We start from the raw sequence: 144,179 nt of genomic DNA on the forward strand, positions 1-144,179 counted from the left end.
ACATGCATGACATGGCTAATACGTGTGGAAAAGTCTATGAAAATATTTCATAAACGATTTCGTGGACTTAAACATTCATAATAAATTCATTAAAACAATATTGCTATGAACAATATAGCAAAAAATAGCTAATGTAAATTTAAATGAGATAAAAAAAAAAAAAAAAAGGCGATGGCGTGATATAACCTAAGGACTACTAAAACAAACATGAACACAATACCCTAGCTTTGATCTCATGGCCTTCACCGCGATGCCATCACATCCATACGAGAGTACCTTACCTGTACCTAAGAAAGAAGAGTAACATGCGACTTAGTATTTTAAGAAATAATCCATAAGTAACCCCACTGTTGAAGTAAGAAAAATGCAATCAAATGCAATATGGTGGGACCTATCATTTCATAAAACCATCATGACATGACTTTAAACTCAGTCCGAGCAGGGTTGAATGTGTAGTACTTTTATACCCACGGCCCACGCACGTGCACATAGTCTCACCAGATAGACTCATGTATATATTCCCTAGGCCTCATTCATCGGGTTCATGCACGCTCATGCTACCGGAAACCACATGGAGAAAGGACCCACGTAATATCACGACAAAAATAGATATCGTAATGTACGCATTCGTATTAATCACAATGGGAAAGTATCCTGGTGCAAATGACGCACATAAATGCATGAGGTCCCCATAGCTTAAAACCATGAAATAAGTTTATGATTCAAGTCATACCTTCATTCATTCATGACATACAAAGTTTGTGAGTCATGCATCCGTAATAATTGTCATATCTTCCCTAATTAACATAATTTACATAGCTTGGTGTATGAAGTTTTATGCATCATATCATCAATATCATAAATATAATTCCACAAGATGGTAACATGGTATAGTCGTATTATAGCATAGCTTATAACAATACATAATACGACATAGCGTAATTTATAACATAGCATAGCATCACATAATACATGCAAACAGTCATAATAATGACATGTGCAGGGTTCACTAAATTTCTTGAGTTGATGTTCGTTTTATCCTACTCGTCGAGGAATAGTTCCAAAACTAACTCCAAATCGACTTCCTCCATTTTCTTTTTTCTTCATCATGTTCTCCAAATTGGCGTTGGCTAGAAATAAAAGAAATGATAGTATGAATATTGAGAAATAACACACACATCTTAAGCTTGGAATAACTCTAGGAACTTCTCCATCATCATTTTCATGTGATAAATGTTATCTCTCTAATGTGCAATTTCATCACTTATCGAACTAAAATCTATATAGATATTTTTTTTCTTTACTCAAGCTTTTGTCTAACTGCAAAGGCTCATAATATATCACTAGAGTTTTGTCGATCATGTACTTACCGAGCATAAACACGTGGAACACATGAAGTAGGGTAAACATTCTTGTATTGAGAAGTAAATTTGTATCTGTTTCAAGATCCTTATGTGTAGTAATGACTTAATTTAAAATAATTATAAATTCCACCTCTTAATTTTTAAAATCTACTTTAATTAAAAGAATTAAATTTATTTCACATGAAATTAAAATTATAAATATGAAACCTATCTTTTTAATAAAATGTAGAATATTAACCAAAATGAACATATATCATTGGATTAGATTATATCATTGACTATAATGTTGGATTTGAATTTAAAAATAAATAAATAAATATATGGATATTAATTTCTTGTAGGTCAATTTCATTTCGTTTTTTTCTTTTTTTTTTTTTTTTTACTTTAATTTAAAAATAAACTACAATATTTGAATAGTTAAAGAGAAATTATTGGTAGAGTTGATATGATTTTTTTGGGATTGATTAAGAATGAACAACAAAGGAAATATAATGTTTTTTAATGGATCAAATCTCGAAGGTTTGACTTTTTATGGTTTGCAAGTGGAGAATAAAGTTTAAATTAAGAGTAAAAAAAAAAGGAAGAAATAAAAGTCATTAAATTGACTAATTAATGTTTTTATATTTGATTATGCAATGTATTGATTGGTGGAGTTCTGGGATGTGTCACACACCTCTCTTTGCTTGTTCATTACTTTGACTTTCTTTTAAGTAAATTGTCTTGGAGTGATGCCTTCCAATTTTTCAAGTTCATCTTTTTTCTTTTTTTGATATATTTTAAATATAAACTTTCTATTTTCGATCTACTAAAGTATTATGTCGGCGAGACAATAAATAGTTTTTGAACAATCAAATCATACTAGTAGATTATTTGTGCGTCACTCTCAATTAATCATTTTAATTTTGATGAATTATCCTAACTTCTATTAGGATAAACAAATAAATTTTGATTAGTTGACAATAGTCTCTATTTTTAAATTACGGTAATGCCTTATATTCACTAACCTGGATGAGAGGTGTCACTACACGTACGATTCTTCAACGAAATACTCATTAGAATCTTTCTTATGAAGCTATGAATTTACACATTCAATTTAAAAATAAGAAATAACAAGTACCATCAACGTTAGAAAAGAAACATTAACATGATTCCAGTATGAAGATGAGAACCCTGAACTACCCATGAAGAAAAACAATGCATACTACTCTCATAACATAGCTTCTATGACCATTCTAGAATCACGGTCGTATGTGTAGGGGTGCTTTACCTTTACCTAAAATATAAGGGTAGTATGTGGCTAGTATTTGAAGAAATACTCAATAAGTAATCGTACTGTTGGGGTCAGATAATCCAAACAAACATATACATGATAGGACCTAAGCTTTAAAACAATATAACATGACATTGAGCTCTTTCTAGTCTGGGTAAGGTTAGATGTGTGTACTTTTTCAGACACCCCTCATGTAATAGCCCAACAATAAAGAAAAAAAGAAACAAATAAAATAATTATAAAAAAAAAATAATAAAAATAAATAAATAAATAAACAAAAAAAACAACCTTTCCCCCTCTCCACTAACCTTTCATCCCTCCCCACAATTATCTCTCCTCAACTCATGCTCATGCCACAGAGCAACAGTTCCTTGCAAAAAAAAAATAAACAGAAAAACAACTTCAGATTTACTCGGTTGTGATTCATGTGAGATTTATGTGAAGATAGATCTGATCAATAAGATATATATGAAATCTTCATTTTCTTTTATCCTATTGTTTTTTTAGAAATCACAATCAATTATAGTTAGATCTTCATTGAATTATACAATGGTTTAGCTTTGAGTTAGAAACTAAATGTCCATCATTCATATGAATTCTAGCAAATCATTAGTAATATTAGATTAAATTTATATCAATAGCCAAATGAATAGATTAAAAATAGAATGACCATGAAAATTTGTGAATAGTAAACATTGAGGTAAGGAAAGATTTGGAAACAGAGATCATAGCATTGAGGGAGCAGCAGTGGAGTTAGTAAAGGTATATGCTGGTCTACCAGGGGATTCAATTGTAATAGAACTAACCAATCCCCGATTCTACGAGAATTTTTATGAAAGCCTTTCATAGATCCACTGTAAATTTAGAATACATGAGAACAGAATGAAAAGGGCATAGGGAACAAAAAAAAAATTAGGGAATTAAAAACCACAAACTAAATATAGAGGGAAAGGTAAATGCAGATGGTAAATACAGAGAGTAGTAAAGCTCAGAATAACTTAAATAGTTGTATATATTTTTCTTTCTACAATAGTAACCATGGAAAATAAGATTTTTAATAAAAATATAATTATTGATTATATTTCAAGACTTTTAACAATGGACCCATGTAAATGAGAGAAATAATTTTATAGATTTCAAACTTGAAACTGATTTTCTGGGCTCACATAGGTTGACTCGGATTTCAAAGGACGGAATCGAACATTCATTAAAGATATATTCGTGGCAACGATTTAAGCTAGCCAAGTAAGTGAACTTACTATCGGCATGGTTATATTTGCTGTTGACACGTGCCCCATGATTCTGCACGTGTCATATATATTGATATGTGTGAATTTTTTATGGATCGATATACTTCTTATTTGTTATGTATATGTTATAATATGTGAATTGTTTAATAATAATTACGGTACGAAGTGTTCAATGATATGTTTGAGATAGGATACGAGAAGGATGCAAAAAACGAAATGTAACGATAGGAGTAAAATACGTTCATGAAACGTTAACGTTAGGTTACATACCAGAGTGATATGGATAAGAGAGATTGATGGAAGAATACAGTTAGGCTACGGGTAGAAAGGGATATTGTTGTGATAGATTGATAGAACGATAGCGTTAGGTTAAGTTCTTGTGATGAGATGACTAAGGTACGTTAACGTAATGATATGTCTGTGATAAGTAAAGAACGTTAAGGCTATAATAAGTTAGAGAACGATATGACTATGAAGTGTTTATGTTATGACTCGTTTATGATATGAGACATTGTGATGCAATATGTTATGGTATGATGTGTATATGATGAAATGTTATGTTAAAAGCATAGAACGTTATGTTAGGTCTCCTAAATTGTGTGTATACAGCACGATATGAATGACATGAAATTACGATAAATGACATGAAGTATAACCCCGTTAGAATTATGTATGATTTGAGAATTGAAGGATGAGAAACGATATGACATGAATGATGAACGATATCTGAAACGATATGAAAAATGATATGATACGTACATAATGCTAGCGGGGTTGTATTAAAGGATAATGAAAATGGAAAAGTTTTGGGACCTCATGCATTATGTGTGCTCATGCATTTGGGAGGGATACCCCTATCCCATCACGAGGGTACGGACGCGTACATCCAATGGCAGGACAACGATCGTTATGCTCTGCATAGCGCTGCCGTGATGGTTACTAGTTCTACCGAGTGTCTGGCCTAAGGGGCTCCCAGAGTATGCCCACCGGATAAGGAAGGTGGCCCAGCAGTGTGTGAATTAGCTGGTGAGCCCATGCTCGCACGTATGGGCTGTGTGTAGAGTATATGGTACACGTCCAAAATTATCCGTTACGACAGCATCGTAGGGAAAACGAAATGAAAGATAGGTCTCATCATTTCATTGCATGTGATTGTTGCATTTAACCCCAATAGTGGTGTCACTTGCTGAGTATTTCTTTAAATACTAAGCCATATGCTACTACATTTTTCAGGTTAAGGTAAGGCATTCCGGTACGGTTGACGACGATATCGCAACTCGAGACCAAGGCGCATGCAGAGGGTAATGGTATTTATTTTGTTAGACATGGGCTAGAATAGGATGTTTTTAACTTAAACTATTCATTTTATTTAGTCTTTTGTTGTGTCGTTTTAAAGATGTTTTCAAAACAAGTAAGTCCATGACTTTGTTTTAAAATAAAGGTTATGTTTTATGGAATTCAAATAAAGTCTTCCGCATTCAATGTTTATGGTATGTATACAGTAGCGACCTTAAATTAAGTAGAAAATTTTGGGTCATTACAGCTCACATGCGCACATGGACCATTAAGGATGGACTCGTTTACATACCCCTAAGGCTTGACTCGTTGGGTTAAATGTGCTGACGCGCTGAACACCACAGAGGGAAAGACCCACATGATATCACGACAACATAAATATCGAAAGTACACATATGTACTAACATAACGGAGATGTATCATGATGCACAACATACATAAATGCGTGAGGTCCCAATGACTTAAAATCAGTAAGAATCATTTCATTTATCCTTTTATTCATGTCATAGTACACATACGAGACATGTATGCATAGTATTCATCATGGCTTTCATCATGCATCATCATTAGTATAATATAATCTATAACATGCCTTTACTTTACATGACATGACATTAGGTATATAACATGTTTTAGTTCCTGCTTGGTACAAAATTTAATTTGTTTTAAAAAGTATTTGATATCTTATTATCAAACATCACTTGGTCTATTTTGTAGGCCATTTGACATTTTTATTATATTTTAAAAAAAGACAAACTAATTAAAAACTCATCTCTCAAGTCAATTCCTCAAAAGTTAATAAAATAACTGAAAAAGTTGGGTGTTTCATATCCAGCAATTTATAAGGAATTTTTGTTTTAAAATACAACAAATTCTCAAACCCCATTTATAAAAACCCCAACCCTTCTAATAATTCTTCACAAGCCATCGCACAAACCTACAAACCCTTCAATATCTCTCCACCAATGGCTTCCAAGCTCTCTTCTCCCATTGCCCTCCTCCTCCTCCTCAACCTCCTCTTCTTCACTATGGTCAGCTCCACCTATGTCCCTTGCCCACCGCCGCCACCCAAGCCCCACAAGCCCACCCCGTCAAGGCAGCAACCATCACTCTCCAAGTGCCCCAGGAACACCCTCAAGCTTGGCGTCTGCGCCGACTTGCTGGACGATCTAGTGCACTTAGTGATCGGCTCACCACCAAGATCCCCATGCTGCACCCTAATCCAAGGCCTTGTTGACCTAGAAGCTGCTGTGTGCCTTTGCACTGCGGTGAAGGCCAGAGCCTTGGGTCTCAAGATTGACCTCTCAGTTTCCCTCAGCTTGCTTTTGAACTACTGTGGAAAGAAGGTTCCGTCCGGCTTCCAATGCCCTGCTTGAAACCAAATCCTTTCATTTCCGTTTCTTGTTTCTTCTTCAATTTTCCATTTCAATGTCGTGTTTAAATAATCGGTTTGGTCGTACGTCGTGTTATGATGGGTTTGGAAATCTTCTCAGAATTCCACCATCTTTTTATAGTTTCATTACAATGCAATGTAACATAATGGTACGTAGTTTTTTTTTCAAATGAACAACGTTGTTCGTCTATTCTTGTGTCTTATTACAAATTTGACGATGCATATGTTTGAAACCTCAAATCTTGTTTCACCTGTGTCACTTGCATGAAATCATAATAAACCCTTAACTTCAAAATTTTCATGACGAAAAATTAAAGAGAGTAATATTGACACTCAAGTTTTAAATGACAATGTTGATGAAAAATGTAGAGACCTCAATTTAATGAAAATATGGATGTCAGTGTAACAGCCCAAGTACGCCGCTAGTAGATATTACCCGTTTGGAATCGTTATGTATCGCCGTCAGCCTTACGGTTTTAAAACATGTTTGTTAGGGAGGGGTTTTCACATTCCTATAAAGAACGCTTCGTTCTCCTCTCCAACTGACGTGGGATCTCACAATCCACCCCCTTGGGGGCTAGCGTCTTTGTTGGCACACCGCTCGGTGTCTGGCTCTAATGCCATTTGTAATAGTTTAAGCTCACCGTTAGCAGGGATTATCTACTTTGGCCCGTTACGTATCGCCGTTAGTCTCACGGTTTTAAAATGTGTCTGTGAGAGATGTTTCCACATTATTTTAAGAAATGTTTCGTTCTCTTTTTCAACCGACGTGAGATCTCATAGTCCATGGGAACTTTTGAAAAATTTATGAGAATATCTAAACCATCGTATAAGAATTTGCTATCCTAAACGAGGAAGAGGGTTATTATTAATATTTTGTGTTGATATTTTTATTAAATATAAGGTCAATTTTATACAATATGATTAAAAAGTGGATTTGGTGGACAATATTAGATATCGACATATTAATGAAAAAAGAATACAATGGTCCGTGTCAATACTCTCGGTCACGGTCAATGAAAAGCAAATTGTAGAGATAATTGTTACATTTTTCTTTTTCTTTTATTTATTTATTTATTTAATTATTTATAGAAACAATTTTAATTTTAATTTTGAAGAAGACGATGAATAATTCGTGGTTCACTAAGCTTGGAAATTATTTTTTTTTCTAATAATTATTTATTACATCCTTTTCATAATTTTTGAATTGTTATCCATTATACTTCATATTAATTACATCATCATATGCCTCTTTTATCTCGAGTCAATGATAAGTATTTTAATATATTTAAAATTGTAAAATAGGTTTTTTTTTTTATTAATTTAATTTATTAGTATTTTTGTTGTATATATATTTTTTTTCAAAATTATCTATTGATATTGACATTTCCATAAAATCGAGACTTCCATATTTTAAACATTAATGTTAAGTAACTAATTTTGATATCTAACCTAAGGGCTATAACTTGAATAGAAAATGCAACTATCATACCTTCATTCTCATAACCTATATAGTGACCCTACATGGTTGTCTTACCTTCATCTAAAAGAAAATAACACTTGGTTTGATAATTTAAAAAAATACTCAATAAATAATCACACTGTTGCGGTCGGAAAATGCAAATACATGCAACGATCTCTACTTTTCAGTCTGGATAGAGTTGAATGTGTAATATTTCTCTACACATGCACACATAGATCCACCTAGCAGACTCGTATACGTATCCTCTAAGTCTACTTGTTGGGCTAGCTTAAACTCACGTTGGCAGAAGCTATGGAGGGAAAGGAGCGTGCATAACACCACGACGTACATGGTATCGTAGTTTATGTAGTGTAATATATGGAGGTTCATGCATCATACAACCAAGCTAACATTAAAGCCATTTCGTAGGCGAAGTTATTAACGTATGGAAAATTAGAGTATCTTTGTTTAAGACCTACCTTGATCGGCACAAATGTGAGGATTGTTGAGCTATTCTTAGATATATTTATATTTTAAGTCTCTCCTTTCTCCAGAGTTGAAGTGTCACAGCCCAAAATTTGAATCTCGAAATCAAGGGCTGGACCAACAGACTATGCAATAAAATCGTGTAATAACAAATAGAGAAGACGAGATTTCAAAAAAAAAAAAAACTTTTGCAATTACGTAAAAGGTTTAAACAAGGTTTTCAAGTAAGAAAAGTATGGAAACGGTTTACAAGCAATGCATGACAAATCTAACAAAATTATGCACAGACTCCTAGACGCCCAAGGACACTCCTCTATGGCATTAAGATTCAGCATGCATTCCAGCCTCGATCCATGGCATCACTCACCAAAAAAAAAAGAGTAGAAAGGAATGAGTATAAAAATACTCAGTAAGCAGGCTACTTGTAGGCTCTTTTCGCATCCTTATCTTGGTGGGTAACCACGGTCTTTCTCAGGTTTCTAAGGAGAGTGATCTAAGCTGCAACTCTCTTTTCTGTATCTTAGGAGGCTTGCCCATCTTAAGCACTGAAATGATCAATGTCCTGGGGTGAGGTGCGACCTCATAAGTAAATCTGAGGGGATGGTATGCCTGGATCTAAAAATGTGACTCTATCTGAACATCATCCATGGAGGTTAACTGGCGACCCTCACACGGGACCATACATCCACTAAACGGGGTGTGACCCCCTGTGTGCCGGTCAGCTACTGAGTCATCCTATGTGGCTCCACGTCCCCCGCTCAGGGACGGGTTTCTACGGCCTAGCAGTCTTGTTCAGAAGACCCCTTAGCTATCACCACTAGGTCTGGGCACCTGTCACACTTCCGTATCCGGATCTGCTAAACTCAACGATCACCGTACCGGAGCTCTGTCTCGACAGTACGATATCGGAGGAGAGAGGGAAGTGGAGGTTCTGATGACACTACCTACACTGCTCAACTCTAGCGGGCTACCTATAGTTACCGTGGTGACCTATTATTCTTTCTAGGGTAGAACCTGGTGGCTTAGACATAGATTCATGTATCTCTAGGATTCTGTGCCTGGTCTCACAAACCTATCGAGTTTGGAATTCTGGGCTCTGGATCTGCCGGTAATCATTTTGCGGGTCTAATTGCACGGTATTCTAGAGGTCCCCCAATCAAGGGTCTCGTCTAGCCTACTTAGTCACAAGCACCCTAATCTAAGCTCATAATTTCTTCCTATTCATCAAGAAAGATACACAAGCAATCATTATGCATAAGAGTTAACACGCAGCAGTTCATGCAATATTAACAAACATGCTCAACGGGAAGATAACGTCCATCTTTACCCGGAGCGCAGATTTCACAAGTTTCCCAACCTCCTCATGCATACATACATTATCAGAGTCTCAATCAAAACAGATTTAATACACATTTCGTATCTAGCTTTCCATAATCATCTCATATTCGCAGTTTCTATACTATTATGCTAAGTCCAGCTAGCTAATTTCATAGGTGGTAGCATGCATGCTTGTTCCTAGCGGTTCCTACAAGTACTGCTCGTGGGAATCCAAATGGCTACTTACTTGGTTGACGCGTGCCTTCCCGAGTTCGAGTTTTCTTGACGGAATGGATTCCAACAAATCTGAAATTTCCTTCACAAGTCCTAATTCACATAATAATAGGGTCAGCATCAAAATCAGATCGGAAAACAAGCAAATAGAGACCGAATGGGAAGAAAATCGGTGCCTCACACACCCCCACGCGCGACACGCGCGCCGTGGAGGGTCACTACGCGCGCGTGCCCCACGCGCTGCTCCCCGTGTAGGTGCAGGTCAGAGGCACCGGGTCAGGCGCTTCACGTGCGGCGCGGGTCGGGCCGGCCAGGTCTGCGCGCCTGACGCGTGTCCTGCCGCGTGAGGTCGTGCCTCATCAGCCGGTGATTGACACGTGTCGATCACCGGTTCCGCCGCTCTCCTCCGTTGTCGACCAACGCGTGGCGGCCTCCACCCTCTCTCCTGCGTTTTTTTTCATTTTCCAGGTCTCTTCACGTTTCGATCTATTTTCTTTCGACTTTTTTATCTTCCAATTTGTAATCCGATTCGACAAATTTTCTTCACGAACCTTGTAAATCTCATATTCTACTCCTTCGAAACAATTTTCTTAAAATTTTTTGATAATCACAGATCTTATTATTTGAGTTCGAATTCGGAGAAAAAAAATACGAGTTGTTACCAAAAATCACGTTTTCTTGAAACTCCGATTCGAACGCCAATCTTGGCCGCCTTCACTCCAGAACTTAACCAGATAGCGCTGTTGAGGGTAAGAGTCCAAGGATCAACACAAAACGTCACTAACACATGAAAATCTTAATTATTTCTCGATTTAGACACTCATGGACTAACCTGAAGTTCTTGGACATTTTGACGAAATAGGAAAGTGCGATTCTATAGAGCACCTTGCCTCGGACTATTGACGATTTAGATTGGGGACTCGAATCTCCAGCGTCCATTCAGATCCGATCTCCTCCTCCACCCTCAAAACCTTAATCTTCTTCCCTCTTCTTTCTTCTTCCTCTCCCCTCTTTTTTCTCTTTTCCAAATTATGCATCAGCCAAAAGAGACCCCTCAAGTAATAAGGGCAAAATGACTGGTTTGCCTCTATTGTGACCTATTTTATTTTTTCTTTTTTTCCCTTTTTTTTTTTTAAATACTCAAGCGCTACATGAAGCCTCAAGAAAAGCAGCCCAATAAATAGTTCATACTCACAATTGTGCTCCATACATTAAACCTATGATAATAAGACAAACTATGAAGTTTGAATAGTTCATGACACTATGGGGTTCCGCTGACTTCTAGACGTCGCTACAGATTAGCTTGATTAGAGGGTCCAGGCGAGCGCCTGGAGGATTCACGCTCGCACGTGCGGGTCATGTGTAAAGAAGTACTACACATCCAATTTGTTCGAGATTGGAGGTCACTCCTAGATGAGTTAGAGCTCGATCCCAAGAGCATGTTGCATGTGTTTTCATTAGCATGACCCCTACAGTGGGTCACTTACTGAATATTTTTCGAAATACTCAAGCCGTGTGCCAAATATCATTTTTCAGGTAAAGACAAAACGCCCATGTACGGACGACGACGACATCGGAAATAGATACTGTGGCCCGTGCATAAGGTAGTTGCATGTTTAAATTTTTAGTCATAGGAGTATAGGACGCTTTTATTTCATTATTTAGATTATTCCATTTGTAATTGTTTTGTTTTAATTTTAAATAACAACGTTATATTTTGAAACAAGTAAGACGGACAATGTGTTCTATTAGTTTGAAGTGTTCTGAAACATGTTTGTTAGGGAGAGGTTTTCACATTCCTATAAAGAATGCTTCATTCTCCACTCCAACTAAAGTGGGATCTCACAATCCACCCCCTTGGGGGCCAGCGTCTTTGTTGGCACACCGCTCGGTGTCTGGCTCTAATGCCATTTGTAATAGCCTAAGCTCACCGTTAGCAGGGATTATCTACTTTGGCCCGTTTACGTATCGCCGTTAGTCTCACGGTTTTAAAATGTGTCTGTGAGAGATGTCTCCACATTATTTTAAGAAATGTTTCGTTCTCTTTTTCAACCGACGTGAGATCTCATAGTCCATGGGAACTTTTGAAAAATTTATGAAAATATTTAAACCGTCGCATAAGAATTTACTATTTTAAACGAGGAAGAGGGTTATTATTAATATTATGTGTTGATATTTTTATAAAATATAAGGTCAATTTTATACGATATGATTAAAAGTGGATTTGGTTGACAATATTAGAGATCGACATACTAATGAAAAAAAAATACAATGGTCCGTGTCAATACTCTCCGTCAATGAAATGCAAATTGTAGAGATAATTGCTACATTTTTCTTTTTCTTTTCTTTATTTATTTATTTAATTATAGATCCAACTTTAATTTTAATTTTTAAAAAGATGATGAATAATTCGTGGTTCACTCAACTGGACAATTAATTTTTTTTCCAATAATTATTTATTACAACCTTTTCATAATTTTTGAATTGTTAACCATTAAAATTCATATTAATTACATCATCATATGCCACTATCAAACCTTCATTCTCATAGCCTATATAGTGACCCTACATGGTTGTCTTGCCTTCATCTAAAAAAAATAGCACTTGCCTTCAACTACTAGGCTATAGTGGAGTGTCCTAATAGTTAACAAATGTTGGTTAACAAGGTTAATGAGTTTAGCCTGTTAATCTTGGATCGTTGGAGCCCACGATCTATAGGTCCATTAGGTCCCTCTGCTAGCTCATATCGGACTAAACCATAGAACAGTGTGACGATTGAGTTCAAAGTGTTCGAATTCAAATTAGGGAATATGCGCTACATATATACGATATATTTAACCGCATTTTTGTTTTATTTACGAATTAAACAAAAGGAGAGAATCTGAGATATTTAAATAAGATTTAAATATCTTAATCAATTATGTGTCGGAACTGATTGAGATTGGCATTTGAATTAATATTAAATATTAATTAAATAGTTTAATTAATCGTTATTTTAATTTGAAATTCATTATTCAAATTAATTGTTGAATTAAAATGAAAAAAGTCAAAAGGTTGACTTCATCTCATGGAAAAATCCATGTTAGTGGAATTTTGAGGTGTCAAAATTTGGTTTAACCAAACTTGCATGTTTGCCAAATAAACCCTACAAGTTTGAGTGGAATTTTGAGTGTCAAAATTTGGTTAACTCAAACATGCATGCTTGCCACATAATCCCAAACATTTGAGTGGAATTTTAAGTGTCAAAATTTGGTGATCTCAAATTTGCATGAACATGCAAACATGACTCTTTAAATAGAGTGATCATGGTACATGGAAGGTCTTCTTCTTCTTGGTGGAAAACCTTGAGAAAAACCTCTCACAAACACTCTCTTCACATATACAAAATCCCTCCCAAGTTTAGTCACTCACCAGATTCCACAATCCCGTTCTAAGGCCGGAGGATAGTGGAGAAGACACTAGTGGTGGTTCGAAACCGGTTTGTGAGGAAAAAGAAGTTTGAACTACAAAAGGTTAGTATCTAAACTAATTAAGTTTTAATACTTATGAACATGCTAGTTATATACTATAATTAATGTTCTAAAAGTGTCTATGCTTTCTTATGTGTTATATTAACACCATCAATTGGTATCAGAGCAAGTTTTAGGCACTTTATTTACATTAATTTGATCATGGTGGGTACTATTTCATGAATGAAATTTGTGGTTGCTAAAGTGGATGGTTTTGGTTTTGGCAATTTTTTTTATGCTTCTATTTGATACAATTATTGTAATAAGCCTAACGTGTATGGGCTTGAATGAATGAAGAAAGGTCTGTAATTTTTATGGAGTCATTAGAGTCCATTTTAGGTTGTAATTGATCGAAAATGGAAGAGATAGCAAGCTGAACCGAAGAAGATGGAAGAGGCGGTTCGGGTGTTTCTTCTGTCGTTGGGGTCCGATTCAACGTTATTAAGGGTTGGATCGCCCAGTTCATGATCCTTGGGAGCGGCTCAAGTTATTTTTAATTATTAGTGTAATAATTTAGTTAAATGTTTGCTTTAAAATGCCAAAACCAACCCACTTTAGTGTGTTTAATTAATTATGCATTATGAATGTATGTTTTAATTAAATAGAAAATGTATATGCATAAAGTATGTCATGTAGATTTAAAATCCCACCATAGGCTAAGCATGTTCCATGCATTCCAAGTATGTTATAAGTGTTATAATGTATAGTATGCATGTTTAGGGTTCCATGAGTGATCGATATAAATTGTTATATTATTGCATGGAATGGTTGATTATATAATTGTTATATAAAGCATGTTAGATGCATGTTATAGGTTATTTTCAACGTCATAAAACGAGATAGACGTTAAAATCTATAATAAAGGTAAGTGCTTGCTCACTTAGGGTTAAGACCCTAGCACGATCAATTTTAATAGTTAAAATAGGTCGATGTCTTACGAAATTGCGGTTACGAGAAAGCTCACCTGGCACGATCTTGTCTAAGGCTGGATGTACTTAAGTTGACGGTTTACGGAACACCTACTACCTGGAGATCGGACCAGTACTTGAGCTTAGTTAGCCCAGTTTTATGAGCATGCTTAAGTGATGTAAGATTTAGAAAAATCACCTAGACTTAAGTTATATTTAATTAGCCGGAATATACTTAAGTAATGAGTATACCCAACCATCTAAAATACTTAGTGGGAGGAAAAAGGTGTATAAGATACATCGTTTTCTTTTCACGCTCTCTGTAAAATTCACACAGTGAGATTCATGCTTGGCCTCGTGTCGCCCTGGGAGCATCCTCCATTCGGAAGGTATTTGCATGAGTCAATAACAAGGTGAATAGAGAAAGTAGTTATAGTAAGTGGGAGAAGAAAGTATGTCAAATACGTCCTATGGTCTCCACCACTAGGTTGCACCGTGAGGTTCCCATGTTCCACCTGCATGTTGCCCTAGAGCAACTACCCATTCGGAGGGTCGTAACATGGGAGTCGAAACAACGCAAACTCCAGAAATGGGATAGGATTTCTTAGGTCCGTTCCCAACTTTGGCTTTTTCATTCGATAGCTTTGTTGGGACCGATCTATGAGGTCTGAAAATGGCGGGTCACACTTACGAAGAAATACTAAGAGTTGGTATATTCTTGACCAAAACAGCGATAACTAAAGAACACTGCTCATTATAGGAACAAAGAGTTATTCTGGGAATAGTGTTTAAGTCAAGAATGTCTTGGTTTAGTGAATGAGTGATTGACTGCCCCTCGGTAGCAGTTGCTCTAAATCACTAAAGTATCGTTGCAAATTAATAATGATTTGGGTACATTATTACATTTGCTAAAACTGATTGGATTAAACAGGATTAAGTCAAATCACTAATAGAATTTTCTTTATATCACAGCATGACAAACTCAATAGTACAATTACTCGCTTCTGAGAAATTAAACGGTGACAACTACACAACTTGGAAATCAAACCTAAACACAATACTGGTCATTGATGATTTAAAGTTTGTTTTAACTGAGGAGTGTTCTCCAAACCCCAGCTCAAATGCAAACCGAACAGTTCTGGATGCGTATGACAGATGGATAAAGGCAAATGATAAAGCCCGAGTGTACATTCTAGCCAGCATATCTGATGTTTTGGCTAAGAAACACGATGTTATGGGTACTGCTAAAGAGATTATGGAATCTCTAAAAGGGATGTTTGGACAACCGTCCTTCTCCCTTAGACATGAAGCCATAAAATACATTTACAACTGTCGTATGAAAGAAGGGACCTCAGTTAGAGAACATGTCCTGGACATGATGGTCCATTTCAATGTGGCAGAAGAAAATGAAGCTGTCATTGATGAGAAGAGTCAAGTCAGTTTTATCATGATGTCTCTTCCGAAGAGCTTCTTCCAGTTCCGCACCAATGTGGTTATGAACAAAATAGAATATAACTTGACTGCTCTTCTCAATGAGCTACAAACTTATCAGTCCCTCTTAATGAACAAGGGACAAACAGTAGAGGCAAATGTTTCTATCTCCAAGAAATTACTACGAGGATCGTCCTCCAAAAATAAGTTTGGACCTTCAACTTCTAAAAGTGTTTTGATGAAGAAGAAGAGTAAAGGAAAAAATAAGATTCCTACTAACCGCAAACACAAGGTTCAAAAAGCAGATAAAGGAAAATGTTTCCATTGCAACAAAAACGGGCACTGGAAGAGAAACTGCCCAAAATACCTTGTAGAGAAGAAAGCCGAAAAGACACAACAAGGTAAATATGATTTACTCGTTGTAGAAATATGTTTAGTTGAGTATGTCAACTCAACTTGGATACTAGATTCAGGGGTGACTAATCATATTTGTTCTTTTTACCAGGAAACTAGCTCCTGGAGAATGCTTGCGGACGACGAGATAACACTCAGGGTTAGAACAAGAGAGGTTGTCTCAGCAAGATCAGTAGGAAATTTAAAGTTGTTTTTTGGAGATAGATTCATTATATTAGATAATGTACTTTTTGTTCCTGAAATGAAAATGAATCTAATATCTATCTTTTGTTTATTAGAACAATTGTATAAAGTATCTTTTGAAATCGATGAAGTGTTCATTTTCAAAAGAGGTATTCATATTTGTTCTGCAAAACTAGAAAACAACTTATATATGTTAAAATCGAGCGAAACAAAAGCTATTTTAAATACCGAGATGTTTAAAACAGCTGAAACTCAAAATAAACGACAAAAAATCGAGCGAAACAAAAGCTATTTTAAATACCGAGATGTTTAAAACAGCTGAAACTCAAAATAAACGACAAAAGATTTCTCCTAATACCTATCTTTTGCACTTAAGACTAGGTCACATTAATCTCAATAGGATTGAGAGATTGGTCAAAAGAGGACTTCTAAATGAGTTAGAAGACAACTGTTTACCTCCATGTGAGTCTTGTCTTGAGGGTAAAATGACTAAACGATCTTTTTCCGAAAAAGGTTATAGAGCCAAAGAAACCTTAGAACTCGTGCATACAGATCTCTGTGGTCCAATGAATGTCAAAGCACGAGGAGGGTATGAATATTTCATCATTTTTATTGATGATTATTCAAGGTATGGCTATCTTTACCTAATGCATCACAAGTTCGAAGCTCTTGAAAAATTCAGAGAGTATAAGACTGAGGTTGAGAATCTATTAGGTAAAACTATTAAAACACTTCGATCAGATCGAGGAGGAGAGTACATGGACTTAAGATTTCAGGACTATATGATAGGACATGGAATAAGGTCTCAACTCTCAGCCCCTGGTATGCCTCAACAAAATGGTGTATCAGAAAGGAGAAATAGAACTCTATTAGACATGGTTCGGTCTATGAAGAGTTTCGCTCAATTACCCGATCCGTTTTGGGGATATGTAGTGGAGACTGCTACATACATTTTGAACATGGTTCCTACTAAGAGTGTTTCAGAAACACCTTATGAGTTATGGAAAGGGCGTAAAGGTAGTTTACGTCACTTCAGAATTTGGGGATGTCCAGCACATGTGTTGTTGCAAAACCCCAAGAAATTAGAACGTCGTTCAAAATTATGTCTATTCGTAGGATACCCCAAAGAGACGAAAGGTGATTTGTTTTATGACCCTCAAGAAAATAAAGTGTTTGTATCAACAAACGCTACATTCTTAGAGGAAGACCACGTAAGAAATCATCAACCTCATAGCAAACTAGTATTAAGTGAGATTTCTAAAGAAGCTACTGATAAGACAACAAGAGTTGTTGATCAAGCTGGTTCTTCAACAAGAGTTGTTGATGGAGCTGACACTTCTGGTCAATCACATCCTTCTCAAGAGTTGAGAATGCCTCGACGTAGTGGGAGGGTTATAACTCAACCCGATCGTTACTTAGGTTTGGCAGAAACTCAAGTCATCATACCTGATGATGGCGTTGAGGATCCATTGACCTATAAACAGGCAATGAATGATGAAGATAGAGATTAGTGGATTAAAGCCATGAATCTTGAAATGGAGTTAATGTACTTCAATTCAGTCTGGGAACTTGTAGATCAACCAGATGGGGTAAAACCTATTGGTTGCAAATGGATCTATAAGAGGAAACGAGACCAAACCGGTAAGGTACAACCCTTTAAAGCTCGACTAGTAGCAAAGGGTTATACCCAAAGAGAGGGGGTGGACTATGAAGAAACCTTCTCTCCTGTTGCTATGCTTAAATCGATTAGAATACTCTTGTCTATTGCCACATTTATGATTATGAAATTTGGCAAATGGATGTTAAGACAGCCTTTCTAAACGGCAATCTTGAAGAGAGTATCTCCATGGCTCAACCAGAGGGGTTCATTGAACAGGATCACGAGCAAAGGGTTTGCAAGCTTAAAAGATCCATTTATGGGTTGAAGCAAGCATCTCGATCCTGGAATATAAAGTTTGATACTGCGATCAAATCTTATGGCTTTAAACAGAATGTTGATGAACTTTGTGTTTATAAAAGGATAGTCAACTCTACAGTAGCTTTCCTGGTGTTGTACGTTGACGATATCCTACTCATTGGAAATGATGTGGGATTTCTGACTGACATTAAGCATTGGCTAGCGACACAATTCCAAATGAAAGATTTGGGAGAGGCTCAGTTTGTTCTTGGAATCCAAATTGTTCGAAATCGCAAGAACAAAACACTAGCATTGTCTCAGGCATCGTACATCGATAAAATGTTGATTCGATATAAGATGCAGGACTCCAAGAAAGGATTATTACCTTTTAGGCATGAAGTTCATTTGTCGAAGGAACAAAGTCCTAAGACACCTCAAGAAGTTGAGGATATGAGACACATTCCCTATGCATCAGCGGTCGGCAGTCTGATGTATGCCATGCTATGTACCCGACCCGACATATGCTATGCTGTGGGAATTGTCAGCAGATATCAGTCCAATCCGGGACGTGCTCATTGGACTGCCGTTAAGAATATCCTCAAGTATCTTAGGAGAACGAGGGACTATATGCTAATGTACGGCGCTAAGGATCTAATCCTTACAGGGTACACTGACTCAGATTTTCAGACCGATGTAGATTCGAGGAAATCGACATCAGGATCTGTCTTCACTCTGAACGGAGGAGCAATAATATGGAGAAGCATAAAGCAAGGTTGCATTGCTGATTCCACCATGGAGGCTGAGTATGTTGCTGCTTGTGAAGCAGCGAAAGAATCTGTATGGCTTAGGAAGTTCTTAACTGATTTGGAAGTCGTTCCAAATATGCATCTTCCCGTCACTCTTTATTGTGATAATAGTGGAGCAGTTGCAAATTCAAAAGAACCAAGAAACCATAAGCGAGGAAAACATATTGAGCGCAAATATCATCTCATAAGGGAGATTGTGCAACGAGGAGATGTGATCGTCACACAGATAGCTTCAGAGCACAACATTGCTGATCCATTTACAAAGCCCCTCACGGCTAAAGTGTTTGAAGGGCACCTAGTGAGTCTAGGACTACGAGTTATGTAATCTAGGGCAAGTGGGAGAAATGGCATGAGTATGTGATGCCCTAGTTTTTTGTATTTCTCTCTACTCAACGTTATAAAACCCCACTAGAGTTTTAGTCCAAGTGCGAGTTTGTTGGGTTTTATGTCCAAAAACTCATAGTTTGTAAACAAAAACATATTCTATTTTCAATAAAGTTATTATTATTGTTTATTCAGTAAAGATTGTTATTGAATAAAGTGAAATTTACGATCATTAATCTGAATCCAATAAACTAAGAACACTCTGGCTATAGTATGATTACTTGAACTATATGTAGAGACATAAGAGTGGATCAAGTTCAAGTATATAGTCAAAATGATCTATAGTATAAGGATAAGGCTGAGTACCTCATTCTGGGGACACTATGGATGCGGCCCACTTTTGTATATGATATAAACAATGTGATCACTAAATTGTACATGTGGAGACATGTGAGTGGGGGCGTCCTATGCAATGAGTATTGCATAAGATCGGACCATGAAGATAACCACTCTCACTTTTTAATGTCGTTTACTGTTGAGACTGATCTTCTTTTCATTCGATAACCTAGGTAACTCGATTTTAATCCTGAGCTAACCATGAACTCCTGTTTATTCAGAATTATCCTTAGATTTGCATGGGTGAGAGTGGCTCTAGTTCGCCGACTCAATAGGCCTCCCATTTCAGGGGTAAGACTGGGTGAATGGCTGGGGACGTGGGGTGCAAGATGGAATTCACTCCTACCCACTTTTAGGGATAGAAGAGAGGTAGTTCCCTTAAGCACTGACTCCAGGTCTTGAACAAGGGGCCCCACCCTCTCATTGGCCTGAGAGGGATTCGGTTTACTGGTTGGACCACAAACCAATTGTTCATTAGAGGATCAGTGAGACATAAGGAACAAGAAGTAACTTTAGGGGTAAAACGGTAAATTGACCCAGCTCTAGTTACGAACAACCTGTGAAGGATCAACTTACTAATCATGGTTATATCAAATGGACATAAATATATCTATAGTAAGGGGAGTGCAACTACTAGGCTATAGTGGAGTGTCCTAGTAGTTAACGAATGTTGGTTAACAAGGTTAATGAGTTTAGCCTGTTAATCTTGGATCGTTGGAGCCCACGATCTATAGGTCCATTAGGTCCCTCTGCTAGCTCATATCGGACTAAACCATAGAACAGTGTGACGATTGAGTTCGAAGTGTTCGAATTCAAATTAGGGAATATGCGCTACATATATACGATATATTTAACCGCATTTTTGTTTTATTTACGAATTAAACAAAAGGAGAGAATCTGAGATATTTAAATAAGATTTAAATATCTTAATCAATTATGTGTCGGAATTGATTGGGATTGGCATTTGAATTAATATTAAATATTAATTAAATAGTTTAATTAATCATTTGATGTTGCTTTAATTTGAAATTCATTATTCAAATTAATTGTTGAATTAAAATGAAAAAAGTCAAAATGTTGACTTCATCTCACGGAAAAATCCATGTTAGTGGAATGTTAGTAGAATTTTGAGGTGTCAAAATTTGGTTTAACCAAACTTGCATGTTTGCCAAATAAACCCCACAAGTTTGAGTGGAATTTTGAGTGTCAAAATTTGGTTAACTCAAACATGCATGCTTGCCACATAATCCCAAACATTTGAGTGGAATTTTAAGTGTCAAAATTTGGTAATCTCAAATTTGCATGAACATGCAAACATGACTCTTTAAATAGAGTGATCATGGTACATGGAAGGTCTTCTTCTTCTTGGTGGAAAATCTTGAGAAAAACCTCTCACAAACACTCTCTTCACATATACAAAATCCCTCCCAAGTTTAGTCACTCACCGAATTCCACAATCCCGTTCTAAGGCCAGAGGATAGTGGAGAAGATACTAGTGGTGGTTCGAAACCGGTTCGTGAGGAAAAAGAAGTTTGAACTACAAATGGTTAGTATCTAAACTAATTAAGTTTTAATACTTATGAACATGCTAGTTATATACTATAATTAATTTTCTAAAAGTGCCTAAGATCCAAATTGCTTCCGCATGTGTTATATTAACACCATCACACATGTATAAAACAATAGGAATTCACCAAGAATTCATGAGGCGAATGAGCTTAGCCTAGCCTCGAAATTGGTGTACATTAAGACAAAGAAGGCAGAGAGATTCATCGTAGACTTGGATGAAGGTGTTTGCCTCGACCTAGGCTTACTCAGTAAAGCTATTCATTAAGATTTTCTCAACTCGACCAAGGTGGCCTCAACCTAAGTGACTTATTTCTAGCCTCGATGGCTTAGGCCTCGCCCTTGACTCTAAGATCATCCCTTTGTCATGGCTTTCTAATACTGCATGGGTAACAAATTTTGATTTGTTAACTTATTTGATTCGGTTTGGCGTTTTTATTCACTCATTCCCATTAAGGTTTAGCTTCTCCTTTAGTCTCAAGTTAATGTTTTATGTAACGATCCTAAATTTTTACATACTCAGAGTCGCTACCAAGTGTCATGCTTATCTCTTAAATGCGGAATATAGCTCTTAGATACTAATCATAAATAACGAAAAATTTAAAACACATTCAGAACACTTCAAACTACTAGAACTTATTGTCGGTCTTACGTGTTTCAAAGTATAACGTTGGAATTTAAAATTAAAACAAAACAATTACAATGGAATAATCTAAATAATGAAATAAAAGCGTCCTATACTCCTATGACTAACAATTTAAACATGCAACTACCTTATGCACGTGCCACAGTATCTATTTCCGATGTCGTCGTCGTCCGTACATGGGCGTCTTCTCTTTACCTGAAAAATGATATTTGGCACACGGCTTGAGTATTTCGAAGAATACTCAGTAAGTGACCCACTGTAGGGGTCATGCTGATGCAAACACGTGCAACATGCTCTTGGGATCGAGCTCTAGCTCATCTAGGAGTGACCTCCAATCTCGAACAAATTGGATGTGTAGTACTTCTTTACACATGACCCACACGTGCGAGCGTGAATCCTCCGGGCGCTCGCCTGGACCCTCTAATCAAGCTAATCTGTAACGACGTCTGGAAGTTAGCGGAACCCCATAGTGTCATGAACTATTCAAACTTGATAGTATGGGTAATTATCATAGGTTTAATGTATGGAGCACAATTGCGAGTATGAACTATTTATTGGGCTGTTTTTCTTGAGGCTTCAACTCTACCGTAGAAAGGAGAGACTTAAAATATAAATATATCTAAGAATAGCTTAACAATCCTCACATTTGTGCCGATCAAGGTAGGTCTTCAACAAAGATACTCTAATTTTTCATACGTTAATAACTTCGCCTACGAAATGGCTTTAATGTTGGCTTGGTTGAATGACTTGTATGATGTACGAATGACGAATTTTTCATGATTGTTTGATGCGTTTTGTGTTATGTTTTGTTTATGCAATGATACAAGATGTACTATAATATGATTATGTCATGTTATGGAACTATGTTGTGATATTAATTTTGTATGATGCATGAACCTCCATATATTACACTACAAAACTACGATATCATGTACGTCGTGGTATTATGCACGCTCCTTTCCCTCCATAGCTTCTGCCAACGTGAGTTTAAGCTAGCCCAACAAGTAGACTTAGAGGATACGTATACGAGTCTGCTAGGTGGATCTATGTGTGTATGTGTAGAGAAATATTACACATTCAACTCTATCCAGACTGAAAAGTAGAGATCGTTGCATGTATTTGCATTTTTCGACCGCAACAGTGTGATTATTTACTGAGTATTTTTTTAAATTATCAAACCAAGTGCTATTTTTTTTAGATGAAGGCAAGACAACCATGTAGGGTCACTGTATAGGCTATGAGAATGAAAGTATGATAGTTGCATTTTCTATTCAAGTTATAGCCCTTAGGTTAGATATCAAAATTAGTTACTTAACATTAATGTTTAAAATGTGGAAGTCTCGATTTTATGGAAATGTCAATATCAATAGATAATTTTGAAAAAAAAAATATATACAACAAAAATACTAATAAATTAAATTAATAATAATAAAAAAAAAACCTATTTTACAATTTTAAATATATTAAAATACTTATCATTGACTCGAGATAAAAGAGGCATATGATGATGTAATTAATATGAAGTATAATGGATAACAATTCAAAAATTATGAAAATGTTGTAATAAATAATTATTAGAAAAAAAAATTAATTGCCGAGCTTAGTGAACCACGAATATTCATAGTCTTCTTCAAAATTAAAATTAAAGTTGTTTCTATAAATAATTAAATAAATAAATAAAGAAAAGAAAAAGAAAAATGTAGCAATTATCTCTACAATTTGCTTTTCATTGACCGTGACCGAGAGTATTGACACGGACCATTATATTTTTTTTTCATTAATATGTCGATATCTAATATTGTCCACCAAATCCACTTTTTAATCATATTGTATAAAATTGACCTTATATTTAATAAAAATATCAACACATAATATTAATAATAACCCTCTTCCTCGTTTAGAATAGTAAATTCTTATACGACGGTTTAAATATTCTCATAAATTTTTCAAAAGTTCCCATGGACTATGATATCTCACGTCGGTTGAAAAAAAGAATGAAACATTTCTTAAAGTAATGTGGAAACATCTCTCACATACACATTTTAAAACCGTGAGACTAACGGCGATACGTAACGGGCCAAAGTAGATAATCCCTGCTAACGGTGAGCTTAGGCTATTACAAATGGCATCAGAGCCAGACACCGAGCGGTGTGCCAACAAAGACGCTGGCCCCCAAGGGGGTGGATTGTGAGATCCCACGTCAGTTGGAGAGGAGAACGAAGCGTTCTTTATAGGAATGTGAAAACCTCTCCCTAACAAACATGTTTTAAAACCGTAAGGCTGACGGCGATACATAACGATTCCAAATTTTCATTAATTTGAGTCTCTACATTTTTCATCAACATTGTCATTTAAAACTTGAGTGTTAATATTACTCTCTTTAATTTTTCGTCATGAAAATTTTGAAGTTAAGGGTTTATTATGATTTCATGCAAGTGACACAGGTGAAACAAGATTTGAGGTTTCAAACATATGCATCGTCAAATTTGTAATAAGACACAAGAATAGACGAACAACGTTGTTCATTTGAAAAAAAAAACTACGTACCATTATGTTACATTGCATTGTAATGAAACTATAAAAAGATTGTGGAATTCTGAGAAGATTTCCAAACCCATCATAACACGACGTACGACCAAACCGATTATTTAAACACGACATTGAAATTGAAAATTGAAGAAGAAACAAGAAACGGAAATGAAAGGATTTGGTTTCAAGCAGGGCATTGGAAGCCGGACGGAACCTTCTTTCCACAGTAGTTCAACAGCAAGCTGAGGGAAACTGAGAGGTCAATCTTGAGACCCAAGGCTCTGGCCTTCACCGCAGTGCAAAGGCACACAGCAGCTTCCAGGTCAACAAGGCCTTGGATTAGGGTGCAGCATGGGAATTTTGGTGGTGAGCCGATCACTAAGTGCACTAGATCGTCCAGCAAGTTGGCGCAGACGCCAAGCTTGAGGGTGTCCCTGGGGCACTTGGGGAGTGATGGTTGCTGCCTTGACGGGGTGGGCTTGTGGGGCTTGGGTGGCGGCGGTGGGCAAGGGACATAGGTGGAGCTGACCATAGTGAAGAAGAGGAGGTTGAGGAGGAGGAGGAGGGCAATGGGTGAAGAGAGCTTGGAAGTCATTGGTGGAGAGATATTGAAGGGTTGGTAGGTTTGTGCGATGGCTTGTGAAGAATTATGAGAAGGGTTAGGGTTTTTATAAATGGGGTTTGGGAATTTGTTGTATTTTAAAACAAAAATTCCTTATAAATTGCTCGATATGAAACATCTAACTCTTTGAGTTACTTTACACTACAAGAAATAATAGATAACATAGCTTTCGAAAACTGCTATCGTAGACTTTTTATAGCGTTTTTTGTACGTCCGTGACAGCCCATGTTATTAAAAATCTGAGACTTTTTATAGCGTTTTTTTTTATAACTATAATAGATGCTATAATAGAGTGACTTATTATAGCGTTTTTTTGAAAGATGGGTTTTTCAAAAAGGCTTTTTATAGCGTTTTTTTTATAACACCCAACTTTTTCAGTTACTTTATTAACTTTTTACTGCTTTATACACTCCGTTTCTTTGACATTCTATTCTTAATCATCATGCCTAATCATTCCCCAAAAAAGTTTCTTAAAACATGGATAGTTACTCGGATTTTTTTAGCACGTGTTTCAAACGACCCGGTTTAGGATTTCGGTTTTAAGCACTTTTTTACTGCTTTATACACTCCGTTTCTTCGACATTCTATTCTTGATCATCATGCCTAATCATTCCCCATAAAAGTTTCAAAAAACATGGACAGTTACTCGGTTATTTTAGCACGTGTTTCAAACGTCTCGGTTTGGGATTGCCGAATTAGGGGTTCGATTTTAAGCACTTTTTTTACTGCTTTATACACTCTATTTCTTCGACAATCTATTCTAAATCATCATGCCTAATCATTCCTCACAAAAGTTTCTTAAAACATGAAAAGTTACTCAGTTTCTTTAGCACGTGTTTCAAACGTCTTGGTTTGAGGTTTCCGAATTAGGGTTTCGATTTTAAACACTTTTTTATTGCTTTATACACTCCGTTTCTTCAAAATTCTATTCTAAATCATCATGCCTCATCATTCCCTACAAAAGTTTCGAAAAACATGAACAGTTACTTGGTTTTTTAGCACGTGTTTCAAACGTCCCGGTTTGGGGTTTCTGAATTAGGGTTTCAATTTTAAGCCCTTTTTTATTGCTTTATACACTCCGTTTCTTTGACATTCTATTCTTCATCATCATGGCTAATCATAACCCACAAAAGTTTCGAAAAACATGGACAGTTTATCGATTTTTTAGAACGTGTTTGAAACGTCCCAGTTTGCAGTTTCCGAAATAGGGTTCGATTTTAAGCACTTTTTTACTGCTTTATACACTCTTTTTATTCAACATTCTATTCTAAATCATCATGCCTAATCCTTCCCCAAAAAAGTTTCTTAAAACATGGAAAGTTACTCGGTTTCTTTAGCACGTGTTTCAACGTCCCGATTTGGGTTTTCCGAATTAGGGTTTCGATTTGAAGCACTTTTTTACTGCTTTATACACTCCATTTCTTCAACATTCTATTCTAAATCATCATGCCTAATAATTCCCCACAAAAGTTTTGAAAAACATGTACGGTTGCTCGGTTTTTTTAGCACATGTTTCCAACGTCTCGGTTTGGGGTTTCCGAATTAGGGTTTCGATTTTAAGCATTTTTTTTACTGCTTTATACACTCCGTTTCTTCGAAATTCTATTCTAAATCATCATGCCACATCATTCCCTAAAAAATTTTCGAAAAACATGGATAGTTACTTGTTTGAGAATAAGGAGTGATTGATTAGAGATGTAGTGCAAAGACATGTTCAATGTCAAAATGAAAGGAAAAAGCTTTGCTCTAAATCTGATGGAGAAAGTGCAGATGACCTTTATATCCATAGCTAGTGCCACTAAGATTTGGCACAAAAGACTTGGTCTCTTTCATCATCGAGGTTTGCTTTAGATGCAGTCAAAGAAGCTGGTACAAAGACTCGCCGACATTAATGATTACATTCCTCTTTGCCGTGCTTGTATTTTTGGGGAACAACATAGGCAACCATTTCCTAAACATTCATGGAGAGCCTCGAAAAAACTGCAGCTGGTTCATACTGATCTTTGTGGTCGTCAACGAACACCATCATTAAATGGTAATCTTTATTACATTGTTTTTATTGATGATCTAATGAGAATGTGTTATATCTTCTTGCTCAAGCAAAAGCCAGAAGTTGCGGATGTATTTGAAATTCAAGCTCAAGCAAAAGCCAGAAGTTGCGGATGTATTTGAAATTCAAAACCAGAGTTGAGAATGAGAGTGGATGCTTGATTCAGACTATAAGATCAGATAATTGCAAGGAGTACATTTAACAGTTTTTGTGAAGAGGCTGGAATTGAACATAAATTGACAGCAGTATACATTCCTCAATAGAATGACGTCAGTGAAAGGAGGAATAGGTTCATAATGGAGATGATATTTCATCTATTGAAGAGTTTAGATGACCATAAAGTATCTTGTGCATCGTTCATGTTCTAGGATGATGCACAAATGTGTTTCAAAGTCCTAATGGTGGTGTAATCACACGACATTATGAGAGGAGTATTACTTGAGCATGGCTACATGTATAAAACAATAGGAATTCACCAAGAATTCATGAGGCGAATGAGCTTAGCCTAGCCTCGAAATTGGTCTACATTAAGACAAAGAAGGTAGAGAGATTCATCGTAGACTTGGATGAAGGTGTTTGCCTCGACCTAGGCTTACTCAGTAAAGCTATTCATTAAGATTTTCTCAACTTGACCAAGGTGGCCTCAACCTAAGTGACTTATTTCTAGCCTCGATGGCTTAGGCCTTGACCTTGACTCTAAGGTCATCCCTTTGTCATGGCTTTCTAATACTGTATGGGTAACAAATTTTGATTTGTTAACTTATTTGATTCGGTTTGGCATTCCTCGTATTTTATTTTTTATTCACTCATTCCCATTTAGGTTTAGCTTCTTCTTTAGTCTCAAGTTAATGTTTTATGTAACGATCCTAAATTTTTACATACTCAGAGTCGCTACCAAGTCTCATGATTATCTCTTAAATGCGGAATATAACTCTTAGATACTCATCATAAATAACGAAAAATTTAAAACACATTCAGAACACTTCAAACTACTAGAACACATTGTCGGTCTTACGTGTTTCAAAATATAACGTTGGAATTTAAAATTAACACAAAACAATTACAAATGGAATAATCTAAATAATGAAATAAAAGCATCCTATACTCCTATGACTAAGAATTTAAACATGCAACTACCTTATGCACGTGCCACAGTATCTATTTCCGATGTCGTCGTCGTCTGTACATGGGCGTTTTGTCTTTACCTGAAAAATGATATGTGGCATACGACTTGAGTATTTCAAAGAATACTCAGTAAGTGACCCACTGTATGGGTCATGCTGATGCAAACACATGCAAGCGTGAATGGATTGTGTAGTACTTCCTTTACACATGACCAACACATGCGAGCGTGAATCGTCCGGGCGCTCGCCTGGACCCTTTAATCAAGCTAATCTGTAACGACGTCTGGAAGTCAGCAGAACCCCATAGTGTCATGAACTATTCAAACTTGATAGTTTGGCTAATTATCATAGGTTTAATGTATGGAGCACAATTACGAGTATGAACTATTTATTGGGCTGTTTTTCTTGAGGCTTCAACTCTACCGGAGAAAGGAGAGACTTAAAATATAAATATATCTAAGAATAGCTGATCGCTTGTGGATGTATAGAATAAAATGATGTAAAATTCACAAGAATTAAGTGCAAGTATACACTATCACAAGTACCAAGTAATAAGTAAATTATCGATTCCACAGGGAACCTATCTTTTTTATTAATTTTATCGCTGGAAATTGAGTTTTTGGGTAACATTCAAATGGGTGTTGGAGATTTTAACTATTTAAACAAAACTAAAACAGAGTGCTACTGCTGTCGAAAAACAGAAAATTATGAGACAATCAACTATAATGAGGAAGGTTCGGCTAAGAGAGATTAAATAGATAAGTTGTTGAGTTTTGTGGTTGATTTTAGTTTCTTTTAATAGATTCTCAAGCCCACTTCCGAGGGTCATGAATGGTGATTATTTCCATAATCGTTGTAATTTCTATTAACAAGGCTATAGGAAAAGAATTATTCCTAACCCTTCTATTACCCTTCAAGTCTCCTTGCTATCAAACTAGAGTATTAAAGAGAATTTCATTGCTCTCTCTCTTCTCCCGAACAAGAGAATAACTATGTATGTAAAGTAGCTAATTAAACATACATGTAAGTCATTAACAACAACTCTTTAATAAACTAATATCATACCGTCAACATACTTAAACTATATAAAACTCTCTCGCCTCCCCTATTAAGTTTAGCTCTCCATACAAACTGAATTAAACAGAGGAATCTGCATCTTGATCAAGTAAAATTGATGGAATAAGAAAAGAGAATAAGGAAATAGAGAGTTATCCCGGTTTGTTGTCGTTCGTAAATGGAAGTTCCCTTCTCTTGAGCTCTCACGTCCACCTCTTTGCCCTAATCAATCCTTGTTGGTCTCCTTTTCCTTCTGCTGTCAACAGCTGCTGGATTAGGGTTTTCTTCTTCTTCTCTAGTTTCATAGCAGTTCACTGCAACAGAGGCTGCTGCTGTGTAATTCAATTTTTCTCCCCAAAGTGTGGCTCTCCTCCTCTTAATCTTTCTTTTCCTTTTATATTGAGCATGGGTTCCCCTTTAGGGCTGAAAATGAATAAGTTGTCCAAATAGGATGTTCCTCATTGGGTAATCAATGACCCACTTGGACTGCTGACGTGGATTTAAAATTTCCATGTCATACCCCATTTGTTTCCAAATTTGCTACTCCCACGTGGTTTAGCATAAATGTCTGAAATTTTACCACGTAACTCAATTAAACATACAATTAAAATCGATTTATGCCAAATCATATTTTTTTTCATGTTGGACCGCAATAAACGATTTCATGCTCACTAAGTAGAATAAATGGGGTAATAAATGAGTAAATTGTGAATAAGAGTGCAATATTAACTACAAAAGAACTTAATATGACTCTACTATTAGAGAGTTATCAATAGCTCAACAATCCTCACATTTGTGCCGATCAAGGTAGGTCTTAAACAAAGATACTCTAATTTTCATACGTTAATAACTTCGCCTACGAAATGACTTTAATGTTGGCTTGGTTGAATGACTTGTATGATGTACAAATGACGAATTTTTCATGATTGTTTGATGCGTTTTGTGGTATGTTATGTTTATGCAATGATACAAGATGTACTATAATATGATTATGTCATGTTATGGAACTATGTTGTGATGTTAATGTTGTATGATGCATGAACCTCCATATATTACACTACATAAACTACGATATCATGTACGTCGTGATATTATGCACGCTCCTTTCCCTCCATAGCTTCTGCCAACGTGAGTGTAAGCTAGCCCAACAAGTAGACTTAGAGGATACGTATACGAGTCTGCTAGGTGGATCTATGTGTGCATGTGTAGAGAAATATTACACATTCAGCTCTATCCAGACTGAAAAGTAGAGATCGTTGCATGTATTTCAATTTTTCGACCGCAACAGTGTGATTATTTACTGAGTATTTTTTTAAATTATCAAACCAAGTGCTATTTGTTTTAGATGAAGGCAAGACAACCTTGTAGGGTCACTATATAGGCTATGAGAATGAAAGTATGATAGTTGCATTTTCAATTCAAGTTATAGCCCTTAGGTTAGATATCAAAATTAGTTACTTCACATTAATGTTTGAAATGTTAATGTTGACAAAAAAATATCGAAGTCTCGATTTTATGGAAATGTCAATATCAATAGATAATTTTGATAAAAAATATAAATAAAACAAAAATACAAATAAATTAAATTAATAAAAAAAAACCTATTTTACAATTTTAAATATATTAAAATACTTATTATTGACTCGAGATAAGAGAGGCATATGATGATGTAATTCATATGAATTTTAATGGTTAACAATTCACAAATTATGAAAAGGTTGTAATAAATAATTATTGGAAAAAAAAATTAATTGCCCTGCTGAGTCAACCACGAATTATTCATCATCTTTTTCAAAATTAAAATTAAAGTTGGATCTATAAATAATTAAATAAATAAAGAAAGAAAAGAAAAAGAAAAATGTAGCAATTATCTCTACAATTTGCTTTTCATTGACCAAGAGTATTGACACGGACCATTGTATTTTTTTTTTTCATTAGTATGTCGATATCTAATATTGTCAACCAAATCCACTTTTTAATCATATCGTATAAAATTGACCTTATATTTTATAAAAATATCAACACATAATATTAATAATAACCCTCTTCCTCGTTTAAAATAGTAAATTCTTATGCGACGGTTTAAATATTTTCATAAATTTTTCAAAAGTTCCCATGGACTATGAGATCTCACGTCGGTTGAGAAAGAGAATGAAACATTTCTTAAAATAATGTGGAAACATCTCTCACAGACACATTTTAAAACCGTGAGACTGACGGCGATACGTAACGGGCCAAAGTAGATAATCCCTGCTAACGGTGAGCTTAGGCTATTACAAATGGCATTAGAGCCAGACACCAAGCGGTGTGCCAACAAAGACGCTGGCCCCCAAGGGGGTGGATTGTGAGATCCCACGTTAGTTGGAGAGGAGAACGAAGCATTCTTTATAGGAATGTGAAAACCTCTCCCTAACAAACATGTTTCAGAACACTTCAAACTAATAGAACACATTGTCGGTCTTACTTTTTTCAAAATATAACGTTGGAATTTAAAATTAAAACAAAACAATTACAAATGGAATAATCTAAATAATGAAATAAAAGCGTCCTATACTCCTATGACTAAGAATTTAATTATGCAACTACCTTATGCACGGGCCACAATATCTATTTTCGATGTCGTCGTCGTCCGTACATGGGCGTCTTGTCTTTACCTGAAAAATGATATTTGGCACATGGCTCGAGTATTTCGAAAAATACTCAGTAAGTGACCCACTATAGGGGTCATGCTGATGCAAACACATGCAACATGCTCTTGGGATCGAGCTCTAGCTCATCTAGGAGTGACCTCCAATCCCGAACAAATTGGATGTGTAGTACTTCTTTACACATGACCCGCACGTGCGAGCGTGAATCCTCCAGGCGCTCGCCTGGACCCTCTAATCAAGCTAATCTGTAACAACGTCTGGAAGTCAGCGGAACCCCATAGTGTCATGAACTATTCAAACTTCATAGTTTGTCTTATTATCATAGGTTTAATGTATGGACCACAATTGCGAGTATGAACTATTTATTGGGCTGCTTTTCTTGAGGCTTCATGTAGCGCTCGAGTATTTTTTTTTTTAAAAAAAAAGGGAAAAAAAGAAAAAATAAATTAGGTCACAAAAGCGGCAAACCAGTCATTTTGCCCTTATTACTTTAGGGGTCTCTTTTGGCTGAGGCATAATTTGGAAAAGAGAAAAAAGAGAAAAAAGAGGGGAGAGGAAGAAGAAAGAAGAGGGAAGAAGATTAAGGTTTTGAGGAAGGAGGAGGAGATCGGATCTGAATGGACGCCGAGATTCGAGTCCCCAATCTAAACCGTCAATAGTCCGAGGCAAGGTGCTCTAACGTATCGCACCTTCCTATTTCGTCAAAACGTCCAAGAACTTCAGGTTAGTCCATGAGTGTCTAGATCGAGAAATCATTAAGATTTTCGTGTGTTAGTGACGTTTTGTGTTGATCCTTGGACTCTTACCCTCAACAGCGCTATCTGGTTAAATTCTGGAGTGAAGGCGGCCAAGATTGATGTTCGAATCGGAGTTTCAAGAAAACGTGATTTTTGGTAAGAACTCGTATTTTTTTCTCCAAATCCGAACTCAAATAATAAGATCTGTGATTATCAGAAAATTTTAAGAAAATTGTTTCGAAGGAGTAGAATATGAGATCTACAAGGTTCGTGAAGAAAATTTGTCGAATCGGATTACAAATTGGAAGATAAAAAAGTCGAAAGAAAATAGATCGAAACGTGAAAAGACCTAGAAAATGAAAAACAAAACGTAGGAGAGAGGGTGGAGGCCGCCACGCGTCGGTCGGCAACGGAGGAGAGCGGCGGAATCGGTGATCGACACGTGTCGATCACCGGTTGGTGAGGCACGACCTCACCCGGCAGGACACGCGTCAGGCGTGCAGACTTGGCCAGCCCGACCCGCGCCGCACGTGAAGCGCCCGACCAGGTGCCTCTGACGTGCACCTACGCGGGGAGGAGCGCGTGGGGCACGCGCGCGTAGTGACCCTCCACGGCGCGCGTGTCGCGCGTGGGGGCGCGTGAGGCACCAATTTTCTTCACGTTCGGTCTCTGTTTGCTTGTTTTCCGATCCGATTTTGATGCTGACCCTATTATTATGTGAATTAGGACTTGTGAAGGAAATTTCAGATTTGTTGGAATCCATTCCGTCAAGAAAACTCGAACTCGGGAAGGCACGCGTCAACCAAGTAAGTAGCCATTTGGATTCCCACGAGCAGTACTTGTAGGAACCGCTAGGAACAAGCATGCATGCTACCACCTATGAAATTAGCTAGCCGGACTTAGCATAATAGTATAGAAACTGCGAATATGAGATGATTATGGAAAGCTAGATACAAAATGTGTATTAAATCTGTTTTGATTGAGACTCTGATAATGTATGTATGTATGAGGAGGTTGGGAAACTTGTGAAATCTGCGCTCCGGGTAAAGATGGACGTTATCTTCCCGTTGAGCATGTTTGTTAATATTGCATGAACTGCTGCGTGTTAACTCTTATGCATGATGATTGCTTGTGTATCTTTCTTGATGAATAGGAAGAAATTATGAGCTTAGATTAGGGTGCTTGTGATTAAGTAGGCTAGACGAGACCCTTGATTGGGGAACTCTAGAATACCGTGCAATTAGACCCGCAAAATGATTACCGGAAGATCCAGAGCCCAGAATTCCAAACTCGATAGGTTTGTGAGACCAGGCACGAGAATCCTAGAGATACACGAATCCATGTCTAAGCCACATGGTTCCACCCTAGAAAGAATAATAGGTCACCACGGTAACTATAGGTAGCCCGCTAGAGTTGAGCAGTGTAGGTAGTGTCATCAGAACCTCACTTCCCTCTCTCCTCCGATATCGTACCGTCGAGACAGAGCTCCGGTACGGTGATCGTTGAGCTTAGCAGATCCGGATACGGAAGTGTGACAGGTGCCCAGACCTAGTGGTGATAGCTAAGGGGTCTTCTGAAAAGGACTCCTGGGCCGTAGAAACCCGTCCCTAAGCGGGGACGTGGAGCCACATAGGATGACTCAGTAGCTGACCGACACACAGGGGGTCGCACCCCGTTTAGTGGATGTATGGTCCCGTGTGAGGGTCGTCAGTTAACCTCCATGGATGATGTTCAAAGAGAGTCACATTTTCAGATCCAACCATACAATCCCCTCAGATTTACTTATGAGGTCGCACCTCACCTCAGAACACTGATCATTTCACTGCTTAAGATGGGCAAGCCTCCTAAGATACAGAAAAGAGAGTTGCAGCTTAGATCACTCTCCTTAGAAACCCGAGAAAAACCGTGGTTACCCACCAAGATAAGGATGCGAAAAGAGCCTACAAGTAGCCTGCTTACTGAGTATTTTTATACTCATTCCTTTCTACTCTTTTTTTTTAGGTGAGTGATGCCATGGATCGGGGCGAGAATGCATGCTGATTCTTAATGCCACAGAGGAGTGTCCTTGGGCATCTAGGAGTCTGTGCATAATTTTGTTAGATTTGTCATGCATTGCATGTAAACCATTTCCATACTTTTCTTACTTGAACACCTTGTTTTGGATTTTAAACCTTTTACGTAATTGCAAAAGTTTTTTTTTTTTTTTTGAAATCTCGTCTTCTCTATTTGTTATTACACGATTTCATTGCATAGTCTGTTGGTCCAGCCCTTGATTTCGAGATTCAAATTTTGGGCTGTGACACTTCAACTCTACCGGAGAAAGGAGAGACTTAAAATATAAATATATCTAAGAATAGCTCAACAATCCTCACATATAGGCCGATCAAGGTAGGTCTTAAACAAAGATACTCTAATTTTCCTTACGTTAATAACTTCGCCTACGAAATGGCTTTAATGTTGGCTTGGTTGTATGATGCATGAACCTCCATATATTACACTACATAAACTACGATATCATGTACGTCGTGATATTATGCACACTCCTTTCCCTCCATAGCTTCTGCCAACGTGAGTGTAAGCTAGCCCAACAAGTAGACTTAGAGGATACGTATACGAGAATGCTAGGTGGATCTATGTGTGCATGTGTAGAGAAATATTACACATTCAACTCTATCCAGACTGAAAAGTAGAGATCGTTGCATGTATTTGCATTTTTCGACCGCAACAGTGTGATTATTTACTGAGTATTTTTTTTAAATTATCAAACCAAGTGCTATTTTTTTTAGATGAAGGTAAGACAACCATGTAGGGTCACTATATAGGCAATGAGAATGAAGGTATGATAGTTGCATTTTCTATTCAAGTGATAGCCCTTAGGTTAGATATCAAAATTAGTTACTTAACATTAATGTTTAAAATGTGGAAGTCTCGATTTTATGGAAATGTCAATATCAATTGATAATTTTGAAAAAAAAAATATATACAACAAAAATACTAATAAATTAAATTAATAAAAAAAAAACCTATTTTACAATTTTAAATATATTAAAATACTTATCATTGACTTGAGATAAAAGAGGCATATGATGATGTAATTAATATGAAGTATAATGGATAACAATTCAAAAATTATGAAAAGGTTGTAATAAATAATTATTTGAAAAAAAAACAATTAAGTGCCCAGCTTAGTGAACCACTAATTATTTATCGTCTTCTTCAAAATTAAAATTAAAGTTGTTTCTATAAATAAATAATTAAATAATAAATAAATAAAAGAAAAAGAAAAATGTAGCAATTATCTCTACAATTTGCTTTTCATTGACCGTGACCGAGAGTATTGACACGGACCATTGTATTCTTTTTTCATTAATATGTCGATATCTAATATTGTCCACCAAATCCACTTTTTAATCATATTGTATAAAATTGACCTTATATTTAATAAAAATATGAACGCATAATATTAATAATAACCCTCTTCCTCGTTTAGAATAGTAAATTCTTATACGACAGTTTAAATATTCTCATAAATTTTTCAAAAGTTCCCATGGACTATGAGATCTCACGTCGGTTGAAAAAGAGAACGAAACATTTCTTAAAGTAATGTGGAAACATCTCTCACAGACACATTTTAAAACCATGAGACTAACAGTGATACGTAACGGGCCAAAGTAGATAATCCCTGCTAATGGTGAGCCTAGGCTATTACAAATGGCATCAGAGCCAGACACTGTGCGGTCTGCCAACAAAGACGCTGGCCCCCAAGGGGGTGGATTGTGAGATCCCACGTCAGTTGGAGAGGAGAACGAAGCGTTCTTTATAGGAATGTGAAAACCTCTCCCTAGCAAACAAGTTTTAAAACCGTAAGGCTGACGGCGATACATAACGATTTCAAACGGATAATATCTACTAGCGGCATACTTGGGCTGTTACACTAACATCCATATTTTCATTAAATTGAGGTCTCTAATTTTTCAACAACATTGATATTTAAAACTTGAGTGTTAATATTACTCTCTTTAATTTTTCGTCATGAAAATTTTGAAGTTAAGGGTTTATTATGATTTCATGCAAGTGACACAGGTGAAACAAGATTTGAGGTTTCAAACATATGCATCGTCAAATTTGTAGTAAGACACAAGAATAGACGAACAACGTTGTTCATTTGAAAAAAAAACTACGTACCATTATGTTACATTGCATTGTAATGAAACTATAAAAAGATGGTGGAATTCTGAGAAGATTTCCAAACCCATCATAACACGACGTACGACCAAACTGATTATTTAAACACGACATTGAAATGGAAAATTGAAGAAGAAACAAGAATCAGAAATGAAAGGATTTGGTTTCAAGTAGGGCATTGGAAGCCGGACGGAACCTTCTTTCCACAGTAGTTCAAAAGCAAGCTGAGGGAAACTGAGAGGTCAATCTTGAGACCCAAGGCTCTGGCCTTCACCGCAGTGCAAAGGCACATAGCAGCTTCCAGGTCAACAATGCCTTGGATTAGGGTGCAGCATGGAGATTTTGGTGGTGAGCCGATCACTAAGTGCACTAGATCGTCCAGCAAGTCGGCGCAGATGCCAAGCTTGAGGGTGTCCCTGGGGCACTTGGGGAGTGATGGTTGCTGCCTTGACGGGGTGGGCTTGTGGGGCTTGGGTTGCGGCGGTTGGCAAGGGACATAGGTGGAGCTGACCATAGTGAAGAAGAGGAGGTTGAGGAGGAGGAGGGCAATGGGTGAAAAGAGCTTGGAAGCCATTGGTGGAGAGATATTGAAGGGTTTGTAGGTTTGTGCGATGGCTTGTGAAGAATTATGAGAAGGGTTAGGGTTTTTATAAATGGGGTTTGGGAATTTGTTGTATTTTAAAAAAAAAAATTCCTTATAAATTGGTGGATATGAAACACCTAACTCTTTCAGTTACTTTATTATGTTTTGAGGAATTGATTTGAGAGATGAGTTTTTAATTAGTTTGTCTTTTTTTTAAAGTATTATAAAAATGTCAAATGGCCTACCAACTAGACGAAGTGATGTTGGATAATAAAATATAAAATACTTTTTAAAATAAGTTATTGTGGTTTGATAGAACCCTTCCAGACAAGTGGGTAATACATGATAATCTAGAGATTATTTTCAGCACAAATAATTTTTACAAATATAATATGTTTTTTTAAAAAATATAACTATGAGATTCCACGTCATTTTGAAGGAGTAACGAAACATTTTTTTTTTATAAGAGTGTGGAAACCTCTCCCTAGTAAATTGTAAAATTGGCGGCGATATATAATGAGTCAAAGCAGATAAATATATGTTAACAATGAGTTTTGATATATATTGATGTTAGTATGACATAACAGTACAACTTCTAAAACATGACAAGACTAAGATTGTTATTACATGCATGCTTTGAAAATCTTTTAAAAATTTAGGATCGTTACATAAAACATTAACTTGAGACTAAAGGAGAAGCTAAACCTTAATGGGAATGAGTGAATAAAAACGCCAAACCGAATCAAATAAGTTAACAAATCAAAATTTGTTACCCATGCAGTATTAGAAAGCCATGACAAAGGGATGATCTTAGAGTCAAGGTCGAGGCCTAAGCCATCGAGGCTAGAAATAAGTCACTTAGGTTGAGGCCACCTTGGTCGAGTTGAGAAAATCTTAATGAATAGCTTTACTGAGTAAGCCTAATACGAGGCAAACACCTTCATCCAAGTCTACGATGAATCTCTCTGCCTTCTTTGTCTTAATGTAGACCAATTTCGAGGCTAGGCTAAGCTCATTCGCCTCATGAATTCTTGGTGAATTCCTATTGTTTTATATATGCGGCCATACTCAAGTAACACTCTTCTCATAATGTCGTGTGATTACACCATCATTAGGACTGAGAAACACATTTGTGCATCATCCTAGAACATGAACGATGCACAAGATACTTTATGGTCATCTAAACTCTTCAATAGATAAAATATCATCTCCATTATGAATCTATTCCTCCTTTCACTGATGTCATTCTGTTGAGGAGTGTATAGTGCTGTCAATTGATGTTCAATTCCAGCCTCTTCACAAAACCTGTTAAAAGTTTCTGAAGTGTACTCCTTGCCATTATCTGATCTTATAGTCTGAATCAAGCATGCACTTTCATTCTCAACTCTGGCTTTGAATTTCAAAATACGCCCGCTACTTCTGGCTTTTGCTTCAGCAAGAAGATCCAACACATTCTCGTTGGATCATAAATAAAAACAATGTAATAAAGATTACCATTTAATGATGTTGTTCGTTGACGACCACAAATATCAGTATGAACCAGCTGCAGTTTTTTCGAGGCTCTCCATGAATGTTTAGGAAAGGGTTGCCTATGTTGCTCCCAAAAATTACAAGCACGGCAAAGAGGAATGTAATCATTAATGTCAGCGAGTCTTTTTACCAGCTTCTTTGACTGCATCTAAAGCAAACCTCAATGATGAAAGTGCCCAAGTCTTTTGTGCCAAATCTCAATGGCACTAGCTCTTGATATAAAGGTCATCTGCTCTCTCTCCATCGGATTTAGAGCAAAGCTTTTTCCTTTCATTTTGACATTGAACAAGTCTTTTGATATGAATCCAACAACTGATCACGTGCATGTACCCGAAGGACCGATTACAAGAAGCAAGGTTAAGAAGATTCAAGAGGCCTATACATTGCATCTTCAAAAGCTAACTAGTGTATCGGTTGAAACAAAGACTTTTGAGCCCAAAAATCTTTATAGCATTAGCATATCAAATCAAGAAGATAATGGAGTGGCTGATATTGGAAAGTAATTAGAAGACTTGCCTTTGGTAGTTGAATTACCAATTAAGGAAATTATTAATGCCTTATTTGCTTCATTTTATATTTAATAGCATTTATTAATAGTTTGTATGAATTGCCTTATATTCTTCAATTTGTATTTAATAGCATTTATTAGCATTTATTAGTGGTTGGTGGCTCAACTTTATTTTGTTAGGGTTATCTTCTGGGCCTATTTAAAGGCATGTAATATTCATGTTTGAGTGATTTTGTTGAATACAGAAAAAACCTTTGTGTTTTCTTGATACCCTTTTGGTGTTATTCTTTTTCATACCTTGCTTTAGGTTTGATGTTTAAACCGATTCATTGAATTAGTTTTGATCAAGCTAATTCTGGAGTGAATTGTCTTGGTATCTAAGAGTGACCATCATAGATTCCAAGTTCGATCTAAGAGTCATTCATCTTCTAACCAGCTCTTGGTTGGAATCAATTCGTTAAGTTAGCTTTCTCTATGAGCGTTTTGCAAGGATTCTAGAAGGACCTCTAGCTTTGCAAAAATCAGCATTGTAGGCGCTTATCATTTGGTATCAGAGCATTTGGTCGACGTTCTTTGGCCGCTCTAGAGGTGAAATATTTTTATTGTTATTTTTTTTGTATCAATTTTTTTGTCTCTCTCAAATTATCGAAAAAAAAAAAAAAGCCAGCCTTTACATTCTTGACCTAGTACCAAAAGCCTACCTTTGAGTGTTAACACGAGTGTCCCTGAGTGAAATTTTTGTGAGAAGTGTGGAGAGGCCCCTTGATAACAAAATGTCACATAATGGAGAAGGAGTACCACCAGTACCAGATCTTAATACAACCATTCTTCAAGCAATTCAAGGTATGATGCAAATGATGATGGAAGATAGACAAGAAAGAAGGGCGCAACATCAAAGACAAGAACGAACATTAGAAGAAGATGAAGATATAGTAATACAAGAAAGACAAGTTGTTGAAGGAAGATGGAGAGGAAAAAATAACCATGCAACTATTATGCAACCTAGAAGGATGGAAAGAGTACATGAAGATAGAGATGGAGGAGTTCAACTCAAAATCCCACCATTTTGTGGAACGGCAGATTCTGAGGCATACTTGCAATGGGAAAGAAAGATAGAGCATGTGTTTGATTACAACACCTATAGTGAAAATAAGAAGATGAGACTTGCTATTGCCGAATTTACCAATCATGCTGGTGATTGGTACCAACATCTCAAATCCGAGAGAAGAAGAAAAGAGGAGGATCCAATAGAGACATGGGAAGAACTTAAAGAAGCCATGAGAAAAAGGTATGTTCCAAAACATTATGAAAGAAATTTGAAAACTAAATTGCAAGGTTTGAGGCAAGGAACAAAAAGTGTGGCGGAATATTATCAAGAGATGAAAACTATGATGGAAAGAGCAAATGTTAGAGAAGAAGAAGAAGATACCATGTCTAGATTCCTTGGAGGTTTGAATCGAGAAATTGCTCATCTTGTTGACAGAAATCCACCACCATATCTGAAAGACATGTATCATTATGCTCTCAAAATTGAAGACCAATTGTTGGAAGAAAAAGAGCATTCAAAAAGGTACACATCACGAACTAACACCTTTTCAAAGTCTAACACTTGGAACAAGGATAGTTTTGTGAATAGAAATGAATCAATGTCACCAAAAGAAAAGTTTGTAGCTGCTAAAAGAGTGGAAGCTGAGAGTTCCAATGGTAAAAAGAATGAAGCTTCAAAGACGGTAAAGGAGAAGTCTAGTTCTATTCAATGTTGGAAGTGTAAAGGGTTTGGACACATGAGCAAAGAGTGTGTTAATAAAAAAGTTATGGTGATAAGGAATGGTATACTTGATTCAGATGATGAATGTGAGGATCATGATTCACAGCTTGTTGAAGAAATCGCAGCATATGATGATGAGTATGTTGAAGAAGGTAATTCCATATCTTTGATCACAAGAAGGGTACTCAATTTTCAAATCAAGGAAGAGAAATTTGAAGATCAAAGGGAAAACTTGTTCCACACAAGATGTTTGATCAAAGGAAACCCATGCAGCTTGGTGATTGATAGTGCAAGTTGCACAAATGTGGTAAGCAGCTTCCTTGTAAAAAGACTTCAACTTTCTGTCCATCCCCATCCAAAACCATACAAACTTCATTGGTTAACAAACAAAGAAGAAATTAAGGTGAACTCCCAAGCTCTTATTTCTTTTACTCTTGGAAGATATAAAGATGAAGTTCTTTGTGATGTCGTACCAATGCATGCGGGGGACATTTTATTCGGCCGACCTTGGCGATATGATAGAAAGGTAACATTTGATGGTTTGATGAACAAGTATACTTTTACTTTGTGTGGGAAGAAATTTACTTTACTTCCATTGTCTCCATATGAAGTACATTGTGACCAATTGAAATAAGAGGAGAAAAGAAAAGAATTTGAAGAACAACAGTGCAGAGAAGAAACTAAGGTAAAGGTGAGAAAAAAAAAAAGTGGAAAAAATATTCAGTTCTTGTCCGGAATGAACGAAGAATTTGATTTGAGGACAAATCCTTTTAATGAAAGGGGGGATGATATGAATCCAACAACTGATCACGTGCATGTACCCGAAGGACCGATTACAAGAAGCAAGGTTAAGAAGATTCAAGAGGCCTATACATTGCCTCTTAAATAACTAGCTAGTGTACCGGTTGAAACAAAGATTTTTGAGCCCAAAAATCTTTATAGCATTAGCATATCAAATCAAGAAGATAATGGAGTGGCTCATATTGGAAAGTAATTAGAAGACTTGCCTTTGGTAGTTGAATTACCAATTAAGGAAATTATTAATGCCTTATTTGCTTCATTTTATATTTAATAACATTTATTAATAGTTTGTATGAATTGCCTTATATTCTTCAATTTGTATTTAATAGCATTTATTAGCATTTATTAGTGGTTGGTGGCTGAACTTTATTTTGTTAGGGTTATCTTCTGGGCCTATTTAAAGGCATGTAATATTCATGTTTGAGTGATTCTGTTGAATACAGAAAAAACCTTTGTGTTTTCTTGATACCCTTTTGGTATTATTCTTTTTCATACATTGCTTTAGGTTTGATGTTTAAACCGATTCATTGAATTAGTTTTGATCAAGCTAATTCTGGAGTGAATTGTCTTGGTATCTAAGAGTGACCATCATAGATTCCAAGTTCGATCTAAGAGTCATTCAGCTTCTAACCAGCTCTTGGTTGGAATCAATCCGTTAAGTTAGCTTTCTCTGTGAGCGTTTTGCAAGGATTCTAGAAGGACCTATAGCTTTGCAAAAATCAGCATTGTAGGCGCTTATCATCTTTGGCATTACATCTCTAATCAATCACTGCTTATTCGCAAACAACACTTTATAGCCTATATCGAAGTTTAGCGGTCCAATTTATGTTTTAAAATTTATTTTTTAGATCTTAAATAAAAGTCTTTTTTTTTTTTTAATTTTTTTTTTTTTTTTTTTTTTTTTGAGATCTTTTATCTTATAACCATTTTCATCTTAAGTAAACTTTAAAAGATTTTCAAAGCATGCATGTAATTACAATCTTAGTCTTGTCGTGTTTTAGAAGTTGTACTGTTATGTCATACTAACATCAATATATATCAAAACTCATTGTTAACATATATTTATCCGCTTTGACTCATTATATATCGCCGCCAATTTTATAATTTACTAGGGAGAGGTTTCCACACCCTTATAAAAAAAAAAAATGTTTCGTTACTCCTTCAAAATGACGTGGAATCTCATAGTTATATTTAAAAAAAAAATCATATTATATTTGTAAAAATTATTTGTGCTAAAACTAATCTCTAGATTATCATCTATTACCCACTTGTCTGGAATGGTTCTATCAAATATTATTTTCCAACCATACAAACCACAATAATTTATTTTAAAAAGTATTTGATATCTTATTATCGAACATCACTTCGTCTAGTTTGTAGGCCATTTGACATTTTTATAATACTTTAAAAAAAGACAAACTAATTAAAAACCCATCTCTCAAATCAATTCCTCAAAACTTAATAAAGTAACTAAAGAGTTAGGTGTTTCATATCGAGCAATTTATAAGGAATTTTTGTTTTAAAATACAACAAATTCCCAAACCCCATTTATAAAAACCCTAACTCTTCTCATAATTCTTCACAAGCCATCTCACAAACCTACAAACCCTTCAATATCTCTCCACCAATGGCTTCCAAGCTCTCTTCGCCCATTACCCTCCTCCTCCTCCTCAACCTCCTCTTCTTCACTATGGTGAGCTCCACCTATGTCCCTTGCCCACCGCTGCCACCTAAGCCCCACAAGCCCACCCCGTCAAGGCAGCAACCATCACTCCCCAAGTGCCCCAGGGACACCCTCAAGCTTGGCGTCTGCGCCGACTTGTTGGACGATCTAGTGCACTTAGTGATTGGCTCACCACCAAAATCCCCATGCTGCACCCTAATCCAAGGCCTTGTTGACCTGGAAGCTGCTGTGTGCCTTTGCACTGCAGTGAAGGCCAGAGCCTTGGGTCTCAAGATTGACCTCAAAGTTTCCCTCGGCTTGCTTTTGAACTACTGTGGAAAGAAGGTTCCATCCCGCTTCCAATGCCCTGCTTGAAACCAAATCCTTTCATTTCCGTTTCTTGTTTCTTCTTCAATTTTCCATTTCAATGTCGTGTTTAAATAATCAGTTTGGTCGTACGTCGTGTTATGCAATGCAATGTAACATAATGGTACGTAGTTTTTTTTTTCAAATTGACAATGTTGATGAAAAATGTAGAGACCTCAATTTAATGAAAATATGGATGTCAGTGTAACAGCCCAAGTATGCCGCTAGTAGATATTATCCATTTGGAATCGTTATGTATCGCCGTCAGCCTTACGGTTTTAAAACTTGTTTGCTAGGGAGAGGTTTTCACATTCCTATAAAGAACGCTTCGTTCTCCTCTCCAACTGACGTGGGATCTCACAATCCACCCCCTTGGGGGCCAGTGTCTTTGTTGGCAGACCGCACGGTGTCTGGCTCTGATGCCATTTGTAATAGCCTAGGCTCACCATTAGCAGGGATTATTTATTTTGGCCCGTTACGTATCGCCGTTAGTCTCACGGTTTTAAAATGTGTCTGTGAGAGATGTTTCCACATTACTTTAAGAAATGTTTCGTTCTCTTTTTCAACCGACGTGAGATCTCATAGTCCATGGGAACTTTTGAAAAATTTATGAGAATATTTAAACTGTCGTATAAGAATTTACTATTCTAAACGAGGAAGAGGGTTATTATTAATATTATGTGTTCATATTTTTATTAAATATAAGGTCAATTTTATACAATATGATTAAAAAGTGGATTTGGTGGACAATATTAGATATCGACATATTAATGAAAAAAGAATACAATGGTCCGTGTCAATACTCTCGGTCACGGTCAATGAAAAGCAAATTGTAGAGATAATTGCTACATTTTTCTTTTTCTTTTCTTTACTTATTTATTTAATTATTTATAGAAACAACTTTAATTTTAATTTTGAAGAAGACGATGAATAATTAGTGGTTCACTAAGCTGGGCACTTAATTTTTTTTTCAAATAATTATTTAGTACAACCTTTTCATAATTTTTGAATTGTTATCCATTATACTTCATATTAATTACATCATCATATGCCTCTTTTATCTCGAGTCAATGATAAGTATTTTAATATATTTAAAATTGTAAAATAGGTTTTTTTTTATTATTATTATTGATTTAATTTATTAGTATTTTTGTTGTATATATTTTTTTTTTTCAAAATTATCAATTGATATTGACATTTCCATAAAATCGAGACTTCCACATTTTAAACATTAATGTTAAGTAACTAATTTTGATATCTAACCTAAGGGCTATAACTTGAATAGAAAATGCAACTATCATACCTTCATTCTCATAGCCTATATAGTGACCCTACATGGTTGTTTTACCTTCATCTAAAAAAAATAGCACTTGGTTTGATAATTTAAAAAAAATACTCAGTAAATAATCACACTGTTGCGGTCGGAAAATTCAAATACATGCAACGATCTCTACTTTTCAGTCTGGATAGAGTTGAATGTGTAAGATTTCTCTACACATGCACACATAGATCCACCTAGCAGACTCGTATACGTATCCTCTAAGTCTACTTGTTGGGCTAGCTTAAACTCACGTTGGCAGAAGCTATGGAGGGAAAGGAGCGTGCATAATACCACGACGTACATGATATCGTAGTTTATGTAGTGTAATATATGGAGGTTCGTGCATCATACAACCAAGCCAACATTAAAGCCATTTCGTAGGCGAAGTTATTAACGTAAGGAAAATTAGAGTATCTTTGTTTAAGACCTACCTTGATCGGCACATATGTGAGGATTGTTGAGCTATTCTTAGATATATTTATATTTTAAGTCCCTCCTTTCTCCGGTATAGTTGAAGTGTCACAGCCCAAAATTTGTATCTCGAAATCTAGGGCTTGACCATTAGACAATGCAATGAAATCGTGTAATAACAAATAGAGAAGACGAGATTTCAAAAAAAAAAAAAAACTTTTGCAATTACGTAAAAGGTTTAAAATCCAAAACAAGGTGTTCAAGTAAGAAAAGTTTGGAAATGATTTACATGCAATGCATGACAAATTTAACAAAATTATGCACAGACTCCTAGATGCCCAAGGACACTCCTCTGTGGCATTAAGATTCAGCATGCATTCTCGCCCCGATCCATGACATCACTCACTTGAAAAAAAAGAGTAGAAAGGAATGAGTATAAAAATACTCAGTAAGCAGGCTACTTGTAGGCTCTTTTCGCATCCTTATCTTGGTGGGTAACCACGGTCTTTCTCGGGTTTCTAAGGAGAGTGATCTAAGCTGCAACTCTCTTTTCTGTATCTTAGGAGGCTTGCCCATCTTAGCCAGTGAAATGATCAGTGTCCTGAGGTGAGGTGCGACCTCATAAGTAAATCTGAGGGGATTGTATGGCTGGATTTGAAAATGTGACTCTCTTTGAACATCATCTATGGAGGTTAACTGACGACCCTCACACGGGACCATACATCCATTAAACGAAGTGCGACCCCCTGTGTGTCGGTCAGCTACTGAGTCATCCTATGTGGCTCCACGTCCCCCGCTCAGGGACGGGTTTCTACGGCCCAGGAGTCCTGTTCAGAAGACCCCTTAGCTATCACCACTAGGTCTGGGCACCTGTCACACTTCCGTATCCGGATCTGCTAAGCTCAACGATCACCGGACCGGAGCTCTGTCTCGACGGTACATATCGGAGGAGAGAGGGAAGTGAGGTTCTGATGACACTACCTACACTGCTCAACTCTAGCGGGCTACCTATAGTTACCGTGGTGACCTATTATTCTTTCTAGGGTGGAACCTGGTGGCTTAGACATGGATTCGTGTATCTCTAGGATTCTCGTGCCTGGTCTCACAAACCTATCTGGTTTGGAATTCTGGGCTCTGGATCTGCCAGTAATCATTTTGCAGGTCTAATTGCATGGTATTCTAGAGTTCCCCAATCAAGGGTCCCGTCTAGCCTACTTAGTCACAAGCACCCTAATCTAAGCTCATAATTTCTTTCTATTCATCAAGAAAGATACACAAGCAATCATCATGCATAAGAGTTAACACACAGCAGTTCATGCAATATTAACAAACATGCTCAACGGGAAGATAACGTCCATCTTTATCCGGAGCGCAGATTTCACAAGTTTCCCAACCTCCTCATGCATACATACATTATCAGACTCTAAATCAAAACAGATTTAATACACATTTCGTATCTAAATTTCCATAATCATCTCATATTCGCAGTTTCTATACTATTATGCTAAGTCCCACTAGCTAATTTCATAGGTGGTAGCATGCATGCTTGTTCCTAGCGGTTCCTACAAGTACTGCTCGTGGGAATCCAAATGGCTACTTACTTGGTTGACGCGTGCCTTCCCGAGTTCGAGTTTTCTTGACGGAATGGATTCCAACAAATCTGAAATTTTCTTCACAAGTCCTAATTCACATAATAATAGGGTCAGCATCAAAATTGGATTGGAAAACAAGCAAACAGAGACCGAACAGGAAGAAAATCGGTGCCTCACGCTCGCCGTGGAGGGTCACTACGCGCGGGTGCCGCACGCGCTGCTCCCCGCGTAGGAGCAGGTCAGAGGCACCGGGTCAGGTGCTTCACGTGCGGCGCGGGTCGGGCTGGCCAAGTCTACGAGCCTGACGCGTGTCCTGTCGGGTGAGGTCGTGCCTCACCAGCCGGTGATCAACACGTGTCGATCACCGGTTCTGCCGCTCTCCTCTGTTGCCGGCCGACGCGTGGCGGCCTCCACCCTCTCTCCTGCGTTTTTTTTTCATTTTCCAGGTCTCTTCACGTTTCGATCTATTTTCTTTCGACTTTTTATCTTCCAATTTGTAATCCGATTCGACAAATTTTCTTCACGAAACTTGTAGATCTCATATTCTACTCCTTCGAAACAATTTTCTTAAAATTTTCTAATAATCACAGATCTTATTATTTGAGTTCGAATTCGGAGAAAAAAATACGAGTTCTTACCAAAAATCACGTTTTCTTGAAACTCCGATTCGAACGTCAATCTTGGCCGCCTTCACTCCAGAACTTAACCAGATAGCGTTGTTGAGGGTAAGAGTCCAAGGATCAACACAAAATGTCACTAACACCCGAAAATCTTAATGATTTCTCGATCTAGACACTCATGGACTAACCTGAAGTTCTTGGACGTTTTGACGAAATAGGAAGGTGCAATTCGTTAGAGCACCTTGCCTCGGACTATTGACGGTTTAGATTGGGGACTCGAATCTCCGGCGTCCATTCAGATCCGATCTCCTCCTCCTTCCTCAAAACCTTAATCTTCTTCCCTCTTCTTTCTTCTTCCTCTCCCCTCTTTTTTCTCTTTTCCAAATTATGTCTCAGCCAAAAGAGACCCCTTAAGTAATAAGGGCAAAATGACTGGTTTGCCTCTATTGTGACCTAATTTATTTTTTCTTTTTTTCCCTTTTTTTTTTTAAATACTCGAGCGCTACATGAAGCCTCAAGAAAAGCAGCCCAATAAATAGTTCATACTCGCAATTGTGCTCCATACATTAAACTTATGATAATAAGACAAACTATGAAGTTTGAATAGTTCATGACACTATGAGGTTCCGCTGACTTCCAGACGTCGTTAGAGGGTCCAGGCGAGCCCCTGGAGGATTCACGCTAGCACGTGCGGGTCATGTGTAAAGAAGTACTACACATCCAATTTGTTCGAGATTGGAGGTCACTCCTAGATGAGCTAGAGCTCGATCCCAAGAGCATGTTGCATGTGTTTGCATCAGCATGACCCCTACAGTGGGTCACTTACTGAGTATTTTTCGAAATACTCAAGCCGTGTAACAAATATCATTTTTTCAGGTAAAGACAAGACGCCCATGTACGGACGACGACGACATCAGAAATTGATACTGTGGCCCGTGCGTAAGGTAGTTGCACGTTTAAATTTTTAGTCATAGGAGTATAGGACGCTTTTATTTCATTATTTAGATTATTCCATTTGTAATTGTTTTGTTTTAATTTTAAATTCCAACGTTATATTTTGAAAAAAGTAAGACCGACAATGTGTTCTATTAGTCTGAAGTGTTCTGAAACATGTTTGTTAGGGAGAGGTTTTCACATTCCTATAAAGAATGCTTCGTTCTCCTCTCCAACTAACGTGGGATCTCACAATCCACCCCCTTGGGGGCCAGCATCTTTGTTGGCACACCGCTCGGTGTCTGGCTCTAATGCCATTTGTAATAGCCTAAGCTCACCGTTAGCAGGGATTATCTACTTTGGCCCGTTACGTATCGCCGTCAGTCTCACGGTTTTAAAATGTGTCTGTGAGAGATGTTTCTACATTATTTTATGAAATGTTTCGTTCTCTTTTTCAACCGACGTGAGATCTCATAGCCCATGGGAACTTTTGAAAAATTTATGAAAATATTTAAACCGTCGCATAAGAATTTACTATTTTAAACGAGGAAGAGGGTTATTATTAATATTATGTGTTGATATTTTTATAAAATATAAGGTCAATTTTATACGATATGGTTAAAAAGTGGATTTGGTTGACAATATTAGATATCGACATACTAATGAAAAAAAAACAATGGTCCGTGTCAATACTCTTGGTCAATGAAAAGCAAATTGTAGAGATAATTGCTACATTTTTCTTTTTCTTTTCTTTCTTTTTTTATTTAATTATTTATAGATCAAACTTTAATTTTAATTTTGAAAAAGATGATGAATAATTCGTGGTTCACTCAGCTGGGCAATTAATTTTTTTTTTCAATAATTATTTATTACAACCTTTTCATAATTTTTGAATTGTTAACCATTAAAATTCATATTAATTACATCATCATATGCCTCTTTTATCTCGAGTCAATAATAAGTATTTTAATATATTTAAAATTGTAAAATAGGTTTTTTTTTTATTAATTTAATTTATTAGTATTTTTGTTTGATATATATATATTTTTTCAAAATTATCTATTGATATTGACATTTCCATAAAATCGAGACTTCGATATTTTTTTGTCAACATTAACATTTGAAACATTAATGTTAAGTAACTAATTTTGATATCTAACCTAAGGGCTATAACTTGAATAGAAAATGCAACTATCATACTTTCATTCTCATAGCCTATATAGTGACCCTACATGGTTGTCTTGCCTTCATCTAAAAAAAATAGCACTTGGTTTTATAATTTAAAAAAAATTCTCAGTAAATAATCACATTGTGGCAGTCGAAAAATGGAAATACATGCAACGATCTCTACTTTTCAGTCTGGATAGAGCTGAATGTGTAATATTTCTCTACACATGCACACATAGATCCACTAGCAGACTCGTATACGTATCCTCTAAGTCTACTTGTTGGGCTAGCTTACACTCACGTTGGCAGAAGCTATGGAGGGAAAGGAGCGTGCATAATATCACGACGTACATGATATCGTAGTTTATGTAGGGTAATATATGGAGGTTCATGCATCATACGACATTAACATCACAACATAGTTCCATAACATGACATAATCATATTATAGTACATCTTGTATCATTGCATAAACATAACCTACCACAAAACGCATCAAACAATCATGAAAAATTCGTCATTCGTACATCATACAAGTCATTCAACCAAGCCAACATTAAAGCCATTTCGTAGGCGGAATTATTAACGTATGAAAAATTAGAGTATCTTTGTTTAAGACCTACCTTGATCGGCACAAATGTGAGGATTGTTGAGCTACTGATAACTCTCTAATAGTAGAGTCATATTAAGTTCTTTTGTAGTTAATATTGCACTCTTATTCACAATTTACTCATTTTTTACCTCATTTATTCTACATAGTGAGCATGAAATCGTTTATTGCGGTCCAACATGAAAAAAAATATGATTTTGCGTAAATCGATCTTAATTGTATGTTTAATTGAGTTACGTGGTAAAATTTCAGACATTTATGCTAAACCACGTGGGAGTAGCAAATTTGGAAACAAATGGGGGATGACATGGAAATTTTAAATCCACGTCAGCAGTCCAAGTGGGTCATTGATTACCCAATGAGCAACATCCTATGTGGACAACTTATTCATTTTCAACCCTAAAGGGGAACCCATGCTCAATATAAAAGGAAAAGGAAGATTAAGAGAAGGAGAGCCACACTTTGGGGAGAAAAATCGAATTACACAACAGCAGCCTCTGCTGCAGTGAACTGCTATGAAACTAGAGAAGAAGAAGAAAACCCTAATCCAGCAGCTGTTGACAGCAGAAGGAAAAGGAGACCAACAAGGATTGATTAGGGCAAAGAGGTGGACGTGAGAGCTCAAGAGAAGGGAACTTCCATTGACGAACGACAACAAACCGGGATAACTCTCTATTTCCTTATTCTCTTTTCTTATTCCATCAATTTTACTTGATCAAGATGCAGATTCCTCTGTTTACTTCAGTTTGTATGGAGAGCTAAACTTAATAGGGGAGGCGAGAGAGTTTTATATAGTTTAAGTATGTTGACGGTATGATTTTAGTTTATTAAAGAGTTGTTAATGATTTACATGTATGTTTAATTAGCTACTTTACATACATAGTTGTTCTCTTGTTCGGGAGAAGAGAGGGAGCAATGAAATCCTCTTTAATACTCTAGTTTGATAGCAAGGAGACTTGAAGGGTAATAGAAGGGTTAGGAATAATTCTTCTCCTACAGCCTTGTTAATAGAAATTACAACGATTATGGAAATAATCACCATTCATGACCCTCGGAAGTGGGCTTGAGAATCTATTAAAAGGAACTAAAATCAACCACAAAACTCAACAACTTATCTATTTAATCTCTCTTAGCCGAACCTTCCTCATTATAGTTGATTGTCTCATAATTTTCTGTTTTTCGACAGCAGTAGCACTCTGTTTTAGTTTTGTTTAAATAGTTAAAATCTCCAACACCCATTTGAATGTTACCCAAAAACTCAATTTCCAGCGAAAAAATTAATAAAAAAGATAGGTTCCTTGTGGAATCGATAATTTACTTATTACTTGGTACTTGTGATAGTGTATACTTGCACTTATTCTTGTGAATTTTACATCATTTTATTCTATACACCCACAAGTGATCAGCTATTCTTAGATATATTTATATTTTAAGTCTCTTCTTTCTCCGGTAGAGTTGAAGCCTCAAGAAAAACAGCCCAATAAATAGTTCATACTCGTAATTGTGCTCCATACATTAAACCTATGATAATTAGCCAAACTATCAAGTTTGAATAGTTCATGACACTATGGGGTTCCGCTAACTTCCAGACGTCGTTACAGATTAGCTTGATTAAAGGGTCCAGGCGAGCGCCCGGACGATTCACGCTCGCATGTGTTGGTCATGTGTAAAGGAAGTACTACACATCCAATTTGTTCGACATTGGATCGTAGATGAGTTAGAGCTCGATCCCAAGAGCATGTTGCATGTGTTTGCATCAGCATGACCCCTACAGTGGGTCACTTACTGAGTATTCTTTGAAATACTCAAGCCGTATGCCACATATCATTTTTCAAGTAAAGACAAAACGCCCATGTACGGACGACGACGACATCGAAAATAGATACTGTGGTACGTGCATAAGGTAGTTGCATGTTTAAATTCTTAGTCATAGGAGTATTGGACGCTTTTATTTCATTATTCAGATTATTCCATTTGTAATTGTTTTGTGTTAATTTTAAATTCCAACGTTATATTTGAAACACGTAAGACCGACAATGTGTTCTAGTAGTTTGAAGTGTTCTGAATGTGTTTTAAATTTTTCGTTATTTATGATGAGTATCTAAGAGTTATATTCCGCATTTAAGAGATAAGTATGAGACTTGGTAGCGACTCTGAGTATGTAAAAATTTAGGATCGTTACATAAAACATTAACTTGAGACTAAAGAAGAAGCTAGACCTAAATGGGAACGAGTGAATAAAAAATAAAATACGAGGAATGCCAAACCGAATCAAATAAGTTAAATCAAAATTTGTTACCCATACAATATTAGAAAGTCATGACAAAGGGATGATCTTAGTGTCAAGGTCGAGGCCTAAGCCATCGAGGCTAGAAATAAGTCACTTAGGTTGAGGCCACCTTGGTCGAGTTGAGAAAATCTTGATGAATAGCTTTACTGAGTAAGCCTAGGTCGAGGCAAACACCTTCATCCAAGTCTATGATGAATCTCTCTACCTTCTTTGTCTTCATGTAGACCAATTTCGAGGCTAGGCTAAGCTAATTCGCCTCATGAATTCTTGGTATATTCCTATTGTTTTATACATGTGACCATGCTCAAGTAATACTCTTCTCATAATGTCGTGTGATTAAACCACCATTAGGACTGAGAAACATATTTGTGCATCATCCTACAACATTAACGATGCACAAGATACTTTATGGTCATCTAAACACTTCAATAGATGAAATATCATCTCCATTATGAACCTATTTCTCCTTTCACTGACGTCATTCTATTGAAGAGTGTATACTGCTGTCAATTTATGTTCAATTCCAGCCTCTTCACAAAAACTGTTAAATGTACTCCTTGCAATTATCTGATCTTATAGTCTGAATCAAGCATCAACTTTTATTCTCAACTCTGGCTTTGAATTTCAAAATACATCCGCAACTTCTGGCTTTTGCTTGAGTAAGAAGATCCAACACATTCTCATTAGATCATCAATAAAAACAATGTAATAAAGATTACCATTTAATGATGGTGTTCGTTGACGACCACAAAGATCAGTATGAACCAGCTGCAGTTTTTTCGAGGCTCTCCACGAATGTTTAGGAAAGGGTTGCCTATGTTGTTCCCCAAAATTACAAGCACGGCAAAGAGGAATGTAATCATTAATGTCGGCGAGTCTTTCTACCAGCTTCTCTGACTGCATCTAAAGCAAACCTCGATGATGAAAGAGCCCAAGTCTTTTGTGCCAAATCTTAGTAGCACTAGCTATGGATATAAAGGTCATCTGCTCTTTCTCCATCGGATTTAGAGCAAAGCTTTTTCCTTTCATTTTGACATTGAACAAGTCTTTGCACTACATCTCTAATCAATCACTCCTTATTCTCAAACAAGTAACTGTCCATGTTTTTCGAAACTTTTTTAGGGAATGACGAGGCATGATGATTTAGAATAGAATTTCGAAGAAACGGAGTGTATAAAGCAGTAAAAAAGTGCTTAAAATCGAAACCCTAATTCGGAAACCCCAAACCGAGACGTTTGAAACTCGTGCTAAAAAAACCGAGCAACCGTACATGTTTTTCAAAACATCTGTGGGGAATTATTAGGCATGATGATTTAGAATAGAATGTTGATGAAATGGAGTGTATAAAGCAGCAAAAAAGTGCTTCAAATCGAAACCCTAATTCGGAAAACCCAAATCGGGACGTTGAAACACGTGCTAAAGAAATCGAGTAACTTTCCATGTTTTAAGAAACTTTTTTGGGGAAGGATTAGGCATGATGATTTAGAATAGAATGTTGAATAAAAAGAGTGTATAAAGCAGTAAAAAAGTGCTTAAAATCGAACCTTATTTCGGAAACTACAAACTGGGACGTTTCAAACACGTTCTAAATAACCGATAAACTGTCCATGTTTTTCGAAACTTTTGTGGGGAATGATTAGCCATGATGATGAAGAATAGAATGTCGAAGAAACAAAGTGTATAAAGCAATAAAAAAGGGCTTAAGATTGAAACCCTAATTCAGAAACTCCAAACCGGGACGTTTGAAACACGTGCTAAAAAACCAAATAACTGTTCATGTTTTTCAAAACTTTTGTAGGGATGAGGAGGCATGATGATTTAGAATAGAATTATGAAGAAACGGAGTGTATAAAGCAATAAAAAAGTGTTTAAAATCGAAACCCTAATTTGGAAACCTCAAACCAAGACGTTTGAAACACGTGCTAAAGAAACTGAGTAACTTTTCATGTTTTAAGAAACTTTTGTGAGGAATGATTAGGCATGATGATTTAGAATAGATTGTCGAAGAAATAGAGTGTATAAAGCAGTAAAAAAAGTGCTTAAAATCGAACCCCTAATTCGGAAATCCAAACCGAGACGTTTGAAACACGTGCTAAAATAACCGAGTAACTGTCCATGTTTTTTGAAACTTTTATGGGCAATGATTAGGCATGATGATCAAGAATAGAATGTCGAAGAAACGGAGTGTATAAAGCAGTAAAAAAGTGCTTAAAACCGAAATCCTAAACCGGGTCGTTTGAAACACGTGCTAAAAAAATCCGAGTAACTATCCATGTTTTAAGAAACTTTTTTGGGGAATGATTAGGCATGATGATTAAGAATAGAATGTCAAAGAAACGGAGTGTATAAAGCAGTAAAAAAGTGCTTAACCTCGAAAAAAAATGTTTCGTTCCTCCTTCCAACTAACGTCTCTAGTTGATCAATACAGATATATGTGGACCAATTAACCCCGAGTCCTTCAGCGAAAATAGGTATTTCATTTCCTTTATCGATGATCACTCACGGAAAACTTAGGCTTACTATCTGAAAGGAAAATCCAAGGCATTCGAGGTGTTAAAAAATTTCAAAGTAATAATGGAGAAGGAAACTGGTAGACACATCAAAGCTGTACGATCCGATAGATGTGGCTAGTATACTTCGACGGCTTTCATGGAGTACTGCGAGGAGCAAGGCATAAGGTGATTTTTAACCGCACCGTACACCCCTCAATAAAATGGTGTGGCCGAGAGAAAGAACCGGGCCATTCTCGACATGGATATCTCAATGCTTAATAGAAAAAGGATGTCGAAGGAATTTTGGGCAGAAGCCGTGCAATGCACCATCTACGTACAAAATCGATGTCCACATGCAAAGTTAGATGATCAAACACAACAAGAGGCTTGGAACGAACAAAAGCCTACAATTTCTCACCCTTAAAGTGTTCGGTAGTGTGGCTTATGCTCACGTACCGGACCAACGAAGAACGAAGCTTGAAGACAAAAGCAAAAGGTATATCTTTATTTGATATGATGGGAAGACAAAAGGATACAAGCTACTTGACCCGATTAGTAAGATGATGATAGTGAGTCACAATGTGCGAGTAAATGAAGCAAGCGAATGGGATTGGAACAATTTGACGGATGTCAACATCAAAGTAGGAGAATCATCAGTTGCTACACCAACAGACTCAGAAATTTTCAATGATGAAGATGAACCACGACAACCCAAAATGCGGAGTTTGCGAGTTTTGTATGACTCAACTAATGAGGTACACCTTGTATGTCTTATGACAGATGCTGAAAATATCAGCTTTGAAGAGGCGGTGCGAGACACGAAGTGGCAAACCGATTCATCGCAACAACAAATGGGAAGTGACAAAATTACCGGTAGGAAGTCAGCCCATAGGTGGGAAGTGGGTATTCAAGAAAAAGATGAATGCTCAAGGCAAGATTGAACGGTACAAGGCGCGACTTATTGCGAAGGGATACAAGCAAAAGGTGAGAATCAACTATGACGAAGTGTTTGTTCCCGTCGCTAGAATGGAGACAATTTGATTGATCATTTCCCAAGCAGCCCAATTCAAATGGCCGATTTTTCAAATGGATGTCAAGTCAGCATTCTTGAATGGTGTGCTTAAAGAAGAAGTATACCTCGAACAACCTCCCGGGTATGTGAAAATTGGAGAAGAGAAGAAGGTACTAAAATTGAAGAAGGCGCTTTACGGGTTGAAACAAGCACCATGAGGATGGAATACTCGTATCGACACATACTTCAAGGAGAACGGGTACAAGCAATGTCCCCACGAACATTCACATTATACAAAGAAGAGTGGAGGCGATGTGATACTTGTCGCTCTCTATGTCGATGACCTCATCTTCTCAGGCAACAAAAATGAAATGATAGAAGAGTTCAAAAGCACAATGACGCGAGAATTTGAGATGACAGACTTGAGCTTGTTAAAGTTTTTCCTCGGTTTGGAGGTTAAACAAGGAGAAACATGTATTTTTATATCACAGGAGAAATATGCAAAGGAAATTTTGAAGAAGTACAAGATGAAAAATTGCAACCCGGTATCTACACCAATGGAACCAGGTGCAAAGCTCTCAAAGTACGATGAAGGAGAACGAGTAGATGCAAATAGGTACAGAAGCCTGGTGGGAAGCCTCCGCAATCTTACATGCACAAGGCTAGATCTTTCATTAAGTGTTGGCATAATAAGCCGGTTCATGGAGGAGCCAATTTATTCACATTGAAAGGCGTTGAAGCGAGTTCTCGATACGTCCAAGGAACATTGTCACTTGGGTTATTCTACTGAAAAACAGAATATTACAAGTTAGTCGATTACTCTGACAGTGATTGGTGCGGAGACATAGACGATCGTAATGGTACATCGGGTTATGTATTCTTCATGGGCAACACAACATTTACTTGGCTTTCAAAGAAGCAACCGATCGTGACACTCTCGACGTGTGAAGTTGAGTATGTAGCAGCATCTTGATGTGTGTGTCACACAATATGGCTTAGAAACTTGTTGAGTAAGATGGAGCAAAAGCATCGATGTGCATCCGTAATACAAGTTGACAACAAATCAGCAATTGAGTTTGCCAAGGACCTAGTAAACCGTGAAAGAAGCAAACACATTGACGTTCGATTAAATTTAATCTGAGATCATGTGAAGGAAGGAAACGTGAAATTGCTGCATGTGGCAAGTCAGGATCAAGTTGCGGACATCTTTACAAAACCGCTACCGAAAGTACTTTTTGACAAATACAAGAAGACGATTGGCATGGCAGACGACAAGAGCATTGAAGTTTATGTGGGGAAATTTTGTTGGGAATAAAGTTAAATGAAAAAAAGAAGAGAAGGGTAGTTTTTTTATTTTGTTAAACTTAGTAAGACTTTTGAAATTTGAGTGAAAAGGCCAAAGAAAATATAAAGGGCCAAGAATCATTCCAGGAGAAAATGGGTGATGGGATAGCTAATTTTATATCTTAGAAATCCTATAAATTGATTCGTTTTTATTGTAAAATGCAAGAGGCAGAGAGCAAGAACAAGAGACAGAAAGCAAAGTGTACAGTGTAATAGAAAATAGCTTTTTCATAATTTCTTTTGTCCCCTTGTCTCTCCCCTCTTGACACCTCCTTCACAGGTTCGTGAGAGTTATTTAAACAAGTTGATTTCAGAGCGTGCGTCTATTTTCTACAAGTTGGTATCAGAGCCATTGTTATTTTCAACAAACTCAAAATCCCTAATCAAATTCAGGACTTTTATTCCACGAATCCTCTCATCTCCTTCATATTCCGCCTTGAGGTAATCCCAGATTTCCTTTTTTGTTTTGAGAGACATTATTCGCATGAAGATCATTTGAGATACGGCTGCAAATAGGCAAGCTTTTGTCTTTGATTTTCTTGTCTTCTTTTCCTTATGTGCTTTGATTTTTGCTACAATAGGATTTGCTGGAAGTGGAGGGACCTCGTAATCCTCTTCTATTGCTTCCCAAAGATCCAAAGCCTCCAAATAAGTCTCAATCCGAACTTTTCACATTTGATAATTGTCTCCATCGAAGACTGGTGGTGCAACAGCTAAAAAACTGGATTCTCCTTCCATTTTGATCTCACAGATCCTTAAGAAGACGGCTTTGGTACCAATTTGTTAGTGAAAGAATGAGTGATTGAATGGTTGAGGAGAAAATTGTATTATGAAGACCAAGAAAGGTCTAAATATATAGAGAGAATATAAAAAGATATTAAAAAATCTACCTAGAAATCTGCAGTAACAAACCAGTAAACAAATTAAAACTAAATCAACTCCTAACTACAACAAGATTTAATTAGATATTAGCTGATAGCAATCTAAACAAACACGTGATCTTTAACAGTCCAAATGATGATACAAAGGATGTTTCTCTTACAATTTCATAATTATTTCATCTCTTGCATCATCTTAGGGTTGTTGGTTGCCTACGCTCGTTATTTGGTTGTCATAGTCTATATTTATTAAACGAAAGGTCTCCCACATTAGGGTAGTCGTAGTGGGGACCGACACTACTACAGGCATCGATGGTGCCACTTGTGGTACTGTAGGCAGTGACAAGGCTAGGCCTATACGACCCTAATTTTCCTAATCAAATATAGATACTACTACATGCATGACATGGCTAATACGTGTGGAAAAGTCTATGAAAATATTTCATAAACGATGTCGTGGACTTAAACATTCATAATAAATTCATTAAAACAATATTGCTATGAACAATATAGCAAAAAATAGCTAATGTGAATTTAAATGAGATAAAAAAAAAAAAAAAGGCGATGGCGTGATATAACCTAAGGACTACTAAAACAAACATGAACACAATACCCTAGCTTTGATCTCATGGCCTTCACCGCGATGCCATCACATCCATACGAGAGTACCTTACCTGTACCTAAGAAAGAAGAGTAACATGCGACTTAGTATTTTAAGAAATAATCCATAAGTAACCCCACTGTTGAAGTAAGAAAAATGCAATCAAATGCAATATGGTGGGACCTATCATTTCATAAAACCATCATGACATGACTTTAAACTCAGTCCGAGCAGGGTTGAATGTGTAGTACTTTTATACCCACGGCCCACGCACGTGCACATAGTCTCACTAGATAGACTCATGTATATATTCCCTAGGCCTCATTCATCGGGTTAATGCACGCTCATGCTACCGGAAACCACATGGAGAAAGGACCCACGTAATATCATGACAAAAATAGATATCGTAATGTACGTATTCGTATTAATCACAATGGGAAAGTATCCTGGTGCAAATGACGCACATAAATGCATGAGGTCCCCATAGCTTAAAACCATGAAATAAGTTTATGATTCAAGTCATACCTTCATTCATTCATGACATACAAAGTTTGTGAGTCATGCATCCGTAATAATTGTCATATCTTCCCTAATTAACATAATTTACATAGCTTGGTGTATGAAGTTTTATGCATCATATCATCAATATCATAAATATAATTCCACAAGATGGTAACATGGTATAGTCGTATTATAGCATAGCTTATAACAATACATAATACAACATAGTGTAATTTATAACATAGCATAGCATCACATAATACATGCAAACAGTCATAATAATGACATGTGCAGGGTTCACTAAATTTCTTGAGTTGATGTTCGTTTTATCCTACTCGTCGAGGAATAGTTCCAAAACTAACTCCAAATCGACTTCCTCCATTTTCTTTTTTCTTAATCATGTTCTCCAAATTGGCGTTGGCTAGAAATAAAAGAAATGATAGTATGAATATTGAGAAATAACACACACATCTTAAGCTTGGAATAACTCTAGGAACTTCTCCATCATCATTTTCATGTGATAAATGTTACCTCTCTAATGTGCAATTTCATCACTTCTCCATCATCAATTATGAATAGTAGAAATTTAAGTTTAGTTATTGACATGCAAAACTACAATATTTGAATAGTTAAAGAGAAACTATTGGTAGAGTTGATATGATTTTTTTGGGATTGATTAAGAATGAACAACAAAGGAAATATAATGTTTTTTAATGGATCAAATCTTGAAGGTTTGACTTTTTATGGTTTGCAAGTGGAGAATAAAGTTTAAATTAAGAGTAAAAAAAAAAGAAATAAATAAAAGTCATTAAATTGACTAATTAATGTTTTTATATTTGATTATGCAATGTATTGATTGGTGGAGTTCTAGGATGTGACACACACCTCTCTTTGCTTGTCCATTACTTTGACTTTCTTTTAAGTAAATTGTCTTGGAGTGATGCCTTCCAATTTTTCAAGTTCATCTTTTTTCTTTTTTTGATATATTTTAATTATAACCTTTCTATTTTCGATCTATTAAAATATTATGTCGGCGAGACAATAAATAGTTTTTGAACAATCAAATCATACTAGTAGATTATTTGTGCGTCACTCTCAATTAATCATTTTAATTTTGATGAATTATCCTAACTTCTATTAGGATAAACAAATAAATTTTGATTAGTTGACAATAGTCTCTATTTTTAAATTACGGTAATGCCTTATATTCACTAACCTGGATGAGAGGTGTCACTACACGTACGATTCTTCAACGAAATACTCATTAGAATCTTTCTTATGAAGCTATGAATTTACACATTCAATTTAAAAATAAGAAATAACAAGTACCATCAACGTTAGAAAAGAAACATTAACATGATTCCAGTACGAAGATGAGAACCCTAAACTACCCATGAAGAAAAACAATGCATACTACTCTCATAACTTAGCTTCTATGACCATTCTAGAATCACGGTCGTATGTGTAGGGGTGCTTTACCTTTACCTAAAATATAAGGGTAGTATGTGGCTAGTATTTGAAGAAATACTCAATAAGTAACCCTACTGTTGGGGTCAGATAATCCAAACAAACATATACATGATAGGACCTAAGCTTTAAAACAATATAACATGACATTGAGCTCTTTCTAGTCTGGGTAAGGTTAGATGTGTGGTACTTTTTCAGACACCGCTCATGTAATAGCCCAACAATAAAGAAAGAAAGAAACAAATAAAATAATTATAAAAATAATAATAATAATAAAAATAAATAAATAAACAAAAAAAACAACCTTTCCCCCTCTCCACTAACCTTTCATCCCTCCCCACAATTATCTCTCCTCAACTCATCCTCATGCCACAGAGCAACAGTTCCTTGCAAAAAAATAAATAGAAAAACAACTTAAGATTTACTTGAGGAAAAAAAATGAGAATGGCCTTTTTACTCAGCTGTGATTCATGTGAGATTTATGTGAAGATAGATCTGATCAATAAGATATATATTAAATCTTCATTTTCTTTTATCCTATTGTTTTTTAGAAATCACAGTCAATTATAGTTAGATCTTCGTTGAATTATTACAATGGTTTAGCTTTGAGTTAGAAACTAAATGTCCATCATTCATATGAATTCTAGCAAATCATTAGTAATATTAGATTAAATTTATATCAGTAGCCAAATGAATAGATTAAAAATAGAATGACCATGAAAATTTGTGAACAGTAAACATTGAGGTAAGGAAAGATTTGGAAACAGAGATCCACTGTAAATTTAGAATGCATGAGAGGAATGAAAAGGGCATAGGGAACAAAAAAAAAAATTAGGGAATTAAAAACCACAAACTAAATATAGAGGAAAAGGTAAATGCAGATGGTAAATACAGAGAGTAGTAAAGCTCAGAATAACTTAAATGGTTGTATATACTTTTCTTTCTACAATAGTAACCATGGAAAATAAGATTTTTAATAAAAATATAATTATTGATTATATTTCAAGACTTTTAACAATGGACCCATGTAAATGAGAGAAATAATTTTATAGATTTCAAACTTGAAACTGATTTTCTGGGCTCACATAGGTTGACTCGGATTTCAAAGGACGGAATCGAACATTCATTAAAGATATATTAGTGGCAACGATTTAAGCTAGCCAAGTAAGTGAACTTACTATCGGCATGGTTATATTTGCTGTTGACACGTGCTCCGTGATTCGGCACGTGTCATATATATTGATATGTGTGAATTTTTTGTGGATCGATATGCTTCTTATTTGTTATGTATATGTTATAATATGTGAATTGTTTAATAATAATTACGGTACGATGTGTTCAATGATATGTTTGAGATAGGATACGAGAAGGATGCAAAAAACGAAATGTAACGATAGGAGTAAAATACGTTCATGAAACGTTAACGTTAGGTTACATACCAGAGTGATATGGATAAGAGAGATTGATGGAAGAATACAGTTAGGCTACGGGTAGAAAGGGATATTGTTGTGATAGATTTATAGAACGATAGCGTTAGGTTAAGTTCTTGTGATGAGATGACTAAGGTACGTTAACGTAATGATATGTCTGTGATAAGTAAAGAACGTTAAGGCTATGATAAGTTAGAGAACGATATGACTATGAAGTGTTTATGTTATGACTCGTTTATGATATGAGACATTGTGATGCAATATGTTATGGTATGATGTGTATATGATGAAATGTTATGTTAAAAGCATAGAACGTTATGTTAGGTCTCCTAAATTGTGTGTATACAACACGATATGAATGACATGAAATTACGATAAATGACATGAAGTATAACCCCGTTAGAATTATGTATGATTTGAGAATTGAAGGATGATAAACGATATGACATGAATGATGAACGATATCTGAAGCGATATGAAAAATGATATGATACGTACATAATGCTAGCGGGGTTGTATTAAAAGATAATGAAAATGGAAAAGTTTTGGGACCTCATGCATTATGTGTGCTCATGCATTTGGGAGGGATACCCCTATCCCATCATGAGGGTACGGACGCGTACATCCAATGGCAGGACAACGATCGTTATGCTCTGCATAGCGCTGCTGTGATGGTTACTAGTTCTACCGAGTGTCTGGCCTAAGGGGCTCCCAGAGTATGCCCACCGGATAAGGAAGGTGGCCCAGCAGTGTGTGAATTAGCTGGTGAGCCCATACTCGCACGTATGGGCTGTGTGTAGAGTATATGGTACACGTCCAAAATTATCCGTTACGACAGCATCGTAGGGAAAACGAAACGAAAGATAGGTCTCATCATTTCATTGCATGTGATTGTTGCATTTAACCCCAATAGTGGTGTCACTTGCTGAGTATTTCTTTAAATACTAAGCCATATGCTACTACATTTTTCAGGTTAAGGTAAGGCATTCCGGTACGGTTGACGACGATATCGCAACTCGAGACCAAAGCGCATGCAGAGGGTAATGGTATTTATTTTGTTAGACATGGGCTAGAATAGGATGTTTTTAACTTAAACTATTCATTTTATTGTAAGTCCATGACTTTGTTTTAAAATAAAGGTTATGTTTTATGGAATTCAAATAAAGTCTTCCGCATTCAATGTTTATGGTACGTATACAGTAGCGACCTTAAATTAAGTAGAAAATTTTGGGTCATTACAGCTCACATGCGCACATGGACCGTTAAGGATGGACTCGTTTACATACCCCTAAGGCTTGACTCGTTGGGTTAAATGTGCTGACGCGCTGAACACCACAGAGGGAAAGACCCACATGATATCACGACGAACATAAATATCGAAAGTACACATATGTACTAACATAACGGAGATGTATCATGATGCACAACATACATAAATGTGTGAGGTCCCAATGACTTAAAATCAGTAAGAATCATTTCACTTATCCTTTTATTCATGTCATAGTACACATACGAGACATGTATGCATAGTATTCATCATGGCTTTCATCATGCATCATCATTAGTATAATATAATCTATAACATGCCTTTACTTTACTTTACATGACATGACATTAGGTATATAACATGTTTTAGTTCCTGCTTGGTACAAAATTTAATTCTATCAAATATTATTTTCCAACAATAATTTGTTTTAAAAAGTATTTGATATCTTATTATCAAACATCACTTGGTCTATTTTGTAGGCCATTTGACATTTTTATAATATTTTAAAAAAAGACTAACTAATTAAAAACCCATCTCTCAAATCAATTCCTCAAAAGTTAATAAACTAACTGAAAAAGTTGGGTGTTATAAAAAAAACGCTATAAAAAGTCTTTTTGAAAAACCCATCTTTCAAAAAAAACGCTATAATAAGTCACTCTATTATAGCATCTATTATAGTTATAAAAAAAACGCTATAAAAAGTCTCAGACTTTTAATAACATGGGCTGTCACGACGGACAAAAAACGCTATAAAAAGTCTACGATAGCAGTTTTCGAAAGCTATGTTATCTATTATTTCTTGTAGTGTAAAGTAACTCAAAGAGTTAAATGTTTCATATCCAGCAATTTATAAGGAATTTTTGTTTTAAAATACAACAAATTCCCAAACCCCATTTATAAAAACCCTAACCCTTCTCATAATTCTTTACAAGCCATCGCACAAACCTACCAACCCTTCAATATCTCTCCACCAATGGCTTCCAAGCTCTCTTCACCCATTGCCCTCCTCCTCCTCCTCCACCTCCTCTTCTTCACTATGGTCAGCTCCACCTATGTCCCTTGCCCACCGCCGCCACCCAAGCCCCACAAGCCCACCCCGTCAAGGCAGCAACCATCACTCCCCAAGTGCCCCAGGGACACCCTCAAGCTTGGCGTCTGCGCCGATTTGCTGGACGATCTAGTGCACTTAGTGATCGGCTCACCACCAAAATCCCCATGCTGCACCCTAATCCAAGGCCTTGTTGACCTGGAAGCTGCTGTGTGCCTTTGCACTACGGTGAAGGCCAGAGCCTTGGGTCTCAAGATTGACCTCTCAGTTTCCCTCAGCTTGCTGTTGAACTACTGTGGAAAGAAGGTTCCGTCCGGCTTCCAATGCCCTGCTTGAAACCAAATCCTTTCATTTCCGTTTCTTGTTTCTTCTTCAATTTTCCATTTCAATGTCGTGTTTAAATAATCGGTTTGGTCGTACGTCGTGTTATGATGGGTTTGGAAATCTTCTCAGAATTCCACCATCTTTTTATAGTTTCATTACAATGCAATGTAACATAATGGTACGTAGTTTTTTTTTTTTTTTTAATGAACAACGTTGTTCGTCTATTCTTGTGTCTTATTACAAATTTGACGATGCATATGTTTGAAACCTCAAATCTTGTTTCACCTGTGTCACTTGCATGAAATCATAATAAACCCTTAACTTCAAAATTTTCATGACGAAAAATTAAAGAGAGTAATATTAACACTCAAGTTTTAAATGACAATGTTGATGAAAAATGTAGAGACCTCAAATTAATGAAAATATGGATGTCAGTGTAACCAGCCCAAGTACGCCGCTAGTAGATATTATCCGTTTGGAATCGTTATGTATCACCGTCAGCCTTACGGTTTTAAAACATGTTTGTTAGGGAGAGGTTTTCACATTCCTATAAAGAACGCTTCGTTCTCCTCTCCAACTGACGTGGGATCTCACAATCCACCCCCTTGGGGGCCAGCGTCTTTGTTGGCACACCGCTCGGTGTCTGGCTCTGATGCCATTTGTAATAGCCTAAGCTCACCGTTAGCTGGGATTATCTACTTTGGCCCGTTACGTATCGCCGTTAGTCTCACGGTTTTAAAATGTGTATGTGAGAGCTGTTTCCACATTACTTTAAGAAATGTTTCATTCTTTTTTTCAACCGACGTGAGATCTCATAGTCCATGGGAACTTTTGAAAAATTTATGAGAATATTTAAACCGTCGTATAAGAATTTACTATTCTAAACGAGGAAGAGGGTTATTATTAATATTATGTGTTGATATTTTTATTAAATATAAGGTCAATTTTATACAATATGATTAAAAAGTGGATTTGGTGGACAATATTAGATATCGACATATTAATGAAAAAAGAATATAATGGTCTGTGTCAATACTCTCGGTCACTGTCAATGAAAAGCAAATTGTAGAGATAATTGCTACATTTTTCTTTTTCTTTTCTTTATTTATTTATTTATTTAATTATTTTTAGAAACAACTTTAATTTTAATTTTGAAGAAGACTATGAATATTCGTGGTTCACTAAGCTCGGCAATTAATTTTTTTTTTCAAATAATTATTTATCACAACCTTTTCATAATTTTTGAATTGTTATCCATTATACTTCATATTAATTACATCATCATATGCCTCTTTTATCTCGAGTCAATGATAAGTATTTTAATATATTTAAAATTGTAAAATAGGTTTTTTTTTTATTATTATTAATTTAATTTATTAGTATTTTTGTTGTATATATTTTTTCTTTCAAAATTATCTATTGATATTGACATTTCCATAAAATCGAGACTTCCACATTTTAAACATTAATGTTAAGTAACTAATTTTGATATCTAACCTAAGGGCTATAACTTGAATAGAAAATGCAACTATCATAACTTCATTCTCATAGCCTATATAGTGACCCTACATGGTTGTCTTACCTTCATCTAAAAAAAAATAGCACTTGGTTTGATAATTTAAAAAAATACTCAATAAATAATCACACTGTTGCGGTCGAAAAATGCAAATACATGCAACGATCTCTACTTTTCAGTCTGGATAGAGTTGAATGTGTAATATTTCTCTACACATACACACATAGATCCACCTAGCAGACTCGTATACGTATCCTCTAAGTCTACTTGTTGGGCTAGCTTAAACTCACGTTGGCAGAAGCTATGGAGGGAAAGGAGCGTGCATAATACCAGGACGTACATGATATAGTAGTTTTGTAGTGTAATATATGGAGGTTCATGCATCATACAAAATTAATATCACAACATAGTTCCATAACATGACATAATCATATTATAGTACATCTTGTATCATTGCATAAACATAACATAACACAAAACGCATCAAACAATCATGAAAAATTCGTCATTCGTACATCATACAAGTCATTCAACGAAGCCAACATTAAAGCCATTTCGTAGGCGAAGTTATTAACGTATGGAAAATTAGAGTATCTTTGTTGAAGACCTACCTTGATCGGCACAAATGTGAGGAATGTTAAGCTATTCTTAGATATATTTATATTTTAAGTCTCTCCTTTCTACGGTAGAGTTGAATCCTCAAGAAAAACAGCCCAATAAATAGTTCATACTCGCAATTGTGCTCCATACATTAAACCTATGATAATTACCCATACTATCAAGGTTGAATAGTTCATGACACTATGGGGTTCCGCTAACTTCCAGACGTCGTTACAGATTAGCTTGATTAGAGGGTCCAGGCGAGCGCCCGGAGGATTCACGCTCGCACGTGTGGGTCATGTGTAAAGAAGTACTACACATCCAATTTGTTCGAGATTGGAGGTCACTCCTAGATGAGTTAGAGCTCGATCCCAAGAGCATGTTGCACGTGTTTGCATCAGCATGACCCCTACAGTGGGTCACTTACTGAGTATTCTTTGAAATACTCAAGCCGTGTGCCAAATATCATTTTTCAGGTAAAGAGAAGACGCCCATGTACGGACGACGACGACATCAGAAATAGATACTGTGGCACGTGTATAAGGTAGTTGCATGTTTAAATTGTTAGTCATAGGAGTATAGGACGCTTTTATTTCATTATTTAGATTATTCCATTGTAACTGTTTTGTTTTAATTTTAAATTCCAACGTTATACTTTGAAACACGTAAGACCGACAATAAGTTCTAGTAGTTTGAAGTGTTCTGAATGTGTTTTAAATTTTTCGTTATTTATGATGAATATCTAAGAGCTATATTCCGCATTTAAGAGATAAGCATGACACTTGGTAGTGACTCTGAGTATGTAAAAATTTAGGATCGTTACATAAAACATTAACTTGAGACTAAAGGAGAAGCTAAACCTTAATGGGAATGAGTGAATAAAAACGCCAAACCGAATCAAATAAGTTAACAAATCAAAATTTGTTACCCATGCAGTATTAGAAAGCCATGACAAAGGGATGATCTTAGAGTCAAGGGCGAGGCCTAAGCCATCGAGGCTAGAAATAAGTCACTTAGGTTGAGGCCACCTTGGTCGAGTTGAGAAAATCTTAATGAATAGCTTTACTGAGTAAGCCTAGGTCGAGGCAAACACATTCATCCAAGTCTACGATGAATCTCTCTGCCTTCTTTGTCTTAATGTAGACCAATTTCGAGGCTAGGCTAAGCTCATTCACCTCATGAATTCTTGGTGAATTCCTATTGTTTTATACATGTGTGATGGTGTTAATATAACACATGCGGAAGCAATTTGGATCTTAGGCACTTTTAGAAAATTAATTATAGTATATAACTAGCATGTTCATAAGTATTAAAACTTAATTAGTTTAGATACTAACCATTTGAAGTTCAAACTTCTTTTTCCTCACGAACCGGTTTCGAACCACCACTAGTGTCTTCTCCACTATCCTCTGGCCTTAGAACGGGATTGTGGAATCCGGTGAGTGACTAAACTTGGGAGGAATTTTGTATATGTGAAGAGAGTGTTTGTGAGAGGTTTTTCTCAAGATTTTCCACCAAGAAGAAGAAGACCTTCCATGTACCATGATCACTCTATTTAAAGAGTCATGTTTGCATGTTCATGCAAATTTGAGATCACCAAATTTTGACACTTAAAATTCCACTCAAATGTTTGGGATTATGTGGCAAGCATGCATGTTTGAGTTAACCAAATTTTGACACTCAAAATTCCACTCAAACTGGTGGGGTTTATTTGGCAAACATGCAAGTTTGGTTAAACCAAATTTTGAAACCTCAAAATTCCACTAACATTCCACTAACATGGATGAAGTCAACATTTTGACTTTTTTCATTTTAATTCAACAATTAATTTGAATAATGAATTTCAAATTAAAGCAACATTAAATGATTAATTAAACTATTTAATTAATATTTAATATTAATTCAAATGCCAATTCCAATCAATTCCGACACATAATTGATTAAGATATTTAAATCTTATTTAAATATCTCAGATTCTCTCCTTTTGTTTAATTCGTAAATAAAACAAAAATGCGGTTAAATATATCGTATATATGTAGCGCATATTCCCTAATTTGAATTCGAACACTTCGAACTCAATCGTCACACTGTTCTATGGTTTAGTCTGATATGAGCTAGCAGAGGGACCTAATGGACCTATAGATCGTGGGCTCCAACGATCCAAGATTAACAGGCTAAAGTCATTAACCTTGTTAACCAACATTCGTTAACTACTAGGACACTTCACTATAGCCTAGTAGTTGCACTCCCCTCACTATAGATATATTTATGTCCATTTGATATAACCATGATTAGTAAGTTGATCCTCCACAGGTTGTTCGTAACTAGAGCTGGGTCAATTTACCGTTTTACCCCTAAAGTTACTTCTTGTTCCTTATGTCTCACTGATCCTCTAATGAACAATTGGTTTGTGGTCCAACCAGTAAACCGAATCCCTCTCAGGCCAATGAGAGGGTGGGGCCCCTTGTTCAAGACCTGGAGTCAGTGCTTAAGGGAACTACCTCTCTTCTATCCCTAAAAGTGGGTAGGAGTGAATTCCATCTTGCACCCCACGTCCCCAGCCATTCACCCAGTCTTACCCCTGAAATGGGAGGCCTATTGAGTCGGCGAACTAGAGCCACTCTCACCCATGCAAATCTAAGGATAATTCCGAATAAACAGGAGTTCATGGTTAGCTCAGGATTAAAACCGAGTTACCTAGGTTATCGAATGAAAAGAAAATCAGTCTCAACAGTAAACGACATTAAAAAGTGAGAGTGGTTATCTTCATGGTCCGATCTTATGCAATACTCATTGCATAGGACGCCCCCACTCACATGTCTCCACATGTACAATTTAGTGATCACATTGTTTATATCATATACAAAAGTGGGCCGCATCCATAGTGTCCCCAGAATGAGGTACTCAGCCTTATCCTTATACTATAGATCATTTTGACTATATACTTGAACTTGATCCACTCTTATGTCTCTACATATAGTTCAAGTAATCATACTATAGCCAGAGTGTTCTTAGTTTATTGGATTCAGATTAATGATCGTAAATTTCACTTTATACAATAACAATCTTTACTGAATAAACAATAATAATAACTTTATTGAAAATAGAATATGTTTTTGTTTACAAACTATGAGTTTTTGGACATAAAACCCAACAAACTCCCACTTGGACTAAAACTCTAGTGGGGTTTTATAACGTTGAGTAGAGAGAAATACAAAAAACTAGGGCATCACATACTCATGCCATTTCTCCCACTTGCCCTAGATTACATAACTCGTAGTCCTAGACTCACTAGGTGCCCTTCAAACACTTTAGCCGTGAGGGGCTTTGTAAATGGATCAGCAATGTTGTGCTTTGAAGCTATCTGTGTGACGATCACATCTCCTCGTTGCACAATCTCCCTTATGAGATGATATTTGTGCTCAATATGTTTTCCTCGCTTATGGTTTCTTGGTTCTTTTGAATTTGCAACTGCTCCACTATTATCACAATAAAGAGTGACGGGAAGATGCATATTTGGAACGACTTCCAAATCAGTTAAGAACTTCCTAAGCCATACAGATTCTTTCGCTGCTTCACAAGCAGCAACATACTCAGCCTCCATGGTGGAATCAGCAATGCAACCTTGCTTTATGCTTCTCCATATTATTGCTCCTCCGTTCAGAGTGAAGACAGATCCTGATGTCGATTTCCTCGAATCTACATCGGTCTGAAAATCTGAGTCAGTGTACCCTGTAAGGATTAGATCCTTAGCGTCGTACATTAGCATATAGTCCCTCGTTCTCCTAAGATACTTGAGGATATTCTTAACGGCAGTCCAATGAGCACGTCCCGGATTGGACTGATATCTGCTGACAATTCCCACAGCATAGCATATGTCGGGTCGGGTACATAGCATGGCATACATCAGACTGCCGACCGCTGATGCATAGGGAATGTGTCTCATATCCTCAACTTCTTGAGGTGTCTTAGGACTTTGTTCCTTCGACAAATGAACTCCATGCCTAAAAGGTAATAATTCTTTCTTGGAGTCCTGCATCTTATATCGAATCAACATTTTATCGATGTACGACGCCTGAGACAATGCTAGTGTTTTGTTCTTGCGATTTCGAACAATTTGGATTCCAAGAACAAACTGAGCCTCTCCCAAATCTTTCATTTGGAATTGTGTCGCTAGCCAATGCTTAATGTCAGTCAGAAATCTCACATCATTTCCAATGAGTAGGATATCGTCAACGTACAACACCAGGAAAGCTACTGTAGAGTTGACTATCCTTTTATAAACACAAAGTTCATCAACATTCTGTTTAAAGCCATAAGATTTGATCGCAGTATCAAACTTTATATTCCAGGATCGAGATGCTTGCTTCAACCGATAAATGGATCTTTTAAGCTTTCAAACCCTTTGCTAGTGATCCTGTTCAATGAACCCCTCTGGTTGAGCCATATAGATACTCTCTTCAAGATTGCCGTTTAGAAAGGCTGTCTTAACATCCATTTGCGAAATTTCATAATCATAAAATGTGGCAATAGACAAGAGTATTCTAATCGATTTAAGCATAGCAACAGGAGAGAAGGTTTCTTCATAGTCCACCCCCTCTCTTTGTGTATAACCCTTTGCTACTAGTCGAGCTTTAAAGGGTTGTACCTTACCGGTTTGGTCTCGTTTCCTCTTATAGATCCATTTGCAACCAATAGGTTTTACCCCATCTGGTTGATCTACAAGTTCCCAGACTGAATTGAAGTACATTAACTCCATTTCAAGATTCATGGCTTTAATCCACTGATCTCTATCTTCATCATTCATTGCCTGTTTATAGGTCAATGGATCCTCAACGCCATCAACAGGTATGATGACTTGAGTTTCTGTCAAACCTAAGTAACGATCGGGTTGAGTTATAACCCTCCCACTACGTCGAGGCATTCTCAACTCTTGAGAAGGATGTGATTGACCAGAAGTGTCAGCTCCATCAACAACTCTTGTTGAAGAACCAGCTTGATCAACAACTCTTGTTGTCTTATCAGTAGCTTCTTTAGAAATCTCACTTAATACTAGTTTGCTACGAGGTTGATGATTTCTTACGTGGTCTTCCTCTAAGAATGTAGCGTTTGTTGATACAAACACTCTATTTTCTTGAGGGTCATAAAACAAACCACCTTTCGTCTCTTTGGGGTATCCTACGAATAGACATAATTTTGAACGACGTTCTAATTTCTTGGGATTTTGCAACAACACATGTGCTGGACATCCCCAAATTCTGAAGTGACGTAAACTACCTTTACGCCCTTTCCATAACTCATAAGGTGTTTCTGAAACACTCTTAGTAGGAACCATGTTCAAAATGTATGTAGCAGTCTCCACTGAATATCCCCAAAACGGATCGGGTAATTGAGCGAAACTCTTCATAGACCGAACCATGTCTAATAGAGTTCTATTTCTCCTTTCTGATACACCATTTTGTTGAGGCATACAAGGGGCTGAGAGTTGAGACCTTATTCCATGTCCTATCATATAGTCCTGAAATCTTAAGTCCATGTACTCTCCTCCTCGATCTGATCGAAGTGTTTTAATAGTTTTACCTAATAGATTCTCAACCTCAGTCTTATACTCTCTGAATTTTTCAAGAGCTTCGAACTTGTGATGCATTAGGTAAAGATAGCCATACCTTGAATAATCATCAATAAAAATGATGAAATATTCATACCCTCCTCGTGCTTTGACATTCATTGGACCACAGAGATCTGTATGCACGAGTTCTAAGGTTTCTTTGGCTCTATAACCTTTTTCGGAAAAAGATCGTTTAGTCATTTTACCCTCAAGACAAGACTCACATGGAGGTAAAGAGTTGTCTTCTAACTCATTTAGAAGTCCTCTTTTGACCAATCTCTCAATCCTATTGAGATTAATGTGACATAGTCTTAAGTGCAAAAGATAGGTATTAGGAGAAATCTTTTGTCGTTTATTTTGAGTTTCAGCTGTTTTAAACATCTCGGTATTTAAAATAGCTTTTGTTTCGCTCGGTTTTAACATATATAAGTTGTTTTCTAGTTTTGCAGAACAAATATGAATACCTCTTTTGAAAATGAACACTTCATCGATTTCAAAAGATACTTTATACAATTGTTCTAATAAACAAAAGATAGATATTAGATTCATTTTCATTTCAGGAACAAAAAGTACATTATCTAATATAATGAATCTATCTCCAAAAAACAACTTTAAATTTCCTACTGATCTTGCTGAGACAACCTCTCCTGTTCTAACCCTGAGTGTTATCTCGGCGTCCGCAAGCATTCTCCAAGAGCTAGTTTCCTGGTAAAAAGAACAAATATGATTAGTCGCCCCTGAATCTAGTATCCAAGTTGAGTTGACATACTCAACTAAACATATTTCTACAACGAGTAAATCATATTTACCTTGTTGTGTCTTTTCGGCTTTCTTCTCTACAAGGTATTTTGGGCAGTTTCTCTTCTAGTGCCCGTTTTCGTTGCAATGGAAACATTTTCCTTTATCTGCTTTTTGAACCTTGTGTTTGCAGTTAGTAGGAATCTTATTTTTTCCTTTACCCTTCTTCTTCATCAAAACACTTTTAGAAGTTGAAGGTCCAGACTTATTTTTGGAGGACGATCCTCGTAGTAATTTCTTGGAGATAGCAACATTTGCCTCTCCTGTTTGTCCCTTGTTCATTAAGAGGGACTGATAAGTTTGTAGCTCATTGAGAAGAGCAGTCAAGTTATATTCTATTTTGTTCATAACCACATTGGTGCAGAACTGGAAGAAGCTCTTCGGAAGAGACATCATGATAAAACTGACTTGACTCTTCTCATCAATGACAGCTTCATTTTCTTTTGCCACATTGAAATGGACCGTCATGTCCAGGACATGTTCTCTAACTGAGGTCCCTTCTTTCATACGACAGTTGTAAATGTATTTTATGGCTTCATGTCTAAGGGAGAAGGACGGTTGTCCAAACATCCCTTTTAGAGATTCCATAATCTCTTTAGCAGTACCCATAACATCGTGTTTCTTAGCCAAAACATCAGATATGCTGGCTAGAATGTACACTCGGGCTTTATCATTTGCCTTTATCCATCTGTCATACGCATCCAGAACTGTTCGGTTTGCATTTGAGCTGGGGTTTGGAGAACACTCCTCAGTTAAAATAAACTTTAAATCATCAATGACCAGTATTGTGTTTAGGTTTGATTTCCAAGTTGTGTAGTTGTCGCCGTTTAATTTCTCAGAAGCGAGTAATTGTACTATTGAGTTTGTCATGCTGTGATATAAAGAAAATTCTATTAGTGATTTGACTTAATCCTGTTTAATCCAATCAGTTTTAGCAAATGTAATAATGTACCTAAATCATTATTAATTTGCAACGATACTTTAGTGAGTTAGAGCAACTGCTACCGAGGGGCAGTCAATCACTCATTCACTAAACCAAGACATTCTTGACTTAAACACTATTCCCAGAATAACTCTTGTTCCTATCATGAGCAGTGTTCTTTAGTTATCGCTGTTTTGGTCAAGAATATACCAACTCTTAGTATTTCTTCGTAAGTGTGACCCTCCATTTTCAGACCTCATAGATCGGTCCCAACAAAGCTATCGAATGAAAAAGCCAAAGTTGGGAACGGACCTAAGTAATCCTATCCCATTTCTGGAGTTTGCGTTGTTTCGACTCCCATGTTACGACCCTCCGAATGGGTAGTTGCTCTAGGGCAACATGCAGGTGGAACATGGGAACCTCACGGTGCAACCTAGTGGTGGAGACCATAGGACGTATTTGACATACTTCCTTCTCCCACTTACTATAAATACTTTCTCTATTCACCTTGTTATTGACTCATGCAAATACCTTCCGAATGGAGGATGCTCCCAGGGTGACACGAGGCCGAGCATGAATCTCACTGTGTGAATTTTACAGAGAGCGTGAAAAGAAAACGATGTATCTTATACACCTTTTTCCTCCCACTAAGTATTTTAGATGGTTGAGTATACTCATTACTTAAGTATATTCCGGCTAATTAAATATAACTTAAGTCTAGGTGATTTTTCTAAATCTTACATCACTTAAGCATGCTCATAAAACTGGGCTAACTAAGCTCAAGTACTGGTCCGATCTCCAGGTAGTAGGTGTTCTGTAAACCGTCAACTTAAGTACCTCCAGCCTTAGACAAGATCGTGCCAGGTGAGCTTTCTCGTAACCGCAATTTCGTAAGACATCGACCTATTTTAACTATTAAAATTGATCGTGCTAGGGTCTTAACCCTAAGTGAGCAAGCACTTACCTTTATTATAGATTTTAACGTCTATCTCGTTTTATGACGTTGAAAATAACCTATAACATGCATCTAACATGCTTTATATAACAATTATATAATCAACCATTCCATGCAATAATATAACAATTTATATCTATCACTCATGGAACCCTAAACATGCATACTATACATTATAACACTTATAACATACTTGGAATGCATGGAACATGCTTAGCCTATGGTGGGATTTTAAATCTACATGACATACTTTATGCATATACATTTTCTATTTAATTAAAACATACATTCATAATGCATAATTAATTAAACACACTAAAGTGGGTTGGTTTTGGCATTTTAAAGCAAACATTTAACTAAATTATTACACTAATAATTAAAAAATAACTTGAGCCGCTCCCAAGGATCACGAACTGGGCGATCCAACCCTTAATAACGTTGAATCGGACCCCAACGGCAGAAGAAACACCCGAACCGCCTCTTCCATCTTCTTCGGTTCAGCTTGCTATCTCTTCCATTTTCGATCAATTACAACCTAAAATGGACTCTAATGACTCCATAAAAATTACAGACCTTTCTTCATTCATTCAAGCCCATACACGTTAGGCTTATTACAATAATTGTATCAAATAGAAGCATAAAAAAAAAATTGCCAAAACCAAAACCATCCACTTTAGCAACCACAAATTTCATTCATGAAATAGTACCCACCATGATCAAATTAATGTAAATAAAGTGCCTAAAACTTGCTCTGATACCAATTGATGGTGTTAATATAACACATAAGGAAGCATAGGCACTTTTAGAACATTAATTATAGTATATAACTAGCATGTTCATAAGTATTAAAACTTAATTAGTTTAGATACTAACCTTTTGTAGTTCAAACTCCTTTTTCCTCACAAACCGGTTTCGAACCACCACTAGTGTCTTCTCCACTATCCTCCGGCCTTAGAACGGGATTGTGGAATCTGGTGAGTGACTAAACTTGGGAGGGATTTTGTATATGTGAAGAGAGTGTTTGTGAGAGGTTTTTCTCAAGGTTTTCCACCAAGAAGAAGAAGACCTTCCATGTACCATGATCACTCTATTTAAAGAGTCATGTTTGCATGTTCATGCAAATTTGAGATCATCAAATTTTGACACTTAAAATTCCACTCAAATGTTTGGGATTATGTGGCAAGCATGCATGTTTGAGTTAACCAAATTTTGACACTCAAAATTCCACTCAAACTTGTGGGGTTTATTTGGCAAACATGCAAGTTTGGGTAAACCAAATTTTGACACCTCAAAATTCCACTAACATGGATTTTTCCATGAGATGAAGTCAACCTTTTGACTTTTTTCATTTTAATTCAACAATTAATTTGAATAATGAATTTCAAATTAAAGTAACCTTAAATGATTAATTAAACTATTTAATTAATATTTAATATTAATTCAAATGCCAATCCCAATCTATTCCGACACATAATTGATTAAGATATTTAAATCTTATTTAAATATCTCAGATTCTCTCCTTTTGTTTAATTCATAAATAAAACAAAAATGCGGTTAAATATATCGTATATATGTAGTGCATATTCCCTAATTTGAATTCGAACACTTCGAACTCAATCGTCACACTGTTCTATGGTTTAGTCCGATATGAGCTAGCAGAGGGACCTAATGGACCTATAGATCGTGGGCTCCAACGATCCAAGATTAACAGGCTAAACTCATTAACCTTGTTAACCAACATTCGTTAACTATTAGGACACTCCACTATAGCCTAGTAGTTGAAGGCAAGTGCTATTTTTTTTAGATGAAGGCAAGACAACCATGTAGGGTCACTATATAGGCTATGAGAATGAAGGTTTGATAGAGGCATATGATGATGTAATTAATATGAATTTTAATGGTTAACAATTCAAAAATTATGAAAAGGTTGTAATAAATAATTATTGGAAAAAAAAAAATTAATTGCCCAGCTGAGTGAACCACGAATTATTCATCATCTTTTTAAAAATTAAAATTAAAGTTGGATCTATAAATAATTAAATAAATAAATAAAGAAAAGAAAAAGAAAAATGTAGCAATTATCTCTACAATTTGCTTTTCATTGACCAAGAGTATTGACACGGACCTTTGTATTTTTTTTTCATTAGTATGTCGATATCTAATATTGTCAACCAAATCCACTTTTAATCATATCGTATAAAATTGACCTTATATTTTATAAAAATATCAACATATAATATTAATAATAACCCTCTTCCTCGTTTAAAATAGTAAATTCTTATGCGACGGTTTAAATATTTTCATAAATTTTTCAAAAGTTCCCATGGACTATGAGATCTCACGTCGGTTGAAAAAGAGAACGAAACATTTCTTAAAATAATGTGGAAACATCTCTCACAGACACATTTTAAAACCGTGAGACTGACGACGATACGTAACGGGCCAAAGTAGATAATCCCTACAAACGGTGAGCTTAGGCTATTACAAATGGCATTAGAGCCAAACACCGAACGGTGTGCCAACAAAGACGCTGGCCCCCAAGGGGGTGGATTGTGAGATCCCACGTTAGTTGGAGAGGAGAATGAAGCATTCTTTATAAGAATGTGAAAACCTCTCCCTAACAAACATGTTTCAGAACACTTCAAACTAATAGAACACATTGTCGGTCTTACTTTTTTCAAAATATAACGTTGGAATTTAAAATTAAAACAAAACAATTACAAATGGAATAAACTAAAAAATGAAATAAAAGCGTCCTATACTCCTATGACTAAAAATTTAAACATGCAACTACCTTATGCACGTGCCACAGTATCTATTTTTGATGTCGTCGTCGTCCGTACATAGGCGTCTTCTCTTTACAGGAAAAATGATATTTGGCACACGGCTTGAGTATTTCGAAGAATACTCAGTAAGTGACCCACTGTAGGGGTCATGCTGATGCAAACACATGCAGCATGCTCTTGGGATCCAGCTCTAACTCATCTAGGAGTGACCTCCAATCTCGAACAAATTGGATGTGTAGTACTTCTTTACACATGACCCACACGTGCGAGCGTGAATCCTCCGGGCACTCGCCTGGACCCTCTAATCAAGCTAATCTGTACCGACATCTGGAAGTTAGCAGAACCCCATAGTGTCATGAACTATTCAAACTTCATAGTTTGTCTTATTATGAACCTTCTTTCCACAGTAGTTCAAAAGCAAGCTGAGGGAAATTGAGAGGTCAATCTTGAGACCCAAGGCTCTGGCCTTCACCGCAGTGCAAAGGCACACAGCAGCTTCCAGGTCAACAAGGCCTTGGATTAGGTTGCAGCATGGGGATTTTGGTGGTGAGCCGATCACTAAGTGCACTAGATCGTCCAGCAAGTCGGCGCAGACGCCAAGCTTGAGGGTGTCCCTGGGGCACTTGGGGAGTGATGGTTGCTGCCTTGACGGGGTGGGCTTGTCTGGCGGCGGTGGGCAAGGGACATAGCTGGAGCTGACCATAGTGTAGAAGAGGAGGTTGAGGAGGAGGAGGGCAATGGGCGAAGAGAGCTTGGAAGCCATTGGTGGAGAGATATTGAAGGGTTTGTAGGTTTGTGCTATGGCTTGTGAAGAATTATGAGAAGGGTTAGGGTCTTTTAAATGGGGTTTGGGAATTTGTTGTATTTTAAAACAAAAATTCCTTACAAATTGCTGTATATGAAATACCTAACTCTTTCAGTTACTTTATTAAGTTTTGAGGAATTGATTTGAGAGATGGGTTTTTAATTAGTTTGTCTTTTTTTAAATATTATAAAAATGTAAAATGGCCTACAAACTAGACGAAGTGATCTTCGATAATAAGATATCAAATACTTTTTAAAATAAATTATTGTGGTTTGTATGGTTGGAAAATAATATTTGATAGAACCATTCAATACAAGTGGGTAATAGATTATAATCTAGAGATTATTTTTAGCACAAATAATTTTTACAAATATAATATGGTTTTTTTTTAAATATAACTCTGAGATTCCACGTCATTTTGAAGGAGTAACGAAACATTTTTTTTTTTATAAGGGTGTGGAAACCTCTCCCTAGTAAATTGTAAAATTGGCGGCGATATATAATGAATCAAAGCGGATAAATATATGTTAACAATGAGTTTTGATATATATTGATGTTAGTATGACATAACAGTACAACTTCTAAAACATGACAAGACTAAGATTGTTATTACATGCATGCTTTGAAAATCTTTTAAAGTTTACTTAAGATGAAAATGGCTATAAGATAAAAGATCTCTAAAAAAAGAAAAAAAAAAGACTTTTATTTAGGATCCCAAAAATCAATTTTAAAACATAAATTGGACCGTTAAACTTCGATATGGGCTATATAAAGTGTTGTTTGCGAATAAGCAGTGATTGATTAGAGATGTAGTGGCAAAGACTTGTTTAATGTCAAAATGAAAGGAAAAAGCTTTGCTCTAAATCCGATGGAGAGAGAGCAGATGACCTTTATTTCAAGAGCTAGTGCCACTGAGATTTGGCACAAAAGACTTGGGCACTTTCATCGTTGAGGTTTGCTTTAGATGCAGTCTAAGAAGCTGGTAAAAAGACTCGCTGACATTAATGATTACATTCCTCTTTGTCGTGCTTGTAATTTCGGGAGCAACATAGGCAACCCTTTCCTAAACATTCATGGAGAGCCTCGAAAAAACTGCAGCTGGTTCATACTGATCTTTGTGGTCGTCAACGAACAACATCATTAAATGGTAATCTTTATTACATTGTTTTTATTTATGATCTAACGAGAATGTGTTGGATCTTCTTGCTGAAGCAACAACAAGAAGTAGCGGGCGTATTTTGAAATTCAAAGCCAGAGTTGAGAATGAAAGTGCATGCTTGATTCAGACTATAAGATCAGATAATGGCAAGGAGTACAGTTCATAAACTTTTAACAGGTTTTGTGAAGAGGCTGGAATTGAACATCAATTGACAGCACTATACACTCCTCAACAGAATGACGTCAGTGAAAGGAGAAATAGATTCATAATGGAGATGATATTTCATCTATTGAAGAGTTTAGATGACCATAAAGTATCATGTGCATCGTTCATGTTCTAGGATGATGCACAAATGTGTTTCTCAATCCTAATGGTGGTGTAATCACACGACATTATGAGAAGAGTATTACTTGAGCATGGCCACATGTATAAAACAATAGGAATTCACCAAGAATTCATGAGACGAATGAGCTTAGCCTAGCCTCGAAATTGGTCTACATTAAGACAAAGAAGGTAGAGAGATTCATCGTAGACTTGGATGAAGGTGTTTGCCTCGACCTAGGCTTACTCAGTAAAGCTATTCATTAAGATTTTCTCAACTCGACCAAGGTGGCCTCAACCTAAGTGACTTATTTCTAGCCTCGATGGCTTAGGCCTTGACCTTGACTCTAAGGTCATCCCTTTGTCATGGCTTTCTAATACTGCATGGGTAATAAATTTTATTTGTTAACTTATTTGATTCGGTTTGGCGTTTTTATACACTCATTCCCATTAAGGTTTAGCTTCTCCTTTAGTCTCAAGTTAATGTTTTATGTAACGATCCTAAATTTTTACATACTCAGAGTCGCTACCAAGTCTCATGCTTATCTCTTCAATGCGGAATATAGCACTTAGATACTCATCATAAATAATGGAAAATTGAAAACACATTCAGAACACTTCAAACTACTAGAACACATTGTCGGTCTTACGTGTTTCAAAATATAACGTTGGAATCTAAAATTAAAACAAGACAATTAAAAATGGAATAATCTAAATAATGAAATAAAAGCGTCCTATACTCCTATGACTAAGAATTTAAACATGCAACTACCTTATGCACGTGCCACAGTATCTATTTTCGATGTCGTCGTCGTCCGTACATGGGCGTCTTCTCTTTACCTGAAAAATGATATTTGGCACACAGCTTGAGTATTTCGAAGAATACTCAGTAAGTGACCCACTGTAGGGGTCATGCTGATGCAAACACGTGCAACATACTCTTGGGATCGAGCTCTAACTCATCTAGGAGTGACCTCCAATCTCGAACAAATTGGATGTGTAGTACTTCTTTACACATGACCCACACGTGCGAGCGTGAATCCTCCGAGCGCTCGCCTGGACCATCTAATCAAGCTTATCTGTAACGACGTCTGGAAGTTAGCAGAACCCCATAGTGTCATGAACTATTCAAACTTGATAGTATGGGTAATTATCATAGGTTTAATGTATGGAGCACAATTGCGAGTATGAACTATTTATTGGGCTGTTTTTCTTGAGGCTTCAACTCTACCGTAGAAAGGAGAGACTTAAAATATAAATATATCTAAGAATAGCTTAACAATCCTCACATTTGTGCCGATCAAGGTAGGTCTTAAACAAAGATACTCTAATTTTCCATACGTTAATAACTTCGCCTACGAAATGGCTTTAATGTTGGCTTGGTTGAATCACAACAACAAATATTGGATTAGATAGCTTCCGAAAAATGCTATCATAGACCTTTTATAGCATTTTTCGTACGTCGTGACAGCCCATGTTATTAAAAGTCTTGAACTTTTTATAGCGTTTTTGTATAGCTATAATAAATATTATTATATAGTACCTAAATATAGCTTATATGCAATGCTATGAAAACATTTTATAGCATTTTTGTTAAAGTTATAAATATGTAAACATAACTAAAATATTATGCTATCATTCATTTTTAATAAGCTATATTTATACTATATTTTATGCTATTATTCATTTTTAATAAGCTATATTTATACATTTAATCTTATGCTATAACAAAAATATAATTGAAATTTAATAATCTACTAACACATTACAAAATAAAGTATTCAACTCGATCTATATAAGAATATCAGACTCGTTACACTAGCACAATTTTCAAATCAGTTCTTCCCCACCCAATACACAATAAATAGAACAAAAACTCACTATCCACAGTATGTGACATCTTTGATTTTGATCAAATCAAGTACACCAATCCTAAAGGTATTCGAACCGACATCAATGTCTTCTATGTTCCACCCTTTTAGCAATGTCAATTGATAAATTGTTCGTTGTTGCTTGCCAATTAGTGCTTCCTTGCTCCAACAAAAACTTGATCGTTGGGTTGAGGATTAGGGTTGCCTTATCAATTTGGTATCAGAGCCTAAGTTGCATCTTTGTGGCTGACTCTAGGCAATGTCAATTGATAAATTGGTCGTTGTTTCTTGCCAATTAGTGCTTTCAAGGAATCCTGCAACATTATCAAAGCATATATATCAGTGATTCGAAGAGAAATGCAAAATAGTACCAAAAGGTTTGACATAAGGTGATTCGAAGAGAAGTGCAAAATAGCAACAAAATCTAAATATCATATAAAAGTAAAAAAGAGAATAGAACATTATTGTTCATCTTATATATGTAAGCACGTTTCATTTCTTAAAAACAGAGCATAGAAACATTAGTTCAAATACTTGCATTACAGCTTTCAATTAGAATTGAAAGGGGAGGGCATTGTCCACTCAAAGTTTACGAGGAAAGAAAGAGAATTACGCTTTTTGATTCCCTTGGATGAAAACCATAACTTTGTAATAAAACCCAATCCTTTCAAATAGCCCTTTTTGATGAAGTGTTGTCCTCATATGATAAACCAAACAGAACCATTAAAAAAAAATTGATATCACGACGAGTAAGGCCAACCAAAAAAAGCTTATTAACCAAAGAAAATGACCATACAAACTAATGAATTCTCTTGAGAAAAAAGAAAAGTAGTCTTTAAAGGATCTACAAATATTCTTTCTCCTAGTCACTCCAAGTTAGCAAAAAAAAGTCAAAGACCGAAATCAGTCTAACTGGTCTTCTAATTAGGAACAACTTCTTCTAACTAATCTTCTAATTTATCTAAGATCTCAGTTGAAGAAATCCTCAAAATCAAATAAGAAGAAGAATGTGTTGTTGAAAGCCCTAAATGCAAAATAACAGTAACAGTAACAATAGGGCCACACAAGTTCTTGTTGTTGTTGTGTGAAAGTGAGTGATCTTGCCAATCATGTATTTAATAAGTTATACACAAGGAAGGAGAAAAGGAGACCTAATATATCAAAGGAAAAAAAAAATCAAGGAGAAAAGGCCACAAAAATTTAGTCATACATAATACAATTGGTATTTTGCTCAAGAAATTTATATGCAGTCCATAATACGTGTATAAACTTCTTCCTACTACTTGATACTTGCAGAATATGTAACCCGTTAACATAAATCATTCCTACCGGTAGAATGGGCTTGAAATAACCTATGAATTAACAAATTCCTCTAAACTTAATTACTTTGTACTCTTAGGCTTATTTTTTTGTTTGTAATCTTCATGTGGTTCCTCAATTTGGGCATGTATTGATTGAACCAACACAATGAAAAATAAAGATAGTTTCTTGTGTTTTTATTCAGTTGATTTAACTCACAAAACTACATTCAACCTTTTAACACAAGACAACAACTACATCTACCTCACAGAACTCACCAATCTACATTCAAAGAAAAATTCTACAGCTAGGAAAATACACACTTAAAAGTAAAGTACATTACTTAATGAAGGACCAAAGGACTGAACTCACAAAAGTTTATTAGTGTGTACTAAATGTAAATGAAAAACTTAATTATTTAGTAGTAGTTCGATCCTTCAAAAAGAAATTAAAAAGGAAGATACAAAGACAAATCACTTAGAATAATTCATCAATGAAATTCTTTACAAAGTGAGCCAACAAAGAAGATAATAGGGGAAAAAAAAAAACAACTAACCTCCATCTTGGATTGTTCAATTTGCAGTGAGGTAGGAGAATAGGGTTTTTCATAGACAAAGCATCAACAATAAACTGTATGCCTCCTCTCAATGCCACCATCTTGAGATCTGATGCAAATCAGAGAAAAATTTTGACGCACAAAAGAAAGAAGGATGGATCTTGAGGGAAAAATTTTGAAGCACGAAAGAAAGAAGGATGGATTGTTGCGTGAGAGAAAGAAGGCAAGATTTGGTTTTGCCCTAGGGTCTGAGGGAATATGGGTGTCTAGAGGGAAAAGGACAGAAAAAGAAAGGAAGGCTTTGATACGCGTGATTAGGTTTTTAGGGATAACATTAAAAAAAATAAATAAAATAAATAAAAAAACCTTTATTTTCTTTCTGATTTATAGCATCTTTTAGAAAATATTATACAAAAAAGCTATAAAAGATGGTATTTGTTGCAGTGAATGCCTTGTATGATGTACGAATGACGAATTTTTCATGATTGTTTGATGCGTTTTGTGTTATGTTATGTTTATGCAATGATACAAGATGTACTATAATATGATTATGTCATGTTATGGAACTATATTGTGATATTAATGTTGTATGATGCATGAACCTCCATATATTACACTACATAAACTACGATATCATGTACGTCGTGGTATTATGCACGCTCCTTTCCCTCCATAGCTTCTGCCAACGTGAGTTTAAGCTAGCCCAACAAGTAGACTTAGAGGATACGTATACGAGTCTGCTAGGTGGATCTATGTGTGCATGTGTAGAGAAATATTACACATTCAACTCTATCCAGACTGAAAAGTAGAGATCGTTGCATGTATTTGCATTTTTCGACCGCAACAGTGTGATTATTTATTGAGTATTTTTTTAAATTATCAAACCAAGTGTTATTTTCTTTTAGATGAAGGTAAGACAACCATGTAGGGTCACTATATAGGCTATGAGAATGAAGGTATGATAGTTGCATTTTCTATTCAAGTTATAGCCCTTAGGTTAGATATCAAAATTAGTTACTTAACATTAATGTTTAAAATATGGAAGTCTCGATTTTATGGAAATGTCAATATCAATAGATAATTTTGAAAAAAAATATATATACAACAAAAATACTAATAAATTAAATTAATAAAAAAAAAACCTATTTTACAATTTTAAATATATTAAAATACTTATCATTGACTCGAGATAAAAGAGGCATATGATGATGTAATTAATATGAAGTATAATGGATAACAATTCAAAAATTATGAAAAGATTGTAATAAATAATTATTAGAAAAAAAAAAATTAATTTCCCAACTTAGTGAACCACGAATTATTCATCGTCTTCTTCAAAATTAAAATTAAAATTGTTTCTATAAATAATTAAATAAATAAATAAAGAAAAGAAAAAGAAAAATGTAACAATTATCTCTAGAATTTGCTTTTCATTGACCGTGACCGAGAGTATTGACACGGACCATTGTATTCTTTTTTCATTAATATGTCGATATCTAATATTGTCCACCAAATCCACTTTTTAATCATATTGTATAAAATTGACCTTATATTTAATAAAAATATCAACACATAATATTAATAATAACCCTCTTCCTCGTTTAGAATAGCAAATTCTTATACGATGGTTTAGATATTCTCATAAATTTTTCAAAAGTTCCCATGGACTATGAGATCTCACGTCGGTTGAAAAAGAGAACGAAACAATTCTTAAAATAATGTGGAAACATCTCTCACAGACACATTTTAAAACCGTGAGACTAACGGCGATACGTAACGGGCCAAAGTAGATAATCCCTGCTAACGGTGAGCTTAAACTATTACAAATGGCATCAGAGCCAGACACCGAGCGGTGTGCCAACAAAGACGCTAGCCCCCAAGGGGGTGGATTGTGAGATCCCACGTCAGTTGGAGAGGAGAACGAAGCGTTCTTTATAGGAATGTGAAAACCCCTCCCTAACAAACATGTTTTAAAACCGTAAGGCTGACGGCGATACATAACGATTCCAAACGGGTAATATCTACTAGCGGCGTACTTGGGCTGTTACACTGACATCCATATTTTCATTAAATTGAGGTCTCTACATTTTTCATCAACATTGTCATTTAAAACTTGAGTGTTAATATTACTCTCTTTAATTTTTCGTCATGAAAATTTTGAAGTTAAGGGTTTATTATGATTTCATGCAAGTGACACAGGTGAAACAAGATTTGAGGTTTCAAACATATGCATTGTCAAATTTGTAATAAGACACAAGAATAGACGAACAACGTTGTTCATTTGAAAAAAAAACTACGTACCATTATGTTATATTGCATTGTAATGAAACTATAAAAAGATGGTGGAATTATGAGAAGATTTCCAAACCCATCATAACACGACGTACGACCAAACTGATTATTTAAACACGACATTGAAATGGAAAATTGAAGAAGAAACAAGAAACGGAAATGAAAGGATTTGGTTTCAAGCAGGGCATTGGAAGCCGGACGGAACCTTCTTTCCACAGTAGTTCAAAAGCAAGCTGAGGGAAGCTGAGAGGTCAATCTTGAGACCCAAGGCTCTGGCCTTCACCGCAGTGCAAAGGCACACAGCAGCTTCCAGATCAACAAGGCCTTGGATTAGGGTGCAGCATGGGGATTTTGGTGGTGAGCCGATCACTAAGTGCACTAGATCGTCCAGCAAGTCGGCGCAGACGCCAAGCTTGAGGGTGTCCTTGGGGCACTTGGGGAGTGATGGTTGCTGCCTTGACGGGGTGGGCTTGTGGGGCTTGGGTGGCGGCGGTGGGCAAGGGACATAGGTGGAGCTGACCATAGTGAAGAAGAGGCGGTTGAGGAGGAGGAGCGCAATGGGTGAAGAGAGCTTGGAAGCCATTGGTGGAGAGATATTGAAGGGTTTGTAGGCTTATGCGATGGCTTGTGAAGAATTATTTGAAGGGTTGGGGTTTGAGAATTTGTTGTATTTTAAAACAAAAATTCCTTATAAATTGCTGGATATGAAACACCCAACTTTTTCAGTTACTTTATTAACTTTTGAGGAATTGACTTGAGAGATGGGTTTTTAATTAGTTTGTCTTCATTGGGACCTCACGCATTTATGTATGTTGTGCATCATGATACATCTCCGTTATGTTAGTACATATGTGTACTTTCGATATTTATGTTCGTCGTGATATCATGTGGGTCTTTCCCTCTGTGGTGTTCAGCGCGTCAGCACATTTAACCCAACGAGTCAAGCCTTAGGGGTATGTAAACGAGTCCATCCTTAACGGTCCATGTGCGCATGTGAGCTGTAATGACCCAAAATTTTCTACTTAATTTAAGGTCGCTACTGTATACGTACCATAAACATTGAATGCGGAAGACTTTATTTGAATTCCATAAAACATAACCTTTATTTTAAAACAAAGTCATGGACTTAGGTGTTTTGAAAACATCTTTAAAACGACACAACAAAAGACTGAATAAAATGAATAGTTTAAGTTAAAAACATCATATTCTAGCCCATGTCTAACAAAATAAATACCATTACCCTCTGCATGCGCCTTGGTCTTGAGTTGCGATATCGTCGTCAACCGTACCGGAATGCCTTACCTTAACCTGAAAAATGTAGTAGCATATGGCTTAGTATTTAAAGAAATACTCAGCAAGTGACACCACTATTGGGGTTAAATGCAACAATCACATGCAATGAAATGATGAGACCTATCTTTCGTTTCGTTTTCCCTACGATGCTGTCGTAACGGATAATTTTAGACGTGTACCATATACTCTACACACAGCCCATACGTGCGAGTATGGGCTCACCAGCTAATTCACACACTGCTGGGCCACCTTCCTTATCCGGTGAGCATACTCTAGGAGCTCCTTAGGCCAGACACTCGGTAGAACTAGTAACCATCACGGCAGCACTATGCAGAGCATAACGATCGTTGTCCTGCCATTGGATGTACGCGTCCGTACCCTCGTGATGGGATAGGGGTATCCCTCCCAAATGCATGAGCACACATAATGCATGAGGTCCCAAAACTTTTTCATTTTCATTATCCATTAATACAACCCCGCTAGCATTATGTACGTATCATATCATTTTTCATATCGTTTCAGATATCATTCATCATTCATGTCATATCGTTTCTCATCCTTCAATTCTCAAATCATACATAATTCTAACGGGGTTATACTTCATGTCATTTATCGTAATTTCATGTCATTCATATCGTGCTGTATACACACAATTTAGGAGACCTAACATAACGTTCTATGCTTTTAACATAACATTTCATCATATACACATCATACCATAACATATTGCATCACAATGTCTCATATCATAAACGAGTCATAACATAAACACTTCATAGTCATATCGTTCTCTAACTTATCATAGCCTTAACGTTCTTTACTTATCACAGACATATCATTACGTTAACGTACCTTAGTCATCTCATCACAAGAACTTAACCTAACGCTATCGTTCTATCAATCTATCACAACAATATCCCTTTCTACCCGTAGCCTAACTGTATTCTTCCATCAATCTCTCTTATCCATATCACTCTGGTATGTAACCTAACGTTAACGTTTCATGAACGTATTTTACTCCTATCGTTACATTTTATTTTTTGTATCCTTCTCGTATCCTATCTCAAACATATCATTGAACACATCGTACCGTAATTATTATTAAACAATTCACATATTATAACATATACATAACAAATAAGAAGTATATCGATCCACAAAAAATTCACACATATCAATATATATGACACGTGCAGAATCACGAGGCACGTGTCAACAGCAAATATAACCATGCCGATAGTAAGTTCACTTACTTGGCTAGCTTAAATCGTTGCCACGAATATATCTTTAATGAATGTTCGATTCCGTCCTTTAAAATAATGTGGAAACATCTCTCACAGACACATTTTAAAACCGTGAGACTGACGGCGATACGTAACGCGTCAAAGTAGATAATCCCTGCTAACGGTGAGCTTAGGCTATTTCAAATGGCATTAGAGCCAGACACCGAGCGGTGTGCCAACAAAGACGCTGGCCCCCAAGGGGGTGGATTGTGAGATCCCACGTTAGTTGGAGAGGAGAACGAAGCATTCTTTATAGGAATGTGAAAACCTCTCCCTAACAAACATGTTTCAGAACACTTCAAACTAATAGAACACATTGTCAGTCTTACTTTTTTCAAAATCTAACGTTGGAATTTAAAATTAAAACAAAACAATTACAAATGGAATAATCTAAATAATGAAATAAAAGCGTCCTATACTCCTATGACTAAGAATTTAAACATGCAACTACCTTACGCACGGGCCACAGTATCAATTTCTGATGTCGCCGTCGTCCGTACATGGGCGTCTTGTCTTTACCTGAAAAAATGATATTTGGCACACGGCTTGAGTATTTCGAAAAATACTCAGTAAGTGACCCACTGTAGGGGTCATGCTGATGCAAACACATGCAACATGCTCTTGGGATCGAGCTCTAGCTCATCTAAGAGTGACCTCCAATCTCGAACAAATTGGATGTGTAGTACTTCTTTACACATGACCCGCACGTGCGAGCGTGAATCCTCCAGGCGCTCGCCTGGACCCTCTAATCAAGCTAATCTGTAACGACGTCTGGAAGTCAGGGGAACCTCATAGTGTCATGAACTATTCAAACTTCATAGTTTGTCTTATTATCATAGGTTTAATGTATGGAGCACAATTGCGAGTATGAACTATTTATTGGGCTGCTTTTCTTGAGGCTTCATGTAGCGCTCGAGTATTTAAAAAAAAAAAGGGAAAAAAAGAAAAAATAAATTAGGTCACAATTCATTTTGCCCTTATTACTTAAGGATTCTCTTTTGGCTAAGACATAATTTGGAAAAGAGAAAAAAGAGGGGAGAGGAAGAAGAAAGAAGAGGGAAGAAGATTAAGGTTTTGAGGAAGGAGGAGGAGATCGGATCTGAATGGACGCCGGAGATTCGAGTCCCCAATCTAAACCGTCAATAGTCCGAGGCAAGGTGCTCTAACGAATCGCACCTTCCTATTTCGTCAAAACGTCCAAGAACTTCAGGTTAGTCCATGAGTGTCTAGATCGAGAAATCATTAAGATTTTCGTGTGTTAGTGACGTTTTGTGTTGATCCTTGGACTCTTACCCTCAACAACGCTATCTAGTTAAGTTCTGGAGTGAAGGCGGCCAAGATTGACGTTCGAATCGGAGTTTCAAGAAAACGTGATTTTTCGTAAGAACTCGTATTTTTTCTCCGAATTCGAACTCAAATAATAAGATCTGTGATTATTAGAAAATTTTAAGAAAATTGTTTCGAAGGAGTAGAATATGAGATCTACAAGGTTCGTGCAGAAAATTTGTCGAATCAGATTACAAATTGGAAGATAAAAAAGTCGAAAGAAAATAGATCGAAACGGGAAGAGACCTGGAAAATGAAAAAAAAAACGCAGGAGAGAGGGTGGAGGCCGCCATGCGTCGGTCGGCAACAGAGGAGAGCGGCAGAACCGGTGATCAACACGTGTCGATCACCGGCTGGTGAGGCACGACCTCACCCGGTAGGACACGCGTCAGGCTCGTAGACTTGGCCGGCCCGACCCGCGCCGCACGTGAAGCGCCTGACCCGGTGCCTCTGACCTGCTCCTACGCGGGGAGCAGCGCGTGCAGCACGCGCACGTAGTGACCCTCCACGGCGCGCGTGTCGCGCGTGGGGGCGCATGAGGCACCGATTTTCTTCCTGTTCGGTCTCTGTTTACTTGTTTTCCGATCCAATTTTGATGCTGACCCTATTATTATGTGAATTAGGACTTGTGAAGGAAATTTCAAATTTGTTGAAATCCATTCCGTCAAGAAAACTCGAACTCGGGAAGGCACGCGTCAACCAAGTAAGTAGCCATTTGGATTCCCACGAGCAGTACTTGTAGGAACCGCTAGGAACAAGCATGCATGCTACCACCTATGAAATTAGCTAGCAGGACTTAGCATAATAGTATAGAAACTGCGAATATGAGATGATTATGGAAATCTAGATACGAAATGTGTATTAAATCTGTTTTGATTTAGACTCTGATAATGTATGTATGCATGAGGAGGTTGGGAAACTTGTGAAATCTGCGCTCCGGATAAAGATGGACGTTATCTTCCCGTTGAGCATGTTTGTTAATATTGCATGAACTGCTGCATGTTAACTCTTATGCATGATGATTGCTTGTGTATCTTTCTTGATGAATAGGAAGAAATTATGAGCTTAGATTAGGGTGCTTGTGACTAAGTAGGCTAGACGAGACCCTTGATTGGGGAACTCTAGAATACCGTGCAATTAGACCCGCAAAATGATTACCGGCAGATCCAGAGCCCAGAATTCCAAACCAGATAGGTTTGTGAGACCAGGCACGAGAATCCTAGAGATACACGAATCCATGTCTAAGCCACCAGGTTCCACCCTAGAAAGAATAATAGGTCGCCACGGTAACTATAGGTAGCCCGCTAGAGTTGAGCAGTGTAGGTAGTGTCATCAGAACCTCACTTCCCTCTCTCCTCCGATATCGTACCGTCGAGACAGAGCTCCGGTACGGTGATCGTTGAGCTTAGCAGATCCGGATACGGAAGTGTGACAGGTGCCCAGACCTAGTGGTGATAGCTAATGGGTCTTCTGAACAGGACTCCTGGGCCGTAGAAACCCGTCCCTGAGCGGGGGACGTGGAGCCACATAGGATGACTCAGTAGCTGACCGGCACACAGGGGGTCGCACTTCGTTTAATGGATATATGGTCCCGTGTGAGGGTCCTCAGTTAACCTCCATGGATGATGTTCAAAGAGAGTCACATTTTCAGATCCAGCCATACAATCCCCTCAGATTTACTTATGAGGTCGCACCTCACCTCAGGACACTGATCATTTCACTGCTTAAGATGGGCAAGCCTCCTAAGATACAGAAAAGAGAGTTGCAGCTTAGATCACTCTCCTAAGAAACCCGAGAAAGACCGTGGTTACCCACCAAGATAAGGATGCGAAAAGAGCCTACAAGTAGCCTGCTTACTGAGTATTTTTATACTCATTCCTTTCTACTCTTTTTTTTCAGGTGAGTGATGTCATGGATCGGGGCGAGAATGCATGCTGAATCTTAATGCCACAGAGGAGTGTCCTTGGGCATCTAGGAGTCTGTGCATAATTTTGTTAGATTTGTCATGCATTGCATGTAAACCATTTCCAAACTTTTCTTACTTGAACACCTTGTTTTGGATTTTAAACCTTTTACGTAATTGCAAAAGTTTTTTTTTTTTTTGAAATCTCGTCTTCTCTATTTGTTATTATACGATTTCATTGCATTGTCTATTGGTCAAGCCCTAGATTTCGAGATACAAATTTTGGGCTGTGACACTTCAACTATACCGGAGAAAGGAGAGACTTAAAATATAAATATATCTAAGAATAGTTCAACAATCCTCACATATGTGCCGATCAAGGTAGGTCTTAAACAAAGATACTCTAATTTTCCTTACGTTAATAACTTCGCCTACGAAATGGCTTTAATGTTGGCTTGGTTGTATGATGCACGAACCTCCATATATTACACTACATAAACTACGATATCATGTACGTCGTGGTATTATGCACGCTCCTTTCCCTCCATAGCTTCTGCCAACGTGAGTTTAAGCTAGCCCAACAAGTAGACTTAGAGGATACGTATACGAGTCTGCTAGGTGGATCTATGTGTGCATGTGTAGAGAAATATTACACATTCAACTCTATCCAGACTGAAAAGTAGAGATCGTTGCATGTATTTGCATTTTCCGACCGCAACAGTGTGATTATTTACTGAGTATTTTTTTTAAATTATCAAACCAAGTGCTATTTTTTTTAGATGAAGGTAAGACAACCATGTAGGGTCACTATATACTATATAGGCTATGAGAATGAAGGTATGATAGTTGCATTTTCTATTCAAGTTATAGCCCTTAGGTTAGATATCAAAATTAGTTACTTAACATTAATGTTTAAAATGTGGAAGTCTCGATTTTATGGAAATGTCAATATCAATTGATAATTTTGAAAAAAAATATATATACAACAAAAATACTAATAAATTAAATTAATAAAAAAAAATTATTTTACAATTTTAAATATATTAAAATACTTATCATTGACTCGAGATAAAAGAGGCATATGATGATGTAATTAATATGAAGTATAATGGATAACAATTCAAAAATTATGAAAAGGTTGTAATAAATAATTATTTGAAAAAAAAATTAAGTGCCCAGCTTAGTGAACCACTAATTATTCATGGTCTTCTTCAAAATTAAAATTAAAGTTGTTTCTATAAATAATTAAATAAATAAATAAATAAAAGAAAAAGAAAAATGTAGCAATTATCTCTACAATTTGCTTTTCATTGACCGTGACCGAGAGTATTGACACGGACCATTGTATTCTTTTTTCATTAATATGTCGATATCTAATATTGTCCACCAAATCCACTTTTTAATCATATTGTATAAAATTGACCTTATATTTAATAAAAATATGAACACATAATATTAATAATAACCCTCTTCCTCGTTTAGAATAGTAAATTCTTATACGACAGCTTAAATATTCTCATAAATTTTTCAAAAGTTCCCATGGACTATGAGATCTCACGTCGGTTGAAAAAGAGAACGAAACATTTCTTAAAGTAATGTGGAAACATCTCTCACAGACACATTTTAAAACCGTGAGACTAACGGCGATACGTAACGGGCCAAAATAAATAATCCCTGCTAATGGTGAGCCTAGGCTATTACAAATGGCATCAGAGCCAGACACCGTGCGGTCTGCCAACAAAGACGCTGGCCCCCAAGGGGGTGGATTGTGAGATCCCACGTCAATTGGAGAGGAGAACGAAGCGTTCTTTATAGGAATGTGAAAACCTCTCCCTAGCAATAAAACCGTAAGGCTGACGGCGATACATAACGATTCCAAACGGATAATATCTACTAGCGGCATACTTGGGCTGTTACACTGACATCCATATTTTCATTAAATTGAGGTCTCTACATTTTTCATCAACATTGTCATTTAAAACTTGAGTGTTAATATTACTCTCTTTAATTTTTGGTCATGAAAATTTTGAAGTTAAGGGTTTATTATGATTTCATGCAAGTGGCACAGGTGAAACAAGATTTGAGGTTTCAAACATATGCATCGTCAAATTTGTAATAAGACACAAGAATAGACGAACAACGTTGTTCATTTGAAAAAAAAAAACTACGTACCATTATGTTACATTGCATTGTAATGAAACTATAAAAAGATGGTGGAATTCTGAGAAGATTTCCAAACCCATCATAACACGACGTACGACCAAACTGATTATTTAAACACGACATTGAAATGGAAAATTGAAGAAGAAACAAGAAACGGAAATGAAAGAATTTGGTTTCAAGCAGGGCATTGGAAGCCGGACGGAACCTTCTTTCCACAGTAGTTCAAAAGCAAGCTGAGGGAAACTGAGAGGTCAATCTTGAGACCCAAGGCTTTGGCCTTCACTACAGTGCAAAGGCACACAGCAGCTTCCAGGTCAACAAGGCCTTGGATTAGGGTGCAGCATGGGGATTTTGGTGGTGAGCCGATCACTAAGTGCACTAGATCGTCCAGCAAGTCGGCGCAGATGCCAAGCTTGAGGGTGTCCCTGTGGCACTTGGGGAGTGATGGTTGCTGCCTTGACGGGGTGGGCTTGTGGGGCTTGGGTGGCGGCGGTGGGCAAGGGACATAGGTGGAGCTGACCATAGTGAAGAAGAGGAGGTTGTGGAGGAGGAGGAGGGCAATGGGCGAAGAGAGCTTGGAAGCCATTGGTGGAGAGATATTGAAGGGTTTGTAGGTTTGTGCGATGGCTTGTGAACAATTATGAGAAGGGTTAGGGTTTTTATAAATGGGGTTTGGGAATTTGTTGTATTTTAAAACAAAAATTCCTTATAAATTGCTGGATATGAAACACGTAACTCTTTCAGTTACTCTATTAAGTTTTGAGGAATTGATTTGAGAGATGGGTTTTTAATTAGTTTGTCTTTTTTTAAAGTGTTATAAAAATGTCAAATGGCCTACAAACTAGACTAAGTGATGTTGGATAATAAGATATCAAATACTTTTTAAAATAAATTATTGTGGTTTGTATGGTTGGAAAATAATATTTGATAGAACCCTTCCAGACAAGTGGGTAATACAGGATAATCTAGAGATTATTTTCAGCACAAATAATTTTTACAAATATAATATGTTTTTTTTTAAATATAACTATGAGATTCCACGTCATTTTGAAGGAGTAAAGAAACATTTTTTTTATAAGGGTGTGGAAACCTCTCCCTAGTAAATTGTAAAATTGGCGGCGATATATAATGAGTCAAAGCGGATAAATATATGTTAACAATGAGTTTTTATATATATTGATGTTAGTATGACATAACAGTACAACTTCTAAAACATGACAAGACTAAGATTGTTATTACATGTCGGCTTTGAAAATCTTTTAAAGTTTAATTAAGATGAAAATGGTTATAAAATAAAAGATCTAAAAAAAAATAAAAAATAAAATTAGACTTTTATTTAGGATCCGAAAAATGAAATTTAAAACATATATTGGACCGTTAAACTTCGATAGCATGAAACCCATCCTTGTTTCAAATAAAAACGTGTTTGAATGAGATATTAAAAGAATGAAAAATTGAAATATAAACAAAACTCTATCGAAAGTCTCTCCCAACTTCTATAGCAATCACTGTGCTGCTTAAGTCTTTGCCTTTACCTAAAAAATAGAAAATATTGATTATAAAAAATATTTAGTAAATAATCTTAGTTCTAGGATTAGTAGATACAATCACAAACAAAGTCTTAATTAGAGGATTAATGTTACTTAAGGGGTAGAATGTAATTAAAGGAGTAAAACAAAGTTTTGAAAAAAAGTATACCGTAAATAGAAGTGAGTTATTGGATCAAACGCATAATTTGCGTTGGATATCAACATCAATTTTTTGAAGGAAGAATCGCCTTTTAAGGAGGTCATCTGAGTAAGTTCTATTCTTGAACCCTCTTTTTGTTCATTGTGTTAATTTTGTAGCAATAGTTCAAATTTGAACTAGGGGATCACGTTTTAGTTTTAGAATTAAATTTTGTACCAAGCAGAAACTAAAACATGTTATATACCTAATGTCATATCATGTCATGTAAAGTAAAGGCATGTTATAGATTATATTATACTAATGATGATGCATGATGAAAGCCATGATGAATACTATGCATACATGTCTCGTATGTGTACTATGACATGAATAAAAGGATAAATGAAATGATTCTTACTGATTTTAAGCCATTGGGACCTCACGCATTTATGTATGTTGTGCATCAGGATACATCTCCGTTATGTTAGTACATATGTGTACTTTCGATATTTATGTTCGTCATGATATCATGTGGGTCTTTCCCTCTGTGGTGTTCGGCGCGTCAGCACATTTAACCCAACGAGTCAAGCCTTAGGGGTATATAAACGAGTCTATCCTTAACGGTCCATGTGCGCATGTGCGCTGTAACGATCGGAAATTTTCTACTTAATTTAAGGTCGCTACTGTATACGTACCATAAACATTGAATGCGGAAGACTTTATTTGAATTCCATAAAACATAACCTTTATTTTAAAACAAAGTCATGGACTTACATGTTTTGAAAACATCTTAAAACGACACAACAAAATTCTAAATAAAATGAATAAGAGTTTAAGTTAAAAACATCCTATTCTAGCCAAGGTCTAAGAAAATAAATACCACTAACCTCTGTATGTGCCTTGGTCTCGAGTTGCGATGTCGTCGTTCTCTAACTTATCATAGCCTTAACGTTCTTTACTTATCACAGACATATCATTACATTAACGTACCTTAGTCATCTCATCACAAGAACTTAACCTAACGCTATCGTTCTATCAATCTATCACAAACCTATCCCTTTCTACCCGTAGCCTAACTGTATTCTTCCATCAATCTCTCTTATCCATATCACTCCGGTATGTAACCTAACCTTAACGTTTCATGAACGTATTTTACTCCTATCGTTACATTTTGTTTTGTGCATCCTTCTCGTATCCTATCTCAAACATATCATTGAACACATCGTACCGTAATTATTATTAAACAATTCACATATTATAACATATACATAACAAATAAGAAGCATATCGATCCACAGACAATTCACACATATCAATATATATGACATGTGCAGAATCACGGGGCACGTGTCAACAGCAAATATAACCATGCCGATATTAAGTTCACTTACTTGGCTAGCTTAAATAGTTTTCTCAAGTAAATCTGAAGTTGTTTTTCTGTTGCTATGTGGCAGGAGGATGGGTTGAGGAGGGGAGGGGGGAGGGGAGGGGGGAGGGGAGATTATTGTGGGGAGGGATGAAAGGTTAGTGGGGAGGGGGAAAGGTTGTTTTTTTGTTTATTTATTTATTTATTATTATTATTTTTATTTTTTTATAATTATTTTATTTGTTTCTTTCTTTCTTTATTGTTGGGCTATTACATGAGCTTGTCTGAAAAAGTACCACACATCCAACCTTACCCAGACTAGAAAGAGCTCAATGTCATGTTATATTGTTTTAAAGTATAGGTCCTATCATGTATATGTTTGTTTGCATTATCTGACCCCAACCGTAGGGTTACTTATTGAGTATTTCTTAAAATACTAGCCACATACTACCCTTATATTTTAGGTAAAGGTAAAGCACCCCTACACATACGACCGTGATTCTAGAATGGTCATAGAAGCTAAGTTATGAGAGTAGTATGCATTGTTTTTCTTCATGGGTAGTTCAGGGTTCTCATCTTCGTACTGGAATCATGTTAATGTTTCTTTTCTAACGTTGATGGTACTTGTTATTTCTTATTTTTAAATTGAATGTGTAAATTCATAGCTTCATAAGAAAGATTCTAATGAGTATTTCGTTGAAGAATCGTACGTGTAGTGACACCTCTCATCCAGGTTAGTGAATGTAAGGCATTACCGTAATTTAAAAATAGAGACTATTGTCAACTAATCAAAATTTATTTGTTTATCCTAATAGAAGTTAGGATAATTCATAAAAATTAAAATGATTAATTGAGAGTGACGCACAAATAATCTACTAGTATGATTTGATTGTTCAAAAACTATTTATTGTCTCGCCGACATAATATTTTAATAGATCGAAAATAGAAAGTTTATAATTAAAATATATCAAAAAAAGAAAAAAGATGAACTTGAAAAATTGGAAGGCTTCACTCCAAGACAATTTACTTAAAAGAAAGTCAAAGTAATGGACAAGCAAAGAGAGGTGTGTGACACATCCCAGAACTCCACCAATAATCAAATATAAATTTTGATTAGTTGACAATAGTCTCTAATATAAAAACATTAATTAGTCAATTTAATGACTTTTATTTCTTCCTTTTTTTTTTTTTTTTTTGAACTCTTAATTTTAAACTTTAATTATCTTTGTATAAGTTTTTTTTTTGTACAAATATAAAAATATTTATATTTGTATAAGTTTTTTTTTAATTATATTTTTCTTTATGATCGAAACAGTAAACGCAAGTTAAATAAATTGTTGAACAATGAATGTATATGTCAACTATCGATGAAAATGTCACAACGGTTCGTATCAGTTATTTACGTGAGGGACCATTACGACTAATAAATTAAAGTAAAAAAAAAAAAAAAAAAACTGGAATGAAATTGACCTACAAGAAATTAATATCCATATATTTATTTATTTATTTTTAAATTCAAATCCAACATTATAGTCAATGATATAATCCAATCCAATGATATATGTTCATTTTGGTTAATATTCTACATTTTATTAAAAAGATAGGTTTCATATTTATAATTTTAATTTCATGTGAAATAAATTTAATTCTTTTAATTAAAGTAGATTTTAAAAATTAAGAGGTGGAATTTATAATTATTTTAAATTAAGTCATTACTACATATAAGGATCTTGAAACAAATACAAATTTAATGTTTACCCTACTTCATGTGTTCCACGTGTTTATGCTCGGTAAGTACATGATCGACAAAACTCTAGTGATATATTATGAGCATTTGCAGTTAGACAAAAGCTTGAGTAAAGAAAAAAAATATCTCTATAGATTTTAGCTCGATAAGTGATGAAATTGCACATTAGAGAGATAACATTTATCACATGAAAATGATGATGGAGAAGTTCCTAGAGTTATTCCAAGCTTAAGATGTGTGTGTTATTTCTCAATATTCATACTATCATTTCTTTTATTTCTAGCCAACGCCAATTTGGAGAACATGATGAAGAAAAAAGAAAATGGAGGAAGTCGATTTGGAGTTAGTTTTGGAACTATTCCTCGACGAGTAGGATAAAACGAACATCAACTCAAGAAATTTAGTGAACCCTGCACATGTCATTATTATGACTGTTTGCATGTATTATGTGATGCTATGCTATGTTATAAATAACGCTATGTCGTATAACGCTATGTCGTATTGTTATAAGCTATGCTATAATACGACTATACCATGTTACCATCTTGTGGAATTATATTTATGATATTGATGATATGATGCATAAAACTTCATACACCAAGCTATGTAAATTATGTTAATTAGGGAAGATATGACAATTATTACGGATGCATGACTCACAAACTTTGTATGTCATGAATGAATGAAGGTATGACTTGAATCATAAACTTATGTCATGGTTTTAAGCTATGGGGACCTCATGCATTTATGTGCGTCATTTGCACCAGGATACTTTCCCATTGTGATTAATACGAATGCGTACATTACGATATCTACATTTGTCGTGATATTACGTGGGTCCTTTCTCCATGTGGTTTCCGGTAGCATGAGCGTGCATTAACCCGATGAATGAGGCCTAGGGAATATATACATGAGTCTATATGGTGAGACTATGTGCACGTGCGTGGGCCATGAGTATAAAAGTACTACACATTCAACCCTGCCCGGACTGAGTTTAAAGTCATGTCATGATGGTTTTATGAAATGATAGGTCCCACCATATTGCATTTGATTGCATTTTTCTTACTTCAACAGTGGGGTTACTTATGGATTATTTCTTAAAATACTAAGTCGCATGTTACTCTTCTTTCTTAGGTACAGGTAAGGTACTCTCGTATGGATGTGATGGCCTCGCGGTGAAGGCCATGAGATCAAAGCTAGGGTATTGTGTTCATGTTTGTTTTAGTAGTCCTTAGGTTATATCACGCCATCGCCTTTTTTTTTTTTTTTTATCTCATTTAAATTCACATTAGCTATTTTTTGCTATATTGTTCATAGCAATATTGTTTTAATGAATTTATTATGAATGTTTAAGTCCACGACATCGTTTATGAAATATTTTCATAGACTTTTCCACACGTATTAGCCATTTCATGCATGTAGTAGTATCTATATTTGATTAGGAAAATTAGGGTCGTATAGGCCTAGCCTTGTCACTACCTACAGTACCACAAGTGGCACCATCGATGCCTGTAGTAGTGTCGGTCCCCACTACGACTACTCTAATGTGGGAGACCTTTCGTTTAATAAATATAGACTATGACAACCAAATAACGAGCGTAGGCAACCAACAACCCTAAGATGATGCAAGAGATGAAATAATTATGAAATTGTAAGAGAAACAGCCTTTGTATCATCAATTGGACTGTTAAAGATCACGTGTTTGTTTAGATTGCTATCAGCTAATATCTAATTAAATCTCGTTGTAGTTAGGAGTTGATTTAATTTTAATTTGTTTACTGGTTTACTGCAGATTTCTAGGTAGATTTTTTAATATCTTTTTATATTCTCTCTATATATTTAGACCTTTCTTGGTCTTCATAATACAATTTTCTCCTCAACCATTCAATCACTCATTCTTTCACTAACAAATTGGTATCAATGTCGTCTTCTTAAGGATCTGTGAGATCAAAATGAAAGGAGAATCCAGTTTTTTAGCTGTTGCACCACCAGTCTTCGATGGAGACAATTATCAAATGTGAAAAGTTCGGATTGAGACTTATTTGGAGGCTTTGGATCTTTGGGAAGCAATAGAAGAGGATTACGAGGTCCCTTCACTTCCAGCAAATCCTATTGTAGCAAAAATCAAAGCACATAAGGAAAAGAAGACAAGAAAATCAAAGACAAAAGCTTGCCTATTTGCAGTCGTATCTCAAATGATCTTCATGCGAATAATGTCTCTCAAAACAGCAAAGGAAATCTGGGATTACCTCAAGGCGGAATATGAAGGAGATGAGAGGATTCGTGGAATAAAAGTCCTGAATTTGATTAGGAATTTTGAATTTGTTGAAAATAACAATGGCTCTTATACCAACTTGTAGAAAATAGACGCTCGCTCTGAAATCAACTTGTTTAAATAACTCTCACGAACCTGTGAAGGAGGTGTCAAGAGGGGAGAGACAAGGGGACAAAAGAAATTATGAAAAAGCTATTTTCTATTACACTGTACACTTTGCTTTCTGTCTCTTGTTCTTGCTCTCTGCCTCTTGCATTTTACAATAAAAACGAATCAATTTATAGGGTTTATAAGATATAAAATTAGCTAGCTCATCACCCATTTTCTCCTGGAATGATTCTTGGCCCTTTATATTTTGTTTGGCCTTTTCACTCAAATTTCAAAAGTCTTACTAAGTTTAACAAAATAAAAAACTATCCTTCTTTTTTTTTTTCATTTAAGTTTATTCCCAACAAAACTCCCCCACATAAACTTCAATGCTCTTGTCGTCTTTCATGACAATCGTCTTCTTGTATTTGTCAAAAAGTACTTTCGGTAGCGTTTTTGTAAAGATGTCCGCAACTTGATCCTGACTTGCCACATGCAGCAATTTCACGTTTCCTTCCTTCACATGATCTCAGATTAAATTTAATCGAACGTCAATGTGTTTGCTTCTTTCACGGTCTACTAGGTTCTTGGCCAACTCAATTGCTGATTTGTTGTCAACTTGTATTACGGTTGCACCTCGATGCTTTTGCTCCATCTTACTCAACAAGTTTCTAAGCCATATTGCGTGACACACACATCAAGATGCTGCTACATACTCAGCTTCACACGTCGAGAGTGTCACGATCGGTTGCTTCTTTGAAAGCCAAGTAAATGTTGTGTTGCCCATGAAGAATACATAACCCGATGTACTTTTTCGATCGTCTATGTCTCCGCACCAATCACTGTCAGAGTAATTGACTAACTTGTAATATTCTGTTTTTCAGTAGAATAACCCAAGTGACAATGTTCCTTGGACGTATCGAGAACTCGCTTCAACGCCTTTCAATGTGAATAAATTGGCTCCTCCATGAACCGGCTTATTATGCCAACACTTAATGAAAGATCTAACCTTGTGCATGTAAGATTGCGAAGGCTTCCCACCAGGCTTCTGTACCTATTTGCATCTACTCGTTCTCCTTCATCGTACTTTGAAAGCTTTGCACCTGGTTCCATTGGTGTAGATACCGGGTTGCAATTTTTCATCTTGTACTTCATCAAAATTTCCTTTGCATATTTCTCCTGTGATATAAAAATACATGTTTCTCCTTGTTTAACCTCCAAACCAAGGAAAAACTTTAACAAGCTCAAGTCTGTCATCTCAAATTCTCACGTCATTGTGCTTTTGAACTCTTCTATCATTTCATTATTGTTGCCTGAGAAGATGAGGTCATCGACATAGAGAGCGACAAGTATCACATCGCCTCCACTATTCTTTGTATAATGTGAATGTTCGTGGGGACATTGCTTGTACCCGTTCTCCTTGAAGTATGTGTCGATACGAGTATTCCATCCTCATGGTGCTTGTTTCAACCCGTAAAGCGCCTTCTTCAATTTTAGTACCTTCTTCTCTTCTCCAATTTTCACATACCCGGGAGGTTGTTCGAGGTATACTTCTTCTTTAAGCACACCATTCAAGAATGCTGACTTGACATCCATTTGAAAAATCGGCCATTTGAATTGGGCTGCTTGGGAAATGATCAATCAGATTGTCTCCATTATAGCGACGGGAACAAACACTTCGTCATAGTCGATTCCCGCCTTTTTCTTGTATCCCTTCGCAACAAGTCGCGCCTTGTACCGTTCAATCTCGCCTTGAGCATTCATCTTTTTCTTGAATACCCACTTCCCACCTATGGGCTGACTTCCTACCGGTAATTTTGTCACTTCCCACGTGTTGTTGCGATGAATCGGTTTGCCACTTCGTGTCTCGCACCGCCTCTTCAAAGCTGATATTTTCAGCATCTGCCATAAGACATACAAGGTGTACCTCATTAGTTGCGTCATACAAAACTCGCAAACTCCGCATTTTGGGTTGTCGTGGTTCATCTTCATCATTGAAAATTTCTGAGTCTGTTGGTGTAGCAACTGATGATTCTCCTACTTCGATGTTGACATCCGTCGAATTGTTCCAATCCCATTCGCTTGCTTCATTTACTCGCACATTGTGACTCACTATCATCATCTTACTAATCGGGTCAAGTAGCTTGTATCCTTTTGTCTTCCCATCATATCAAATAAAGATATACCTTTTGCTTTTGTCTTCGAGCTTCGTTCTTCGTTGGTCCGGTACGTGAGCATAAGCCACACTACCAAACACTTTAAGGGTGAGAAATTGTAGGCTTTTGTCCGTTCCAAGCCTCTTGTGGTGTTTGATCATCTAACTTTGCATGTGAACATCGATTTTGTACGTAGATGGTGCATTGCACGGCTTCTGCCCAAAATTCCTTCGACATCCTTTTTCTCTTAAGCATTGAGATATCCATGTCGAGAATGACCCGGTTCTTTCTCTCGGCCACACCATTTTATTGAGGGGTGTACGGTGCGGTTAAAAATCACCTTATGCCTAGCTCCTCGCAGTACTCCATGAAAGCCGTCGAAGTATACTAGCCACATCCATTGGGATCGTACAGCTTTGATGTGTCTACCAGTTTCCTTCTCCACCGTTACTTTGAAATTTTTTAACACCTCGAATGCCTTGGATTTTCCTTTCAGATAGTAAGCCTAAGTTTTCCGTGAGTGATCATCGATAAAGGAAATGAAATACCTATTTTCGCTGAAGGACTCGGGGTTAATTGGTCCACATATATCTGTATTGATCAACTAGAGACGTTAGTTAGAAGGAGGAACGAAACATTTTTTTTCGATGTTAAGCACTTTTTTACTGCTTTATACACTCCGTTTCTTTGACATTCTATTCTTAATCATCATGCCTAATCATTCCCCAAAAAAGTTTCTTAAAACATGGATAGTTACTCGGATTTTTTTAGCACGTGTTTCAAACGACCCGGTTTAGGGTTTCGGTTTTAAGCACTTTTTTACTGCTTTATACACTCCGTTTCTTCGACATTCTATTCTTGATCATCATGCCTAATCATTCCCCACAAAAGTTTCAAAAAATATGGACAGTTACTCGGTCATTTTAGCACGTGTTTCAAACATCCCGGTTTGGGGTTTCCGAATTAGGGGTTCGATTTTAAGCACTTTTTTTACTGCTTTATACACTCTGTTTCTTCGACAATCTATTCTAAATCATCATGCCTAATCATTCCTCACAAAAGTTTCTTAAAACATGAAAAGTTACACAGTTTCTTTAGCACGTGTTTCAAACGTCTTGGTTTGAGGTTTCCGAATTAGGGTTTCGATTTTAAACACTTTTTTATTGCTTTATACACTCCGTTTCTTCAAAATTCTATTCTAAATCATCGTGCCTCATCATTTCCTACAAAAGTTTCGAAAAACATGAACAGTTACTTGGTTTTTTAGCACGTGTTTCAAACGTCCCGGTTTGGGGTTTCTGAATTAGGGTTTCAATTTTAAGCCCTTTTTTATTGCTTTATACACTCCGTTTCTTCGACATTCTATTCTTCATCATCATGGCTAATCATTCCCCACAAATGTTTCGAAAAACATGGGCAGTTTATCGGTTTTTTAGAACGTTTTTGAAACGTCCAAGTTTGTAGTTTCCGAAATAGGGTTCGATTTTAAGCACTTTTTTACTGCTTTATACACTCTTTTTATTCAACATTGTATTCTAAATCATCATGCCTAATCCTTCCCCAAAAAAGTTTCTTAAAACCTGGAAAGTTACTCAGTTTCTATAGCACGTGTTTCAACGTCCCGATTAGGGTTTTCCGAATTAGGGTTTCGATTTGAAGCACTTTTTTACTGCTTTATACACTCCATTTCTTCACATTCTATTCTAAATCATCATGCCTAATAATTCCCCACAAAAGTTTTGAAAACACATGTACGGTTGCTCAGTTTTTTTAGCACGAGTTTCAAACGTCTCGGTTTGGGGTTTCTGAATTAGGGTTTCGATTTTAAGCACTTTTTTACTGCTTTATACACTCCGTTTCTTCGAAATTCTATTCCAAATCATCATGCCTCGTCATTCCCTAAAAAAGTTTCGAAAAACATGGACAGTTACTTGTTTGAGAATAAGAAGTGATTGATTATAGATGTAGTGCAAAGACTTGTTCAATGTCAAAATGAAAGGAAAAAGCTTTGCTCTAAATCCGATGGAGAAAGAGCAGATGACCTTTATATCCATAGCTAGTGCCACTAAGATTTGGCACAAAAGACTTGGGCTCTTTCATCATCGAGGTTTGCTTTAGATGCAGTCAAAGCAGGTGGTAGAAAGACTCGCCGACATTAATGATTACATTCCTCTTTGCCGTGCTTGTAATTTTGGGGAACAACATAGGCAACCCTTTCCTAAACATTCATGGAGAGCCTCGAAAAAACTGCAGCTGGTTCATACTGATCTTTGTGGTCGTCAACGAACACCATCATTAAATGGTAATCTTTATTACATTGTTTTTATTGATGATCTAATGAGAATGTGTTGGATCTTCTTGCTCAAGCAAAAGCCAGAAGTTGCGGATGTATTTTGAAATTCAAAGCCAGAGTTGAGAATGAAAGTGCATGCTTGATTCAGACTATAAGATCAGATAATTGCAAGGAGTACATTTAACAGTTTTTGTGAAGAGGCTGGAATTGAACATAAATTGACAGCAGTATACACTCCTCAACAGAATGACGTCAGTGAAAGGAGGAATAGGTTCATAATGGAGATGATATTTCATCTATTGAAGAGTTTAGATGACCATAAAGTATCTTGTGCATCGTTCATGTTGTAGGATGATGCACAAATATGTTTCTCAGTCCTAATGGTGGTTTAATCACACGACATTATAAGAAGAGTATTACTTGAGCATGGTCACATGTATAAAAAAATAGGAATATACCAAGAATTCATGACGCGTATGAGCTTAGCCTAGCCTCGAAATTGGTCTACATGAAGACAAAGAAGGTAGAGAGATTCATCATAGACTTGGATGAAGGTTTTTGCCTCGACCTAGGCTTACTCAGTAAAGCTATTAATCAAGATTTTCTCAACTCGACCAAGGTGGCCTCAACCTAAGTGACTTATTTCTAGCCTCGATGGCTTAGGCCTCGACCTTGACTCTAAGATCATCCCTTTGTCATGGCTTTCTAATACTGCATGGGTAACAAATTTTGATTTGTTAACTTATTTGATTCGGTTTGGTGTTTTTATTCACTCATTCCCATTTAGGTTTAACTTCTTCTTTAGTCTCAATTTAATGTTTTATGTAACGATCCTAAATTTTTACATACTCAGAGTCGCTACCAAGTCTCATGCTTATCTCTTAAATGCGGAATATAACTCTTAGATACTCATCATAAATAACGAAAAATTTAAAACACATTCAGAACACTTCAAACTACTAGAACACATTGTCGGTCTTACGTGTTTCAAAATATAAAGTTGGAATTTAAAATTAACACAAAACAATTACAAATGGAATAATCTAAATAATGAAATAAAAGCGTCCTATACTCCTATGACTAAGAATTTAAACATGCAACTACCTTATGCACGTATCACAGTATCTATTTTCGATGTCGTCGTCGTCCGTACATGGGCGTTTTGTCTTTACCTGAAAAATGATATGTGGCATACGGCTTGAGTATTTCAAAGAATACTCAATAAGTGACCCACTGTAGGAGTCATGCTGATGCAAACACATGCAACATGCTCTTGGGATCGAGCTCTAACTCATCTACGAGTGACCTCCAATCTCGAACAAATTGGATGTGTAGTACTTCCTTTACACATGACCAACACATGCGAGCGTGAATCGTCCGGGCGCTCGCCTGGACCCTTTAATCAAGCTTATCTGTAACGACGTCTGGAAGTCAGCGGAACCCCATAGTGTCATGAACTATTCAAACTTGATAGTTTGGCTAATTATCATAGGTTTAATGTATGGAGCACAATTACGAGTATGAACGATTTATGTGGCTGTTTTTCTTGAGGCTTCAACTCTACCGGAGAAAGGACAGACTTAAAATATAAATATATCTAAGAATAGCTGATCGCTTGTGGATGTATAGAATAAAATGATGTAAAATTCACAAGAATAAGTGCAAGTATACACTATCACAAGTACCAAGTAATAAGTAAATTATCGATTCCACAGGGAACCTATCTTTTTTATTATTTTTTTCGCTGGAAATTGAGTTTTTTGGTAACATTCAAATGGGTGTTGGAGATTTTAACTATTTAAACAAAACTAAAACAGAGTGCTACTACTGTCGAAAAACAGAAAATTATGAGACAATCAACTATAATTAATGACGTTTTGTGTTGATCCTTGGACTCTTACCCTCAACAGCGCTATCTGGTTAAGTTCTGGAGTGAAGGCGGCCAAGATTGGCGTTCGAATCGGAGTTTCAAGAAAACGTGATTTTTGGTAAGAACTCGTATTTTTTTCTCCGAATTCGAACTCAAATAATAAGATCTGTGATTATCAGAAAATTTTAAGAAAATTGTTTCGAAGGAGTAGAATATGAGATCTACAAGGTTCGTGAAGAAAATTTGTCGAATCGGATTACAAATTGGAAGATAAAAAAGTCGAAAGAAAATAGATCAAAACGTGAAGAGACCTAGAAAATGAAAAAAAAAAACTCAGGAGAGAGGGTAGAGGCCGCCACGCGTCGGTCGGCAACGGAGGAGAGCGGTAGAATCGGTGATCGACACGTGTCAATCACCAGCTGGTGAGGCACGACCTCACCCGACAGGACACGCGTCAGGCGCGCAGACCTGGCCGGCTCGACCCGCGCCGCACGTGAAGCGCCTGACCTGGTGCCTCTGACCTGCGCCTACGCAGGGAGCAGCGCGTGGGGCACGTGCGCGTAGTGACCCTCCACGGCGCGCGTGGGGGCGCGTGAGGCACCAATTTGCTTCCCGTTCGGTCTCTGTTTGCTTGTTTTCCGATCCGATTTTGATGCTAACCCTATTATTATGTGAATTAGGACATGTGAAGGAAATTTCAGATTTGTTGGAATCCATTCCGTCAAGAAAACTCGAACTCAGGAAGGCACGCGTCAACCAAGTAAGTAGCCATTTGGATTCCCACGAGCAGTACTTGTAGGAACCGCTAGGAACAAGCATGCATGCTACCACCTATGAAATTAGCTAGCCGGACTTAGCATAATAGTATAGAAACTGCGAATATGAGATGATTATGGAAAGCTAGATACGAAATGTGTATTAAATCTGTTTTGATTGAGACTCTGATAATGTATGTATGCATGAAGAGGTTGGGAAACTTGTGAAATCTGCGCTCCGGGTAAAGATGGACGTTATCTTCCCGTTGAGCATGTTTGTTAATATTGCATGAACTGCTGCGTGTTAACTCTTATGCATGATGATTGCTTGTGTATCTTTCTTGATGAATAGGAAGAAATTATGAGCTTAGATTAGGGTGCTTGTGACTAAGTAGGCTAGACGAGACCCTTGATTTGGGGACCTCTAGAATACCGTGCAATTAGACCCGCAAAATGATTACTAGCAGATCTAGAGCCCAGAATTCCAAACCCGATAGGTTTGTGAGACCAGGCACGAGAATCCTAGAGATACACGAATCCATGTCTAAGCCACCAGGTGCCACCCTAGAAAGAATAATAGGTCACCACGGTAACTATAGGTAGCCCGCTAGAGTTGAGCAGTGTAGGTAGTGTCATCAGAACCTCACTTCCCTCTCTCCTCCGATATCGTACCGTCGAGACAGAGCTCTGGTACGGTGATCGTTGAGCTTAGTAGATCTGGATACGGAAGTGTGATAGGTGCCCAGACCTAGTGGTGATAGCTAAGGGTCTTCTGAACAGGACTCCTGGGCCGTAGAAACCCGTCCCTGAGCGAGGGACGTGGAGCCACATAGGATGACTCAGTAGCTGACCGGCACACAGGGGGTCGCACCCCGTTTAGTGGATGTATGGTCCCGTGTGAGGGTCGTCAGTTAACCTCCATGGATGATGTTCAGAGAGAGTCACATTTTCAGATCCAGCCATACAATCCCCTCAGATTTACTTATGAGGTCGCACCTCACCTCAGGACACTGATCATTTCACTCCTTAAGATGGGCAAGCCTCCTAAGATACAGAAAAGAGAGTTGCAGCTTAGATCACTCTCCTTAGAAACCCGAGAAAGACCATGGTTACCCACCAAGATAAGGATGCGAAAAGAGCCTACAAGTAGCCTGCTTACTGAGTATTTTTATACTCATTCCTTTCTACTCTTTTTTTTTTCAGGTGAGTGATGCCATGGATCGAGGCGGGAATGCATGCTGAATCTTAATGCCACAAAGGAGTGTCCTTGGGCATCTAGGAGTCTGTGCATAATTTTGTTAGATTTGTCATGCATTGCTTGTAAACCATTTCCATACTTTTCTTACTTGAACACCTTGTTTTGGATTTTAAACCTTTTACGTAATTGCAAAAGTTTTTTTTTTTTTTTTAAATCTCGTCTTCTCTATTTGTTATTACACGATTTCATTGCATAGTCTGTTGGTCCAACCCTTGATTTCGAGATTCAAATTTTTGGCTGTGACACTTCAACTCTACCGGAGAAAGGAGAGACTTAAAATATAAATATATCTAAGAATAGCTCAACAATCCTCACATTTGTGCCGATCAAGGTAGGTGTTAAACAAAGATACTCTAATTTTCCATACGTTAATAACTTCGCCTACAAAATGGCTTTAATGTTGGCTTTGTTGTATGATGCATGAAACTCCATATATTACACTACATAGGCTATGAGAATGAAGGTATGATAGTTGCATTTTCTATTCAAGTTATAGCCCTTAGGTTAGATATCAAAATTAGTTACTTAACATTAATGTTTAAAATGTGGAAGTCTCGATTTTATGGAAATGTCAATATCAATAGATAATTTTGAAAAAAAAAAATATATTCAACAAAAATACTAATAAATTAAATTAATAATAAAAAAAAAACCCCATTTTACAATTTTAAATATATTAAAATACTTATCATTGAATCGAGATAAAAGAGGCATATGATGATGTAATTAATATGAAGTATAATGGATAACAATTCAAAAATTATGAAAAGGTTGTAATAAACAATTATTAAAAAAAAAATTAATTGTCCAGCTTAGTGAACCACGAATTATGCATAGTCTTCTTCGAAATTAATATTAAAGTTGTTTCTATTAATAATTAAATAAATAAATAAAGAAAAGAAAAAGAAAAATGTAGCAATTATCTCTACAATTTGCTTTTCATTGACCGTGACCGAGAGTATTGACACGAACCATTGTATTCTTTTTTCATTAATATGCCGATATCTAATATTGTCCACCAAATCCACTTTTTAATCATATTGTATAAAAATTGACCTTATATTTAATAAAAATATCAACACATAATATTAATAATAATCCTCTTCCTCGTTTAGAATAGTAAATTCTTATACGACGGTTTAAATATTCTCATAAATTTTTCAAAAGTTTCCATGGACTATGAGATCTCACGTCGGTTGAAAAAGAGAACGAAACATTTCTTAAAGTAATGTGGAAACATCTCTCACATACACATTTTAAAACCGTGAAACTAACGGCGATACGTAACGGGCCAAAGTAGATAATCCCTGCTAACGGTGAGCTTAGGCTATTACAAATGGCATCAGAGCCAGACACTGAGCGGTGTGCCAACTAAGACGCTGGCCCCCAAGGGGGTGGATTGTGAGATCCCACGTCAGTTGGAGAGGAGAACGAAGCGTTCTTTATAGGAATGTGAAAACCTCTCCCTAACAAACATGTTTTAAAACCGTAAGGCTGACGGCGATACATAACGATTCCAAACGGATAATATCTACTAGCGGCGTACTTGGGCTGTTACACTGACATCCATATTTTCATTAAATTGAGGTCTCTACATTTTTCAACAACATTGTCATTTAAAACTTGAGTGTTAATATTACACTCTTTAATTTTTCGTCATGAAAATTTTGAAGTTAAGGGTTTATTATGATTTCATGCAAGTGACACAGGTGAAACAAGATTTGAGGTTTCAAACATATGCATCGTCAAATTTGTAATAAGACATAAGAATAGACGAACAACGTTGTTCATTTGAAAAAAAAACTACGTACCATTATGTTACATTGCATTGTAATGAAACGATAAAAAGATGGTGGAATTCTGAGAAGATTTCCAAACCCATCATAACATGACGTACGACCAAACTGATTATTTAAACACGACATTGAAATAGAAAATTGAAGAAGAAACAAGAAACGGAAATGAAAGGATTTGGTTTCAAGCAGGGCATTGGAAGCCGGACGGAACCTTCTTTCCACAGTAGTTCAAAAGCAAGCTGAGGGAAACTGAGAGGTCAATCTGGATATGAAACACCTAACTCTCTCAAATCAATTCCTCAAAACTTATTGACATGCAAAACTACAATATTTGAATAGTTAAAGAGAAACTATTAGTAGTTGATATGGTTTTTTTAGGATTGATTAAGAAAGAACAACAAATGAAATATAATGTTTTTGAATGGATCAAATTTTGAAGGTTTTGACTTTTTATGGTTGCAAGTGGAGAATAAAGTTTAAATTAAGAGTAAAAAAAAAAGGAAAAAATAAAAGTCATTAAATTGACTAATTAATGTTTTTATATTTGATTATGCAATGTATTGATTGGTGGAGTTCTCGGATGTGTCACACACCTCTCTTTGCTTGTCCATTACTTTGACTTTCTTTTAAGTAAATTGTCTTGGAGTGAAGCTTTCCAATTTTTCAAGTTCATCTTTTTTCTTTTTTTGATATATTTTAATTATAAACTTTCTATTTTCGATCTATTAAAATATTATGTCGGCGAGACAATAAATAGTTTTTGAACAATCAAATCATACTAGTAGATTATTTGTGCGTCACTCTCAATTAATCATTTTAATTTTTATGAATTATCCTAACTTCTATTAGGATAAACAAATAAATTTTGATTAGTTGACAATAGTCTCTATTTTTAAATTACGGTAATGCCTTACATTCACTAACCTGGATGAGAGGTGTCACTACACGTACGATTCTTCAACGAAATACTCATTAGAATCTTTCTTATGAAGCTATGAATTTACACATTCAATTTAAAAATAAGAAATAACAAGTACCATCAACGTTAGAAAAGAAACATTAACATGATTCCAGTACGAAGATGAGAACCCTGAACTACCCATGAAGAAAAACAATGCATACTACTCTCATAACTTAGCTTCTATGACCATTCTAGAATCACGGTCGTATGTGTAGGGGTGCTTTACCTTTACCTAAAATATAAGGGTAGTATGTGGCTAGTATTTTAAGAAATACTCAATAAGTAACCCTACGGTTGGGGTCAGATAATGCAAACAAACATATACATGATAGGACCTATACTTTAAAACAATATAACATGACATTGAGCTCTTTCTAGTCTGGGTAAGGTTGGATGTGTGGTACTTTTTCAGATAAACTCATGTAATAGCCCAACAATAAAGAAAGAAAGAAACAAATAAAATAATTATAAAAAAAAAAAAATAATAATAATAATAAATAAATAAATAAACAAAAAAACAACCTTTCCCCCCTCCCACTAACCTTTCATCCCTCCCCACAATAATCTCCCCTCCCCCCTCCCCTCCTCAACCCATCCTCAACCCATCCTCCTGCCACATAGCAACAGAAAAACAACTTCAGATTTACTTGAGAAAACTATTTAAGCTAGCCAAGTAAGTGAACTTACTATCGGCATGGTTATATTTGCTGTTGACACGTGCCCCGTGATTCTGCACATGTCATATATATTGATATGTGTGAATTGTCTGTGGATCGATATGCTTCTTATTTGTTATGTATATGTTATAATATGTGAATTGTTTAATAATAATTACGGTACGATGTGTTCAATGATATGTTTGAGATAGGATACGAGAAGGATGCACAAAACGAAATGTAACGATAGGAGTAAAATACGTTCATGAAACGTTAAGGTTAGGTTACATACCGGAGTGATATGGATAAGAGAGATTGATGGAAGAATACAATTAGGCTACGGGTAGAAAGGGATAGGTTTGTGATAGATTGATAGAACGATAGCGTTAGGTTAAGTTCTTGTGATGAGATGACTAAGGTACGTTAATGTAATGATATGTCTGTGATAAGTAAAGAACGTTAAGGCTATGATAAGTTAGAGAACGATATGACTATGAAGTGTTTATGTTATGACTCGTTTATGATATGAGACATTGTGATGCAATATGTTATGGTATGATGTGTATATGATGAAATGTTATGTTAAAAGCATAGAACGTTATGTTAGGTCTCTTAAATTGTGTGTATACAGCACGATATGAATGACATGAAATTACGATAAATGACATGAAGTATAACCCCGTTAGAATTATGTATGATTTGAGAATTGAAGGATGAGAAACGATATGACATGAATGATGAACGATATCTGAAGCGATATGAAAAATGATATGATACGTACATAATGCTAGCGGGGTTGTATTAAAGGATAATGAAAATGGAAAAGTTTTGGGACCTCATGCATTATGTGTGCTCATGCATTTGGGAGGGATACCCCTATCCCATCACGAGGGTACGAATGCGTACATCCAATGGCAGGACAACGATCGTTATGCTCTGCATAGCTCTGCCGTGACGGTTACTAGTTCTAGCGAGTATCTGGCCTAAGGGGCACCCAGAGTATGCCCACTAGGTAAGGAAGGTGGCCCAACAGTGTGCGAATTAGCTGGTGAGCCCATACTCGCACGTATGGGCTGTGTGTAGAGTATATGGTACACGTCCAAAATTATCCGTTACGACAGCATCGTAGGGAAAACGAAACGAAAGATAGGTCTCATCATTTCGTTGCATGTGATTGTTGCATTTAACCCCAATAGTGGGGTCACTTGCTGAGTATTTCTTTAAATACTCAAGCCATATGCTACTACATTTTTAAGGTTAAGGCAAGGCATTCCGATACGGTTGACGACGACATCGCAACTCGAGACCAAGGCACATACAGAGGTTAGTGGTATTTATTTTCTTAGACCTTGGCTAGAATAGGATGTTTTTAACTTAAACTCTTATTCATTTTATTTAGAATTTTGTTGTGTCGTTTTAAGATGTTTTCAAAACATGTAAGTCCATGACTTTGTTTTAAAATAAAGGTTATGTTTTATGGAATTCAAATAAAGTCTTCCGCATTCAATGTTTATGGTACGTATACAGTAGCGACCTTAAATTAAGTAGAAAATTTCCGATCGTTACAGCGCACATGCGCACATGGACCGTTAAGGATAGACTCGTTTATATACCCCTAAGGCTTGACTCGTTGGGTTAAATGTGCTGACGCGCCGAACACCACAGAGGGAAAGACCCACATGATATCATGACGAACATAAATATCGAAAGTACACATATGTACTAACATAACGGAGATGTATCCTGATGCACAACATACATAAATGCATGAGGTCCCAATGGCTTAAAATCAGTAAGAATCATTTCATTTATCCTTTTATTCATGTCATAGTACACATACCAGACATGTATGCATAGTATTCATCATGGCTTTCATCATGCATCATCATTAGTATAATATAATCTATAACATGCCTTTACTTTACATGACATGACATGACATGATATGACATTAGGTATATAACATGTTTTAGTTTCTGCTTGGTACAAAATTTAATTCTAAAACTAAAACGTGATCCCCTAGTTCAAATTTGAACTATTGCTACAAAATTAACACAATGAACAAAAAGAGGGTTCAAGAATAGAACTTACTCAGATGACCTCCTTAAAAGGCGATTCTTCCTTCAAAAAATTGATGTTGATATCCAACGCAAATTATGCGTTTGATCCAATAACTCACTTCTATTTACGGTTTACTTTTTTTCAAAACTTTGTTTTACTCCTTTAATTACATTCTACCCCTTAAGTAACATTAATCCTCTAATTAAGACTTTGTTTATGATTGTATCTACTAATCCTAGAACTAAGATTATTTACTAAATATTTTTTATAATCAATATTTTCTATTTTTTAGGTAAAGGCAAAGACTTAAGCAGCACAGTGATTGCTATAGAAGTTGGGAGAGACTTTCGATAGAGTTTTGTTTATATTTCAATTTTTCATTCTTTTAATATCTCATTCAAACACGTTTTTATTTGAAACAAGGATGGGTTTCATGCTATCGAAGTTTAACGGTCCAATATATGTTTTAAAATTCATTTTTCGGATCCTAAATAAAAGTCTAATTTTATTTTTTATTTTTTTTTAGATCTTTTATTTTATAACCATTTTCATCTTAATTAAACTTTAAAAGATTTTCAAAGCCGGCATGTAATAACAATCTTAGTCTTGTCATGTTTTAGAAGTTGTACTGTTATGTCATACTAACATCAATATATATAAAAACTCATTGTTAACATATATTTATCCGCTTTGACTCATTATATATCGCCGCCAATTTTACAATTTACTAGGGAGAGGTTTCCACACCCTTATAAAAAAAAATGTTTCTTTACTCCTTCAAAATGACGTGGAATCTCATAGTTATATTTAAAAAAAAAAACATATTATATTTGTAAAAATTATTTGTGCTGAAAATAATCTCTAGATTATCCTGTATTACCCACTTGTCTGGAAGGGTTCTATCAAATATTATTTTCCAACCATACAAACCACAATAATTTATTTTCAAAAGTATTTGATATCTTATTATCCAACATCACTTAGTCTAGTTTGTAGGCCATTTGACATTTTTATAACACTTTAAAAAAAGACAAACTAATTAAAAACCCATCTCTCAAATCAATTCCTCAAAACTTAATAGAGTAACTGAAAGAGTTACGTGTTTCATATCCAGCAATTTATAAGGAATTTTTGTTTTAAAATACAACAAATTCCCAAACCCCATTTATAAAAACCCTAACCCTTCTCATAATTGTTCACAAGCCATCGCACAAACCTACAAACCCTTCAATATCTCTCCACCAATGGCTTCCAAGCTCTCTTCGCCCATTGCCCTCCTCCTCCTCCACAACCTCCTCTTCTTCACTATGGTCAGCTCCACCTATGTCCCTTGCCCACCGCCGCCACCCAAGCCCCACAAGCCCACCCCGTCAAGGCAGCAACCATCACTCCCCAAGTGCCACAGGGACACCCTCAAGCTTGGCATCTGCGCCGACTTGCTGGACGATCTAGTGCACTTAGTGATCGGCTCACCACCAAAATCCCCATGCTGCACCCTAATCCAAGGCCTTGTTGACCTGGAAGCTGCTGTGTGCCTTTGCACTGTAGTGAAGGCCAAAGCCTTGGGTCTCAAGATTGACCTCTCAGTTTCCCTCAGCTTGCTTTTGAACTACTGTGGAAAGAAGGTTCCGTCCGGCTTCCAATGCCCTGCTTGAAACCAAATTCTTTCATTTCCGTTTCTTGTTTCTTCTTCAATTTTCCATTTCAATGTCGTGTTTAAATAATCAGTTTGGTCGTACGTCGTGTTATGATGGGTTTGGAAATCTTCTCAGAATTCCACCATCTTTTTATAGTTTCATTACAATGCAATGTAACATAATGGTACGTAGTTTTTTTTTTCAAATGAACAACGTTGTTCGTCTATTCTTGTGTCTTATTACAAATTTGACGATGCATATGTTTGAAACCTCAAATCTTGTTTCACCTGTGCCACTTGCATGAAATCATAATAAACCCTTAACTTCAAAATTTTCATGACCAAAAATTAAAGAGAGTAATATTAACACTCAAGTTTTAAATGACAATGTTGATGAAAAATGTAGAGACCTCAATTTAATGAAAATATGGATGTCAGTGTAACAGCCCAAGTATGCCGCTAGTAAATATTATCCGTTTGGAATCGTTATGTATCGCCGTCAGCCTTACGGTTTTATTTGCTAGGGAGAGGTTTTCACATTCCTATAAAGAACGCTTCGTTCTCCTCTCCAACTGACGTGGGATCTCACAATCCACCCCCTTGGGGGCCAGCGTCTTTGTTGGCAGACCGCACGGTGTCTGGCTCTGATGCCATTTGTAATAGCCTAGGCTCACCATTAGCAGGGATTATTTATTTTGGCCCGTTACGTATCGCCGTTAGTCTCACGGTTTTAAAATGTGTCTGTGAGAGATGTTTCCACATTACTTTAAGAAATGTTTCGTTCTCTTTTTCAACCGACGTGAGATCTCATAGTCCATGGGAACTTTTGAAAAATTTATGAGAATATTTAAACTGTCGTATAAGAATTTACTATTCTAAACGAGGAAGAGGGTTATTATTAATATTATGCGTTCATATTTTTATTAAATATAAGGTCAATTTTATACAATATGATTAAAAAGTGGATTTGGTGGACAATATTCGATATCGACATATTAATGAAAAAAGAATACAATGGTCCGTGTCAATACTCTCGGTCACGGTCAATGAAAAGCAAATTGTAGAGATAATTGCTACATTTTTCTTTTTCTTTTATTTATTTATTTATTTATTTATTTATAGAAACAACTTTAATTTTAATTTTGAAGAAGACCATGAATAATGAGTGGTTCACTAAGGTGGGCACTTAATTTTTTTTTCAAATAATTATTTATTACAACCTTTTTATAATTTTTGAATTGTTATCCATTATACTTCATATTAATTACATCATCATATGCCTCTTTTATCTCGATTCAATGATAAGTATTTTAATATATTTAAAATTGTAAAATGGGTTTTTTTTTATTATTAATTTAATTTATTAGTATTTTTGTTGAATATATTTTTTTTTTTCAAAATTATCTATTGATGTTGACATTTCCATAAAATCGAGACTTCCACATTTTAAACATTAATATTAAGTAACTAATTTTGATATCTAACCTAAGGGCTATAACTTGAATAGAAAATGCAACTATCATACCTTCATTCTCATAGCCTATATAGTGACCCTACATGGTTGTCTTACCTTCATCTAAAAAAAATAGCACTTGGTTTGATAATTTAAAAAAAATACTCAGTAAATAATCACACTGTTGCGGTCGGAAAATGCAAATACATGCAACGATCTCTACTTTTCAGTCTGGATAGAGTTGAATGTGTAAGATTTCTCTACACATGCACACATAGATCCACCTAGCAGACTCGTATACGTATCCTCTAAGTCTACTTGTTGGGCTAGCTTAAACTCACGTTGGCAGAAGCTATGGAGGGAAAGGAGCGTGCATAATACCACGACGTACATGATATCGTAGTTTATGTAGTGTAATATATGGAGGTTCGTGCATCATACAACCAAGCCAACATTAAAGCCATTTCGTAGGCGAAGTTATTAACGTAAGGAAAATTAGAGTATCTTTGTTTAAGACCTACCTTGATCGGCACATATGTGAGGATTGTTGAGCTATTCTTAGATATATTTATATTTTAAGTCTCTCCTTTCTCCGGTATAGTTGAAGTGTCACAGCCCAAAATTTGTATCTCGAAATCTAGGGCTTGACCATTAGACAATGCAATGAAATCGTGTAATAACAAATAGAGAAGACGAGATTTCAAAAAAAAAAAAAAAAACTTTTGCAATTACGTAAAAGGTTTAAAATCCAAAACAAGGTGTTCAAGTAAGAAAAGTTTGGAAATGGTTTACATGCAATGCATGACAAATCTAACAAAATTATGCACAGACTCCTAGATGCCCAAGGACACTCCTCTGTGGCATTAAGATTCAGCATGCATTCTCGCCCCGATCCATGGCATCACTCACCTGAAAAAAAAGAGTAGAAAGGAATGAGTATAAAAATACTCAGTAAGCAGGCTACTTGTAGGCTCTTTTCGCATCCTTATCTTGGTGGGTAACCACGATCTTTCTCGGGTTTCTAAGGAGAGTGATCTAAGCTGCAACTCTCTTTTCTGTATCTTAGGAGGCTTGCCCATCTTAAGCAGTGAAATGATCAGTGTCCTGAGGTGAGGTGCGACCTCATAAGTAAATCTGAGGGGATTGTATGGCTGGATTTGAAAATGTGACTCTCTTTGAACATCATCCATGGAGGTTAACTGAGGACCCTCACACGGGACCATACATCCATTAAACGAAGTGCGACCCCCTGTGTGTCGGTCAGCTACTGAGTCATCCTATGTGGCTCCACGTCCCCCGCTCAGGGACGGGTTTCTACGGCCCAGGAGTCCTGTTCAGAAGACCCCTTAGCTATCACCACTAGGTCTGGGCACCTGTCACACTTCCGTATCCGGATCTGCTAAGCTCAACGATCACCGTACCGGAGCTCTATCTCGACGGTACATATCGGAGGAGAGAGGGAAGTGAGGTTCTGATGACACTACCTACACTGCTCAACTCTAGCGGGCTACCTATAGTTACCGTGGTGACCTATTATTCTTTCTAGGGTGGAACCTGGTGGCTTAGACATGGATTCGTGTATCTCTAGGATTCTCGTGCCTGGTCTCACAAACCTATCTGGTTTGGAATTCTGGGCTCTGGATCTGCTAGTAATCATTTTGCGGGTCTAATTGCATGGTATTCTAGAGTTCCCCAATCAAGGGTCTCGTCTAGCCTACTTAGTCACAAGCACCCTAATCTAAGCTCATAATTTCTTCCTATTCATCAAGAAAGATACACAAGCAATCATCATGCATAAGAGTTAACACACAGCAGTTCATGCAATAGTAACAAACATGCTCAACGGGAAGATAACGTCCATCTTTATCCGGAGCGCAGATTTCACAAGTTTCCCAACCTCCTCATGCATACATACATTATCAGAGTCTAAATCAAAACAGATTTAATACACATTTCGTATCTAGATTTCCATAATCATCTCATATTCGCAGTTTCTATACTATTATGCTAAGTCCCGCTAGCTAATTTCATAGGTGGTAGCATGCATGCTTGTTCCTAGCGGTTCCTACAAGTACTGCTCGTGGGAATCCAAATGGCTACTTACTTGGTTGACGCGTGCCTTCCCGAGTTCGAGTTTTCTTGACGGAATGGATTCCAACAAATCTGAAATTTTCTTCACAAGTCCTAATTAACATAATAATAGGGTCAGCATCAAAATTGGATTGGAAAACAAGCAAACAGAGACCGAACAAGAAGAAAATCGGTGCCTCACGCGCCCCCACGCGCGACACGCGCGCCGTGGAGGGTCACTACGCGCGCGTGCCGCACGCGCTGCTCCCCGCGTAGGAGCAGGTCAGAGGCACCGGGTCAGGCGCTTCACGTGCGGCGCGGGTCGGGCCGGCCAAGTCTACGAGCCTGACGCGTGTCCTGCCGGGTGAGGTCGTGCCTCACCAGCTGGTGATCAACACGTGTCGATCACCGGTTCTGCCGCTCTCCTCTGTTGCCGGCTGACGCGTGGCGGCCTCCACCCTCTCTCCTGCGTTTTTTTTTTTTCATTTTCCAGGTCTCTTCACGTTTCGATCTATTTTCTTTCGACTTTTTTATCTTCCAATTTGTAATCCGATTCGACAAATTTTCTTCACGAACCTTGTAGATCTCATATTCTACTCCTTCAAAACAATTTTCTTAAAATTTTCTAATAATCACAGATCTTATTATTTGAGTTCGAATTCGGAGAAAAAAATACGAGTTCTTACCAAAAATCACGTTTTCTTGAAACTCTGATTCGAACGTCAATCTTGGCCGCCTTCACTCCAGAACTTAACCAGATAGCGTTGTTGAGGGTAAGAGTCCAAGGATCAACACAAAACGTCACTAACACCCGAAAATCTTAATGATTTCTCGATCTAGACACTCATGGACTAACCTGAAGTTCTTGGACGTTTTGACGAAATAGGAAGGTGCGATTCGTTAGAGCACCTTGCCTCGGACTATTGACGGTTTAGATTGGGGACTCGAATCTCCGGCGTCCATTCAGATCCGATCTCCTCCTCCTTTCTCAAAACCTTAATCTTCTTCCCTCTTCTTTCTTCTTCCTCTCCCCTCTTTTTTCTCTTTTCCAAATTATGTCTCAGCCAAAAGAGACCCCTTAAGTAATAAGGGCAAAATGACTGGTTTGCCTCTATTGTGACCTAATTTATTTTTTCTTTTTTTCCCTTTTTTTTTTTAAATACTCGAGCGCTACATGAAGCCTCAAGAAAAGCAGCCCAATAAATAGTTCATACTCGCAATTGTGCTCCATACATTAAACTTATGATAATAAGACAAACTATGAAGTTTGAATAGTTCATGACAATATGAGGTTCCGCTGACTTCCAGACGTCGTTACAGATTAGCTTGATTAGAGGGTCCAGGCGAGCGCCTGGAGGATTCACGCTCGCACGTGCGGGTCATGTGTAAAGAAGTACTACACATCCAATTTGTTCGAGATTGGAGGTCACTCCTAGATGAGCTAGAGCTCGATCCCAAGAGCATGTTGCATGTGTTTGCATCAGCATGACCCCTACAGTGGGTCACTTACTAAGTATTTTTCGAAATACTCAAGCCGTGTGCCAAATATCATTTTTTCAGGTAAAGACAAGACGCCCATGTACGGACGACGACAACATCAGAAATTGATACTGTGGCCCGTGCGTAAGGTAGTTGCACGTTTAAATTTTTAGTCATAGGAGTATAGGACGCTTTTATTTCATTATTTAGATTATTCCATTTGTAATTGTTTTGTTTTAATTTTAAATTCCAACGTTATATTTTGAAAAAAGTAAGACCGACAATGTGTTCTATTAGTCTGAAGTGTTCTGAAACATGTTTGTTAGGGAGAGGTTTTCACATTCCTATAAAGAATGCTTCGTTTTCCTCTCCAACTAACGTGGGATCTCACAATCCACCCCCTTGGGGGCCAGCGTCTTTGTTGGCACACCGCTCGGTGTCTGGCTCTAATGCCATTTGTAATAGCCTAAGCTCACCGTTAGCAGGGATTATCTACTTTGGCCCGTTACGTATCGCCGTCAGTCTCACGGTTTTAAAATGTGTCTGTGAGAGATGTTTCTACATTATTTTAAGAAATGTTTCGTTCTCTTTGTCAACCGACGTGAGATCTCATAGTCCATGGGAACTTTTGAAAAATTTATGAAAATATTTAAACCGTCGCATAAGAATTTACTATTTTAAACGAGGAAGAGGGTTATTATTAATATTATGTGTTGATATTTTTATAAAATATAAGGTCAATTTTATACGATATGGTTAAAAAGTGGATTTGGTTGACAATATTAGATATCGACATACTAATGAAAAAAAAATACAATGGTCCGTGTCAATACTCTTGGTCAATGAAAAGCAAATTGTAGAGATAATTGCTACATTTTTCTTTTTCTTTTCTTTCTTTATTTATTTAATTATTTATAGATCAAACTTTAATTTTAATTTTGAAAAAGATGATGAATAATTCGTGGTTCACTCAGCTGGGCAATTAATTTTTTTTTTTTCAATAATTATTTATTACAACCTTTTCATAATTTTTGAATTGTTAACCATTAAAATTCATATTAATTACATCATCATATGCCTCTTTTATCTCGAGTCAATAATAAGTATTTTAATATATTTAAAATTGTAAAATAGGTTTTTTTTTTATTAATTTAATTTATTAGTATTTTTGTTTGATATATATATATTTTTTCAAAATTATCTATTGATATTGACATTTCCATAAAATCGAGACTTCGATATTTTTTTGTCAACATTAACATTTGAAACATTAATGTTAAGTAACTAATTTTGATATCTAACCTAAGGGCTATAACTTGAATAGAAAATGCAACTATCATACTTTCATTCTCATAGCCTATATAGTGACCCTACATGGTTGTCTTGCCTTCATCTAAAAAAAATAGCACTTGGTTTGATAATTTAAAAAAATACTCAGTAAATAATCACATTGTTGCAGTCGAAAAATGGAAATACATGCAACGATCTCTACTTTTCAGTCTGGATAGAGCTGAATGTGTAATATTTCTCTACACATGCACACATAGATCCACCTAGCAGACTCGTATACGTATCCTCTAAGTCTACTTGTTGGGCTAGCTTACACTCACGTTGGCAGAAGCTATGGAGGGAAAGGAGCGTGCATAATATCACGACGTACATGATATCGTAGTTTATGTAGTGTAATATATGGAGGTTCATGCATCATACAACATTAACATCACAACATAGTTCCATAACATGACATAATCATATTATAGTACATCTTGTATCATTGCATAAACATAACCTACCACAAAACGCATCAAACAATCATGAAAAATTCGTCATTCGTACATCATACAAGTCATTCAACCAAGCCAACATTAAAGCCATTTCGTAGGCGGGATTATTAACGTATGAAAAATTAGAGTATCTTTGTTTAAGACCTACCTTGATCGGCACAAATGTGAGGATTGTTGAGCTATTGATAACTCTCTAATAGTAGAGTCATATTAAGTTCTTTTGTAGTTAATATTGCACTCTTATTCACAATTTACTCATTTTTTACCCCATTTATTCTACATAGTGAGCATGAAATCGTTTATTGCGGTCCAACATGAAAAAAAATATGATTTTGCATAAATCGATCTTAATTGTATGTTTAATTGAGTTACGTGGTAAAATTTCAGACATTTATGCTAAACCACGTGGGAGTAGCAAATTTGGAAACAAATGGGGGATGACATGGAAATTTTAAATCCACGTCAGCAGTCCAAGTGGGTCATTGATTACCCAATGAGCAACATCCTATGTGAACAACTTATTCATTTTCAACCCTAAAGGGGAACCCATGCTTAATATAAAAGGAAATGGAAGATTAAGAGAAGGAGAGCCACACTTTGGGGAGAAAAATCGAATTACACAACAGCAGCCTCTACTGCAGTGAACTGCTATGAAACTAGAGAAGAAGAAGAAAACCCTAATCCAGCAGCTGTTGACAGCAGAAGGAAAAGGAGACCAACAAGGATTGATTAGGGCAAAGAGGTGGACGTGAGAGCTCAAGAGAAGGGAACTTCCATTGACGAACGACAACAAACCGGGATAACTCTCTATTTCCTTATTCTCTTTTCTTATTCCATCAATTTTACTTGATCAAGATGCAGATTCCTCTGTTTACTTCAGTTTGTATGGAGAGCTAAACTTAATAGGGGAGGCGAGAGAGTTTTATATAGTTTAAGTATGTTGACGGTATGATTTTAGTTTATTAAAGAGTTGTTGTTAATGATTTACATGTATGTTTAATTAGCTACTTTACATACATAGTTGTTCTCTTGTTCGGGAGAAGAGAGGGAGCAATGAAATCCTCTTTAATACTCTAGTTTGATAGCAAGGAGACTTGAAGGGTAATAGAAGGGTTAGGAATAATTCTTCTCCTACAGCCTTGTTAATAGAAATTACAACGATTATGGAAATAATCACCATTCATGACCCTCGGAAGTGGGCTTGAGAATCTATTAAAAGGAACTAAAATCAACCACAAAACTCAACAACTTATCTATTTAATCTCTCTTAGCCGAACCTTCCTCATTATAGTTGATTGTCTCATAATTTTCTGTTTTTCGACAGCAGTAGCACTCTGTTTTAGTTTTGTTTAAATAGTTAAAATCTCCAACACCCATTTGAATGTTACCCAAAAACTCAATTTCCAGCGAAAAAATTAATAAAAAAGATAGGTTCCCTGTGGAATCGATAATTTACTTATTACTTGGTACTTGTGATAGTGTATACTTACACTTATTCTTGTGAATTTTACATCATTTTATTCTATACACCCACAAGCGATCAGCTATTCTTAGATATATTTATATTTTAAGTCTCTTCTTTCTCCGGTAGAGTTGAAGCCTCAAGAAAAACAGCCCAATAAATAGTTCATACTCGTAATTGTGCTCCATACATTAAACCTATGATAATTAGCCAAACTATCAAGTTTGAATAGTTCATGACACTATGGGGTTCCGCTAACTTCCAGACGTCGTTACAGATTAGCTTGATTAAAGGGTCCAGGCGAGCGCCCGGACGATTCACGCTCGCATGTGTTGGTCATGTGTAAAGGAAGTACTACACATCCAATTTGTTCGACATTGGAGGTCACTCGTAGATGAGTTAGAGCTCGATCCTAAGAGCATGTTGCATGTGTTTGCATCAGCATGACCCCTACAGTGGGTCACTTACTGAGTATTCTTTGAAATACTCAAGCCGTATGCCACATATCATTTTTCAAGTAAAGACAAAACGCCCATGTACGGACGACGACGACATCGAAAATAGATACTGTGGTACGTGCATAAGGTAGTTGCATGTTTAAATTCTTAGTCATAGGAGTATTGGACGATTTTATTTCATTATTCAGATTATTCCATTTGTAATTGTTTTGTGTTAATTTTAAATTCCAACGTTATATTTGAAACACGTAAGACCGACAATGTGTTCTAGTAGTTTGAAGTGTTCTGAATGTGTTTTAAATTTTTCGTTATTTATGATGAGTATCTAAGAGTTATATTCCGCATTTAAGAGATAAGCATGAGACTTGGTAGCGACTCTGAGTATGTAAAAATTTAGGATCGTTACATAAAACATTAACTTGAGACTAAAGAAGAAGCTAGACCTAAATGGGAACGAGTGAATAAAAAATAAAATACGAGGAATGCCAAACCGAATCAAATAAGTTAAATCAAAATTTGTTACCCATACAGTATTAGAAAGTCATGACAAAGGGATGATCTTAGTGTCAAGGTCGAGGCCTAAGCCATCGAGGCTAGAAATAAGTCACTTAGGTTGAGGCCACCTTGGTCGAGTTGAGAAAATCTTGATGAATAGCTTTACTGAGTAAGCCTAGGTCGAGGCAAACACCTTCATCCAAGTCTATGATGAATCTCTCTACCTTCTTTGTCTTCATGTAGACCAATTTTGAGGCTAGGCTAAGCTAATTCGCCTCATGAATTCTTGGTATATTCCTATTGTTTTATACATGTGACCATGCTCAAGTAATACTCTTCTCATAATGTTGTGTGATTAAACCACCATTAGGACTGAGAAACATATTTGTGCATCATCCTACAACATTAACGATGCACAAGATACTTTATGGTCATCTAAACACTTCAATAGATGAAATATCATCTCCATTATGAACCTATTTCTCCTTTCACTGACGTCATTCTGTTGAAGAGTGTATACTGCTTTCAATTTATGTTCAATTCCAGCCTCTTCACAAAAACTGTTAAATGTACTCCTTGCAATTATCTGATCTTATAATCTGAATCAAGCATCAACTTTCATTCTCAACTCTGGCTTTGAATTTCAAAATACATCCGCAACTTCTGGCTTTTGCTTGAGCAAGAAGATCCAACACATTCTCATTAGATCATCAATAAAAACAATGTAATAAAGATTACCATTTAATGATGGTATTCGTTGACGACCACAAAGATCAGTATGAACCAGCTGCAGTTTTTTCGAGGCTCTCCATGAATGTTTAGGAAAGGGTTGCCTATGTTGTTCCCCAAAATTACAAGCACGGCAAAGAGGAATGTAATCATTAATGTCGGCGAGTCTTTCTACCAGCTTCTTTGACTACATCTAAAGCAAACCTCGATGATGAAAGAGCCCAAGTCTTTTGTGCCAAATCTTAGTAGCACTAGCTATGGATATAAAGGTCATCTGCTCTTTCTCCATCGGATTTAGAGCAAAGCTTTTTCCTTTCATTTTGACATTGAACAAGTCTTTTCACTACATCTCTAATCAATCACTTCTTATTCTCAAACAAGTAACTGTCCATGTTTTTCAAAACTTTTTTAGGGAATGACGAGGCATGATGATTTAGAATAGAATTTCGAAGAAACGGAGTGTATAAAGCAGTAAAAAAGTGCTTAAAATCAAAACCCTAATTCGGAAACCCCAAACCGAGACGTTTGAAACTCGTGCTAAAAAAACCGAGCAACCGTACATGTTTTTCAAAACTTTTGTGGGGAATTATTAGGCATGATGATTTAGAATAGAATGTTGATGAAATGGAGTGTATAAAGCAGCAAAAAAGTGCTTCAAATCGAAACCCTAATTCGGAAAACCCAAATCGGGACGTTGAAACACGTGCTAAAGAAACCGAGTAACTTTCCATGTTTTAAGAAACTTTTTTGGGGAAGGATTAGGCATGATGATTTAGAATAGAATGTTGAATAAAAAGAATGTATAAAGCAGTAAAAAAGTGCTTAAAATCGAACCCTACTTCGGAAACTACAAACTGGGACGTTTCAAACACGTTCTAAATAACCGATAAACTGTCCATGTTTTTCGAAACTTTTGTGGGGAATGATTAGCCATGATGATGAAGAATAGAATGTCGAAGAAACAAAGTGTATAAAGCAATAAAAAAGGGCTTAAAATTGAAACCCTAATTCAGAAACCCCAAACCGGGACGTTTGAAACACGTGCTAAAAAACCAAATAACTGTTCATGTTTTTCAAAACTTTTGTAGGGAATGATTAGGCATGATGATTTAGAATAGAATTTTGAAGAAACGGAGTGTATAAAGCAATAAAAAAGTGTTTAAAATCGAAACCCTAATTCGGAAACCTCAAACCAAGACGTTTGAAACAAGTGCTAAAGAAACTGAGTAACTTTTCATGTTTTAAGAAACTTTTGTGAGGAATGATTAGGCATGATGATTTAGAATAGATTGTCGAAGAAGCAGAGTGTATAAAGCAGTAAAAAAAGTGCTTAAAATCGAACCCCTAATTCGGAAACCCCAAACCGAGACGTTTGAAACACGTGCTAAAATAACCGAGTAACTATCCATGTTTTTTGAAACTTTTGTGGGGAATGATTAGGCATGATGATCAAGAATAGAATGTCGAAGAAACGGAGTGTATAAAGCAGTAAAAAAGTGCTTAAAACCGAAACCCTAAATCGAGTCGTTTGAAACACGTGCTAAAAAAATCCGAGTAACTATCCATGTTTTAAGAAACTTTTTTGGGGAATGATTAGGCATGATGATTAAGAATAGAATGTCAAAGAAACAGAGTGTATAAAGTAGTAAAAAAGTGCTTAACCTCGAAAAAAAATGTTTCGTTCCTCCTTCCAACTAACGTCTCTAGTTGATCAATACAGATATATGTGGACCAATTAACCCCGAGTCCTTCAGCGAAAATAGGTATTTCATTTCCTTTATCGATGATCACTCACGGAAAACTTAGGCTTACTATCTGAAAGGAAAATCCAAGGCATTCGAGGTGTTAAAAAATTTCAAAGTAATAATGGAAAAGGAAACTGGTAGACACATCAAAGCTGTACGATCCGATAGATGTGGCTAGTATACTTCGACGGCTTTCATGGAGTACTGCGAGGAGCAAGGCATAAGGTGATTTTTAACCGCACCGTACACCCCTCAATAAAATGGTGTGGCCGAGAGAAAGAACCGGGCCGTTCTCGACATGGATATCTCAATGCTTAATAGAAAAAGGATGTCGAAGGAATTTTGGGCAGAAGCCGTGCAATGCACCATCTACGTACAAAATCGATGTCCACATGCAAAGTTAGATGATCAAACACAACAAGAGGCTTGGAACGAACAAAAGCCTACAATTTCTCACCCTTAAAGTGTTCGGTAGTGTGGCTTATGCTCACGTACCGGACCAACGAAGAACGAAGCTTGAAGACAAAAGCAAAAGGTATATCTTTATTTGATATGATGGGAAGACAAAAGGATACAAGCTACTTGACCCGATTAGTAAGATGATGATAGTGAGTCACAATGTGCGAGTAAATGAAGCAAGCGAATGGGATTGGAACAATTTGACGGATGTCAACATCGAAGTAGGAGAATCATCAGTTGCTACACCAACAGACTCAGAAATTTTCAATGATGAAGATGAACCACGACAACCCAAAATGCGGAGTTTGCGAGTTTTGTATGACTCAACTAATGAGGTACACCTTGTATGTCTTATGGCAGATGCTGAAAATATCAGCTTTGAAGAGGCGGTGCGAGACACGAAGTGGCAAACCGATTCATCGCAACAACAAATGGGAAGTGACAAAATTACCGGTAGGAAGTCAGCCCATAGGTGGGAAGTGGGTATTCAAGAAAAAGATGAATGCTCAAGGCAAGATTGAACGGTACAAGGCGCGACTTATTGCGAAGGGATACAAGCAAAAGGCGAGAATCAACTATGACGAAGTGTTTGTTCCCGTCGCTAGAATGGAGACAATTTGATTGATCATTTCCCAAGCAGCCCAATTCAAATGGCCGATTTTTCAAATGGATGTCAAGTCAGCATTCTTGAATGGTGTGCTTAAAGAAGAAGTATACCTCGAACAACCTCCCAGGTATGTGAAAATTGGAGAAGAGAAGAAGGTACTAAAATTGAAGAAGGCGCTTTACGGGTTGAAACAAGCACCATGAGGATGGAATACTCGTATCGACACATACTTCAAGGAGAACGGGTACAAGCAATGTCCCCACGAACATTCACATTATACAAAGAAGAGTGGAGGCGATGTGATACTTGTCGCTCTCTATGTCGATGACCTCATCTTCTCAGGCAACAAAAATGAAATGATAGAAGAGTTCAAAAGCACAATGACGCGAGAATTTGAGATGACAGACTTGAGCTTGTTAAAGTTTTTCCTCGGTTTGGAGGTTAAACAAGGAGAAACATGTATTTTTATATCACAGGAGAAATATGCAAAGGAAATTTTGAAGAAGTACAAGATGAAAAACTGCAACCCAGTATCTACACCAATGGAACCAGGTGCAAAGCTCTCAAAGTACGATGAAGGAGAACGAGTAGATGCAAATAGGTACAGAAGCCTGGTGGGAAGCCTTCGCAATCTTACATGCACAAGGCTAGATCTTTCATTAAGTGTTGGCATAATAAGCCGGTTCATGGAGGAGCCAATTTATTCACATTGAAAGGCGTTGAAGCGAGTTCTCGATACGTCCAAGGAACATTGTCACTTGGATTATTCTACTGAAAAACAGAATATTACAAGTTAGTCGATTACTCTGACAGTGATTGGTGCGGAGACATAGACGATCGAAAAAGTACATCGGGTTATGTATTCTTCATGGGCAACACAACATTTACTTGGCTTTCAAAGAAGCAACCGATCGTGACACTCTCGACGTGTGAAGTTGAGTATGTAGCAGCATCTTGATGTGTGTGTCACGCAATATGGCTTAGAAACTTGTTGAGTAAGATGGAGCAAAAGCATCGAGGTGCATCCGTAATACAAGTTGACAACAAATCAGCAATTGAGTTGGCCAAGGACCTAGTAAACCGTGAAAGAAGCAAACACATTGACGTTCGATTAAATTTAATCTGAGATCATGTGAAGGAAGGAAACGTGAAATTGCTGCATGTGGCAAGTCAGGATCAAGTTGCGGACATCTTTACAAAACCGCTACCGAAAGTACTTTTAGACAAATACAAGAAGACGATTGGCATGGCAGACGACAAGAGCATTGAAGTTTATGTGGGGAAATTTTGTTGGGAATAAACTTAAATGAAAAAAAGAAGAGAAGGGTAGTTTTTTTATTTTGTTAAACTAAGTAAGACTTTTGAAATTTTTGAAATTTGAGTGAAAAGGCCAAAGAAAATATAAAGGGCCAAGAATCATTCCAGGAGAAAATGGGTGATGGGATAGCTAATTTTATATCTTAGAAATCCTATAAATTGATTCGTTTTTATTGTAAAATGCAAGAGGCAGAGAGCAAGAACAAGAGACAGAAAGCAAAGTGTACAGTGTACAGTGTAATAGAAAATAGCTTTTTCATAATTTCTTTTGTCCCCTTGTCTCTCCCCTCTTGACACCTCCTTCACAGGTTCGTGAGAGTTATTTAAACAAGTTGATTTCAGAGCGTGCGTCTATTTTCTACAAGTTGTTATCAGAGCCATTGTTATTTTCAACAAACTCAAAATCCCTAATCAAATTCAAGACTTTTATTCCATGAATCCTCTCATCTCCTTCATATTCCGCCTTGAGGTAATCCCAGATTTCCTTTTCTGTTTTGAGAGACATTATTCGCATGAAGATCATTTGAGATACGGCTGCAAATAGGCAAGCTTTTGTCTTTGATTTTCTTGTCTTCTTTTCCTTATGTGCTTTGATTTTTGCTACAATAGGATTTGCAGGAAGTGGAGGGACCTCGTAATCCTCTTCTATTGCTTCCCAAAGATCCAAAGCCTCCAAATAAGTCTCAATCCGAACTTTTCACATTTGATAATTGTCTCCATCGAAGACTGGTGGTGCAACAGCTAAAAAACTGGATTCTCCTTCCATTTTGATCTCACAGATCCTTAAGAAGACGGCTTTGGTACCAATTTGTTAGTGAAAGAATGAGTGATTGAATGGTTGAGGAGAAAATTGTATTATGAAGACCAAGAAAGGTCTAAATATATAGAGAGAATATAAAAAGATATTAAAAAATCTACCTAGAAATCTGCAGTAACAAACCAGTAAACAAATTAAAACTAAATCAACTCCTAACTACAACGAGATTTAATTAGATATTAGCTGATAGCAATCTAAACAAACACGTGATCTTTAACAGTCCAAATGATGATACAAAGGATGTTTCTCTTACAATTTCATAATTATTTCATCTCTTGCATCATCTTAGGGTTGTTGGTTGCCTACGCTCGTTATTTGGTTGTCATAGTCTATATTTATTAAACGAAAGGTCTCCCACATTAGGGTAGTCGTAGTGGGGACCGACACTACTACAGGCATCGATGGTGCCACTTGTGGTACTGTAGGCAGTGACAAGACTAGGCCTATACGACCCTAATTTTCCTAATCAAATATAGATACTACTACATGCATGACATGGCTAATACGTGTGGAAAAGTCTATGAAAATATTTCATAAACGATGTCGTGGACTTAAACATTCATAATAAATTCATTAAAACAATATTGCTATGAACAATATAGCAAAAAATAGCTAATGTGAATTTAAATGAGATAAAAAAAAAAAAAAAAGGCGATGGCGTGATATAACCTAAGGACTACTAAAACAAACATGCACACAATACCCTAGCTTTGATCTCATGGCCTTCACCGCGATGCCATCACATCCATACGAGAGTACCTTACCTGTACCTAAGAAAGAAGAGTAACATGCGACTTAGTATTTTAAGAAATAATCCATAAGTAACCCCACTGTTGAAGTAAGAAAAATGCAATCAAATGCAATATGGTGGGACCTATCATTTCATAAAACCATCATGACATGACTTTAAACTCAGTCCGAGCAGGGTTGAATGTGTAGTACTTTTATACCCACGACCCACGCACGTGCACATCGTCTCACCAGATAGACTCATGTATATATTTCCTAGGCCTCATTCATCGGGTTAATGCACGCTCATGCTACCGGAAACCACATGGAGAAAGGACCCACGTAATATCACGACAAAAATAGATATCGTAATGTACGCATTCGTATTAATCACAATGGGAAAGTATCCTGGTGCAAATGACGCACATAAATGCATGAGGTCCCCATAGCTTAAAACCATGAAATAAGTTTATGATTCAAGTCATACCTTCATTCATTCATGACATACAAAGTTTGTGAGTCATGCATCCGTAATAATTGTCATATCTTCCCTAATTAACATAATTTACATAGCTTGGTGTATGAAGTTTTATGCATCATATCATCAATATCATAAATATAATTCCACAAGATGGTAACATGGTATAGTCGTATTATAGCATAGCTTATAACAATACATAATACGACATAGCGTAATTTATAACATAGCATAGCATCACATAATACATGCAAACAGTCATAATAATGACATGTGCAGGGTTCACTAAATTTCTTGAGTTGATGTTCGTTTTATCCTACTCGTCGAGGAATAGTTCCAAAACTAACTCCAAATCGACTTCCTCCATTTTCTTTTTTCTTAATCATGTTCTCCAAATTGGCGTTGGCTAGAAATAAAAGAAATGATAGTATGAATATTGAGAAATAACACACACATCTTAAGCTTGGAATAACTCTAGGAACTTCTCCATCATCATTTTCATGTGATAAATGTTATCTCTCTAATGTGCAATTTCATCACTTCTCCATCATCAATTATGAATAGTAGAAATTTAAGTTTAGTTATTGACATGCAAAACTACAATATTTGAATAGTTAAAGAGAAACTATTGGTAGAGTTGATATGAATTTTTTGGGATTGATTAAGAATGAACAACAAAGGAAATATAATGTTTTTTAATGGATCAAATCTTGAAGGTTTGACTTTTTATGGTTTGCAAGTGGAGAATAAAGTTTAAATTAAGAGTACAAAAAAAAAATAAATAAATAAAAGTTATTAAATTGACTAATTAATGTTTTTATATTTGATTATGTAATGTATTGATTGGTGGAGTTCTGGGATGTGTCACACACCTCTCTTTGCTTGTTCATTACTTAGTAAATTGTCTTGGAGTGATGCCTTCCAATTTTTCAAGTTCATCTTTTTTCTTTTTTTGATATATTTTAATTATAAACTTTCTATTTTCGATCTATTAAAATATTATGTCGGCGAGACAATAAATAGTTTTTGAACAATCAAATCATACTAGTAGATTATTTGTGCGTCACTCTCAATTAATCATTTTAATTTTGATGAATTATCCTAACTTCTATTAGGATAAACAAATAAATTTTGATTAGTTGACAATAGTCTCTATTTTTAAATTACGGTAATGCCTTATATTCACTAACCTGGATGAGAGGTGTCACTACACGTACGATTCTTCAACGAAATACTCATTAGAATCTTTCTTATGAAGCTATGAATTTACACATTCAATTTAAAAATAAGAAATAACAAGTACCATCAACGTTAGAAAAGAAACATTAACATGATTCCAGTACGAAGATGAGAACCCTAAACTACCCATGAAGAAAAACAATGCATACTACTCTCATAACTTAGCTTCTATGACCATTCTAGAATCTCGGTCGTATGTGTAGGGGTGCTTTACCTTTACCTAAAATATAAGGGTAGTATGTGGCTAGTATTTGAAGAAATACTCAATAAGTAACCAAATATACTGTTGGGGTCAGATAATCCAAACAAACATATACATGATAGGACCTAAGCTTTAAAACAATATAACATGACATTGAGCTCTTTCTAGTCTGGGTAAGGTTAGATGTGTGATACTTTTTCAGACACCCCTCATGTAATAGCCCAACAATAAAGAAAGAAAGAAACAAATAAAATAATTATAAAAAAATAATAATAAAATAAATAAATAAATAAATAAACAAAAAAAACAACCTTTTCCCCCTCTCCACTAACCTTTCATCCCTCCCCACAATTATCTCTTCTCAACTCATCCTCGTGTCACAGAGCAATAGTTCCTTGCAAAAAAAATAAACAGAAAAACAACTTCAGATTTACTTGAGGAAAAAAAAAATGAGAATGGCCTTTTTACTCAGCTGTGATTCATGTGAGATTTATGTGAAGATAGATCTGATCAATAAGATATATATTAAATCTTCATTTTCTTTTATCCTATTGTTTTTTAGAAATCACAGTCAATTATAGTTAGATCTTCGTTGAATTATTACAATGGTTTAGCTTTGAGTTAGAAACTAAATGTCCATCATTCATATGAATTCTAGCAAATCATTAGTAATATTAGATTAAATTTATATCAGTAGCCAAATGAATAGATTAAAAATAGAATGACCATGAAAATTTGTGAACAGTAAACATTGAGGTAAGGAAAGATTTGGAAACAGAGATCCACTGTAAATTTAGAATGCATGAGAGGAATGAAAAGGGCATAGGGAACAAAAAAAAAAAAAATTAGGAAATTAAAAACCACAAACTAAATATAGAGGGAAAGGTAAATGCAGATGGTAAATATAGAGAGTAGTAAAGCTCAGAATAACTTAAATAGTTGTATATACTTTTCTTTCTAGAATAGTAACCATGGAAAATAAGATTTTTAATAAAAATATAATTATTGATTATATTTCAAGACTTTTAACAATGGACCCATGTAAATGAGAGAAATAATTTTATAGATTTCAAACTTGAAACTGATTTTCTGGGCTCACATAGGTTGACTCGGATTTCAAAGGACGGAATCGAACATTCATTAAAGATATATTCGTGGCAACGATTTAAGCTAGCCAAGTAAGTGAACTTACTATCGGCATGGTTATATTTGCTGTTGACACGTGCCCCGTGATTCTGCACGTGTCATATATATTGATATGTGTGAATTTTTTGTGGATCGATATGCTTCTTATTTGTTATGTATATGTTATAATATGTGAATTGTTTAATAATAATTACGGTACGATGTGTTCAATGATATGTTTGAGATAGGATACGAGAAGGATGCAAAAAACGAAATGTAATGATAGGAGTAAAATACGTTCATGAAACGTTAACGTTAGGTTACATACCAGAGTGATATGGATAAGAGAGATTGATGGAAGAATACAGTTAGGCTACGGGTAGAAAGGGATATTGTTGTGATAGATTTATAGAACGATAGCGTTAGGTTAAGTTCTTGTGATGAGATGACTAAGGTACGTTAACGTAATGATATGTCTGTGATAAGTAAAGAACGTTAAGGCTATGATAAGTTAGAGAACGATATGACTATGAAGTGTTTATGTTATGACTCGTTTATGATATGAGACATTGTGATGCAATATGTTATGGTATGATGTGTATATGATGAAATGTTATGTTAAAAGCATAGAACGTTATGTTAGGTCTCCTAAATTGTGTGTATACAACACGATATGAATGACATGAAATTACGATAAATGACATGAAGTATAACCCCGTTAGAATTATGTATGATTTGAGAATTGAAGGATGATAAACGATATGACATGAATGATGAACGATATCTGAAGCGATATGAAAAATGATATGATACGTACATAATGCTAGCGGGGTTGTATTAAAGGATAATGAAAATGGGAAAGTTTTGGGACCTCATGCATTATGTGTGCTCATGCATTTGGGAGGGATACCCCTATCCCATCATGAGGGTACGGACGCGTACATCCAATGGCAGGACAACGATCGTTATACTCTGCATAGCGCTGCTGTGATGGTTACTAGTTCTACCGAGTGTCTGGCCTAAGGGGCTCCCAGAGTATGCCCACCGGATAAGGAAGGTGGCCCAGCAGTGTGTGAATTAGCTGGTGAGCTCATACTCGCACGTATGGGCTGTGTGTAGAGTATATGGTACACGTCCAAAATTATCCGTTACGACAGCATCGTAGGGAAAACGAAACGAAAGATAGGTCTCATCATTTCATTGCATGTGATTGTTGCATTTAACCCCAATAGTGGTGTCACTTGCTGAGTATTTCTTTAAATACTAAGCCATATGCTACTACATTTTTCAGGTTAAGGTAAGGCATTCCGGTACGGTTGACGACGATATCGCAACTCGAGACCAAGGCGCATGCAGAGGGTAATGGTATTTATTTTGTTAGACATGGGCTAGAATAGGATGTTTTTAACTTAAACTATTCATTTTATTTAGTCTTTTGTTGTGTCGTTTTAAAGATGTTTCCAAAACACGTAAGTCCATGACTTTGTTTTAAAATAAAGGTTATGTTTTATGGAATTCAAATAAAGTCTTCCGCATTCAATGTTTATGGTACGTATACAGTAGCGACCTTAAATTAAGTAGAAAATTTTGGGTCATTACAGCTCACATGCGCACATGGACCGTTAAGGATGGACTCGTTTACATACCCCTAAGGCTTGACTCGTTGGGTTAAATGTGCTGACGCGCTGAACACCACAGAGGGAAAGACCCACATGATATCACGACGAACATAAATATCGAAAGTACACATATGTACTAACATAACGGAGATGTATCATGATGCACAACATACATAAATGCGTGAGGTCCCAATGACTTAAAATCAGTAAGAATCATTTCATTTATCCTTTTATTCATGTCATAGTACACATACGAGACATGTATGCATAGTATTCATCATGGCTTTCATCATGCATCATCATTAGTATAATATAATCTATAACATGCATTTACTTTACTTTACATGACATGACATTAGGTATATAACATGTTTTAGTTCCTGCTTGGTACAAAATTTAATTCTATCAAATATTATTTTCCAACAATAATTTGTTTTAAAAAGTATTTGATATCTTATTATCAAACATCACTTGGTCTATTTTGTAGGCCATTTGACATTTTTATTATATTTTAAAAAAAGACAAACTAATTAAAAACCCATCTCTCAAGTCAATTCCTCGAAAGTTAATAAAGTAATTGAAAAAGTTGGGTGTTTCATATCCAGCAATTTATAAGGAATTTTTGTTTTAAAATACAACAAATTCTCAAACCCCATTTATAAAAACCCCAACCCTTCTAATAATTCTTCACAAGCCATGGCACAAACCTACAAACCCTTCAATATCTCTCCACCAATGGCTTCCAAGCTCTCTTCACCCATTGCCCTCCTCCTCCTCCTCAACCTCCTCTTCTTCACTATGGTCGGCTCCACCTATGTCCCTTGCCCACCGCCGCCACCCAAGCCCCACAAGCCCACCCCGTCAAGGCAGCAACCATCACTCCCCAAGTGCCCCAGGGACACCCTCAAGCTTGGCGTCTGCGCCGACTTGCTGGACGATCTAGTGCACTTAGTGATCGGCTCACCACCAAAATCCCCATGCTGCACCCTAATCCAAGGCCTTGTTGACCTGGAAGCTGCTGTGTGCCTTTGCACTGCGGTGAAGGCCAGAGCCTTGGGTCTCAAGATTGACCTCTCAGTTTCCCTCAGCTTGCTTTTGAACTACTGTGGAAAGAAGGTTCCGTCCGGCTTCCAATGCCCTGCTTGAAACCAAATCCTTTCATTTCCGTTTCTTGTTTCTTCTTCAATTTGCAATTTCAATGTCGTGTTTAAATAATCGGTTTGGTCGTACGTCGTGTTATGATGGGTTTGGAAATCTTCTCAGAATTCCACCATCTTTTTATAGTTTCATTACAATGCAATGTAACATAATGGTACGTAGTTTTTTTTTCAAATGAACAACGTTGTTCGTCTATTCTTGTGTCTTATTACAAATTTGACGATGCATATGTTTGAAACCTCAAATCTTGTTTCACCTGTGTCACTTGCATGAAATCATAATAAATCCTTAACTTCAAAATTTTCATGACGAAAAATTAAAGAGAGTAATATTGACACTCAAGTTTTAAATGACAATGTTGATGAAAAATGTAGAGACCTCAATTTAATGAAAATATGGATGTCAGTGTAAGAGCCCAAGTACGCCGCTAGTAGATATTACCCGTTTGGAATCGTTATGTATCGCCGTCAGCCTTACGGTTTTAAAACATGTTTGTTAGGGAGGGGTTTTCACATTCCTATAAAGAACGCTTCATTCTCCTCTCCAACTGACGTGGGATCTCACAATCCACCCCTTGGGGGCTAGCGTTTTTGTTGGCACACCGCTCGGTGTCTGGCTCTGATGCCATTTGTAATAGTTTAAGCTCACCGTTAGCAGGGATTATCTACTTTGGCCCGTTACGTATCGCCGTTAGTCCCACGATTTTAAAATGTGTCTGTGAGAGATGTTTCCACATTATTTTAGGAAATGTTTCGTTCTCTTTTTCAACCGACGTGAGATCTCATAGTCCATGGGAACTTTTGAAAAATTTATGAGAATATCTAAACCATCGTATAAGAATTTGCTATTCTAAACGAGGAAGAGGGTTATTATTAATATTATGTGTTGATATTTTTATTAAATATAAGGTCAATTTTATACAATATGATTAAAAAGTGGATTTGGTGGACAATATTAGATATCGACATATTAATGAAAAAAGAATACAATGGTCCGTGTCAATACTCTCGGTCACGGTCAATGAAAAGCAAATTGTAGAGATAATTGCTACATTCTTCTTTTTCTTTTATTTATTTATTTATTTAATTATTTATAGAAACAATTTTAATTTTAATTTTGAAGAAGACGATGAATAATTCGTGGTTCACTAAGCTGGGAAATTAATTTTTTTTTTCTAATAATTATTTATTACAACCTTTTCATAATTTTTTAATTGTTATCCATTATACTTCATATTACTTACAACATTATATGCCTCTTTTATCTCGAGTCAATGATAAGTATTTTAATATATTTAAAATTGTAAAATAGGTTTTTTTTTTATTAATTTAATTTATTAGTATTTTTGTTGTATATATATTTTTTTTTTCAAAATTATCTATTGATATTGACATTTCCATAAAATCGAGACTTCCATATTTTAAACATTAATGTTAAGTAACTAATTTTGATATCTAACCTAAGGGTTATAACTTGAATAGAAAATGCAACTATCATACCTTCATTCTCATAGCCTATATAGTGACCCTACATGGTTGTCTTACCTTCATCTAAAAGAAAATAACACTTGGTTTGATAATTTAAAAAAATACTCAATAAATAATCACACTGTTGCGGTCGGAAAATGCAAATACATGCAACGATCTCTACTTTTCAGTCTGGATAGAGTTGAATGTGTAATATTTCTCTACACATGCACACATAGATCCACCTAGCAGACTCGTATACGTATCCTGTAAGTCTACTTGTTGGGCTAGCTTAAACTCACGTTGGCAGAAGCTATGGAGGGAAAGGAGCGTGCATAACACCACGACGTACATGGTATCGTAGTTTATGTAGTGTAATATATGGAGGTTCATGCATCATACAACCAAGCCAACATTAAAGCCATTTCGTAGGCGAAGTTATTAACGTACGGAAAATTAGAGTATCTTTGTTTAAGACCTACCTTGATCGGCACAAATGTGAGGATTGTTGAGCTATTCTTGGATATATTTATATTTTAAGTCTCTCCTTTCTCCGGTAGAGTTGAAGTGTCACAGCCCAAAATTTGAATCTCGAAATCAAGGGCTGGACCAACAGACTATGCAATAAAATCGTGTAATAACAAATAGAGATGACGAGATTTCAAAAAAAAAAAACTTTTGCAATTACGTAAAAGGTTTAAAATCCAAAACAAGGTTTTCAAGTAAGAAAAGTATGGAAACGGTTTACAAGCAATGCATGACAAATCTAACAAAATTATGCACAGACTCCTAGACGCCCAATGACACTCCTCTATGGCATTAAGATTCAGCATGCATTCCCGCCTCGATCCATGGCATCACTCACAAAAAAAAAAAGAGTAGAAAGGAATGAGTATAAAAATACCCAGTAAGCAGGCTACTTGTAGGCTCTTTTCGCATCCTTATCTTGGTGGGTAACCACAGTCTTTCTCGGGTTTCTAAGGAGAGTGATCTAAGCTGCAACTCTCTTTTCTGTATCTTAGGAGGCTTGCCCATCTTAAGCACTGAAATGATCAGTGTCCTGGGGTGAGGTGCGACCTCATAAGTAAATCTGAGGGGATTGTATGGCTGGATCTGAAAATGTGACTCTCTCTGAACATCATCCATGGAGGTTAACTGGCGACCCTCACACGGGACCATACATCCACTAAACGGGGTGTGACCCCCTGTGTGCCGGTCAGCTACTGAGTCATCCTATGTGGCTCCACGTCCCCTGCTCAGGGACGGGTTTCTACGGCCTAGGAGTCCTGTTCAGAAGACCCCTTAGCTTGACCACTAGGTCTGGGCACCTGTCACACTTCCGTATCTGGATTTGCTAAACTCAACGATCACCGTACTGGAGCTCTGTCTCGACGGTACGATATCGGAGGAGAGAGGGAAGTGGAGGTTCTGATGACACTACCTACACTGCTCAACTCTAGCGGGCTACCTATAGTTACCGTGGTGACCTATTATTCTTTCTAGGGTAGAACCTGGTGGCTTAGACATAGATTCAAGTATCTCTAGGATTCTCGTGCTTGGTCTCACAAACCTATGGAGTTTGGAATTTTGCGGGTCTAATTGCACGGTATTCTAGAGGTCCCCCAATCAAGGGTCTCGTCTAGCCTACTTAGTCACAAGCACCCTAATCTAAGCTCATAATTTCTTCCTATTCATCAAGAAAGATACACAAGCAATCATTATGCATAAGAGTTAACACGTAGCAGTTCATGCAATATTAACAAACATGCTCAACGGGAAGATAACGTCCATCTTTACCCGGAGCGCAGATTTCACAAGTTTCCCAACCTCCTCATGCATACATACATTATCAGAGTCTTAATCAAAACAGATTTAATACACATTTTGTATCTAGCTTTCCATAATCATCTCATATTCGCAGTTTCTATACTATTATGCTAAGTCCGACTAGCTAATTTCATAGGTGGTAGCATGCATGCTTGTTCCTAGCGGTTCCTACAAGTACTGCTCGTGGGAATCCAAATGGCTACCTACTTGGTTGACGCGTGCCTTCCCGAGTTCGAGTTTTCTTAACGGAATGGATTCCAACAAATCTGAAATTTCCTTCACAAGTCCTAATTCACATAATAATAGGGTCAGCATCAAAATCAGATCGGAAAACAAGCAAACAGAGACCGAATGGGAAGAAAATCGGTGCCTCACACGCCCCCACGCGCGACACGCGCGCCGTGGAGGGTCACTACGCGATCGTGCCCCACGCGCTGCTCCCTGCGTAGGTGCAGGTCAGAGGCACCGGGTCAGGCGCTTCACGTGCGGCGCCAGTCGGGCCGGCTAGGTCTGCGCGCCTGACGCGTGTCCTGCCGGGTGAGGTCGTGCCTCATCAGCCGGTGATTGACACGTGTCGATCACCGGTTCCGCCGCTCTCCTCCGTTGCCGACTGACGCGTGGCGGCCTCCACCCTCTCTCCTGCGTTTTTTTTCATTTTCCACGTCTCTTCACGTTTCGATCTATTTTCTTTTGACTTTTTTATCTTCCAATTTGTAATCCGATTCGACAAATTTTCTTCACGAACCTTGTAGATCTCATATTCTACTCCTTCGAAACAATTTTCTTAAAATTTTTTTATAATCACAGATCTTATTATTTGAGTTCGAATTCGGAGAAAAAAATATGAGTTCTTACCAAAAATCATGTTTTCTTGAAACTCTGATTCGAACGCCAATCTTGGCCGCCTTCACTCCAGAACTTAACCAGATAGCGTTGTTGAGGGTAAGAGTCCAAGGATCAACACAAAACGTCACTAACACACGAAAATCTTAATGATTTCTCGATTTAGACACTTATGGACTAACCTGAAGTTCTTGGACATTTTGACGAAATAGGAAAGTGCGATTCTATAGAGCACCTTGCCTCGGACTATTGACGGTTTAGATTGGGGACTCGAATCTCCGGCGTCCATTCAGATCCGATCTCCTCCTCCACCCTCAGAACCTTAATCTTCTTCCCTCTTCTTTCTTCTTCCTCTCCCCTCTTTTTTCTCTTTTCCAAATTATGCATCAGCCAAAAGAGACCCCTCAAGTAATAAGGGCAAAATGACTTGTTTGCCTCTATTGTGACCTAGTTTATTTTTTCTTTTTTTCCTTTTTTTTTTTTTTAAATACTCAAGCGCTACATGAAGCCTCAAGAAAAGCAGCCCAATAAATAGTTCATACTCGCAATTGTGCTCCATACATTAAACCTATGATAATAAGACAAACTATGAAGTTTGAATAGTTCATGACACTATGGGGTTCCGCTGACTTCCAGACGTCGTTACAGATTAGCTTGATTAGAGGGTCCAGGCGAGCGCCTGGAGGATTCACGCTCGCACGTGCGGGTCATGTGTAAAGAAGTACTACACATCCAATTTGTTCGAGATTGGAGGTCACTCCTAGATGAGTTAGAGCTCGATCCCAAGAGCATGTTGCATGTGTTTTCATCAGCATGACCCCTACAGTGGGTCACTTACTGAATATTTTTCGAAATACTCAAGCCGTGTGCCAAATATCATTTTTCAGGTAAAGAAAAAACGCCCATGTACGGACGACGACGACATCGGAAATAGATACTGTGGCCCG

The 144,179-nt window shown here is 36.5% G+C and overlaps 1 long non-coding RNA gene and 7 pseudogenes across 1 annotated transcript; 4 read left to right on the forward strand and 4 right to left on the reverse strand.

The window, feature by feature from the left end:
• Positions 1-6,145: 6,145 nt before the first annotated feature.
• On the forward strand, positions 6,146-6,720 carry LOC147791441 (14 kDa proline-rich protein DC2.15 pseudogene; annotated as a pseudogene).
• Positions 6,721-24,865: 18,145 nt separating this feature from the next.
• LOC147791442 (14 kDa proline-rich protein DC2.15 pseudogene) lies at positions 24,866-25,276 on the reverse strand (annotated as a pseudogene).
• An 18,644-nt stretch (positions 25,277-43,920) lies between these two features.
• On the forward strand, positions 43,921-44,331 carry LOC147791443 (14 kDa proline-rich protein DC2.15 pseudogene; annotated as a pseudogene).
• A 20,900-nt stretch (positions 44,332-65,231) lies between these two features.
• On the forward strand, positions 65,232-65,806 carry LOC147791444 (14 kDa proline-rich protein DC2.15 pseudogene; annotated as a pseudogene).
• A 13,373-nt stretch (positions 65,807-79,179) lies between these two features.
• On the reverse strand, positions 79,180-79,518 carry LOC147791445 (14 kDa proline-rich protein DC2.15 pseudogene; annotated as a pseudogene).
• Positions 79,519-82,873: 3,355 nt separating this feature from the next.
• On the reverse strand, positions 82,874-85,017 carry LOC147791446 (uncharacterized). Its single transcript, XR_015422320.1, has 2 exons — positions 84,827-85,017; positions 82,874-83,285 (listed from the first exon to the last, which is right to left on the reverse strand). It is a non-coding gene; the product is annotated as an uncharacterized LOC147791446 (long non-coding RNA).
• A 10,080-nt stretch (positions 85,018-95,097) lies between these two features.
• On the reverse strand, positions 95,098-95,672 carry LOC147791447 (14 kDa proline-rich protein DC2.15 pseudogene; annotated as a pseudogene).
• Positions 95,673-138,673: 43,001 nt separating this feature from the next.
• LOC147791448 (14 kDa proline-rich protein DC2.15 pseudogene) lies at positions 138,674-139,097 on the forward strand (annotated as a pseudogene).
• Positions 139,098-144,179: the final 5,082 nt, after the last annotated feature.

Source organism: Cucurbita pepo, chromosome 8 (genome assembly GCF_057944985.1).
Source record: "Cucurbita pepo subsp. pepo isolate OVF chromosome 8, ASM5794498v1, whole genome shotgun sequence".
Taxonomy (NCBI): Eukaryota; Viridiplantae; Streptophyta; class Magnoliopsida; order Cucurbitales; family Cucurbitaceae; genus Cucurbita; species Cucurbita pepo.